At 59.7% G+C, this 101,719-nt stretch overlaps 4 protein-coding genes and 1 long non-coding RNA gene across 8 annotated transcripts; 1 reads left to right on the top strand and 4 right to left on the bottom strand.

The window, feature by feature from the left end:
- Positions 1 to 4,189: 4,189 nt before the first annotated feature.
- Positions 4,190 to 37,559, bottom strand: IL2RB (interleukin 2 receptor subunit beta). 3 transcript variants are annotated; one of them, XM_076007009.1, is made up of 10 exons: positions 37,314 to 37,559; positions 18,951 to 19,068; positions 18,439 to 18,550; positions 17,416 to 17,494; positions 15,269 to 15,374; positions 13,736 to 13,884; positions 12,585 to 12,750; positions 11,579 to 11,699; positions 9,451 to 9,535; positions 4,190 to 6,903 (listed from the first exon to the last, which is right to left on the bottom strand). In XM_076007009.1, the coding sequence occupies exons 2-10, from the start codon at positions 19,033 to 19,035 to the stop codon at positions 6,142 to 6,144; spliced, it is 1,665 nt and encodes a 554-aa protein (XP_075863124.1). In that variant the 5' UTR covers positions 19,036 to 19,068; positions 37,314 to 37,559; the 3' UTR covers positions 4,190 to 6,141. The 3 variants fall into 3 exon arrangements, with proteins under 3 accessions (XP_075863124.1, XP_012642592.2, XP_012642593.2); XM_012787138.3 differs by lacking the exon at positions 37,314 to 37,559 and adding an exon at positions 24,469 to 24,583; XM_012787139.3 differs by lacking the exon at positions 37,314 to 37,559 and adding an exon at positions 24,469 to 24,583 and having other exon boundaries at positions 11,579 to 11,696.
- Positions 37,560 to 49,031: 11,472 nt separating this feature from the next.
- C1QTNF6 (C1q and TNF related 6) lies at positions 49,032 to 55,183 on the bottom strand. Of its 2 annotated transcripts, XM_076007008.1 has the most exons (4): positions 55,029 to 55,180; positions 53,436 to 53,518; positions 52,311 to 52,560; positions 49,032 to 51,275 (listed from the first exon to the last, which is right to left on the bottom strand). In XM_076007008.1, exons 3-4 carry the CDS (start codon positions 52,552 to 52,554, stop codon positions 50,728 to 50,730), a joined length of 792 nt encoding a protein of 263 aa, XP_075863123.1. In that variant the 5' UTR covers positions 52,555 to 52,560; positions 53,436 to 53,518; positions 55,029 to 55,180; the 3' UTR covers positions 49,032 to 50,727. The 2 variants fall into 2 exon arrangements, with proteins under 2 accessions (XP_075863123.1, XP_075863122.1); XM_076007007.1 differs by lacking the exon at positions 53,436 to 53,518 and having other exon boundaries at positions 55,029 to 55,183.
- Positions 55,184 to 62,659: 7,476 nt separating this feature from the next.
- On the bottom strand, positions 62,660 to 70,952 carry SSTR3 (somatostatin receptor 3). Its single transcript, XM_012787147.2, has 3 exons — positions 70,363 to 70,952; positions 70,025 to 70,170; positions 62,660 to 66,578 (listed from the first exon to the last, which is right to left on the bottom strand). Exon 3 carries the CDS (start codon positions 66,540 to 66,542, stop codon positions 65,289 to 65,291), a length of 1,254 nt encoding a protein of 417 aa, XP_012642601.2. The 5' UTR covers positions 66,543 to 66,578; positions 70,025 to 70,170; positions 70,363 to 70,952; the 3' UTR covers positions 62,660 to 65,288.
- Positions 66,299 to 74,573, top strand: LOC105883743 (uncharacterized). Its single transcript, XR_001159897.2, has 3 exons — positions 66,299 to 66,386; positions 69,144 to 69,289; positions 72,735 to 74,573. It is a non-coding gene; the product is annotated as an uncharacterized LOC105883743 (long non-coding RNA).
- A 7,900-nt stretch (positions 74,574 to 82,473) lies between these two features.
- On the bottom strand, positions 82,474 to 98,396 carry RAC2 (Rac family small GTPase 2). The gene is made up of 7 exons (XM_012787151.2): positions 98,215 to 98,396; positions 96,143 to 96,214; positions 88,758 to 88,875; positions 87,948 to 88,010; positions 87,314 to 87,473; positions 83,894 to 84,026; positions 82,474 to 83,248 (listed from the first exon to the last, which is right to left on the bottom strand). Exons 1-6 carry the CDS (start codon positions 98,247 to 98,249, stop codon positions 83,896 to 83,898), a joined length of 579 nt encoding a protein of 192 aa, XP_012642605.1. The 5' UTR covers positions 98,250 to 98,396; the 3' UTR covers positions 82,474 to 83,248; positions 83,894 to 83,895.
- Between the last annotated feature and the right edge of the window lie 3,323 nt (positions 98,397 to 101,719).

Below are 101,719 nucleotides of genomic sequence, written 5' to 3'. Positions count from 1 at the left end.
GCCCCGTCTGAACCATCCGGCACACATGGTAGGATTTCAATAAGCACATTATAACGAAAGAGTAATGGGTTGCCTACCAAACATGTCACATTGGGTTCTTCTAAGCAGTGCCTTGCCCAGGGAATTTAAAGTTGAGATGGGGGTTGGGGAAAGACTCCCGGCACAAATTTGCTGTGTCTTTTTAAAGAGTGAGCAGAGTCCCCTCCCCATCCTTCCAGAGGCCACAGAACAGACTAGCTCAGCCAAAAGAGACCTTAGAAGTAAGACAGATCCCCCTTCTCTGTGCCCTTCGCCCCACTTTACAGATGAGGCGACTGAGGCTCCAAGGGGGCTGCAGGAGCAGGGTGGCGGAGGTTTTGTCACTGCCAGAGCACGTAATAGGCGCTCCTAAATGTCTGTTGAGTGAGTGCATAAATGAATGAGCAATGCTTCCCTCTTTCAAGAACCGTCCTCAACGCTGGCGGGGGGGGGGGGGGGGGGCCCTCGCGGAAGCCCCGGCCAACACTCCACCCCGGCTCCCCAGGTAGAAGGCGCCTGCCTCCTCTCTGCACATGGCACGGAGGAATGGAAGATGATGCACCTTCTGCCAGCCCCCCCCTCCCCTCTGCGTCCTGGCTTCCTGGAACCGGAGACCGGGTACCCCCCACCTGCGCCTCTCACCACTCAGCGCTTCCTGCTTTGCTTTCCCCCAGCCCCCCCACCCGGCTCTGCGATGGGAGCGCCGGTTGTGTGTCATCGCCGTGCTGGTGGAAAATGTCTGAGCAAGTCAGCGAAGGGGATGTCCCCAGGCTGTCGCAGGGGCCAGGCCTCCGTGCTGGTGGTGAGCCCAAATTTAATCAACACCCCCTCCCCCTCTACCAAGCTCGCTGTGAGGCCTGGGACAGGGAGCCAACCTCTCAGGGCCTCCTAACCTCAACTGCAAAACAGGACTCGGAATTGCTGTCATTCCTGTCTTGCTAGGTTTCCACAACAGGGCATGAAATGCTAGTTGTGTGCACACTCTCAAAGCTGTAAAGAGCTGTGCCCATGTGAGTGCTAAATGTTGCCTGGGTTTAATTCCTTACTTTACTGTGTTGTAGCTGTGTGATTGTGGGCAAGTCACTTAACCACTCTGATCCTTAGTCTCATCTATAAGTGGGCTAAGAATAGTACCTCCCCTGCGGCAGTTTTATAAGGATCAAATGAGTTAATACCACAATGTTCTTAGAAAACAGTCTGATGCACCTAAATGCTCAATAAATGCAGCTCTTGAAGAGACCCGGAAGGACGGCAAACTTTCCACTGTGGCCCTCACGGGTCCTTGTCCCCACAGCCGTCCCTCCCACCTGCCCGCTGATAAAATCCAAATCGCCAAACAGTGGCAGCTAATCTTCAAGAACAATTCCTCACTCTTCCAAAAACCCTCCTCAACCGACTAGATCCCAGACTAGCTGAGCCCTGGCTGAGCCCCTCGCCAGAGCCCCGTGCAGTGTTCCACCCTCCTTCTCCAAGCTAACGGCTCCTTCAGAGTCTTGTTGGGCATTTCTGAACAAACGCTGTACTGAAGCAGCTCTGGCCGATTTTCTTCCACAGCTATTGTCACCCCCATGTCCCCAGAATCCAGCCCAGGGTCTGGCCCACAGATGGTTGTAACAGAGGTAGCTCAGGAAGGCAACAGTATATGGAAGTAATCGATCCTACTTGGGGCAAATCAGAGGGACTCCCAGAACTGCAGATGCTTGCGTGGGGTTCTGAAGGATGTGTAGGAGTCTGAGGGGAGATTGTTTGGGCAGCAGGACTGCTTCAAACCAAGGGGTTAGCAGGGGCCAAAGCGAATGAGTCAGCTGTGGTCCCAACAGTCATCCCCACCCCTCACCCCCAGCCTCCAACTTTTGAGGTGAAATATAGTTCCAGCCTAAAGCCACGTTCCGTGTGTCACCTGGAAACACAGAGTGTCAGGGCCAGGAGAGCACTTAGAGATCATCCCATCTGACTGCCCACTTCACAGATGGGACAACTGAGGACAGACGGGACTTCCCCTAGGTCCCCCAAGGCATGGGCTGTCACATTAGGGACTTCATTGTCTTGAAAACAACAGGGATCACTGGAGGTTGATGCATGGGCATGGTGTGGCCAGATGTGACCCAGGGTTGGAAGAGTTAAAGGGGCAGGTGGTCGGGACAGGTGGACCCAGAAAGAGGCTGACCAGGGATCCGAGGAGAGGTGATGGTGCCGGGTCAGTGGCACAGGGTTCACAAGGGTGGGGACGGGGACAGCCAGTGAAATGCTGGCCCAGTGGGACACTGGATTAGCCGGAAGGGTGGAGGCAGCAGCAGGAGGCTCAATCAGGCAGGAGGAAGGAGAAGGCAGGACCTGACCAGCCAACGGGCCCTCACCACCCCTCCCGGCCACTCAGCCCATCCACCCGCTGAGCTGGTCAAAGGGCTTTTCTCTTTTCCCACAATCACAGTCAGGGGTCGATCACTCCTTTTTCTTCTTCTCTTTTCTAAATTGTCTACTAGGAGGGTTAGAGTGGAGCTTTGCTAGTTTTTTTCCATTAGTATCACTGTCTTCTATGCAGCCTTGTATTTGCAAAGGGCCAAAAGTTCTGGAGCCAAATTTGCGCCCGTGTTTGATTGACTCCCGGCTCTACCAGCCAGCAGCTATATTTCCTAACCTCCCCAAGCCTCAGTTTCCTTTGTTGCCCCAAATGGGCAACAAAATGCCTGCCTCTCAGAGTCGTCCAGGAGACAAGAGATGATGCTCAGGAAGTGCCTGGCACAGTGTCCGGAATGTGAGCATTAGTTCTCCTATTCCTTTTAATGTGCTTCTTGATCTCCCCGCACGCCCCAGTAGCCAGGATAGCGGTGAAGAGGAGGACGGCGGTGGGCAACTCATCCTAGACCAGGACCTATGGTGTCCGCCATAACGTGCTTGGGAACTGTGGGCACGGAAGTTGCTTAGAGAGGAGGCTGGGAGGTGGGTGGATTGGGAAGGCCCTCCCACCTCTCATCCCTTTTCTCTCATCCCCTATCTGCCCTGGCCACCTCCTTCCCGCTGCTCTCCACCTGATGGTTCTCCAGGGCCCCCGGCTGCTGCCTGGTCCCCAGCTGGTGCTGCCCCTCCCTCCTGCAATGTGACCCAAGTAGGTCTGTGTCTCCTCCACCCCTGCCAGCTGCTCCCTCTTTGTCCCCTTGCCCGAGGTCCACACTAGGATCCACACCAGATGTGACATGTGGTGGCTGCTGGCCCATCGCTCCATCTCCGCCTGGTGTAAGGTGACCCCTGACTCGCCCCCCCCCCCCCCCGCCGCCAGCTCAGGTCTCTCATCAGACACGGTGGGGACAGCTGGGCTCCCTGGTCCTGCCTGCTCGCCGGCCCTCTCAGCTTTCCAGACTCTGTCATCTCAGCCCTGTTTTCCCTGCCTGGAAAACCAGAGTTGGGAAACATAAGAGCTCCATTTGTGGAAGGAACCCGAGGGAGTATGGGGTCCAGGTCCAAGATGCCACCAGGTGTCAGCTCCGATCAGCTGGGGGCTGCCTACAGCACAGCATTTCAGAATATAAAGCTGCACCCGGCTCTGCAGGAAGGAGGGCTGTGGTCAATGAGACATGTCTGGGTGCATGTGTGCGGTCGATCAGCAGTGCTTGCCGAGAATGTGGCTTTATGAATGCCAGGAATCGCCACGCATGATCTGGTCCCACTTTTTTTTTCCAGAGCATTGAAAAAACATATATACACATCCATCATTAAGTGCAGTGTTTTCCCAAGCGTAGACTTGTGACGTACGGCCATGAGATGAGGTCAGATGATGCCTGGAGACAGAATAAGATAAACCTTTCTCCTCCTCGTCAAAAAGCTGTTCCCTTTACAATCCTTTTGCTTCCTCTCAGGGAGGAATTTTCCATTTGGTGCTGGTATGTTTTCAACATTTCCCAACACTTGTTCATTTCCCCTTTAACTCAACAGATTTCCAGCAGACAATGAATTTCAACATTATTTTGTTTTATTGTACTTATTTTGTACAGGTACCTTTTAGTTATAGTGAAAATTTGTTTTCCCATTTACAGAAGCAATATAAAGATTTTTCCTTAAATAAACGCATTTAAACAAAAAAGTAAATTGATTTAAAGAAAAATATTAGAAAAATAACAACAAAGGTAGTACACCCAGCTCATTAAAAGATATATATATATGTATATGTCTCATAAATGACCAAGACCTGAGAAACGTAACCCTCCGAGCACTCTTCAGAGTGAAGCAGGCAGGTAGTATTTTGGGATGGGGACACTGACTTGCAGAGGTGTTTGGTAGTTTGCCCCAGAACGCACAGCAAAGGCGTGCGCACGCGGCGCGGGTCTGACTGGCAGGCTGGGACCGCGGAGCCCTGCGGCCTGGAAGACGCGGCATCCTATGGCAGGTGGTGCCGGGTAATTAAGCCCTTTCCAAGGTAAGGACCCGAGACTCAGGCAACTTGTAGAAAGCGGCGTTTATTTGGGGCATCGGGGAAACAGGAATCCTGACCAAATGACCAGTGGCGCCTCAGCCGTAGGAGGGAGCTTCTCTCTACTGGGGGAGTCCAGGGTCCCCTGCTCACGTGGCTCAGCTCCTGCCTACGATTTCCTGGGGTCCTTGGTCACGAGCACCTGTTCCCAGGGGCCTCCCTGAGTCCAAATGCCCAAGACTGAGAGGTGATCTGATTGGCTAGCTCAGGTCTGGCCTCCCTGATTGGACAGAGCTTCGTGCCAAGCCACTTCATAGGCTGCTGGTCAGCCTATGGGTGGGCTTGTGGTCGGGCGCCCAATTAGCTGGGCGCAGGGCCTGTAAGTGCAGGCACTGAGCACTCCTGAGTCAGAGCTAGCTGGGCCTGAGTCCGCACCTTTCTGGGGCGGCAGGTTGTGACAGCCATCCCGCCGTAATCAGTGCTCGGGGCAGAGGGAAGAGAAGTGGAGGGGTGGTGGCGGAACCCTCATGCAGGGCCCCGCACCTCTGCGTGAAGGAGCCCGGTGCAGAGAGCCCGGCAGGGTGGGGCCAGAGGGTCCATTAAGTCCTCCGAGGAACGCACTGGGGCCCTGCCCTGTGCAGCCGCCCTTCTGGAGGCCGGTGCGCCAGCAGAGGAGGCCCCTCTGAGGAGGCCCCTCTGGGGGAGGATGGAGCGGGAGGGGCCCAGCGTGGGCTTGCCTTGGTGGCATCGGGACCTGCCACTAGAAGGGGCTGCTGCCTGGGCTGCTCAGACCCCAGGGTTTGCTTTCCAGCCGCTTCCCTCATGCATGTGTGAAGGCATTGCAGAAAGATCCAGCAGGTATCCGCTTGACGAGGGGATTTGCATCCGTACTTAGGCGATAACATCAAGGATGCAGCAGCCAAGCATTCTGGGTCTAAGAGATCCCAAGGGAGAAGTGACAGATCCTCTTTCTCCAGCCTTCCTGGGACCCTGAGAGGTTCTCCTTCCAGCACGGATGCTGGTCGTTTTGGCACATCACGGGAGGCAGCGCTTCCCTCCAGGGGAAGCAGACCCGACGCTTGAAGGATAAGGGAGCTTGTCCTAGACGAAATCGAGGGCACACCAGGCCTAGGGAACAACAGGTGCAGAGGCGGGGGAGCGTGAGGCAGCTCCAGGTGGCTCAGGAGGACTGTTGTGAGGGTTCCGGAGGGAATGTCCCGACGGTGCTGGAGGGGCAAGTGCCAGACCAAGAAGTGGTGCTGAGGGCAGAGGGGAGCCACGGCAGGGTTTTCCACTGGGGGAGAGCATGGCCATGTTTGCGTCGTGGACAGCACGCTCTAGCTGCCCTGTGCAGGGTGGTTGGGAGAGGGTGAGGCCAGGCCAGGAAACCCAGGGAAGAGGTGGAGGCGAAGACCCTGGAGAGCCACAAGGACTCATGTCAGCAAGTAGCTGCAGGCTGCACAGAGTGATGCTCCAGAGACAAAGATCGTGGGGCTCCGTGATTAAACAGGGAGGTGGGGAGTCAACTGCCCCCACCACCCCGAAGTTCCTGGCTTGGGCAGCGGGACCAGGGAGCAGCAACTGAGGTTTGGAGGTGGATGGGCCGAGTGTGCGGGGCTGGGGGCCATCTGGGTGGAGACGTCCAGGAGGCAACTGGGCCCCCTTTAGGGCTGGTGCAACAGCAGGCAGCCACCTGCCTCCCACCCCTGGGCATCTGTCTACACCGAGTGAGCCGGGTCCTGATCCTGGAGTTCTTGGAGGGACAGGTAGACATCAGTGATTGGAGTCAGGTGGGAGGAAGGAGCTCTGTCCTGGCCCTGTCCAGGAGGGCAGGCCCAGGGGAAACCGGCCCCCTGCCCAGGATCGGGGACAGGGACCTCCTCCCCAGCTTCTCCCAGCACCAGCTCTGGGGAGGACTGGAAATCCGCCAGGTCGGGGGCTCTTGGGGTGGGAGGCCTGGGGGGCTGAGGGGCCCAGTGTCCGGGGACCCCCTCCTGCGGGGAGGGGGGCAGCCTCTCTTCACCACCCCCACTGCCCCCAGGGGCAGTACTTGGGGGGCTGGGGCCAGGGAGACTGGGGGAGAAGAGCAGCAGGTCCTCCCCGGGGGGGAAGGTGCAGTAGGCATCGTCCTCCCCCGACACAGGCTGCAGGGGCGGGAGGGGCGGCCACGCGGGCACCCCAGGCCCGCCCGCGCCCTCCTCAGGCTCCTCCTCTGTGCAGGGGTCGTAGGTGAAGTACACCTGGCAGGCCTCGATCTCCAGGGCGTCCGGAAGGTGGAAGAAGAAGTAGCCCTGGTTGGTGAAGCAGCTGGTCTGCGAGTGGCCGCCGGCGGAGGGCGGGGGCGAGGCCACCTTGTCCTGCTGCAGCAGCAGCAGCTGCTCGGCCTTGGCGTCCCGCTCCAGCACCTCCAGCGGGGAGATCTCAGGCGCGGGGCCCCCAGGGCTGAAGGAGGACGAGGGGAAGGGCGACGAGAGCCACTTCTGCCAGGAGAAAGGCAGGAGGTGAGTGGGGGCCTCCTCCATACTCAACAAAAACTCCTAACTCCTCTTCCCCCTCCAGGAAGCCCTCCCTGACTATACCCCACACTCCCCCCTCGCACCTGCTGCCAGCACCTGTGTGCTGCTGTGAGCCTGGCACTGTTCTAGGTGATGGGGACACAGCAAAGGAAAGGATCCTCAGTGTCTGGTGGGGACTTGCACGAACGTGTGAATCAACTGACCAACGCCAAGGCAGGAGGGGCCCTGAGCACCTCTTGTTCACTTCCTGGGTGCCCAGTGAAGGGACGTGTCTGAGACCCAGTTGCAGCCTAGCTGGTGGCAGAGCTGGGCCCAGGTCCCTGCTTGCTGCGGTGGAAACATCTCTGTGGGGAGCTGATGGCCCCCAATTCACCAGCCCCTCCCGTGCCCTGCACCCCCCATGCCCTCCCTGCACAGAGAGGAAAGTGCCGGCCAGAGCCCGTCTTGGCTGCTCGGGAGCCCAGAGAGCCCTGGTAAGGAGCGGGATGAGCCGGTCTCCAGCCCCGGCCCTGGCACCTACTAGCTGTGTGATCTCGGGCTGCCCACTGCACCTCTCTGAGCCTCAGTTTCCACAATACTCAGCCACCTCTTTTCTGACTTCCTCCCTGTTATCTATTGGGTCGCCAGGGAGATGTCAAATAAGAAAACGAACGTGGAGACGCCTGGCACAGGGAAAAATGCAGGCTGCACGGCAGAGGTGGGGTGGTGAGTGGAGAGCCCCGCCTGCCCTCTGTGCCGGGGGCCCTCGGCACGCCCTGAGCTCCTCGTCCGGTCTGCGTTTCAGGTGGAGCAACGGACCAGCAGAGCGTCACCCTGGCTCCCCTCCGCAACGGCAGTCCCTGGGGCGGAGCCGGCTGTTCCCTGTACACGCCCGCACACACGTGTGCACACGGCTCCGTGAAATCCGCCCCTGCCCCAGCCCAGGACGTGGGGGAGACAGAATGGGCACACTGACGATGGCAGAGCGACCGCCAGCCGGCTGGGAAGGGAGGGCAAGTGTGGGTCAGCGAGGCTGGCCACCCTGGAGCACGGGCAGAGGCCACCGCCAGGCGGCCGCCAGAGCGTGAAGCCAGAAGAGGGAGAGGCCGGGCCTGTGGCCAGCGCCGGCACCCAGGGGCCCACGGGCCCTGTTGGGCTGTGTGTGGTCAGCCACTTCCTGGGCCTGAGCTCTGCCCACAGGGCCCTGCGTGGGGCCCCGGAGCGGCTCATGCCCCTCACCACACTCCCACTCGGCACGCACATGCCTGCGGTCCCTGCACACGGTGGCAGGTCCTGTGGCCGGGAGCGGGGTCCCAGGTGCGAGAGGGGGGCTCCCTCCAGACCAGCCCCAACCCTCAGCCACATCATGCCTTCTGGGCCTCTCGGGACACCTTCCTCATGCCAGGCCAGGGCAAGCGTCTAGGCCCAGGACGACCTTGTGGGGAGACAGAACAGTTTGCAGCTCTGCAGAAAAGACCCCAGCCCACCCAGGCCCACAGAATCAGGCCTTGAACCTGGAAGGGATCTGAGGATGCACCTGTGCCAGCTTCTAGCCGGTTTCGATGGTGGAATCCTTTCTGCCAGGTTTCTGACACATGGTCACCCAAGGCTTGCTTGGATGCCTGTATCGATGGGGACCTCACTACCTTCATGGCCGAGGGAAGAATTTTAAGGAGATACATTCCCCCACATCAAGAATACCATAGATAAGAGAGCCTTAGTCTTGGGAGTTTTCCAAAGAGTTCCAGAAGGGGCCCTGGATCAGTCCTGATGGAGAACTGCAAAGCTGACCGCGGATGCCCCGAGTCTGGCGTGGCCTCCAGCCCCTGACCACTCCTCCTGCCCCTGCCCCTGCCCCCGCCTCCCAATCCTGGGAGCCTAGAGTGGGGCCAGAGGGCTAGAAGCAGCCCCCACTGTGCTCTCCTCTTAAGGCTCCTTCCTGGAGCAGGTGTAGGCTGGGGGTGGGTGGAGACGACACCTCGCAATGGAGTTCGGGTGTTACCGCTTGTGGGCCTGCACCTTTAAAATGAGTCTGTGCTTTGTGACTCGAGTGGCTAGAGGACTTGTTCGTATCTGTGCCCGGGAATTCTGGGCAGACTCGGGGGAAGTACTGACCCCACAGAGCCTGTGCGCGCAGGCGGTGGGGTGGAGAGGGTTTGCGATGACAAGCCCCTCGGGGTCAGCAGACTGGTGACAGTAGTTCCAGCGAGGGTCCCCTGAGCTCTTACTTGTGCCCGGCAGACTGCTCAGGGCAATACACATAGTAACACTGTTCTTCTCCCCATTTTACAGGTGAGGAAACTGAGTCACAGAGAGGTTCTGTAACTTGCCCGAGGTCACGCAGCCAGGAAGTGGTGGCTCTGGGATTAGAACCCAGGCATCTGGCTCAGAGGGAAGGTGCCATACCTTCCAGAAGGCTGCTTGCTTCAGCATTTTGTCTCTTCTCACCAAGCACAAAACTGGCTACTCCCACGCCGCCTCCCACCCCACTTGCACCACGGCCCGCCTCCGTCCCCCACTCCAGCCTCCTACCTGGAGATCGCCTCCGTGCTCTGAGCTCAGCTGGGAGAAGAACTCGGAGGGGTCTGGGATGTGACACTTCAGAACCTTCTTCAGCCTGCACAGAAGAGAGGAGGGAGGGTGAGCGCAGGAAGGGCCGAGGTGTCCTGCCATCTGCCCCACAGGTGGGAGGCAGGGCACAGAGCCATGCCACGCTCCTTCATTTATGCAGCCAATATTGACAGGGTGCCCGCCATGGGAGGGCGCTGTGCTGGGCGCTGGGCACAGGGTGGCCAACAGAGAAGGTCGCTTCTCTCGAGGCGCTGCCATTCTGATGGGAAGACACGGAGCAAGTGTGCAATGTTGCCACTCAGGGAGGAGCTGCACAGCCAGAGCAGTCAGGGATGGAAGAGGCTGGAGGAGAGTGAACCGGGGAGGGAGGGAGGAGACAGGCCTAGCTAGGACTGCCATGGAGGGTGGTGCAGGTTGTGTACTGCCCAAGGCCATTTGGCGTTGGGGGATGGGGATGGTGAGTGGGGCTGAATTGCAGCCCACGTTCTACTCGCCAAGTCGAGCACCCAGGACCTATATGCCGCTGCCTGGAGACGGGAACGCCATTTTCTGATTTGTACAAAGGTTCCACACAGGGACGCCCTCGAGGGCCAGGGCGCGTTCCAGGTGGATGGGCGGCCTCTGAAGAGTGTTAAACGGGAGCGACACGGTTAGGCGTGGACTGAAGGGGAGCAAGGGTGATGGCACTGAGTTGGGCAGTGAGGAGGCTGCTGCAGTCACGCGGGTGCGGGGTCCCTCCCCTTGTCTGGGAGCAAGGTATTCAGCGGGAGCAGGTTTCCCTGAGGGCCCGCGGGAGCTGGGAGGACGTGGGTGGGGAGAGGAATGCCTGTCTTCTTGGGAGAAAGAGGGAAATGGCTCTGGGGTACCGCTCAGAGCCACCACTCCAGGACCGGGGTCAGGAGAGTGGCATTCCTGCCCCAGCCTCGTGTCACCGCTGTGTGTGTGACCTTGGGCAAGTCAGCTGGCTTCCCTGGCCCACAGTGGCATCGGTTAAAAGGGCATGGAGGCCCCTGACTCCCACCCTCCGGTGCCATGGAGTCGAGGGAGACGGGGCACCTGGGCACACCTGCAAACGCAAAGTGCGTCTCTCCTCTTGAGAGGGGCGGGAGCTCCTTGGGGAGAAGCGTCACTTCCTCCCCACCCTGCCCTGCGCCAGGCCACTGGCCACACAAGGGCCAGAGCCACAGCCAGCAAAGCTGAGCCCGCCCCGCTCCTGCGGACAACCTGCCTGAGTGCCGCCCACAGGTCGGGCTCAAGTTCAGCCCTGTCCCCACCCGCTTCTGGTCTCCGCCACACCAGCCTCCCTGCACCCCGTTCCTGGAATGTTCCTCCCTCCTTCCTGCCAGGGCCTTCGCACATGCTGCCTCCTGCCTGGGATGTCACCCTCCCCTCCGCCCCACCTGCCGAGCTGCTCCTGCGGATTTCAAGAGAATCATCACTTCCTCGGGGAAACTCCCCCTGCCACCCCCAGCCAGGGCTCCCCTCCCTGCTGCCTGCTCCCAGCACGGCCAGGCCTCTGCATCTGAGGGCTCTGCGTCCACGATTCCCCCAACCTCAGATTGAAAATATTTGGGGGAAAAACCCAAAATAGCAACACTACAATTAAAAATAATACAAATTTCTAAAATACAGTATAACAACTACTTGCATAGTATTTACATTGTACTGAGTGTTGAGAGTGAGCTAGAGATGATTTAGAGCATGTGGAGGGCGTGCACCGGCTATGTGCAAACACCAGGTATGCCATTTTGTGTCAGGGACTTGAGCATCCACTGGCCTTGGGTGTCCTCAGGCAGCCCTGGAGCCAGGCCCTGGGGACACTGGGGGACGACTGTACACTGCTACCGTCCTTCGACATCCTCAAGTCCTGAGTACTCTAGGCAGGACCCAGGGGCTCCCTCACCACCCACTCCCTTGGGCTGGTTCCCTGGGGTTCCACCTGTGGGGGCGCCGGGCAGGAAGGACTCCCGGGAGGGCAGGGCAAGCGCAGGAGTGTCAGGGCGGGCTCGGCGCAGAGCCTCACCCTGCAAGGCGGCGCGAGTGTGCGAGAGTGTCAGACGGGAACAGAGGGAGGGCAGAGCTCTCTTACCACGGCCCGATGGAGCGGCAGTGGATCAGCGAGTAGACTAAGATGATGAAGCCCAAGGCACCTATAAAGCCCATGACGTGGCCGAACCAAGGGAGGGGCGGAGTCTCCTTCCTGGGGGCTGCTGGCAGGGGGAGCAGCAAGGAGAGGGTTAGAGAAGGGCCCCCACCCACCGGGTCGCTCAGCGCCCTGCCCCAGCTCGGTGCCCCGCCCTGCCTGTTCCGGCTCTGCCAGCAGGCCTGTGCCCAGGGACTCGGGGTCGGGCTGCTGCCTGGGTTCTGCTCCAATTCTCTGGGAAGCCAGATTTGATGCTCACATGAAATGACATCCCGGGGTGGGCATGCAGCCTTGGGGCCACATGTGGCCTTCTGGATCCTTAAGTGCTGCCTTTTGACCGAATCCAAATTTTACAAAACAAATCCTTTTAATAATGTGGGCCCACCTGGCGGGGCCACAACCTCAGCGCCACCCGGCTGCCCTCCACCCTCCTCTGTGCACCACGTGGAGAGCCCAGGGCTCGCTGGAGCTAGAACTCCAAGTGTGAGGTGCTGATGCACGGGCCGCCAGCACATCTGCCGCGTCCCAGGTGACAGGGCATGGCGTGCCTTCATCACAGCGGCCCTGCCTGGGGTCACGGTGCGGATTTTACAGATAAGGCTGTGAGGCAAAAGCAGCCACCCCCAGCCCTGGCAGAAACCAGGAGTTTGAGGTTTCAGGGTGGAAAAAAGTGAAAAGAGCTGTTCCGCCCAACCCCGCAACTCACAAGGCCACGGGTGTGTCCCGCCCACTCACTGAGCCCCGGTTCCCATCTGCAAAGGGCCCCGTGCCAATAAAGAAGGGAGATGGACACTGCACCCCCCAGGAGGGAGGAGCAGGGTAGCTCTTCCCCCACCAGTTGTTCCCAGAGCCCCACTCCCCGCCCTGGCCACCCCCTCCTGCCAGAGCCCCTCCCCTGCCCCGGCCACCCCCTCCTGCCGGAGCCCCTCCGCACCCTGCTGCCTGCCAGTACCTTCGGGCTTCGTCCTAAAGGCCAGGGGCTGGCTCCAGGGGCTCCACACCGTGTGGTCACCTTGCTGGGGCTTGACACGCACCTGAAGCTCATAGTGGGTGTCTGGGGTGAGGGTCTCCAGACAGATCCATTGCTGCTTCTGCTTGATGGTCAGCAGGGGTGCCTCCTGGGGCAGAGACGGGGCTGTCAGGGCAGAAAGGTCCCCACTGCCCACCACGCCTCCTGTGGCCGGGCCGGGAGGCTGAGCAAAGCAGCACCCTCATTGATCTGCACCTGCCACAGCCCCCCTCCCCTCCCACCCAAAGGCTCCCTGACCCCCCAGTTGCTGGGTCCCCAAACCCCAGGGCTGTCCTAAACCCCTCCCCCTCCCCCCTCCCCACATCCCACGCTGTCTGCCAATCAGCTGGTTCTGCCTCCAGAACCGTCTGGACCCCTCCCCTTCTGTCCTCCCCTCCGGCCCCAGGTCTGAGCTGCCACCACCTCTCAAGCCTTCAGCCTTTGCAGTGGCCGGTCCCTCTTTCTGGAAAACCCTCCCCAGGTCTTTGCAGGGTCAGCTCCTTCTTGACGCCCAGATCTCGGAGAAGCCTCCCCTGGCCACCCGAGGCTGGTGGAGCCTGCCCCGGCCACTCTCCAATGCCTTGCCCATTTCAGATTCTCGATGGGACTGATCAACACCCCGTGGTCTCCTGCTGATGCCTCTGCAAGGAGAGCTTCCCGCGAGCAGGCGGCTGCCGTGTCGCCCCCCACTCTCCCATCACCCGTCACAGAGCAGGTGCTCAGCGAATACGTGTGGAGCGAACCACGGGGCAAATAAAGCAACGAGTAAGGGAATGAATAAGCGACGGATGCCCGTGGACACGGAGCCGCTGGACCTGCAGTGCGGAGGGGCGGCTCCCCAGAATCCACTGGGTAGGCGGTTGCCTGCCTCTTGCCCTGGCGTCAGCCTGGGATCTGCCACCAGCTGCATCCCCGGGGTCAGAGGGGCACGTGGAGGGAGTGTGCAGTACGGAAGGAGCGCGGGGGTGGGGGGACTCAGCGCCCACTGTCCCGCTGGGACAGAGGTGGCCCCACTGAGACGACTGTGAACAGGACGGGAGGGACCGGAACAGGACGGAGAGGTCCGGGCAGGTGGGGCTGGGCCACGTACTCACCTCCCAGCTCTGGCCTGAGGACCGTGTCCGGGCCTCAAACTCCAAGTAGCTTTCAATGTAGTGGGAGGAGTGGGAGACGGCCCAGGTGACATTGCATCTGCGGGTCTCTATGTGGCTGACTTGAAGGGAGACCGGGGCCATCAGGCGGACTGGAGACAGGATGTAGGGAGGAGAGGACGCCGGCGCTGGGCGGCCATGCGCCACGTGCCCGTCCCCCTCCCGTGCGCTCTGCCCGCCACACCCCCAGACTCAGCCCCGCCCTCCCTCCTCCAGGCCTCCGCTCTAGCCTCGCCTGTGCGGAGAAGCGCGCCCTGCCCACCCACCACTCTCCAGCCCCTCACCCGTTTTATTTTTCTTCCCAGCATTCATCACCACCTGACACGTCCAATACATGGTTTGGGTCTTTGCTCATTTCCCGTCTCCCTCCGAGACTGTGAGCTCATTGAGGGCAGGGACTCGCTGCCTGCCCTGTCCTCGGTGCCCGGAACATCCCCTGGTACCTGACCTAGTGTCTGCTGCAGGGATGAGTCAGGGCAGCCGTCCTCTGCTCTTAGCACTGACCGAAGAGTTTCAGGAGGATCGGCTCACTCATCCTAAATGTGATGATCATAACACTCTATGGTTCTGAAGGTAAATTGATCTCAGTTCCTATAATTCTGAGGCCCTACAGAACTGCACAAATAGTAAGTGGATGTTTACCGAGCCCTGACGTCACGCTAAGCAGTTTCTGTGCCTGGGCTCAAAGATGTCTTACAAGCCTGGGCAGTAGGTGACTCTGATTATTTCCATTTTGCAAACGAGGAAACTGAGGCTCAGGTACGTTAAATGGTCCACCTGTCAGATCACATCCAATTAAGGCAGGTGCACTTTGAACCCTGCTTGGATCTCACTTTCTATCCCACCTCTTCCTTGGAGAGGGTCCCCAAGGTCGGGCGTGGGGGGCAGGCACTTGGTCATTCAACAAAGCTTCCCAGAGCATTGTCCTAATCAGACCTAGTGCTGGGTGCTCAGAAAGGAGACACAGGGGTGGCAGACATTCTGCCCTCAAGGAGCTCACAGCCCAGCTACGGAGACAGGCCTACACCAGGAAGTGACAACCAGGACATAAATTCCCTGAAAGAGGAGGTACAAAGGCCTGGGGAGTCTAGGAAGGCCTCCTGGGAGAGGTGACTCGTCACTGAGCTTTAAAGGATGAGTGGGAACTTTCCAGGTGGGAAGAGCCTTTGAGGCAGCGGGACCAGTATACGCGAGGGCTCAGAGGCATAAACGGGCAAGGCGAGTCTGGCCTTTGCAGCAGAAATACAGGCCGGAGAGGAGGCGTGCGGGGAGGAGGGCTGGGGCTGGATCCTGAGTGGCCTTGAATGCCAGGGTAAGGAGCCAGGACTTCATGCCCAGGGCAGTGGGCAGTGAGCTGGTCAGATGTGAGTGTGGGGGTTGGTGGGGAGAGAGACCAGGGCAGGAAGGATCCCAGAGGGAAAGGCAGGGAAAGGGGGCCCTGACCTGCCCCAGCCCCACGCTGGCTTCGCCACTCACGGTTCTCAAAGGGCTTGAAGGCCTGGCTCATCACCATGCTCCACCGCTTCCCTTCCTGGCACATCACGCTCATGTTGACGGTGTCAGCTGCGGTCAGCGACTGAGACTGCAGGGGCAGGAGGGCAGGGATGAAGTGGCCAGCCGTTGAGACAGCCACTGGGGAGGACAGGGGACCCAGGAGCCCTCCATAACCCCGCCATCCAAAGCAGGGGGCAGCACACGTTCTCTGTCACAACCACTCAACTCTGACATTGTGGTGTGAAGCAGCCACAGACAACATGCAAACAAATGGCCTGGCCGTGTTCCAATAAAACTTTATTTACAAATGCAGGCAGTGGGCTGGATTTGGCCCACAGGCCATAGTTTACCAACCCATGATCTAAAGTGAGGTGAGCTGCCCTGGGAGGAAGGAAGTTCCCTGTCACAAGAGGCATGCAAGCAGGTGAGCCCCCAAAAAGGAGCAGATCTGGAACTGTTCCTGTTTCATAACTTCAAGTGCGAAAGTCTCCCCTCCCCATCTCTCCCCACCACCACCCCGATTTTTCGGGTAGGAAATGCCCAGGTATTGAGTGCATCCTGTGGGCAGTCCTTGCTCAGGTGCCACTAATCTCACTGATGCACGCAGCAGTCCATCCCCCAGTGGGGTGAGGAGCCTGAGGCTCACGCTGGTCAAGGGACTTGCCCAACGTCACCCGCTGGTCAGCAGGGGAGCCCAGGTTCAAACCCAGCCCCTGCGTCCACAGCCCCACAAAGCAACTGCACCTCCGAGTCCTGGCCTGTCCTGCCTGACCCAGGGCAGCAGGGAGGGCAGCCCCAGGCGGCCTCCCACTATGACGGCGGGTCTGTGGGTAGGACCGGGGGTCCGGGTGGTGGTTTCAGGTCCAGCACCCTGAGCACAGTCCCTCTGATCTGCACAAGACCTACTATGAGTAAACCCGATCATCAGATTTCCCAAAGTGGCCAGCCAGGAAACAATTCCTCCCTCTCCACCCCAAGGACCCTACCCTAGCCTGCTTACAGCAGCTGTCGTGGCCATGCTTTCCCAGATAACAATAGCATTATCATTATTATTATTGCTATTATTGCTGTTGTAAAGACGTTGCCAATAATGCATTCTTACGAGCACTCACCTTGTGCCCGGCTGAGCCCTTTACACACCTTAGCTCATTCAGTTCTCTTGACACCCTCAGGCATGGGCACTATCACTAGTCCTATCCTCCGGCTGAGGAAACTGAAGCCCAGAGAGGCTTAGGTACTTGCCTGAGGTCACACAGCCAGGAAATGGTGGAGCCAGGCTGGGACGCCAGGCCCCCTGCAGAGCTCCCTGGATGGGCACAGCACCTGCTTCCAGAGGCTGCGCTGTCATCGCTCCGCGGTGCGGCCCCTCTTCCCATTCTCCCGCCCTTTGAGAATACGTGTAACCTGACGACGCTGGACAACGTGGTCTGGGCGTCCCCGGTGCCCGCTGCTGCCAGGATCCCGTGCTCACCCACGTGGGCACGGCCATGCGCCCTGCAGGAGGCAGCCTGGGGCAATGGCATACCGGGGGCAGGGACCACAGCTCTCTGGGCCTCAGTTTCTTCACGGGTAAGAAGGGGACAGTGCTGATGCCCACCCACTGACGACAGTGCCAAGTACGTGCTCTGTTCTGGGTGGCATTCTGAGTCCTTTAGCGCTCAGAATAAGCCAACAAGGCAGGCACCACTCTTATTCCTGTCTTACAGAAGGGGAGACGGGCACAGAGGGGGCACAGAGGGAGCCCAGCGTCACCCCGCTGGCGCGAGCAGAGCCAGGGCGGGAACATCCTGCTCTGTGATCCCGACTGTTGACCCCCCCTGCCCTGCCTGCCAGGACCCCAGGAAGAGTCGGGTGTGGCCGTCGTCATTGTTATCGGGGTGCTCCCCACCTGACGAGGGACACAGGGTGTCCCAGGACCCCCACAGCGTGGGCAGACAGCGGGGCGGAGGCAGAATGGCGGGCGCCTCACGCCAGCATCCCTCGACCGGGGTCAGGCCCGGGTTGGCGCCCTCGGGCGCGGCCTCAGCCCCAGGCAGCCGCCCCAGCTCCTCCCTGGCACGCAGCCCACCCAGAGATGGCGGCCGCTGCTGGAAGGACACCCCGTGCTCCCTCCCTGGGTGGCTACTCACATCTGGGGCTCCGAGGATCAGGTTACAGGCCCAGGATGTCGGCCTCACGGGGACCAGCTCACAGGTTTTGTTCCACGACCTGGAACAAAAGAAACTCCTTAGAAGAAAAAGAGGGACCCAGAGAGCTGGCCCAAGGGACCCGTCCCCAGGGGCCCTTCTCAGTCTGTGCTCTCGGATGGCCCCAGGCAGCAAGGCCGAGCGGGCTGGAGGATGGGGGGACTCCATGCCAGGCCCCCTGCTCCGCAGTGTTCCTCCCTCATTGCCTGCCCTTCTCATCTCAGCCTGGCCTTATGGCAGCTGGAATGATCTAGAAACAAACCAGTGGCCCTCCCTGCCCTAAAGCCCTCCACAGCTCCACAGGCTTCGAGCAAAGACAGATCCCTAATTCGGCCTTTGGAGCCCCGAGGAATCAGCAGCCACCAGAAGCCAGGGCCTGCCTCTGCCCCTCCTTGCCTCCCCACTGCCCCACATGCCAGGGACCCCACCTCGGCCCCAGCCACCTCTCTGTGGTCTTCCCCTTTGCCTGTCCCCACCAAACCTGCCTGGGCGCAGACCTTGCTCACCTGCCACCTGGATGTTTGGATCACAGCCACACCCCAGCCCCCAGGCGCCCCAACCACCTCCCAGGCCCTTCTCCCCACAGCTGCCTGTGGGTCTCTCAAAATCCCTGCTCTTAAAAAGCTTGGGGAGAACCTCTCTTCCCCCCCCCCCTTGCCTCTAGAGTGGAGTCCAGCCTTGGCACAGCAGCCTCAAAGCTCAATGTCCCCAAACCACTTTGTCCAGCTTGTCCCCAGCCCCTGCACTGCAGCCTGAACCCACCCGGGTTCAAGAGTCTAGCTATCTGACCCCCACACTCTCATAAACAATACCCTGCTCCTAGGTGTGCCCCCAACTCCTGCGGGTCTAAGAGGCCGTGGGTCTCAGTTCTGCAAAGCGCAGATGCCCATAGTCTAGTGTTTAGGATTCCGAGAGTCTGAAAGTCCCTGATTATACGACCCCGCCTTCCTAAGGCTCTTCACTCACCGTTTGTTGGACTGGGCATGGATGTGGCAGGTGCCCCGCAGACCCCCGCCCCGGCTCCAGACACAGGAGATGTTGGCTTTCGAGTTGTAGAAGCATGTGAGCCAGGCGGTGTCTGCCGGGCAAGGAGAGGCGTGAGTGGGCGGCTGCAGGGCCCCCCTGGCCCTCTGCGGCACACCCACCGCCCCTCCTGGGGGCACCCCGTGCCTGCCAGAGGCGGCTCTGGGGGCAGAGAAGGGGTTAGTGGGACCGTGTCGGAGAGGAGGACACAGCCAGGGCCTGCACGTTCACGCGGGCAGACCTAGGCAGGGCAGGGACGAGAAAGCGGCGAGTGCGAGCATGCAGGCAGGGAGGGGGTGTGCAGGGCAAAGGGCGAGGCAGGAGGTGGACGCCCGAGCTCTCCCCTCCCCTCTCCTCCCCTCCCCTCCTGCCCTGCTCAGGGACCTGCTGCCCAGAAGCAGGGCCTTGGCCTCCTCCCCAGGGAAGCACAGCTGTCCAGACGCCCGGGTCCTCACCGTTCACTGCTGCAGACGGCCGGCAGGCAGCCAGGGGCAGGAGGACCAGGAGGGACAGACACCAGGACAGGGCAGGGGCCGCCATCACATCCACAGGGTGGAGCAGGGGAGGGGAGCCCTGGGGGAGGAGGGGGGAGAGAGCAGGTGAATACTCACCCCAGGGCCCTGCGCCCCAGGGTTGCCTGGTCTGCGCCCCACACCGCCCCGTTGCCCACACTCCTTCCTTCAAGTTTCTGCTCAAATGTCACCTCCGTAGAGAGGTCTTCCCGGACCAGACTACATTTAAAAAGCACCCTTTGTTACTTGCCCTCTCTAAACAGTACTGTATTGTTCATCGCGGTGCTATTTGCTTATTTATTCAATCGTTCTCTCTCCCTTTCTCCACACACACACGCTGTCACGTAGCACAGCGAGGACGGGGTTTTGTGCTTTGTCCACTACCAGGTCCCCAGTTCCTGGAACAGTGTCTGGCACATGGTAAGCAACCGCCAAAAAAAAAAAAAAAATAGAGAATGAACAGAGGGTCGAACTAATATGGGCAGAGCTGGCAGCAGCCAGCAACGGCAACGGGCTTCCGAGGGCTCCCGGCTATCCCCGCCTCTGCCCGTCACGCCCCCTCGAGGGAGGGAATGGTTTGAAGGCAGCAAGGCGCGACCTTGCAAAGAGAAGCTGCCAACAGACAGGAGCTCTGACGTCAACACTGAAGAGTGCCAAGGACCAGGCCGACCCCTGCTCTGGCGGCTCTGGGGGCAGGAGGGAACCCCACAGTCCCTTGCTTGGAGGGACGCTGCTGGTGGGAGGGGGAGCAGGTGGGAGTAGGAGGACGGCCCCCGGCCATGGCACAAGGGGCCACTGCACCCCAGTCTCACTCCGGGATCAGACGCTCTCAGGCACCTCGAGCACCCCGTGTTCAAGGTGGACTGTTTGTGACGAGGGACCTAAAATCCAGCCCCGAGGAAGCGGGGGGAACATTAGGCAAACACAGAAACTTGGCATTTAGCTCCAAAAAGGGAAATCATGATGGTAATCTCATGATAGTAATACCTGACGCTTGGCGGACACTGTTTTTAAACATTTTACGTGTGTTGATTCATCTAATCCTCACGACACCTTATGAGGCGGCACTTCTGTGGTCCCCACTTTGCAGAGGAGGAAAGCGAGGGGCAGAGGTAGGCGTGCGTTTCCAGCCACCTGCCTGCAAGCTCCCCGCAGGCTGCCCAGGGGCCCGGCCACTGCCCAGGGGAGAAAGAAACTCGAAATCCCTAGCCCAGCCTTGCAGGGGGAGCCCAGGTTTCCCTGTGTGTCTGTTAAACACGAGCCAGGGCCGGTGCTTTTGTAGGCGTCAGCCCAGACAATCGTCCCTGTCCCTGTCTTCCAAGATCCGCACCCGGAAATGTCTGCCGCCAAAGCCTCTGGGGCCTGGCCAGTCGCCTTCCCGCTGCGACAACGAAGGCACTGTTCTCCCAGCAAGGGGGCTTCGAGGGAGGCCCAGTGACTACAGGTGTCTCTGCCAGAGACTCTTCTCAGAGTGCTTCCAGCCCCACCACGGAGACTCCCGCTCAGCCCAGGGGAGAGGCACAGCTGTGACCTGTCCAGGGAAATGACAATGAAGTGCAACTGCTGCCCCCCCCCAGGAGCTGGGAGGGGCTGGGGGAGGGGAGTGGGGAAAGCAAGCAGATGGTCACTTTGGAAAGGTAAGGGGACCTGGGACTGATGCCGGGAGGGTGGGCTAAGGAGGCAGGGAGACGAGGAGGGGCTTCCAGAGAGAGGATACGGTGGCCCTAGTGGGGGGGGCAGAGGGAGAAGCAGGTTAGTCTAGAGGCGCTGAGGAGGTGGTATGTCCCCCCTACGTCCTGCTCCTTGATCCCAAGTGTGGCCAAGGCCCCTGGGTGTTGTTGCCCCCTTCCCCTGGGGGCTCTCCCCCTTTCCTTCCCCCTCTGAGAGTCTCCCTGGCCGCAACCTCAGCTCCTTTCTCCAACTCAGCAGCTCCCGAGCCTCCACCCCCCTCCCAGTGCCTGTGGGACCCCCAGCGAAAGCCCAGCTCACCCGCCACTCCCTCTAGCCTGACTCGGGTCTGGGACAATTGCACCGTTGTTGTCCTGGTGTCTGTGCTCTGTCCCCTTTGCCCCCTCACCCAGCCAGCCGGGATGCCCTAAGGACAGGACAGCCCAGTGACAACTTGCTGTCTCTTCCTCTCCACCCTCGCAGCCAGCGCAGTGCCATTCCAGCCTGGGCGATGGCATGGCCTCTTCTACAGCCACTTGGCTGCATTTCCCAAAGCCCCCCTCCCCGCCCAGCTACCTGTGGCCGCCTGTCTACAACCATAGCCTAAATTCCTGCTTTCCAGACATCTCTGGGACCCAGACTGGGACAGCCAGTCCCTGCAGCCTTTGCCTTCACAGTGGCAGGTGCAGGCACCTGAGTGAAGGTGCACATGCCACATCCACCTGCCTGCATGAGCCAGCACGCTGGCAGCCAGGAAGCCAAGGTTGTCCTCCCAAGTCCTTCCCAAGTCCATCTCCCTCCTTACCCCCACACAGCCCGCCATCTTTCCAGGCCCATTTCAAACTCCCCCTCTGTTCTTTCTCCATGAAGCCCCCCTGATTTCTCCAGTGGAGGGTGAGGGCCTCCTCCCCTGAGCCCCTCCTTCCTCCCTGCGGTCAGCAGCAGGGCTGGCCAGCAGTGTGCTCGCTCCACAGACTACAGCGCACGCGCCCGGGGCCCGGCACACAGCGGGTGCTCGATAAATGCAGTTAAATGAACAAATGTGATCAGAGGCCTCCAGTACTGCAAAAAAAGCAGGGCTGTTTGGGTGGCACTGGGCCTTCTCATAGCTGACATCAGAGCCAGCATGGAGCAGGGACCCAGCAGCCTGGGTGCCATCTCCCAAGACAGGTGTCACAGGAAGGTATGGAGCTGAGAACCCGCATGCTGTCAGAGCCGAAAGGGCTGGAAGGGCTCTCTGAGCAAGCCCACCCCTTGTTCTACCGCTGGGGACATTGAGACCCCAAAACAGGAAAGAGTTGCTCAAGGTCACATGGCACAGAGCTGGGGGTAGAACTCACCTCCACTCTACCCCCTTAGCCACACCCCAAACCATCGAGGGACAGGTTACTGTAAGCCAGGCTCTGTTTAAACTCTCTCAGTGCAGCAATGAGAGCACTTGGTAGAGAAACTCTTACTATCCCCATTTTCAGACGAGGAAACTGAGGCACAAAGCGGTGAAGCACATTGCCCAAACTCACACGGCTAGTAAGAGGCAGACCTAGAGCGTGCACCAGGGCAGACTGCCCGGGCGCAGGCAGGGTCTCTCCCCCACACCCCCTCCGACACACCTTCCCACGGCAGTTCACGCGACAGCAGGACTGATGACCGAGCAGCGATGCTCACAGTGCCAGGCCCTGTGCCAGGTGCTCCACACACGCTCGCTCACCTAATCTGCCCGGCAGCCGGGGTGGGTGCTATTACTATCCACGGATGAGGGGCCTGAGGCTCCCAGTCACTAACTCAGCCAGGGTCACACATGGTAGGAGGCAGAGCTGGGATTCCAGCCCAACGCCCGTTCTCACATGCCCCACCTGCCCCAATGCCGGGCCCGGGGGTAAGGCTGGCGGCCTCCCTGCCCTGGCACCGGCCTGCTGGCCGGGGCTCGTCCTGGGTGTGAGAAGAGCCCAGAGAGCACCGGTGGGCTCGCCCTGCCCGGCCCGCCAGGCCCACAGGAGGGCAAGCTCCCAGGCTAGGGGCTGGCTGCCTCTTTCTTTGCATCCTCCAATAGCACAGGGCACAGGCTGAGACCCCAAAGAATGCAGAGCCCAGCAAGGGGGCTCCCCCAGGGCCCTCCTACGCCTCTTTCATGCCAATCACATAAGCCTTGCCCTGGGGCCGATCCTTGTGAGGGTGTCGCCCCAGGGCGGGCCCCGCTATCAGGATGACCTCATGCCCAGGACGGGACCTGGCAGAGAGCCCCAGGGCGACAGGAAGGGGGCAGGGGGCACAGGGCACAAGGTCAAGGAAGGTTAGGGCCAAACCACAGGCCCCAGCAGAGGGGTGAGGCGGGCAGGAGACAGCACGCCTGGAGTCCACTCCTGCGCCCGCAGCCAAAGGGGTGCAGGGGCGTACAGAGGGCACCGGGACCAGAGCTGGGGCTCCCGGCAGCCAGGGAGGCTGCACCCTCATTCTGCAAGGAGGAAACCGAGTCTCAGGGAGGTTAAGGGACCTGCTCGGGGTCACACAGCAAGGGACAGCCCAGCCTCTGGTGGGAGTGAGTGGAGCCCAGGACTCTGGGCCTGAGCACAGAGCTGGCGGCTGACAACGACAGCTCTCCCTGCGCCCAGCGCTGCCCGAGCGCTTTGGGGCTGTTACAGCATTTAGTCCTCACAGCAACGCCTGAGTGGGTTCTACTGTCACTCCTTTTGTTAGATGAGGAGACCGAGGCACCGGGCCAGCCTCTAGCCTGGCTAGACAGGGACAGAGTTGGGATTTGAGCCCAGCTAGGTGCGTCTGGGGGCCCCGCTGGGACGTGGGGGTGTGGTGGCCAGGACGGTAAAGCAGGGGCTCGGCAGCCCATGGTGCGTACTGCCTGACCTCTGAACTCGAAGGGCCCCTTCCATCTCCCCTCACCCCCTCTGGCCACCTCCAGCCCCGCCCCCAACACACACACACACACACACACACACACACACACACCTCTTGCTGCTTAACGCCAGTGGGCACCTCCCCAGCTGGGCGTGGGATCCCGGCAGTGGGGGAAGGAAGGGGACCCTTGGGGATAGCTCAGCCCCGCACTCCATCCCCAGGGGGCTACAGACACGGTTAGGAGTGGGAGGTCTTGGCCGCAGGAGAGGAGGGGCGTGAGCTCCAGGCTGCCGTCCCATCCCCAACGCCAGGAGACGCTGCTGACCTGTCAGTCACATCAAGGAAGGGACAAACCCAGACTCGAACCCCAGGCTCTGGTGGCCAGTCCAGGGCTCTGAGCCTCCCAGCACAGCTCACCTCGTAGCCAGTTCTCAGAGGGGACCCCTCTCCCTGGCCCCACAAGCCTCCCACGGAGCGGTCTGCGCGAGGACCCCCCACCCAGCGTGGGCCCTGCTCCTCCAGGTCAGCGGGGACTCCCGACCCCCTCATCCACATCCTGCACCTCTCTGGGCACCCAGCCCTTCTCCCACTCCTCCACCCCTCTGGGTTGGGGGCCCAGTACACAGGCCACGGGGAGGGGAAGCCCCTCGTCCCAGAGCAGCCCCAGCCTCCCCCGGCGCGGGCTGGGAAGGAGGGTGGCCTGGGACTGGGAACCGGTGTTTCCTCCCCCAGGAACCGAGACAGCTGGGCCCACCCCGTCCCCAGGGGGGTGAGGTTGGGGGATGGAAGCTCAGGCAGAAACTCCGGGGGGAACTGAGTCACAGCCCAAAGTCTTCCTGTGACCTTCACTCCTGGCCCCCAGCCGGTCCACAAGGGCCAGGAGGGAGGCAGGGGTCCCTGGCGGGGGGCGGGGGGGCAGGGGGAGGCAGAGTGGGGCAGTCACCTGGCTGAGACATGGGGCTGCGGCAGCGCGCTCTCTCCAGTCCTGCCCGCTGCTGGGACCACGGCCATCTCCCCAGGGCCCTGCTCCGCTCTGGCCCAGGTAGCGCTGGGGCCGGCAGAGACTAAACCCCGGAGCCGGCCCACTTCCTGTGCAGGGGATGGAGGGCAAGGCCTGGGCTGGGGGGGCGGAGTGAGACCAGGCTGTGAGAAAGCCTGAAACTCCTGAAGCACCCAGAGGCCAGATAAAGATCTGCCTCCTACGCCGGGGGTGGCGGCACACGCGTGCACACACACACACACACACACACACACGTCACTCTCAAACAGGGCCCAGCTGCACAGAGTCCAAGGGGCGCAGGCCCTTCTTCCCCTCCCACACCACCCACGCCGCACCTCATGCGGCCCCCCACAGCGCCGACACCTCCATCCGGTCACACACACGCCCCCGCGAGCACCCAGGCCTGTCCCCAGCGCACCTCACCCCTGTCCCAGGCCGCCACACACCATCTCTCACAGATTCCCTTTTCACCCTGCCTTCCAGGAAGCCCCTTACTCAGTTTAGCATCCAGAGGTGACTATCTGGGCTTTTCGAACAATTTGACAGCCACTTGTTGAATGTTCTAGAACTTTCCTTTTCCTTCTAAGCCATAATTCCTAATCCTTTTCCCTCTTTTGGGGGGGTAATGGTTGTGAAGTTCAGCTCAGGGCTCTTTTATTTTTAAATGATGACAAGTTGGGGACTGCTCTTTAGAAAAATGCACATCTCTTTATGTGCAGTGTCACAGGCCTGCGGACCCTGTGAGGCTCCATCCCCAGAGACGAGCAGAAGCAGCGCTGTGTCCCCCCTCCTGATTTCAATAGCGCTGCTTCAGAAAGGTTTCGTCATAAGCTGCTGCTTCTTCCGAGAAGAGGAGAGGGGACGGCAGCAGGGAGGGCAGCTCTGCAGACATGAGAAAGTGGAATTGAAGACCCTCAAAAGAGACTCAAGCCCAGCTCCCTTGTGCAAAGCCCAGAGCTGAGTGGGGAAGGGGCAGCGCTGGGCACGGCTGCCCAGGAGTCGCGGGACCTGAGGGCGAGGCCGCCGCCAGCTGGGTGCCCTTGGCCTCATGGTGCTCCGACATGCACACCTGCAAAAGGAGGAGATGACAGCTCCTTCTTGGGAGTGTGTGGAGAAGACTGCACCCTGAGGTGTTCACTGAGCGCCTAATGTGACCACGCACAGTCGGCTGGCAATACAGGCCAGTGCCTCCCATGCCCCGGCCCTCCCCCAGGGCGAGGCTTGCTGGCCGCAGGAGAGAGAAACAAACACAGCGGCCACGACGAGTGAAACTCATACCCAGGCTCTAGTAAGCAGGGATTATTTTCAGAAACTTCTCAAGAGACCAGGAACGCTGGGCTCCCAGGGAGGAGGGCCCGGAGAAGGGGCAGCAGGGATGCTTTTCTCTACAGCCACTTCCGTACCGCATGCAGATATTTCCTACTCCCAAATAAATGAATTCAGTTAAACCTTTTAAAACACATACAAATAAGGGGACAAAAGCATCCCCAGGCAAAGCCAGACGTCACAGACCCAGCTCGTGCCGAGCGGCTGTGTTCAGCACGGTTTTGTCCACGGGCTGGCATCAGCCATGCGGGAGGGGGGTATCCCGCATGTGCCACAGGGCCCAGCCCGGGCACCGCAGGCGGAGAGGCAGGAGGAGCTGTGCAGAGCAGGGGCAGCGTGCGCACGGGCCTGGCATCTCTGTGGAGCCCTGCACGGGCCTGGCATCTCTGCGGAGCCCTGCACGGCCATGGCAGCACATACGAGGGGCACGCGTGGAATGAGAGAGAATGTGGGGACCTGCTGCCCACACCCGGAGCCCCTGTCCTCCCCACACCTGCTGGACTCCATTTCCCAGCCAGCCGTGCAGTCAGGTGGGGCCCGGACGGGGTCTGGCGATAGGATGTGGGAAGAAGTGATTTATTCTATTTCCAAGCCTGGAAAAACCCACCTTCCGTCCTCTTTTCTCTCCCTTCCTTTTTCCTACTCCCCGTTCCTCTCCCCTCCTCCTCCCCCTCCCCCTTCCTCCGTCTCCCCTCCCCTGCCATAGTCTGGGGAAGCCACCCTCAGACAGTCCACACTGGGCTGTGACAGAGCCAAAATAAACCTCTGTGGAGTGGGGGCTCCTGTTTCAGCGGTTGGCAGGCGGGCGTCACCTTGGGTGCGTGAGCTGCACACAAAACCAGCTGAGGAAGGGGCATGGGGTGCAGGCGGAGGCCGAGGGCCTGGGTGCTGGGCAGGTGTGTGCAGAGACACGAACCTGGTTTCTTCCACCCCGCCCTGCCCAGATCCTGTCACCTCCCGCCCCCCAGGCCCACAGTGGCCGCCAGCCCGGTCTCCCTGCTGCAGCTCCTGACCCTCCAGCCAGTCCTCCACTCAGCAGCCAGAGCTATCTTTCCCAAACCCCGACCAGGTCATTGCACTCCCAGTCACTCCCAGGACATTTATGATAAATCCAAACTCTCAGTCTTGCTCTAAAAGTCCTGCAGGAGCTGGCCCTGCCTTCACCTCTCAGCCTGTCCCCTTCGCTGTCCCTGGCTGTCCAGCTCAGGCTTTCCTGCTGTTCATCGACAGGCCAATGGGTCTATACGGCTGAGCTGCTCCTTCCTTCGTGTCTCCCAGGCAGGGAAACCGAGGCACAGCCGTCCTCCTACCAGCATGCGGCAGAGCCGGGGTCAGAACCTGGGTCTGTCCCAGAGGACTGCAGATTCTCTGGGAGGCAGCCTGATACATAATCCAGATGGAGGGGCCTCACCTCGGTCTCAGGAGGGCCCGGGGTTGGACTCAGCCTCCTCTGGCAGGGCCCCTCCCAGCACCCCAACTCTCGTTCCTACAACTGCTTCTCCTGCGTCCTTCGCACCCCACTGTCCCTCCCCCATGTCCTCCTGAGAGCCACGGTGAAGACACCGCCCATGCCCTCAGCTTTCAGGGACACGGCCCCCAGCTCAGCCACCACTGAGCCCGGCCCCACCCAAGGACCCTGCGTTCATGGGGCCCTGGGACAAGCACATACGGGGGTTTTCTGGCCCTGGTGTCCCTTCCTGACTGTGACTTCTCCCCTCGCCCATCACAGGGCTGCCTCTTTTGGGGGCCAAGCCGGGCTGTGCCCTCCTCTGCCCTGGCGTCTCCCACAGCCTCCCCCCCCCCCCCCCCCGTAGCTCTGGCTTTGGTTCCCAGCCTCCCGCTCCACTCCAGCTCCGGGGTGTCAGGGTCCGTGTTGCAGCCTCCAGATTCCGGCCACACCCGTGCCCTGCTCAGGCCCCCCTCGGACCTTGTCAGCATCCCGCCTGTGTTGACCCAGACCCTTCAAACTGCCACCCCGGCCCACCCCACTGGCTGCCGGCGCCCCCTCCACTCTGCCACAGTGTCCCAGTTAGGATCGAGTCCAGCCGCGTGTGTCCAAATAGAACAGAAGGTAACACTGACCTAAAATAAGAGGAGGTTTTGTTTCCCTCACCTCAAAGAAATCCAGAGGCAGGCGGTCCAGGGCGGGTGGCTTTGTGGCGGTAGGGTCCTGAGCTAAATCTGTCTTGCCACTGGGGCATCTTCCATAGCTTTCTCCTGCCTCCTCACAGGCCAAGAGAGCTGCTCACATCCACCCATCACACCTATGTTCCTGCAGCAGGAAGGTGGAAGAAGTAGCAAAAGAGGGCACGTCTCTGCCTGTTAAGGACCCTTTCCCAAAACTGCCCTTGTCCCTTCTAACATACATCTTCTTGTGACTGAGTCACAACAAAGCTGCAAGGGAAGCTGGGAGATGTGCCTAGCTATAAATAGAGGGTACATGGGCAGGGGAGGACAGGCTGGGGATCGCCGACAACTGTCTCTGTCACAACCTGTCCTTTGCCACCATAAAGACCCCCAGTGTCTCCTGGCCATCCCCCTACCCCGCTTCCTTGCTCAGCCCGCTGACTGTCACCCACCCACACGTCCTTGTTTCCCGCCCACCCCTCCCCGGGGCTATGACTTGCCTTCTCGAAAGTCAGCAGGTAGCCCAGTCCCGCAGCTGGAGAAAGTCCCACCCACAAGCCCAGGCCTCACCAGTGACCCAGATGCGCCTCTCGGTTCCTGGCCGGGAGGGCAATGCCGTGCCTAATTTGGCGCCTCATGTCATGCCCTTGCTTTTGTGTCTGCACTAGGAGCTCTGGGAGAACAGGGCCCACGTGTGACTCCTCCACTCTGCGCTAGGACCTGGAAAATCCCCTCACACAGTGTCCATGAGCAGGGAAAGGAGGAAAAAGGGAAAGAGGAAGAATCAAAGGTTCTGAGCCTATAATACCCTGAAGATTCCAGAAAACGCAAATTAAAAACAACACTGGGAAGTGTGTGTCTGGAGTTTCCAAAGGCCTGCCACCCAAGGTGGTGGGAGGGCACGTCACCCTGCTGATGTGGGCTTAGAGTGGCGCCGCCTCCCTGGAAGGGAGTCTGGCGACGTCTGCCAGCATCTCTGGTGTGTGACTCAGCAACTTCACGCCTAACACGCATCGACACAGAGAGATCCACGTAGAAAGTGCGTGTACACGGGCTGGGCCGGGTGCGGTGGCTCACACCCCTAATCCTAGCACTCCGGGAGGCCGAGGCAGGAGGATAGCTTGAGCTCGGGAGTTCAAAACCAGCCTGAGCAAGAGCGAGACCCCGTCTCTACTAAAAACAGAAAGAAATTAGCCAACAACTAAAAATATATAGAGAGAAAATTAGCCGGGCATGGTGGCGCATGCCTGTAGTCCCAGCTACTCGGGAGGCTGAGGCAGGAGGATCGCTTGAGCCCCGGAGTTTGAGGTTGCTGTGAGCTAGGCTGACGCCACAGCACTCACTCTAGCCTGGGCAACAAAGTGAGACTCTGTCTCAAAAAAAAAACAAAAAAAGAAAGTGTGTGTACAAAGTCACTCCCACAGTCAGGACACCAGAGGCCGCCGAAATGTGCACCAACAAGAGACAGGGCACAAGTGACGCAGGGACTCGCAGCCCCAGCAGGCAATGAGCTGCCGCAACGTCCGGACGGGCGGCTGTCCTCGCCCTGACATGGAACCACCCCCAGGTGCACGTGAAGTGACAGAAAACAAAGCTCAGAACAAGGCGTGTGGTGTGCCACCACTCGTGTGCACATGCAGCAGGCACCCATGATGGCCGCGTGGGAAGGCAGCCTGTGTGCCCAAGGGTGAGCGTGTGCTGTGCGTCTGCGCCGTGTGTGCCTGAGCGTGTCCCTGCACCCGCATGCACGTGCGCCGAGCCCTTCTGGAAGGGTCCCCTAGAGACTGGTGACAGCCACGACCTCCAGAGAGGGGAGCCGGGACTCCCAGGAAGCAGAGGAAGGAGAGGAACTTCTCTGAGTCACCTCTTGCACCATTTGAACTGTGTTTCGTGGGAATGTAATACCTGCTTGCAAAAATAAATAAAATTAGAGCCAAAACCAAAATAAAAGTGTGGGCCCCTTGATGGGGGGTGGAGCTCCCCCAGGGCTCCCCACATATCAGTGCTCCTACCGCTCCGATTCCTTCTACCCTCGCCCAAGGACTCTGAAAATGCCCCGAGTCACCAGGCATGGGACCACTGGCTGCACCAACAGAGCCGCGGCGGGGAAAGCATTTTGTCACAGGCACAATGCTGGGCAGTGGCAAGGCCGGCTCCTGACCCACTGCTCTCTGCTCGCTGCCAGGCCAGAGTCCCGTCGGGGCCAGCAAGGAGAGCCCCAAAGCCCCCTGACAGCACCCGCGGCGGTCTCCCCGTTTCCCGTGGGAAGTGGCTACAGCGAAAGGATTCTCTTGGTTTTTTCTTATTTTTAAGCAGCTTTCACCAAGATCTGTGATCTTTCTCAGAAGATAATCTAGGTGTTGCCGTGAGGAAAGAGGACGTGTGATGTTTGCAAGGTGTCTGTGAGAAGTTCCTCTCTAGCAAGAAGTAACGCTTGCTTTTTTTTCTTAGTATTTTTTTTTTATTATTAAAGAATCGGAAAAAATAAAAATGTCTCTCTAAGAAGGTTATGCCTGGCTGTCACCATTGTCTGCAGCGTCTGCTTGGGGGAGAACAGAAAGTGGGGTCAGAAACACGCTCCCACTCTGGAATGGTGCCCCAGTCAGGCCTGGCTGCAAGGGCCGGTGACCCTGGACCCCCAGAACACAGGGGACTCTGAAGTCCCCTGAGCAGAAAGATGCGAGTTTCAGGCAGCGGTCAGGAGCACGCTGGCCAGGGCCGGGTACCACCTGCCCCTCAGCACACGTGGACAGAGACTGCGAACGGCTCCGCCTCTTGGCCCCTGCCCCCTGGTGTCCTGGCACGTCTGTTCCATTGCAGTCTCAGGAATCTAAACAGGCCGGGGCTGAGAGGAGACGCAGCTGCATCTGGCAGATCCTTAAACAGGTCGAGATGCGGATGCGGAGAAGACTCCCGTTGCCGGGCGAAGGGGCGGAACTGAGCCAGTGGGAGGGGATCTCTGGCCTAGCCAAAGCCCCCAAAGCGCCAGGCCAGTCACAAGGATTTACCGAGAAGGCCCCCCTTGGGCGGCGCTCAGGGCAGTATGCTGGCGTGGGGCCACCTGTCCACATTCCCTGCACCTGCAGCCTGAGCCTGCCCACCTGCGTGCTCACACAGTGCTCTGCCGAGTTTAAAACGGGACTCTCTTGACGTCACGTCTGTTTCTGTTCCTGCGGGTTTGCAGGCACACTCCGAGGGCCACGCCTGCTGCAAGGCGAAGACAGCACGGACCAGATGGAGTCCCGGGACAATCGGCAATCAGATAAAGTATGCCCTACCCGTGTCCTCCCAACTTCAAAGACATCACATCCACGGCCAGAGGACGCCCGCACGCCCTACTGACTGACAGCGACCCTGTCTGACGGGCGGGTCCCCGGCTGGATGAGGCAGTGACGGGAGCGGAAAGCACGGCAGCTGCTCCGTGCTGAGGGAGCGCGTCCGGGTAAGGGACTGGCAGCGTGTCGGTGGCGCCCGGGCAGGCCCGGCGGGCACACGGCAGGCGGGGCTGAGGGAACAAGTACCACTCAGCGCAGTCATCAAGAACGAGGCCTGTTCTCCCCCTCGGGGGTGGGGACCAACCACGGCAAACCGGAGCCTCCATCCACGGGGACTGGCAGATGGGAACGCTGGCTCCATGCGGCCAGGACACCCTGAATTTCCAAGAGAAGCTAAGTCAGGATTTAAAAAAATGTGAAGTCCTCCCATGTAAAATACTGGCGGTTAATTCTAACTTAAACACACAACAAAACGCCACCACGCCGGCCTCTGTGTGGGGAAGGGGCGCTTTCAGAGGGAGGGTGTCGCTGAGGGCAGGGGCTGACAAAGGGACCCGCGGGCAGGCGTGTTTCTTCTCAGGTGCTGTTCTGAGACATTCTTCTTACGTGGTGGTCTCACAGAGTCTTCGAGAACCTTTCCCGTGTTGGAGGAGTCTCCTTTGAGAGTCTCGCGCCCCAACCGACAAGCAGACTTTGCCTTTCCAGCCTCCCTTGCAGCGGGGCGCAGGCGTGGGACCCGGCCCCTCAGGAGCCTGCGCTCTGAAGCTCTGTCCGGTGGAGTGACGTGTGACCAGGTGGCCCTGGCTCCAGGTCCGGCTGGGAGCGACGTGGGAGGAGGAGGGCAGCCCGCAGGCTGGTGAGGGTGGCGTCAGAGCAGTCCTGGCACCTGAGGGGCAGCCCCTCCCCGAGACTCCCCAAACCTAATTCGTGGGTGCTGCCAGGGACTCCCGAGCTTCAGAATATCCTGAATAATTCCCGTCCGATGGCAGTAGCCAGGTTGGGTATGTGATTTTGCAACTGGAATTCCTAGCTGGCGTGAGTGCCCTTGCCAAGCACAGGGGACGTGCATTTAGCACGGATTTAAGATTTGAAATTATCTTTAATTACAGCCATGGCTGATGACCACCCCGGTGATGGCGATCGGGTGAGCAGGCGGCAGGGGGAAGGGGGCCTGCCCCGTGGTCTCTCTGCGGGGCCCCTGGAGCGGGACCAGCATTGTGCGGGGGGACCAGCAGCCAGCGTGAGCACGGAGCGCTCAGGGCAGTGCCGAAGGATCTGAGATAAACACCTCCTCCACGAGGTGTGCTGTGGGGTAGGGGACCCGAAAGGGGGGAAGGGAGGAAGGCTGTCCCTGAGCTCACAGCAGATGACTTGCTGGGGGGCTACCTGAATGCCTGACTCGGAAGGCCTGGGGGGCCCGTGCACGCCCCAGCTGGCTGGCCGGCCTCGAATCTGTCTTGCTGCCTCCTTTCTACTTTGGGAGGCTGGCTGAGAAGGAGACAGGCTGCCACAGCTTTCAGAACCAGCAGGGCCCCCGTGTTTGGTGGGTGGCTGGTTTCACTTTCAGAGTGAGTTAGAGACGGCCCCACCATGAATCCTGCGCGGCACGGAGTCATAGGCCCGCTCTGGCTGGTCTGAACCAGGTCAGGCACATGCTCTGTTTACCAAGTCCTCCTCCTCTGGGGGCCCTGCCCCCTGACCACCACCCCACCCACCCCGCTGTCCTGGACTAGAGTTCCCACCATGTGCCAGGGGTCCTCGGGAGGGGCCGGGGGATGTATGAGGGTCAAGGCAGCCTCCCTGGCTGACCCCACCCCACCCCACCCCCACCTAGTTTCTCTGCGCCTCCTGACACCCTGCCCAGCGGCAAACCACCAACACCCACACCCCAACACCAGGCCAGAAGCTGAGAACACTCATTTCTGCTCCTCAGTCCCACTTCATTTCAGTACCGCCACTGTCCCCAGGCCCGAGGCCCCGCCCAAGGGGCACGAGCACCGGACTGAGAGTCCAAAGGCCTGGGTTTGAGTCCCAACAGTGCCCCCAATCACAAGGCCCATGTCTTTCCCTGCAGCAATCACCGCTCGGGCGCTACAGACCACAGGACCAGGCTGTGCCTGACTTGAGCCAGACAGAACTAGACAGAAAGATCTGGAGGGGTGCTCCAGTTCTGGGAAATGCTGAAGACCCAGACCTCAGAAGAGGCAGGCTCCCGACCAGCGACAAGGGCCCAGCCATAGAGACCCCTCGGAGCCACCAAGCCCCAGCTGTTTCCCTCCAAGCTCCAGCTGTTTCCTGGCTTCATCCATCAGAATCCAGAGTCTCACTGGCCAAGAGGGTCCAATGCTCACCCCACCCCCAGCTGGAGAGGGTGGAGTGCTTTGATTGACAGCTCCTCCGAGATGTCACCCAACTCATAAAGGTAGATCCCCCAGGGGAAACAGGCTGCTGTTTCCAGAAGCAGCAGGAGACCAGACAGGTGCTGAGCAAGCCGGAGTGTGCCCACGAAGACGGGCGTGGGTTGGAAGATCCTGAAAACTCTTCCAGGAAAGGCGTCCTCTGACTGGGGGATCCAAACCCGCACCTTGCCCGCTCAAGGGAGGAGGGACTCTTCCCAGCCCTTGGCAGGGCTCCTGGCTCTGCCCCCCACCCGAGGCCCCCCATTCAGGAGGCAGCCAGGCAGGGTCAGGGCTGCTACCTGAGTGGAAGGGAGGGACGCTCACCTCCACCCCCACATGGGCTCGAACCCACGACTTTGATCTCACGGCCTCCGGGAACTGGTGAGCAAACCCGAAAGCAGCAGAGGATGGAGGGCCCCAGGCTTGTCACCCTCCGGGCAGGGCTGGAGGAGCACTGCGTGGACCAGCTCGCTCCTGGCTGCTGGGACTGCGCTCTGAGATGGGCCCACAGCAGGCCGCGCCAGGCGCTCACGCGCCTTGGGGATGCAGGCGCTTTGCTGTCCCAGATCACTTTTCACAGGTCACACGTGGGGGCCCCGGGAACGACCCTGGACCATCGCCTGCTTCACACACGGGGGTGCGCAAGGAGGGGCAGCTCGCAAGGGCAGAGCTGGAGGAGACACGCGGCCACCCGGGCTCTCCGCACGGGGTGCTCCCTCCACACCCCAGCCCCTTCCCTTGCCCACCCCAACCTCCTGCACCTCTTCAAAAGTGCCCTCACTCCCCCAAAGCTGGGGGTCGGGGACCAAAAGAGGCCTGGCCAGTGCGCGAGGGGCCGTGGTGGCGCTTTGATCCAGAGGATGTGGTCACTGGCTTCAGGCCTGTGGTTCCAGCCCAGCGGTGCTGCTGGCACCCTGCTGAAGTCACCTGTGCCTTTCCTGCACAGGAGCGAGGGGGCAGGGCGGCGGGGCAGAGGTGCTGGAGCTGCAAGCTGTGTGGTTTAGGCTGTGAAGCTCACACCAAGCCTGGACACTCCGGGGACTGGGCCTGGTGAGCCCCCTCACTGCTGGGCACCTCTTCCTGTTTCTCTCTGTAGCTCTGTCCTGAAATCACCTGCTGCCTGTCCCTCCTCGGGGCCTAGAGCGCAGACCACGGACGAGGCTCAGCACAGCCCACCTCGAAGATATCAGAAGCTACAGCACCACCAGGGATGCAGAGGGCAGAATTCTACAAGAAAGAAAGTTCTAGAAGCATAGCCTTCTCTAGGAGGTGCCAGGGAATGGCCACTAACACTCCCTGCTCACCCCACTCGCCCCACCCCACCCACACCCTTGCTATGTGCCAGGCCCCGTTCTAAGCACTTTGCAATTATTCGTTCCTGACCACGCTGAGTGTGGTTTGAAGTCCGACAGCATTGACGTCCCCCCCACCCCCCGATTAGAGATGCAGGATCCCAGGCCCCACCCAGACCTACTGAGTCAGAACCTGCATTTTAACCAGATCCCCAAGTGATTCATGTACACTTGGGGAAGTTTGAGAAGCACTGTGTTAACTCATTTAGTCCTAACAACAGCCCTCGCAGATTGGGACCCCTTATTATCCTATTTTACAGATGAGGAAACTGAGGCATAGGAAAGTTAAAGAACTTGCCCAAGGCCACACAGGTGGTAAGTGCCAGGGGTGGGACTTGAACCCAGGCCATCTGGCCCTAGAGCACATACTCCTAACTGCTGGGCTGCTGCTGCCTCTGGAGTGAAGCGCCCATGGGAGTCCCAGGTCCCCGTGCCATGGCTGGGCCAGCGCTGGCTGTGCAGCTCCGCCGTCCAGCACGCACTCTGGCCTTCCCGCCATTTCTCTGACCGGGCCTCTCCAGGCAGAGTCCACACCATGCTTTTCCCCAGTCACAGAGGGTCAAACCTCCTGCCAGCCCGCACGGAGCCCTGGTCCCGCATCTATACCATCCCCGCTCTGGGCTGGGAGTTGCAGCGCTGCGACGACCCGACCCAGCTGGCACAGGGGCCAGGGCCCACCTACAGAGGCAGGAAGCGGGCAGTGACCTGATGCAAGGCAACCACAACCAGAGCTTGTGGGAGGTGTCGGCATCACCCCCGCACGGCTGCCTCTTCAGGGCAGGCTTCCTGGAGGAGGGGGCTTTGAGCCTCGCACAGGGCCAGAGCCAGAGGGGCCAGACTGAGGAAAAGGGCCCAGTGTCAACTGCCCTGTCCAGCTTGAGCAGACGCCTGGAGCCGTGAACGTCCTGAGTCCAGCCGCAAGTCTCCGCCACATCATCCCCCGCCCAGGTGCCCAGACCCTCCGAATTCCCTGTGACGAGGAAACCACCCCCCGCAGAGGGGCCAGCGCGGTCCATCCTGGCGCGCACGCGCGTCTGTGCGCACGGGCGTGCTCTGTCCAGTGCGCCTGCGCGCAGGCCGCCTGCTCCGCGCAAACCCCACGCCCAGGGTCTCTGCTGCCCTGCACCGAGCGCCCCGCCCTCAGGCCCTTGGCGTCCCCGCTCCTTGGAAGTGGCCTCCACTGCGCCGAGGGGACGGCAATGGAAAGGGCTGCTCAGCACCTGAGCGCCCGCTGCCGCGAGCACGCCCACAGCTGACACACCCACGCACACGGCAGGGAGCCCCTTTTGAGGTCCCTGAGTGCACCGCGTGTGTTACGAACGGAGCCTGCGCTTCCCGAGGCAGGAGACCGCTGAGACGCACTGCGCACACTCTGCCACTTAACCCTCACTGCCGCCGGAGCTTGGCGGGACCGTCCTCCCACTCGGGAGGTGAGGACACCCAGGACTCTCGGGGGCCGCACAGGACTGTGCACACAGAGGCTCGGTATTTGCTTTAAGAATAATTGAGTTAGGCCGGGCGCGGTGGCTCACACATGTAATCCTAGCACTCTGGGAGGCTGAGGTGGCTTGAGGTCAGGAGTTCAAAACCAGCCTGAGCAAGAGCGAGACCCGTCTCTACTATAAATAGTAAGAAATTAATTGGCCAACTAATATATATAGAAAAAATTAGCTGGGCATAGTGGCGCATGCCTGTAGTCCCAGCTACTCCGGAGGCTGAGGCAGCAGGATTGCTTGAGCCCAAGAGATTAAGGTTGCTGTGAGCTAGGCTGACACCACGGCACTCACTCTAGCCTGGGCAACAAAGTGAGACTCTGTCTCAAAAAAAAAAAAAAATAATAATAATAATAGAGTTAAAAGGCAGCAGGCACGGCGACAGGTGGGCCCAGATGCTGCCACCAGAGGGCAGTGAGTGCTCCTCCCCACCTCTGCACAGGCTCCTGCAAGGGAAGGCAGGGGCAGGCAAGGAGAGTGGCCCACGCCACACAGGTTCTGCTGCCCCCTTGCGAGTCCCAACTGCCTGCAGGACAAGGGGGCAGCAAGCTGGACCCCAGATGCGAGGAAGGCAGCACGAGGGCAGCCCAGAGAAGAAGAAAGCCAAGACCAGCAGAGCTACAAGGGATCTTGGAGGATCCCAGGCCCAGCTCCTCCCTGTACAGATGACGATCTGGGCCCAGAGAGGGACAGCTATCAGCCTTAGGTCACACAGCAGGGTGGAGGCAATACCTCTGTCCTCCAGCCTCCCAAGTCCCCTCATGCCACCTAACCCTCAGACTCAGAGAAGGGAACTTAACCCAGGCAGTTTCTCACCTTCCTCTTAGTTGGTGCAGATCAGAAACAGGATCACCTCCTTCTCCTGGCCCCGATGGTTGGGATTCCTGAGATAGCCTCTGGCCCAGCCCTCTGCCCTCCTGTATCTCTTCCCTCAGCCCTGGGTGACAGCATCCCTCCCCTCTCCCAGGCCTGACTGCCTCCCCAGTGCCAAGGGCTCACAGTCCTCTACTCCAGCCCTGACGGGCACCCTTGGTCTTAGCCTCCATCCCTCGGCCCCCTGAGTCCCATTGCCATGGCTTGAGCCCCAGCCCCTTCCTCTTAAAATGAAGACCAGATGATGTCATGTCCTTGCTTCAACCCCCCCCCCCCCCCCGCGGCTTCCTGCTGCAACCTAGCCTCGCTATGCAAGGCCCGGCCCTGCGGCCTCGCCTTCTCCCCTCGCCCGGCTGCCCCTGGCTGCCCGTCAGCTCCTGGGAGGCTCCACGCTCTTCCCCACCTTGAGCCCGCACGGTGTTCCCTCCGACCCAGGCCTCAGAGGCAGGCTTTCCTGGCCACCCCCCCACCCCCACCACCATCTCAACAGACACTGCCCTGCTCTGTCCGAGCACGCTGCTGATTGGCTGGGCATTGGCAGGAGGATTTGCTTGGCGTCTGTCTTCCTGGTGGGACCAGGGCACCTCAAGGTCACCGGTGAAGTCCATGGAGTCCCACGGCTTCTCTGGTACCTAAAGCCGTGTGTGCACAGGGTAGAACTCAAACTATGTTTGTTGTAAGAGAAAAGGAAGGAAGGAAGGAAGGAAGGAAAGGGAGAGGGAAGGAAGGAAGGAAGAGGAGAGGGAAGGAAGGAAGGGGAGAGGGAAGGAAGGAAGGGGAGAGGGAAGGAAGGAAGGAAGGAGGGAAGGAAGGAAGGAAGGAGGGAAGGAAGGAAGGAAGGAGGGAAGGAAGGAAGGAAGGAAGGAAGGAAGGAAGGAAGGAAGGAAGGAAGGAAGGAAGGAAGGAAGGAAGGAAGGAAGGAAGGAAGGAAGGAAGGGAGGGAGGGAGGATGGAAGGATGGATGGATGTTCACCCTTTCATGGACTCAGTGAGCATTTGCTGATACCTGCCAGCAGTACCTCCCGGGCGCCCTGGGACTCACAAGGACTTGCGGGACAGGCTCTGCCTAACTCAAGGTAGCTTCTCTTAATATGGGGGAAGGGAAAACATGCAAACCGTTATAACTAAGGAAGCATGTCGGTCTGATGACCATTGGCCTGGATTTTCGGGACAGTCCTGATAGCAAGTGATGAGTGTAAGTACACGTGATTTGATTCTAAACCTATTTGGACTTTATTAAATTACGTAACAAGACAGAAAAACATTTTCAGGCTGCATATGTGATTTTGTCTTTAGCAAATGTGGTCATAATGAGGACGAGAGGCACAGAGCATGCATTTGTTTGGAAATACACGCAAAGGATTAAAAAAAAAGAAAAAGAGCCTGCTTGGCTGGAGCAAAGGGAAGCTTCCAAAGGAAGTGACATTGCTGCTGTGGACCATGTGGCAATGTGTAAAGGCAGTTAGAGCTGGGTCCCTATCCCAACTCTGCCATTTGCTAGCTGTGTGACCTTGGATAAGTCCCTTTACCTCTCTGAGCCCCAGTTTCTGTATCTGAAACCTGAGCATGATCCCTACGTCATAGGGCTGCTGTGGGGCTGGCGCGAGGTGGTGTGCACAGGGCAGCCGGCACACATGGCACGTGGCACGCAGGGGTGCCTGATGAAGGCGGGTGTCCTTCCTCACCCCTGGAAGGAAGGGGTGAGAGTTCCACAGGCAGGGATGGGGAGGGAGAGGGCTGGAGGTGCAGGGAATTGCAGGAGCCAGGGCACGGAGCAGGTGGCCAAGGCACACAGAGAGATAGCAGTGACCACCAAACCTAGAACCACCCAGCTCCGTGTCCTTCCGTCCATCCCCAGTGCCATGGCCTGGCCCTCCCCTTACAGAGGGGTCCCCACCTGGGGTCAGGACCCCACCACGCCAGCCTTCACCCCTGCAGCCAGAGCACTCCCTGCTCATGACCCTTCGGTGGCTCCCACTGCCTTGGGACACTGTCCAAGCCTCCACAGTCTGGCTTACCAGGCGCCCCTAACTTCCAGGGCCCTGCACCCCACCTGCAGGCCCCTCGTTTGCATCCAGTCCTCAAGCCACATGGAACTCCAGATTCACTGGGAATCCGCGGCGTCTCCACGGGGTCCTACGCCCCCTGCCTTGCACGTGGCCAGCCTTCGCCTTCGTCTCCCACAGACTCCTTACCCGCCAGGCCCTGGTGTGGCCTCCTCTGTGACGCCTTCCTGGATTTCACCCTTGCCTTTTGACAGGGTTAAGTGCCTGCCGGAGGACTCGTTTCTCTCCCCGACTGTGTCCCATTCATTTTTGTGTTTCCTTATGTTGCCCAGTAATGTGGCTGGCGCACAGTAGGTGCTCAGTAATTGTGAAGTGGATGGAAGGATGATCAGGAAATGGACGGATGGAAGAAGGATGGGTGAGCGCAGGGAAGGATTGTGGAGGCATGGAGGGAGGGAGAGAAGGAATGACGGGGAAGATGGACGGATGGACAGACAGACGAATGGACAGGTGGGTGTGGATGGACAGAATGACAAGACTCTTTCAGGGTGACCAGAACACAGCAGGAAGGCCCCGAAGAAAGGCGCAACAGCTGCAGGAAGTTTGGTGTTGGCCCAGCCGGGCTGAGAAGAGCTGTGCTGTTTAAGAGGAGGCAGGGAGTGCTCTACCAGTGGTGCGAGCCCCAGGCCACACGCCCTGTGGTGGCCACATCACAGGAGCTGCCGGTACCCAGACCTAGCAGGAGTGTGGGCAAGAGGAGCTACGGCCCCTCGGGCTGGCGGGGCCTAGGGCCAGGGGCAGAGGCAGACTGCACCACCCCGCAACCCCATGCCAGAGGGGTGTCGTCTGCTCTCTGCCACAGGCAGAGCCAGCACTGCCCAGGGGCTGGGAAAATGACAGGCTTGGCCTCTTGGGGGTGGATGGAGCCCAAGCCGCCATCCCTCTCTCTGGCAGCGGGAGGAGGAGGGTGGGGGGAGGAGGGAGAAAGACGAGGGAGAGGAGGAGGAGGCCTGTTTTCCTCTCCAGCCACCTCGAAGTCCTGAGAGAGCCAGGCCTGGGCCCTACTCGTCCTGTCCACTGAGCGACTGCCTGACCGCACCAGCCATGCACTGTCCCCAAGTTCCCTTCCTTGTTGCATACACACACACACACACATAGACACACACACACACAGACACACACAGACACACACACAGAGACACACACACGCACATGCACACAGATTCCTGCTGCTTCTAGGACTTCACTGCTGATCTCCAAAGAGATGAAGCCATCAAGAAGGTAAGCACACAGCACATCCAAACAAATCCTGCGAAATCCTGGGAGCTCCTTTCTGGGGCTGGAAGTTGAGCACGTGGAGGGCGGCACTGCCAGCCAGAGGGACTCCACATTGCGGATGAGGATGGCTTATTCCAGTCCCCCTCCTCCACACATTCCCCTTACCCTCCCCAAATTCTAGGACTCACGCTCTTCCAGTCCAAGAATATTAACTGAGTAGCTACTATGTGCCAAGCTCTTTTCCTAGGTACTTGGGCTATACCAGTGGACAGAACAGAGCTGCCTGCCTCGTGAAGCTTACAGTCTGGTGGCACGGTGGTGGGGGGGAGGAGGGAGACAGACAATAACCACAGAACCAAGTAAATGTCATGAGATGTTAGAAGATGACAAGTGCTGTGGATCAGGAGCACAATTGTAAACAAGGCGGTCAGAGTCGACCTCGTGAGAAAGTGATAGGAAAATCTGAAGGAAGGAGGGAGCCAGGCAGAACTGGAGGAAGGTGGAAAACTATGGGATGCCTCCTGAATTTGTCAGACAATTTATAACTCCCTGAAATGTGCCACATGCTTCCTAGTGCATGTCTTTGCCCATGCTAGCCTGTAAGCTCCATGTGAGAAAAGCCTGTATGACTTGCTCTTAAAAAATATTTATGGATTAGAATGTACAGAATTGGAGAAGGTTGCTACTGCAACCTTTTTCTTTACCCTTACTCCTAGAAAACTCCTACTCAGCCTTCAAAACCCAAACACAAATGGGTACAGTCAGTTGCTCCCACCCTGGCACCTTATACAAACTTCTTTTCTGGCCCCAGGGCACTGCATTTCTTTCATTTTCCTGCAGATCAGGGCCTTTGAGGGGAGCTGACCTGCACCAGGTATTTTTGGGTCCCCCCTACATCTTGTGGGGGATGCTTGGTTAATGGTGTCAGAACAGAAATAACCTGTCCCCTGGCAGGGCGAGGTGGCTCATGCCTGTAATCCTAGCACTCTGGGAGGCTGAGGTGGGTGGATCCTTTGAGCTAAGGAGTTCGAGACCAGCCTGAGCAAGAGCAAGACCCTGTCTTTACTAAAAATAGAAAGAAATTAATTGGCCAACTAAAAATATACAGAAAAAATCAGCCGGGCATGGTGGTACATGCCTGTAGTCCCAGCTACTCGGGAGGCTGAGGCAGGAGGATTGCTTGAGCCCAGGAGTTTGAGGTTGCTGTGAGCTAGGCTGACACCATGGCACTCACTCTAGCCTGGGCAACAAAGTGAGACTCTGTCTCAAAAAAAAAAAAAAAAAAAAGGAAAAGAAATGACCTGTCCCCTCTAATGCTCCTTCTCAGGTAAGCTGTCTTCATTTCTGGGGACCTGTGTAAACATTTGTTAAAGTTCGTTTGGTTGAGAACTCAACTCCTGTTAGCTAAAGTAAACAAAACAAAAAAACCAACGATGTTGGGGAGGGGGGCAAGAAGCTAGAGCCCCTGCCAAACCTCAGGGAGGGAGAAACCAGGGAAGCCCCAGGACCTTGGCACCTCCCTGGCCACACCCTTAAGGTGCTCAGCTGCACCAGCTCCCAGCTGGTGCCCTGCCTCCAGATCCCAGGAGCAGGACTCAGGCTGGCCCCGCTGGGGTTGGGGCCTCCCCTGGAGCCATCAACCACCCAATACTGGGGAGGGTGACATAGAGAGATGGGTCCAAGGGTGGGGAAGGAGTTGAGGTTTGGGAGGTGGGCAGCAGTGAGGGGCCCCTGGAAAAGAGGAGTCACTGTGAGCCTGAGGGCCACACCCAAAGTGCCTCCCCACTGCACCCAGCCCCGCCCAAGCCTGCCCACTCCCTTCCCCACTTGCGAGTGGCCGGGCACTCCAGCCCTGTGCAAATGGCAGCACCGGGGGGCTAACTGCACTGGGGGGGCAGCTTTCTGCCACCAGGGGCTGCATTTTTAACCAAGGCCTTGTTTTGTAATGATATAAAATACTGTAACTAGAAACTGGTAACTTGGAACATCTGCCCATTTCTATGGTGTAAATACTGCCACCATGCCCATTTCAAGAGAACACAGGGCCATCTCCCAACCCGGGGCTGAGAAAAGAAGATGCAATCCACTCTTGAGAGCTGCTGCAAGCTGGCCCCAGCACACCCCCGGCAGGCGGGGCCAAGGGTGCAAGGCTCCTCACAGACTCCTGCAAGGCGTCCTGCCCTGCCGTGCTCTGAGAAATGATAGTTCCCACCTGGACGAGGCTGGGAGAGGCCTGTGACTCCTTCATGCCGCCCGTGAGATAGAGGCCAGTCCCCCAGGTCCTGCAGAACCTGCCCCGCTCCTGCCTCCAGGTGCTTCCCTCAGCTGCCACCTCCCGGCCTGCACCTATGCTGGCCTCTCTGCCTGCTGTGCCGTTTCCCCCCTCATCTTGGGGTCTCAGCGGAACCACCTCTCCCACAGACAGGCCTTCCCTGACCGCCTCCCCTTCCAAATTCACTTCTCCCCCGGTTCCTGGGTAGCACTCACCCCAATTGAAGTCCTGCTGGGATTGTCTGTGTAAGTCCGTCCTCCCCATCAGACTGTGAGCCACGGGAGGGCAGGGACCCTGTGGGTTTGCGTTCACCTCTCCGTCTGCTGTGCCTAGCACAGGGCCAAGCCTACCACAGTTATCAATCCATAGCGCTGACTGCATGAACAAATGATGCACGAATGAATGATGTTGATCAGTCTCTGTACTTTACAATCCCTTCTGTAAAATGAGTGTGGGAAAGTGTCCACCTTAAAACAAGATTGTAGCACTTGGAGAGCCTCCCATGTGCCCGTGTTTTAGATGTGCTCCCTCCTCTAATCCTCGCAACAGCCCTATGGGGTAGATACAGTTATTATCAGCCACATTTTACAGGTGGGGAAACTGAGGCACAGAGCAGCTCAGAGGACCTGCCCTGATTTGCTCAGACATGAACCCAGGCAGTGCCCCTAATACCCTTGGCCTTAACCACACACTCAGCTGCCCAGGCTCTGCTCGGGAGGGTCGGGGAGCACTCCTGGAGATGGTGACAAAGGGGCTGCTGTAGTGCCGGTGCCCCAGGAGCTCAAAGCCTAACGGCAGGGCCGACAACTGATCCGCACTGTGATCAAGGGACAATTTTGTTCCCAGAGAGCTTTTGTGAAACATGAGCCTGCCGGACTCCCGACAGCTTGTCCCCACCCCCACTCCAACCTAGTGGGACTCTGATCTCCTTGGGGGTCAGGCCCAGCCCCTCAGGGAGCACGGGTAAGTCTTGTTTCCCATAATCCAATACTCCTTCCCAGAGGCTGGGTTAGGTACGGTCATGCGACCAGTTCTGGCCAGTGAGCCGTGAGGAGAGACTGCTAGACAAAAGAATGTCTTATTCTCTTTCATTGTCCCTTGTCATACCTGGGACACCAGGGACACCTGGAACAGGAATGGCAACCATGTAGCCACCTTCCTGTGGCTGCCATGCTGAGGCCCCAAGGGCAGCTGGCCTTAGGGACAAAGCTGTTGCACTAAGCGCGCAGAGTGGAAATACTGTGGGACACACCTGGCTGGATTAGCATGCCCAGGAGCCGCCCTACCTGGGACTTACTTTGGTTGTGTGTTTGCTTGTTTTGCTTTGTGTTGAATATGTGTATCCTGCAGCCAGAAGCACCCTAGCAAACACAGAGCAAAAAGCAGAGGAGGAAAGGGAGTTTTTTGCAGGTCCTTACATTTCAAAACCCAGGAGCTCAGCCACAAGCTTGGGGAGAGGAAGGCTGAGCTGGCACTCACTGTGCCCTCCCCCTAGCACTCAGGGAAGCTCAAGATGTCCCCTGGGGGGCCGCAGAGGTTGGCATTGGGGTTCCTGGCTACTGTGATCCTGTCCCCTCCTCTCCAGGTTGAATCCCCCCAGCAGGTTTAGGGCATCTGAGCTTCAGAGGAGCCATTCTCCTCTACCTGGACAGAGCCCCAGGAAGGTGGCTGACACCCAGGGAAGACGTGGCCCCATGCAGGCCCGCATCCAGGCCGAGCCCTCAGAGAGACGAGGAACCTGTGAGGGCAGCGTGTGTGCAGCCAGGACCCGGGCCTCCCTCCGGGCAGGAGGACCCAGGCGGCTCTGCGGGAATGAGCGTGATTCAGCAGGTACGAGAGCAGAACCAGGAGCCAGGAGCAGATGGGACGTTGCCAAATTCTGCAGATGACACGTGGACACGGGAGTGCCCGGGCCCTCCTCCCGCTGCCAGGGAGGGGCACTGACATGCAGCTGCAGGGAAACGTGGCAGGAGGAATCCCAGCCGGCCCAGATCACATTTCTCCAACTTCAGCTGCTGGGAATGCCTCACGGAAATGAAGCTGACTCGGAGAAATAAGACGGTCCATTTCGCGTCCGTCTGAGTTTGCGGGTCAACTTGTCCCCCAGGGGTGGGTTGCAGTCACCCAGACGGAGGTCAGCCACGGCAGGAGCCCCAGCCCACCTGCCGCTGGCCCGCTGGGGATCACCTGCTGCCGTCACGTGTCCGGACCCCTCTGCCACGACCCCCTCCGCCCATCCTGACCCTGTGCTGCAGCCCTGGCCGGGTCCTGTCCCCCAGCCGCCTGTCGTCCTGGCATTGGAGGCCAGCTGCTCCGAAGCCACACACACGGCTTAGCCCTGAGCACTCCTGACTCCTGTCCTGGAAATCCCTCCTTCCTCTCTGGCCCCGCGGCCGCCCGCTGGCCTCCCCGACAATGTTCTCGACATCTGTTTCTGCCCGTGTTGAGTTCCTGCCTGTGTTCCCCCTTTCCCCCAGATGCACGCGTGGCATGTGGGGCTACTGCGACGGGCCTGCCGAGCGGGGGAGGAGGGGAGAGGACAGGCGCTGCAGGGCCTCCTCCCCTGCCAGGGCTCCCCTCCCGCCATGCTCAGTGACAGTCCTTCACGGGCGCCGTCTGGCACTGTGCGCAAGATGCTGCTAGTGCACAGACACATCGTCACACTCAGTCTTCGGTCGGAACAGACTGAGACTCACAGAGAGGAAGTGGCAAGCTCAGGTCACACTACGGGAAAAATGACGTTGCGTGCTCTGAGCCAGGAACTGCTCCCGGGAGCCCGTGGACCCGTGCACCCCACAGTCCGGGCACTCTCCCTTCCCTCTAACTTCTCCAGCGTGCACTTCGTATTTCCTGGGACAGCTGGCACTGATTTCCCATTGGCTGCCCATTGCCACTCCCCCACAGGCCCTGGTTTGGGGTTCTGAAAAGGTAGTGACCCCCTATAGCCTGGGAGGGGCGAGAGAAAAGGGATTTTGAATCTGATGTTACAGATGCACAAGGTGGGGGCCCAAGGAGGCTGAACGAGTCACCCAGCATCCTCCAGTCCTCCAGCCCAGCAGGTGCCCTCCCGGGCAGAGCTGGGGCAGGAAGCTGCCTCCTGGCACCCAGGCCTGCTTACCTCTTGCTGTCGGAGAAAATTCTTGTAGGCGCAACAGAGCCTGGTGGACCCTTTATCCAAGCTGGATGTCCCCGACCTCAAACCTGGCCGCCCTCCTCCCCCCCCCTCTGCTATGGAATCTCTCACCAACTTCAAAGTCCAGTAGGGACACACCTTCTCCCCCAGGATGACATCCAGCAGTCACTCAGTTCCCAGCTGCCACGTGTCCCCCCCGGACCACAGCACAGGCCCCTCACTGCCTCCATCTCACCCTCCACGGCCTGGGCTCCCCCTGGCCGTGGGCAGAGTGGTCTGCCTGCTCGCTCTGCCTCCTCTCCAAACATTGACCTAACATGCAGGTCTCTCTCCCCGCCCAGGGCATAGGCTGCACTGGCCACCTCCAACCCTTTCCCCCATTGCCCCCTTTCCCCATATCATGTGCCCTTCAAACTCCTATCCATCCTCCAAGGCCCTTCTCAAATGTCTCCTCCATTAAGAAGCCTTCTAAGATCACCCCCACCAGCATTCCCCACTCCCTTCCCCACACCCCCACGTCACAGAGAAGCTCCTGTGCAGATCCTCTGCCCAGGAGGGCTGAGAACTCCCAGACACACCCTACCCAAGCCCACGGAAGGGAGCCAGCCCACCTATTCAAACAGCAGGTCACCAGGGACATGCCAAGCTCAGCCACCTGTATACCAGCCACTTGACCTGATTTTAACTCAGGTCAACGTACGATCACTCTTTTGCCTTCACTATTCTCTGCATTTGGCCCAGGCCATCCCTCAAAGCAATGGCAAAGTGGAGGTGAGGTCCCCTGATGACCCATCTGGAGTATTTTTCATTTCCCAGAGCCGCTTCCCCTCCTGGCCCTCCTATCTGTCCCCTTCCTTGGATGCCTAACATTTCAGGGAGGGAACGTCATTTTCAAAATACGTAACTGAGAGGGATTACCCTGGAGGTGGCTACGTGGGCATTTGGCCAGCTCGCTGAAGTCACCAGGACTAAGCATTGCAGACCTCCTGGGGGACGCCGTGCCCCACAGACCTGGCAGCAGTTTCCCAGGGGTCCTTGTCCAACCCCCACCAAGAACTTGCCTGCTGGGAGAAGTTCCATCACAAAGATCCAGTGGCTCTCACCACCCATCAGGGCTATGCCACCAAGTCAGGAACTGGGATCCAGTGCAAAAATCTGGCCCAGGAAGTCCAGGCCGCACCTGAATCGTGACGGAGGAAGTGCTCACAGCGGGTCAGATGGGGCGCCGGAAGGGACGCCCGAATCCATACGCCCAGAAACGTCTGGCGGTCTGGCTTCAGTTTGCAAAGGACAAACTTTAATCCTCCTGCAGGTACTTGGCAAGAAGCTCCCACAGCTTCGCTGCCTCGGCAGTCAGTAGACCGCAGTCCGTGCGGCGCCCGAGACAAAGGCTGCTGGCTGGCACTCCGGCCAGCCTCCCTCCCGAGGCCCAAGCCCGAGGCTGGTTAGGCCGATCTTGTGCAAACAGAACCTGGACCAAGAGCAGCCACTCCCGTGGGTGGCCTCTGCCACGTGAAGGGCCTCTTCGCTGAGAGCCACCAGGCACTCAGGTGTGGTGAGAAGCCTTCCTTCAGCAGGGGGGCGGGGGTGTCCAGGAACAGAGACCCGCGTCCACCCCTGCGGTGGGCTGCGTCCGGGCGGGTGTGGATGGCTGCCCCTTTGTAGCATGCTTTGTCCACGCGGTGCCCAGAGCCCCGTGGCACAGGGCAGGAACAACACGGAGCAGGGAAGGGCACCCCGTCAGCTCAGTAGGGGAAGCGACGTTACTTTAGCTATACGAGGGGCTGTCCGGAAAGAATCCAGCCACTGTTAATATAACAAGAACGGTCTGCACACGCCGGTGTAACCCGGCGGCCAAGGAGCGCGGACTGGGATGCGCATGCGCGGACTGGGATGACGTCACTGTCCTAGTCCGCGGGCGCTAGACGCCGTTCGGTGAGCGTGTGTGCTGTGGCAGTCACATTCTAAATGACTGAGCAAGTAGAGCAACAGCTCTGCATCAGATTTTGTGTTAAGCCTGAACATTCCTCCTCGGAAACTATTCGGATGATTCAGAAGGCTTTCGGGGACAAAGCAATGAGTACGGCACAAATAAAAGTGTGGCACAAATGCTTCAAAGAGGGTCGGGAATCTGTTGAAAGAGATCCACGTTCTGGAAGGCCTGCAACAAGCAGAACACCTGAGCATGTTGGGCGCGTACGGGTTAGGTTACGAGATGCCGGGAGAACGGTGTGAGGTCCCAAGGTGCCTACTTAGAAGGGGACTGAGGGGTCACTGTCCTATGTACAACGTTTCTCGTACCTTGTATCTTCTTCAGTAAATGTCTCTATATTTCGTATTACATCGCTGGATACTTTCCAGCCAGCCCCTGTGTTTTCGTGAGGCTGACTTAGAGAGTCAGAACCCGCCAACATACCAGAGAGACCAAGCGTCAAGGTGTCCCACTGTAAAACGCCGGGCGTGTGTTCCTGCAGACAGCATCGACAGTTCCCGTAGATGTGAGACACAGCACACGAGACAGAGTCCCCAGGGGAGGCACTGCAGTTCGCTTGACAGTTCCGAGTGCCTTACCAGAATGCCAATCCATGGCTGTTCTTGAAGGGGAGGTGACCGATGGTGATCTGAGCTGCAGGCTCCGTGCCACACAGTAGGTGCTCAATAGGTGCGGGTTCGAGGACAAACGTGGTACTCGCCGGGCAACCTCACTAATCCTCACAGCCACCGCATGAGGTAGATTATCATCATCCCCATTTTGCAGACAGGAAACCGAGGCTCAGAGATGTGGGGACTTGCCCGAGGTCAGCCAGGGAGAGGCACAGCGGGCTGAGGCTGTGTGACTGACCGAGGGGGCTGGTTTCTTTGTGGGTGGGGAGCACACAGAGTGGAGCCCTGGATCCCTGCCCCGGAGGGACCAGGACCTGCCGCCTTCCCTGGGTAGGCAAAGGGACCCAAGCAGAAAGAACCAGTCTGGATTGCCAAGAGGACACAGCATCCTTTAATCACACTGGACAAGCAGGGCAGGGGCGCGGGCAGGCCGGGGTGGTCATAGCACCAGTCTTCCTGGCACTGGCTCAGGCCCTGCTCCAATGACCCGGCCACGTGGCCACGGCTCCCGTGGCTGTGAGCACCAGAGACCACCCCCAGGGCCCTCTGCCCCGGAGTCTGCAGAAGCACCAATGGGTGGCGACTGCCCCTCGCAGGGGAGGAGGTCAGGCCACCTGGAGTGGGAGAGAGGAAGGCCAGGGGGCCGCCAGGCCGCCCACCCTGGGAGAGGGAGAAGAGACAGAGGCCTGCTGTCCCCTCTTTGCCTCGGCCTCCCGCAGTGCCTTTCTAGGCAGCATGGCTCAGAGGAGGGCCTGAGTGACTGGAATGTTTCCTGCTTCAGGTCGCCAGGCCTGAGAAGGGCTCGAAGCCCCGTGCCTTCCATCTGGCCCATCACCTGCAATGACATAGGGCAGCACCAGGCCAGAGGAGGGCTCTGTGAGTGGCAGCTGCCCACCGGGGCCTTAGCACCTTGATAAAGCCTGGAGAGTTGGGGACGCTGGGCTGGCGTGAGGGGCAAGGAGGGTCAGAGAGCACCGAGGGACAGACATCTGTGTCTGACAGTGGCTGGAAGTCCTGGGGAAACTGAGGCTCAGGCACCTTTGGCAGGAGGACTGAGCAAGGCCCTGGCAGAGCCCCAGGAGGAGGCTGGGAGGGATGCCAGTGTGGAGGGCAGGGGGCCTCACCAGTCACCACACCAGCAGTGTGGGGAGCTGGGAGTCTGGGCTGCATTCCCCAGGGGCCCTTCAGCCCCAAATGCCCCCAAACTCCTGAGTCCTCTCCTCACAGGACCCTTGACCTGGCCAAGGCCCCTCTGGGGTTTGCTTTAATGAGGAGCACTGGGCAGGAGGGTGAGGAATGGGAAGGGGATACCCCTAGCTCGGGGAGCAGTGGGTTAGGAGAGATCTGCAGCACCTGGACACCCAGACACAGACTGCCCAGGACAGCCCTGTGTGTTCTCTGCGTCTGCGTAAAATCTCCACGTGCACATCTGTCCCCAACCTGGGCCGGACGGGCTCTCCCTGAGGGCAGGGGCAGGGCCCGGCGCAGAGACGCGCTCAGCGTTTGGCGAGTGAGGAAATGAACGGTGGCCGCAGAGGAGACAGAGAGAAGGCAGAGGGGCAGAGAGAGCAGGAGGGGCAGTCCTAGAGTAATGGGAGAATTCCAGAATGTTTGGAGGATTCCAGAATGTTCAGAAAGTACTGGGATGTTGGGAAAGTTCTAGAGTGTGGTTGGATTATCCAAGTGTGGTTCATAGACTGACAGCACCAACGTCACCCAGGAGCTCGTTAGAAATGCAGAATCCTGGGCCCCCTCTGGACCTGCTAAATTAGAATCTGCATTTTAACAAGATCCCCACGTGACTCACAAGCACATTCAAGTGTGAGAAGTGCTGGGCTACATGGTTGGGAAAGTTCTAGAATATTTAGGTAGAAAGTTTCTTAAAATATGTCCAAGAGAGGAGAGAGGAACGGAAACGGTCTGGGAGGGATGCTGGCAGTAAGGAAAGTAGGGGCCGCCCCAGGATGCCAGGTCCCTGGGGCCACCTGGCCCCCTTTACAGAGATGCAAACTGAGCCCTGCAGGGGGTGGGACCTGCCCAGCTGGGAGGGTGACCTGGAGGCGCTCAGTCGTCCTCGGGCTTGATGAGGTGGCCGCTGAAGGTGATGTAGGTGTCCACATCGTCGCTGTAGACGGCGTTCTCACGCTCGCGCTTGAAGAGCCGCACCCAGACGTGGTCGCCGGGCGCCAGGGCCAGCATCACGCTCTGGCTCTGCATGATGCTGCGGTCGCTGGGCTGCGCGTACAGGATGACGGCCGCCTCCTCGTTGTGCACCACGTGCACGTAGGTCTCCTTGAAGTTCCAGCTGTGCACGTTGAGGCTGAAGAAGTAGAGGCCGCGCAGGGGGGCGACAAAGCGGCCAGCGGCCATGTCGAAGTGCCCGTCCGGGTTCACGAAGACCGTGTCGAAGAGCAGCGGCTGGAAGCCCTCGCTGCTGTGCAGCGCCGCCTTGCGGCCCACCGAGAAGGCCGAGGAGTGCGTCCGGCACGGGGCACCCGGGCTGCCCGCCTGCCCCTTCGAGCCCTTGCTGCCCTGTGGGCCACGGTCCCCCCGGGGACCCTCCTTGCCCAGCTTCCCTGGTGTGCCCAGTGGGCCTCGGTCCCCTTTGTCACCTGTGGGACGAGTAGGGGAGAAGTCAGGGTGGGCACCTGGGCCTGTGCCAAGGAGGTCCCCACACCACATCTGTCTGTGGAAGGCCCTGCCCCTGCCCAGGCCCAGAGAAGGCGCAGGCATGTATTGAGTACCTGCTGAATGCCAGACGTTGCCTCCCCACGCACCCCTCTAAGAAGACACTGTGACCGTCTCCACTTCATGGAAAGGTCAAATGACTTGCCCAGGAACACCCAGCTCAGGAGCAGAAGGCGTGGCACTCAGAATCTGGTCTGTCCCCAGAGCAAACTTGTTCCCTTTGCCCGGCAGGGAGGGTCTGACTGGGGTCCCCAGGCCCAGGCTGGCAAGGACGTGCGTTGTGGTGGGGTGCACTGCAGGTCTCTGAGGGAGAAGCCCAGCTGGGGACCCAGGCATGGTTGGGGTCTTGGTTGGGGTCTTCCCAACCAAGAAGGATCTTGGATCCACCCAGAAGGATCCATTTGAAACCTAGGTCCAATCAGGTCTCTCCTCTGCTCAAACCCACCCCTGCCCCCCCACCACCACACCCAGAGGAGCCTGAGTCCTGACTGTGGCCACTAAAGACAAGGCCCTGCATGATCTGAGCCCTGCCACCTCTCCCGCCCTGCTCCTGAAACACTCCAGGCCCACCCCTGCCCCGGGCGCAGGCTGACCACTCCCCATCAGTGTGCAACCCTGTGCCCAGGCCTGCCACGCCCAGGCCTGCACTCTCAATGCCCCTCGCCCCAACCACCTTGACATCTCCCGGAGCATTTATCACCATTGAACATTCCCTCCCATTAACTTGGGGAATATTTTATTGCTCATTGCCCACCTCCATGAGAAAGGAGCCCAGGCCGAGGCAGCTTTGCCTGGTTTGGTCCCAACGCCACCCTCAGTGTTCAGAACAGTCCTGCCACACAGTGGGGACTCAGTTCCACGTGCATGGAAGAGGGTCTGGGACAGTTCTCTGTGCTGGTTTCCCTTGTTCCCCCTCTCCCCTGGCCCTCCCTGCCCCACCAGGCGGGCTGGGTACTCACCCTTCAGGATGGTGATGTTAATGTAGGGCCTGACCTCAGGCAGGACATACGGGAGGCCGGACGGAGAGGCTGGGGACACATGTGCAGCATCGGCAGGGGCCAGGGAGTCACAGCACCGTCGGCAGCCCCCAGTGAGGGTAGAGGCCACAGCTTCCCCGGAGGTGGGCTCATCTGTGGGGACCCCAAACACCAAGAGAGGGAGCAGGAGGGCAGCCCAGAGGGGACCCAGGGTGGCTATCTCCATGGTGACCTGGAACAAGGAAGGAGGGACAGGAACTACATGTCACTCAACATCTATGATGTGCCAATGCTCAGGGTGGCTGCTGCCACCCCCAGCAAGTGCACTCCTGACATAACTCGGGAGGGAGTGTGACTGCTCCCAGTTAACAGACAAGAAGACTGAGGCCTGCACATGGAAGCAAGTTCCCACTAGGAGACTTGAGGCAGGGCAGGCCTGGACGCTGAGTCCCTGGCACCCAGTCCATGGAGACTTCTGCCACCCCCGTGCCTGGGAAGGAGGAAGTCCTCTGCACAGCCACAGCCAAGACGAGGGTCCCAGGAGGCCTTTGCTGGGGCCGGTGAGAGGATGGCCCAGCTGCCCATGACTGGTAACCACTGAGACCCTCAAATGCTTTTCCCACCCTTGAGCCTCTCTCTGGCGTGTTATCCTGGCACTGACTCCACCATCAATTAGTGGGCACAAGGGACAAACACAAAGGACTCTGCAAGCTTGTTCCCAGGAGAGAGGACATGTGGCTGAGCCTACACTCTGGCGTGGGAACACCATGGTTCCGACAAGGGAGCTCGGAGGGTTCATTTATTCCAGCAGACGGGAAGCAGCGTGCAGGAGAGGACACGAGCAGGGCTATTCGTGGTGATGCTGAAACTGCGCCGTGGAGAGGTCAGGAGCAGATGCCCCGAGTCATGGACTACAGGCGTCACTAGCCTTTACAGCGCCTTCATGCAAAGCGGAAGGCAACGCCCCTCTGGAGGGACAAATTAGAAACAAAAAGAAGTCCTCTTTGGAGGAATGCAAAGCTGAGGGCGTGCAGCTTGGCAAGGGCTGGTGCTAGCCCACTTCACCCTTCAGCACCTTTGAGCAGTCAACATCCTACACAACCTTACCCAGAAGCCCGGCCAGGAAAGCTCCAGAGAGAGTTAATTCATTGGAAGGTGGTTATGTCAATCATCATAGACCTGCCAATCAGCTGCCAAGGAGGTAAACTGAAATTAGGCGACAGGACCAGAAGGTCTGGAAAATTCAAAGGAGCAGAGAAGTCTAAGGGTTTGGGAGGATCTGTCTTTGGCCTTGGCCGAGAAGGGGTCCAGAGTTCCAGGAGAGGGGCAGGAAGTAGCCTGGACACCAGGCTCTGGGGACAGGCCTGGGGCTGGTGGGCAGGAAGCCAGGCAAAGAGCCTTTGAGGTGGTGGCAGCCTTTGGGGGCTGGCGGTGAGTTATCGCACCATCAGAAACTCCGCTTTTGAAACCAGACTGGTTTTTACACTTCTGGCGTTTCTTTGTTTATTTCCTTTTTGTTCTCCTTTAACATTTCGTACAATTCAAAAATATTTTTCTGTGGTTAATACATGTCGAGAAGATAAAATTATTACCTTTTAAAATACCAGACTATGTCACTGAGCACCGAGGTGAGAGCGGGTTTGAAGGGGCAGGAGCCCGGTCCGCTTCCTCCCCACCCCCAGCTGGGGGGTGCAGGAGGGGGGCGGGCAGTCTGCAGACCCACCCACCCTTTCCTGGAGGGGACCCTCCCCAAGCTCTGCTCTGCCCACGCTGGTCAGGTCTCCGGGTTCTGCCCCACAAGCAGGGCGCGGCCTCAGAGGGCCACATCGTCCCTCTCTGACGTTGTCATCCTCACCTTTTACTCGTAAACGACAGATCTCAGTGGTTTTGAGAAGAGCAAAATTCCTTTATTTTTCCTGGCCATAGCTGTGATTTCCTGAGAAAAGCTGAGGTCTCAGAGTCAGAACCGAGGTCCCAGCGTAGTTTACAAGCTGTGACCCGTGGCTGGTGGCTTCCCCTCCTTGGGCTTCCCACTCCTTGACATTTGCAAGGAGATGACACCACCACTTCCTTCCCGGGTTGTCTGAGAGGACTTCAGTGTAGGAAAGTGCCTGACTTGCAAAAGACTTTTAAAAACTATGTTCTGACTTTTGTGTCTTCCCTGTGTCTGCACGGGATGGGAAGAAACAGAACTTCCCCAGAGGATTGGCATGGTTTGGTGACATCTCTGTTTCCCATTGGCCCCAGCCAGACGAGAGTCGAAAGCTCAGAGACACAGAGCCTGGCCTGAGGGGCAGGAAGCAGGAAGCCTTTAACATGAGGAATAATAACCACAGCTAGGATCACTGGCTAACCCTGGGGAGGGTGCCAGGCAGGGACCAAGCATGGGGGACCATGCCATCAGGGGGACTTTTGGGGTCCCTGCTGCTTCCACTGGGGATTTGGGGTCTCTCTGGGGGAGAGAGGTGGCTGGGCAACCCTTCTCGGTCTGGGGTCCAAGGAAGCTGAGCTGAGCAGAGCTGGTGTGTGTCCAGGCAGGGTGGTATAGGCCAGGAGCAAAGCGGGGCTCTGCAGGGGCAGGGGGGAGTGGGGAGAGGAGAGCCTGAGAGGCTGGCGGGTCAGAGGGAGAGAGCAGGGCCCCAGATTCATCCAGGAAGTGAGGAGGGAGGAGAGGAGTCCCAGGAGCCTCAGGTCACTCACCTTGTGTCCTGCGGCCTCCCGCTTGGCTCACGGATCCGGGGCCACTGCAGGGCCTCTGGCTCCTTGGCCCATGTCAGCACACTAAGTGGCTGCTGGCCCAGAACCCCAGGCCCAGCTGGGGAGGCGGGAGGAAGGGATGCAGGGAGGCAGGGCCAGGGCGGGAGCGGCTGAGCTGGCTCCCGGCGCCCCTCCTCCTGCTCCCTCCCTCCACCAGGGCTCTGCCAGACAGGGGGATTTCCTTTGCTTAACTCTTTGCTGGGCCACGGGGGTCTCCTTCGATTCAAAGGCCTAGACAGAGCAGGAAAGGGTGTGAGGTCCCTTCACGTTGGACGGGGAGCCTGCTAGCGCTCTTCCTCTGCTGTACCACCTCACCCTGCAGTGATGGAGCGAGAACCCAGTGCGTGGGTCCCTCCTGCCGGCCACTGGGGAGGGCTCAATGCCTGTCTGCTGAGTGAGTGATCGGGCGTGACCTCTTCGGGTCATACTGTGTGAGGGTGGCAGCCAGGTCAGCCCCCAAGACCCATGAACAACAAAGTCCTCCTCTCTGGAACTCTGCCAGTGTTATTGGTTCAAACTCCTGGTCTTCTGGAGCTCAAGAAATTCATAGGGGGCAGTCTGCGTGCCCCTGGGTCTAGGCAGCGTCCTGCCTCAGTTTCCTTCCAGTTAGGCTGGGGGAAGTTTGGCAAAGGCCGAGGCCCTGGCTCTTTGCCCTGGCTTCTGGGGCCTGAGACCTCTGTGCAAAGACAAGTGCCCCACCCTCTCCCACCCTCCGTTCCACGAGTGTTAGGACTTACCGCCTGGGCCAGTTACTGCCTGGGCCAGGCCTGTCTCTCTAGTGGCTTCCGGTCCCCACAGGGTATCTCTGTCCATTATTTCTGCTAGTCCCACCACAGCCTCGGGACAGCTGGGAGAGGGAGCTGGAGTCGGCAGCTGCAGTGACTTGCCCGGGGCCACACGGCTAGTGGAGGGGAGCCCAGCGCCCTACAGAGAGAAGGCTCTCCAACCCACCGGGGTGCCCACCGCCCTTGAGCATGGGGACGAGGCAAGGCTTTCGTTCAGGGCTGGCCCCGGAGGAGGGAGGCGCAGGGGTGCAGAGACCTGAGAGTACATACTCAAGCCCGGGGCTTTGGGTGCTAACCCCCAGTCAACACTTAGAGCTGGGCAGAGTGTTCTTGGCCAGGGCTCGTCTCCAGGCCTCGGATTCCCTATTTGGGGAACAATCAAACAGCAGAATATCCTGGAAGATCCTTAGAGGTGATCTAATCTGATCATCTGACCAGCAGGGACACTGTGGTCCAGGGAGGACAAGTCTTTGGCCCAAGGTCGCACAGCAGACTGCAGCCCAAGCCGGGAAGAGAGCTAGACCCTGCTGACTTCTAGCCTTGTGCTGTTTCCCTTCCCAAACCGACCTGGAGTCGCCCAGGTCTACTCAGGGGTCCAAGGGGGATGGAAGGAAAGCAGACGGAAGGACTGTGGCCACCGTGAATACCAGCAGGCCCGCCCCACCCCGGCCCTGCCCGCTACGTGGCCCTGTCCCAGGCAGCATTCCCAGGGCACAGAGCCAGGGCTGCGGAGGGAGGGAGCCACCTCCCTGCTGCCACAGAGGGAAAGGGCTGAGTCAGCAGCTCTGGAGGGAGCCAGCTCCTGGCTGTCTCTGACCCCTGGGGCTTAGACAGCCTGACCTTGTGAGGAAAGGGGGACAGAGAGAGGACTATGGATGGGGGATGGGGAGAAGCAGGCTGGGACCACAAGACCAGTTTTGTCCAGAACAGCTGTGTGCCCACACTGCGCACCATGCCGCACTCAACAGCCCCTCCGCAGGGGAAGCCCATTCATCTCATTTAACAGGTAAGGAGGCTGAGGCCTGGAAAGACAGGTGACTCGCCAGGTTCTAGGGCCAGCTCCTTTGGCTCCCAGCCATGCGGTGCCCCAGAGAAGGGTCCCCTGTCTCCCTTGGACCAGGGCAGCTGGCTGGGGCCAGAGTAGAGAAGAGAGCAGAACTCTGGAATATCACACTTCAATATTTTTGCTCCCACTGTCTTTTGCCATGCCTGAAAATTCTTCCATTTGCGGGTCAGCTCTTGCTTGCCGGGCCATTTGAGGATCTCCTCAGTGGTCAGGTGGTCTGGAGGCAGAGCTCCAGCCCTGGTTATGACTCAGTTCTACCTCCTCCTAGCTGTGTGACCTCAGACAAGCTTCCTTACCTCTTTGAGCCTTGTTGTCCCTGGGCCAGGTGGACATGAGGAAGCCAGGACCATCTGAGCAGCCTGGCGGAAGCCCCAGTGGGGGTGCTCCGAACTGGCCACCCATCAGCGCTGCTCCCTGGCTAAACCCTGCGTATGGGGAGGGGTGCCCACTCTCCTCATGCACGGCCCAGCCCGCTGGGAGCCTGGGACTCAGGACAACGGCACAGCCAGGAGGAGCAGCTGGCCCATGATGCCCTCGTCGCCCTGCCGTAACTCCCCTCGGCAAAGGTGTGACCCCAAGGCAGAAGGCCTGAACCCTTGTCACCAAGCCCAGAACGCAGGGCATGCACCCTGTATCTCTCCAGCCACCCCGGCCACCTTCACTCCCGGAAGACAGCTTTGACTCCCACCAGGTCCTGTTCTGGGATCTAACCCTTCCACTCACACTCTGCTGCAGGTACAATTATTACCTCCTCTGTCCACTTTATAGACGGGGGAAACAGGCACAGATTCTGCCTGGCAGCCAAGCCCCAGCCACTGTGCTGTACCATCTGGCCACACTGCAGCCCAGGGTCAGCGGAAGGTGTGAAAACAGGCACATTCCGTCAGCACTTGCAAAGCACGGTGTGCTTCACGTAGTTAACAAACTATGCCTGTCAAAAGAAAGAGAACAGTAAACATGATTCCCCGAGTCGCGGATCTCATTGTTCAAGCAGTTATCAATTTAAACAAAGGACACCGCGAGCGCCACCTGCCGGGGACAGCCATCGCGCCCGGCGCACCGGCCCAGCCCCGTCTCAGCGAACGGAGGGCGGGGGTGCGGGGCGCCCGCCCTCTCACTTCTCGCCCCAATCCAGCGTCTCCCAAAGTGGGCAGAGGGCCCAAAAGGACCCTCCCTCTCCCCGGCCCGGCAGCCCGCGCTCCCTCCCGCGGGCAGGGCCCCAGCCCGGTTCTGCAGAACCCCCCAGCACCGACGAGCCAGCGGCCCCGGGTGAACTTCGCTCCCTGGATCCAGTTTCCCCGCCGGATCCCACTGGCGTGAGGCCAGGTCGGGCGAGCTGGATCACATTTTACAAGACTGGAAACTGAATCCCCAAGAGACCCAGGGAAGCACTGCGCCAGCGCCGTCCAGGCCCTCTGCGCCCCGACGAGGCCCCTATTCATTGTTAGACGGGGAAACTGAGGCTCAGGGACACTGGGGCCAGCAGCTGTCTCCCTCCCACGGCCGACTAGTGGCAGAGCCAGGATGATGGGACTGCCGGCCAGGGCAAACCTTCCCACAGCAAAAGTAAGAGGGGCGACTCCCCGAAGCCAGGGAGCAGAGCCGAACAAGGCCAAGCATGGCCGAGTCGGGCCGAGTGCTGCCGAGTACAACCGAGCAGAGCCGAATGAGGCCGAGCGGATCCGAGGGTGGCCGAATTGGGCCCGCGGAGACAAGCAGTCGGGAGGACGCTGCTAGGCGAGGGGGCGAGGCCTGAGGTCCCGCGGCGCCCCCTGCCGGGCACAGAGAGCACAGAGCTGACCTCGCGGAGGCCACCCTGCAGCAGGGCCCCCTAGTCCTGCCATAGTCGTGTGAGATGGGGTGTGGAGTCCATTTTACAGATGAGGAAACTGAGTCTCGGAGAGGTTCCGAGGCTGGCTCAAAGGCACTCAGCTAAGAGGCGGTGGAGCTGGGGTTCGAACCTGAGCGTGTGCCAAGGGCTCAACTGCCACGGCCGCCCACGTAAGCGGGCGCTGTGTGTTTCCTTCCCCCCATAGCTGCTGTTTATTATGGCCAGAGCGGGCAGAGACCCTCCCTTTGGAGGAGCAGGCGGAAGGTCCCGGCAGAGCTCAGAGGCCACACATGGTGTCACAGACGGAGCGACTAGCCGGGCTCGGGCCTGCGCCCAGCCGAGCATGTAGCACCAGCAGTTCCCATAGCAAATATTGACACACTGCTGGCCATTAAAGCAGGTGGAAGGGCTGAGAGGCCATGTCCTTCTCCAGCAGGGCTCTGGTACAGCCCACCTTCACCCCGGGCCTCAGTTTCCCCACCTGGAACAAGATGGTGGTAGAGGAAATGGGCTCTGGGGACACACGTGAGCCAGAACCAAAGGTGTCTGGGACCCTGGGGGACACTGAGTGTGCCCTGGCCACTCTCTTTGAGCCTATGAGACAGTGAAGGCTGGCCTCACCCTCAGCACACACGTGTGCAAGCATGTGCACGCATGTGCACCCATCATTCCCTCCTGTGTGCACACTGTCCTGGTCTGCTAGGCGGGCCTGTGCCAGGGCTGCAACGCTTGCTGGGGGTGGCTAGGCCTCTGAGAAGCAACTGCGGTCCCAGTGGGCACTGGCTCTGCCTGTCGGGTCTCCCCTGAGGGCGTTGTCTGCCATGGCCCGGTGGCCACCAGGGAGCTGACACCAGCGGCCTCAGAGCTCTCCCCTTCCCGGCATCACTCCTGTCCACCCAGCCCCCATTTTCATAGTTTTTAAAAATTATGGGCACTGGCCTGGGGGCTGGGGAAACAGTGTTTTGGGTCCTGCTCCTGGTGCCGTAACCCTGGGCAAAGTCACGTAGCATCCTGGGCCCCACCGTCTTCAGCTGTAAAATGAGTATCAGAGCTGTCGTCAGCACCTGGAAGGTCTCCCACACCTTGCTGTGGACAAGCCCCTGACCCCGTCACACTTGGCTGGACTCTAACACCTCCTGGGAGGCTCCCAGCCCAGCGCGGAGGGATGCTTGCTTCCACGAAAGCACTTCCCAGGTCTACTTAACGCTTACACGGGACCGCCGGCACACTGGCCGCTCTTCTAAGCAGTCTACAAATATTCACTCATTTAAACCTCCTAGCAACAGGGACGACTGCTCTCATCCTCACCTCAGGGAGGAGGACACAGGCACAGAGAGGTTAATTAACTGGCTCAAAGTCAAACGGCTACTGACCAATGAGCCGGGACGCAAACCTAGGCAGTCCCAGAGTCTGTGTGCTTAGGAACTGCCCTCTGGACCTCTCACCTGTGCTGTCCCTTCCTTGACTTCTAGAAGACAGGCCTTGTACCCCGCTTCTCCACCCTCGGCTTTTGCTGTTGGCGGCCACCCAGGAGCTGCTGAACGGCTCCCCAGAGACCCAGGAGAGGAGGGGCTGCCATTTCTGTTTCGCAGGTGGGGAACAGGTTTCGCAGGTGTTAGTCTGCTAGGGTGCCTTAACAAAGTACGACAAACTGGGCGACTGTAACAACAGAAATTTATTCTCTTCATTCTCCAAGGTCTATATGAAAAAAAAAAAAATTTATTCTCCCGGTTCTGGAGGCTGGCAGTCCGAGACAGTCCAAGACCAAGGTGTCAGCTTGGCTGCTTCCTTCCCGCGCTGTCTCCTGGCATCCGGGTGTTTGCTGGCAATCCTTGGCGTCGTTGGCTCGAAAAACCATCACTCCGGTCTTCACCTTCATGTTCACATGACATCTCCCTGTGTGCCTGTCTGTGTCCGAATCTCCCCTTTTATTTTATTTTATTATGATTATTATTTTTTGAGTCAGAGTGAGAGCCCCAACAACCTCAAACTCCTGGGCTCAAGCAATCCTCCTGCCTCAGCCTCCCAAGTAGCTGGGACTACAGGCATGCGCCACCATGCCTGGCTAATTTTTTCTATATATTTTTAGTTGGCCAATTAATTTCTTTCTATTTTTAGTAGAGACGGGGTCTCACTCTTGCTCGGGCTGGTTTTGAACTCCTGACCTTGAGCGATCCTCCCACCTCGGCCTCCCAGAGTGCTAGGATTACAGGTGTGAGCCACTGCGCCTGGCTGAATATTCCCTTTTTTAAGGACGCCAGTCAAGTTGGATTAGGAACCCTTCCTACTCTGGTATGACCTCATCTTAACTGCCTACCTCTGCAATGACCTGATTTCCCAAAAATGTCACAGTCCGAGGTACTGGGAGTTAGGACTTCAGCATATGAATGGGGGGAACAGTTCAGCTCATCACAGGGATCAACGCCCTAGGAGGCCCGTGTGACACAGCCTGTGTCCCTGAAGCATCTCCCTGCTACCTCCTTCCCTCACTCACTGGGCTGCTCCATGCTCGGGGCTTAGCACGTGCAGGTCCCTCTGCCTGGCACTCTTAGGCTCAGACTTTGGCTCTGCTGCAGCCCCACCGACCCCCTGATGCTTCCAGAGCACATTGCACTTTTCCCTCCCCAGTGAGCCCAACAAACAGTGACGCGTTCACCGTGTGGTGGCTGTGAGCACTATGAGCTTGGGAACTGTGTTGTTTGCCTCTACTGTACCCCCAGCCAGTGGCAGGGCCTTGGGTACAGCTGGTGCTCAGAAGAGCCTTTGTTAACTAAATGAATCATGTCCAGAGAGGTGAAAGAAATGGCCCAAGGCCACACAGTAGGTTTGTGGCAGAGTGGGGCCCAGGCCTCCGACTGTGGGTCCCATGGCCATTAGGGGCTGCATCTCCCATGCAGCCTGCCAGCAGTGCTGGGAGCACCCCGACGCCTTGGCAGGATGGGGGCCTTGTACAACCCCAGGGCAGTGGCCCCCACAGCATAGCCTGGGCTTCTTGCTGTGTTTTCTTCTGTGTCTGGAGTCCTGTGGAGCCCGAGCTGTCACCTCCCATGGGACACTGGCCTCCATCTGCCCCACCCCTTCTAGGTGAATAGGATCCCAAAGATCTGGGGGCCTCAGCTTTCCCTGCTCCTGGCCCTGCAGACGCCCAGCTCCCTCCTGATAATCCTGGTGCTAACACAAAAAGTCCTGGTCCAAAGCTGGGTGGCCATGGGCTGTTGCCTGGCAACCGCCTCTGAGAGACAAGTTCAAGGTAAGGACTTGGGTATGAGCAACTTCGATGGCTGAAGAAGAGGAGTCAGGCAAGCTGGGTTGTCACCACCCCTCCCTCCCTGCTCAAGCCCACAACCACAGAGCCTCCCCTCACCCTACAGCCCCTGAGGCGCCCCTAACCCACAGATTCTAGCCCCAAATCCCAATATAAGCTCCTTCCGCCCTCCATCCCCCCACACTCATGTATTCAGGGCCACCACATTGTACAATTTTGAAGGAGGCTGGAGTCACAGGGTGGAGTACCCTGGAATTGTGAAATGCAATGGCCCCCTTTGTGCATTCGTTCCAGGTACTCATTGGAAAGACCCACATGGGCACGGCCCTGGAAACAGACACACCAGGCATAGCCCAGCCTTGGGAGGGACAAGGCTATCAGACACACGTGTGTGGGAGACAAGGACATGTACACACATGTGCACGTGAGATGCACAGGCAGTGGCACCCACTGTGGCGGTGGAGCCGGGGCTATGGGAGCCTGTGGAAGGACCCTGGCTGGGCGGTGACTCCCACACCACACCCAGGCCCCAGCAGTTCCTCTGCTCCCACCCCATGCACCCCTGCCCCACGTGAGGCCCCAGTGCATGTGCAGTCTCGGATGTGGCTGAGCACCTACTGTGCATCCTGCACTGTGCTCACACAAACCTTCACACACACGATCACAGCCAGTAAAGGCAGCCACACACAAGGAGCACTGAGCACACCCAGGTGCTGTCGTTGCTGCCTGACCCACCTCCCCTTGCCATTGGTGGGCTGTCCCTGACCACCCCTACCCTACTGGCCAGGCCCTACCTTCTCTCCAGCTGGCAGTGTAGGCACATGACCCATACCTAGCCAACCATGGCGTCCTATCACCTTGTCTTTGATGATTGCCCCAGGGGACCACCATGTGACCCAGTTGGAGCCAATCAGCTTTCTTCCATGAGATTCGCTATTTAGATAATAGGAAGGAAGGAGATCTACTGCTTTTAGATCAAGATCTATAAGGATGTGGGTCCAGGCCCATTGAGGGTATTTTCTACATCCTCTGGGAGGCCACACATGAAGAGGCCAGGGTGTACAGAGCCCACACACACCTGCACATTCACACCCATCTGTACTCACGGCGTCTGGCAGAGATTGGCCAGGCCACGATGCTGTCGCGTATCACCATCTTTATTGACAAGAGCTAGCGGCAGAAGCAGCAGGATTTCCTAACTGGCCTCCCCACTGTCCTTGCAGGACATTGCTCATCTGCCCAGGAGTCAGGAAGGCAGGGTTGGCCAGAGAAGGCTGGGATGCCAGGGGTCCCTTCTCCCTCAGATGCTCAGATCCTCCTCAGGGGGACCCCTGACCACATTCCAGGGCTGGGCCTCCAGCCCCCAGTCTCCATGGAATCTCTGGTTTTGTGAACGTCCTTCCCCTCCTGCACTGTCCCTGAGCCCTGCCTCCCTGCCCCTTGGCCTCTGACCTCCAACTTCCCATTTCTCATGGCCTGCAGTGTCCACACCCCAAGAGGCAGACACAGAGAGGCCACTTGATGAGCTGGGGCGGGGGGTACAGGCCAAGCCTGGGGGTGGGGAGGGCCTTCATTGCAGTGAGCCTGGCAGTTTACCCAGCATGACTCATTCTCTCCCAAGTCCCAGGAGACAGACAAGCTGGGATGACTACCCCCATCTTATGATGAATAAATTGAGGCCCAGAGAGGCCAAGGCTAGCCATGGATCCGGAGGCAGTTTGAAGATCCAGGCCTCCCAAATTCTGCTCCCTGTGCTTTCCCTGAGGGCCCCCCGTCCTCTGCAGGGGAATGGGGTGGAGGGACATCGCAGAGGTGCCACCCTCGCCAGGGCAGGCCCTGCCACGGCTCGAAGGGATCATCTCCGGGAGGAAGCTGGGCCCAGCCCTGGACAGTGGCTACTCCCCATGGTTCTGCTCCAGACCCCCTTGTCTCTATTCCTGGGGCCACCCCCACCTGCAGCCCCCAGGAACAAAGAGGATGGGGAGGCCTGCCCCCCACTCTCCCAATGTGGCCTTTGTCAAGGCCTGAACCCTTGTTCCTGGAACTCCCCGGCCCTGAGCGCTCGCTCACCCACTCGGCTGTGCAGCTTCTCCTTGACGTCGGCTGGGCCGGGCCGCGGCGACGCTGGTTCATAGATGCTGCGGCCACGCTCAGCCCACAGGGCCACCGATGGCGCCCAGAAACAGACCTGTCGTCCTCCCTCCTGCTCCTTCTCCCTCCTCTGCCTCTTATCTCCTCCTCCTCCCAGCGCTGCTCAGACGCTGCCTCTCCACGCCGGTCCACAGGGGTCCCTGCCTGGGTCTCCAGGAGGGAGGAGAGAGGTCGCCAGGAGAGAACAGGGCAGGTCCCACCATGAGGAGGCTCTTGGAAGCCTTCAAAGATCCGGGGATGCCCCCACCCCAATTCCAGCCGCAAGACCCAAAGCAACCTGCCGCAGGGATCAGGTGGCCGACCTCAACAGGGCCCCGAGCCAGGCGTTGGGTGGCCTAGGCTTATGCAGCTTGGGGTCCCTCTCTAAGAAAAGGAATACAAAATTACAGTACAAAATTAGATGCAGGGCCTCAAAAGAGCCCAGGCAGTAAGGGACCCTCAAGCTGGACACAATTAGCTTCCTAGAAAGTTCACCTCTCCTCGTGTCCAGGAGCACAGGAGCTCCAGCTCTGAGCGACTGGGCCAAGAGGGCCTGGAGGTTCCCGAGTTGTCCGGCAGAGGACAACTGAGAGGGTGCAGCCGGCCCCAGGCCTCACATCCCGTGGGGGTGGGGGCGGCTGACCGGGGCCTGAGCACTTGTAGCCTCTCCTCCCCCCAGGGTAGACTTTCTTCTGTTTGGGGCTCCAGCCCAGCCCCTGGCGTCTCCCGTGTCCCTGACCCTGAGCCCGGGAAATCCAGGCCTCTGAGGGCCAGGATTCAGGCTGGTCCCCAGGATGCTCATCTCTGGGAGGCAGGCCAGCCTACCCTCAGCCTCTAACCCGGCCCCGCTCAGCAAGGTCAGCCCAGCGGCGATGCCCACCAGACCTGTTGCCCGACAGAGCTCATCCAGGCTGCTGACGCCTATCCCTAAGTCACAGAGGTGGAAACGAGGCCCAGAGAGGGAGGCGACCTACCCAAGGCCACGCAGCAAGCCCCGGCAGCAGTGGGATCAGAGCCCAGGCCTCTGAACATCTCAGCAGGGGTCTCTGGCACCTTGGGCAGCATGCCCCAGGCACACCCGTGGCCCCTGCCGCTTCCTCGGGCCACCCTGGCCGTCCCCAGGGCCCTACAGGTAGCTGATGTGCAGCGTGCTGGACTTCTCCCCAGCGGAGGGCTCCTGGGGCAGGAACTGCCGCTCCTTGCCAGCTGCTCTGCTGGGCGGCCGCTCCTGCCCGCTGCTGCCAGGCTGTGTGATCTGGCTGACCCTGCTGTTCTCCTCCTTCCCCTTCCCCTGCGCCCCTCCCTCCTCCCCATACTCTTCCTCGTCCTCCTCGGTCTTCTCTGGAGGCCCCACCGTGGGCTCCTGGTTGCGCACGCGGCGGGAGGGCCGCAGCAGGACCCTGCGGAAGCCCTGCTTGAAGCGGTAGGAGAGGAAGCCGTAGAGGATGGGGTTGGCACAGCTGTTGGCATAAGGCAGCGCCACCACCAGGAAGTAGAGGCCGAAGAAGGCAGGCTCCTCCGGCAGCGGGCACACCACGTTGACAATGTTGAGCACGTAGAAGGGCATCCAGCAGAGGACGAAGAGAGCCACCACGGCCACCACCATGCGTGTGACCCTGCGCTCAGAGTTCCGTCGCCTCTGGCACGAGGGTGCCCACACCCGCCGCCCAGCCGAGCGCACCTTCACCACGATGAGCAGGTAGCAGAGGCAGATGACCAGCAGCGGCCCGAAGAAGCCCAGCGCGGCCGTGTAGATGATGAAGCCGGCCCTCCAGGCTGCCGCCGGCTCGGGCCACTGCATGTGACAGGTGCTCATGCCGCGGGGCACCCCCGAGAAGACCACCACAGGCAGCACCACCACAGCGGAGGCCACCCAGACGGCCGCGCTGACGGTGCGGGCCACGGGCGCGGTGCGCCAGCGGGCCGAGCGGGTGGGGTGCACCACGGCCAGGTAGCGGTCCACGCTCATGACGGTGAGGCAGAAGATGCTCGTGAACTGGTTGATGCCGTCCACGGCCATGACCAGGCGGCACATGAGGGAGCCGAAGGGCCAGTAGGACAGAGCGTTCTGCGCAGCCAGGAACGGCAGCCCCAGCATGAAGAGCTCGTCAGCCAGCGCCAGGTTGAGGATGTAGACGTTGGTGACGGACGGGCTGGCCGTGTGCCGCAGGACCACGTAGATGACCAGCGAGTTGCCCAGCAGGCCCACCACGCACACCACCAGGTAGACCAGTGGGATCAAAACGCCGCTGACGGCCAGCCCAGCCGGGCTCGGGCCCGACGACACGTTTCCCAGGGTGGCATTCAGGGGCCAGGCCGAGGAGGCGTTCTCGGGCTCCGGGGTCGTGGGCACCAGTGAAGGATAGCCAGGGGTGTCCATGGCCGAGGGGAGGGTGGTCGGCAGTCAGCTACAGGCCTGAAGGAGGGAGGACGCAGCCTGGTCACGACAGAGGATGGCTTTCTCTGTGCTGCCCCTGCCCCGTCACACTGAGCTCGCAGACCTACCGTACCCCAGGTCAGGTGGCACGCACCCTCTCGTTCGTTCTGCAGAGCCCACAGGCTAGGCGACGCTGTCCCCATTTCTCAGATGAGGAAACCGAGTCGCAGGGAGGTGAACTGACCACTCTCTATCATGGGGCTAGTGTGTGGTGTGGGACACGGAGCCACATCCATTCATAAACCAATACCTGCCCTTTCTACATACGATGCCCCGACTGGCAGGGCCCCGGCAAGTGCATCACCCACCAACAGGGCTCCTCCCTCGCATCTCAAAACCACTGCTGCTCGTCCCAGGTCCTTCACCGGCCCCAGATGAACTCCAGGGGCAGCAGGAAGTCTAGGTGAAGGTTAATGTGTCCGTGTCGTTTGGGGGCAGAGCTCAGAGCTTGTGTCAAATTCCTCAGATTTCAAATGGGGTTAAGAACCACGGGCTCAGGGGTGTCCCCTCCTCTGGGACGAGAGCCCTTAGGAGCCCCCTCAGCCTGGGCCGTCCCACCGCACCCTCCCGAAGGCCCTCCAGGAAAGGTGGCTGTGAACCTGGGGGCGTGGCTGAGGCCCCCTGTCCCCCAGACAGCCGCTGGTGGTGGAAAACTTGATAGTTCACGTGATGGCGCTGACAAGAACGGCCACCATCCCTGGGCAGTGGGGCAGGCTGCCCGGGCCGGGGACATCTCAGATGGTCTTGGGCGTGCCGCGGCGCAGCGACCCCGCGTGCCCTGGTGCTGGGCAGCATCTGTCCCGTGACGAGTGCCCTGTGGATGAGGAAGGGGCCTCTTCCGGCCCTGCTGCACTGCGGCCCCCCTTCCGCAGCTCTGGACCCCCACCCGCTCCCAGCGTCACCTTCGCACCGGCGCAGCTCTGCCGCCCTGCCTGTGGCTGGGATGACTCAGAGGAGCCTGGCGGGCAGCCCTGAGCGCCAGGGGGACCGAGTGCCCTGGTGGAATTTGAGGCCCTGCTGGGGAAAGCAGGAGCCTGAAAACAGGAGCCGCCTCTGGGGCCTGGACCTCCTGCCGCACCCCTTCTTTCTAACGTCCCCACCCCACCCCGTCCCTTGGCTTCTGGCTGTCCTCTGATTCTCCCTGCAGAGAACGCTGAGGCGGGGAGAAATCTCTCAGAGGAGAAGCCCTTCTTCCAAACCCTCCCACTGAGCCAGCGCTGGGCCCGAAGTGCCCCCAGCGCACCCTGCATTGCTCTGCGCACACTCCACTTTTGAGGTGCAAGGCTCCTGGGAAGGGGAGACCCCCAAACTCTAAAGAAACACTCTGGGCGGGTGAGCCCACCTGATTGTCCCTACCCTGAGGCCCTGGGGCTGCAAGGCCAGGGGAGGCCAACGATGGCAAAGAACCCCCAGGCCTCGGCTTCTCCTGACTACAGCTCAGGCTGGCTGGGCCCAGAGCACCGCCTTTCTGCTCCTGGGTCTGGGAGAGGAGACGGGACCTCGAGCCTGGGGTGGCGTCCCCAAACTGTCCTCAATCCACCCCTCTCCCCAAGCCCTCGTCAGCTCTCCTGAGCCTGGGACAGCAGCACTGCGGGGGCGGGGGACAGAGTATCCGCACAGCGGGCTACAGCGTCCTAACGGTGCCGCCTGCTGCTCTGAGCCCCGACTGTGCCAGGTTCCAGGCTAAGCTGGTGACATGCAGCACCATACACTGTCCTATGAAGGGGCAAATCTGGGAGGACCCTTAATGACCGTTCCCCACCTCCACACCCATTCCCCAGGGCAGCAAACTGAGGCCAGGCATAGGGAAGGCACCCACTTGAGAGCCCAGCCAGCAGCTAGCTCCCCACACTGCCCCTTGGGCTCTTGAGCCATTAGGACCATGGACCCAAAGCCTCACACTCTTAAAGGGAGAGAAATAGAATTTTAGCTTCTTAGAACAGTCATAGTATCTTAGAGTCAGAGTTTTAGACTCAGTGTCTTTGAATCAGAGAATGTTAGAATTCTATAATGCCAGAATCAGTGCTTCTTAGACCCAGAATTGTGGAACCCGGGACCTTAGAGTCCTACCTCCTTGGCCAGGGCCCTACAGCACCCTCCACCTTCTCCCCCAGCCCCTGCTGCTCCCCCCATCGCTGTGCCAGGCACAGATCCCCGTAAGGCACACCAGGGCTCGGAGCGGGCGGGGAGGAGCTCCAGGCTCCAGAGAAGAGCACGGAGCTGGACAGGTGTCCCCAGGGAAGCCCAGGGGTGAGCTCTGAGGCCAGCCCACCGCCTGTGCAGCATGTGTGTGCACGCACACACGTGAGCAAGCATGCTGACACACGTGGCCCTGGCAGGAACACAGCGTACCCAGCCAGATCCGCCTTTGTGCTGAGGGTTGAAACGGCCCCTCCTAGAACCCCTGAGCCCCACAGAGACTCCTGGCCTCCTCTCAGCCCGTCTTCCCTTCAGAGTCTACCAGGCCACCGTGCCAGAGCAGGGCGACCACAGCTTTCCGCGCGTAAGCCAGACCTGCAGTTTACGTGCCGTCTTTTCTTTAAGGAGCTGGAATCCTGTGCATAATCTAGTTCATCCCCGGGAAGGAGGGACTTTTCCTCCCGTCTGGTTTATCTTTGGCACATGCTTGCCTGAAAGCTGGGGGCGGACTCCTCGGAGGACTGTTCCAGCAGGGACAGAGCACAGAGAAGGTGAGTGGCTTCCCTAAGCCCCACAGCAATTACAGACGGGCCCTCGGGATGCCAGGCACCCAACAGCTGTCTCCATTTGCCTGTCTCCCACCCCCTGGAGTGCTGGCTCTTGGACGCAGGGACCATGAATGATCTATTTCTTTAGCCTCAGCACCCAGCATGCCACCCCAAACGACCATAAATGTGAACAACCAAGCAGTTCAGCAAGTAGCACTCCAAGGTGGGACATTGTTCCCAGGTGGAGGCTTCAAACTCACTATGAAATCCCCATGGAGCCCAGGAGGGTTTTAGAGAGAAGGAAGTTGAGGCTCAGAGAGGTTAAGTAACTTGCACAAGGTCACCAGCTGGGGAGTGGGAAGGCAGAATTCAAACCCAGTTCTGTCTACTCCTAAACCATTGGTACCTCCTGGCCACGCTGGCTTCTCAACAGGCCCCAGGCTGGGAGAAATGAAGGTCAGGGACCGCCCTGGCAATGCAGGCTGAGGGCCCCTGGTGGTCTCTGCATCTGATTGTCCTCTGCACCGGGCCTTCTCCTGGAGAGCGGCGGCTGATGCTGGCTCGCTCCCCCCCAAGCCTGGGGTCTGGCCCCCGGAACACGCCCCCCCATAAGCCCTGGGTTGGGGGCTTCGCTCTGCCACAGAGTAAGGACGCCAAATTGCTGTGTGACCTTGGACAAGTCACCTCTCCCCGAGGACCTGGGTTTCCTGCCTTTAAGAGGAAGACAAGCGCACTCACCTCCGGGGGCGTTGTGGAGATTAATGAGCGTGCTGAGCTCGCGCGTGGGGGGGCTGGGAGAGCTGCGCTGAGCCGGGCCAATGCCGCGCTGCATCTGGCTTCCTCCCCTCCGACATTCTGCTGCTCTACGATGCGAGATCCTAGGACTGTGGCACAAGATTCTGAGATTAACACCCCTGCCTCTGCAGCCCTAAAGAGGTCACGGGAAGGACTCCTCCTGCCTCCCTGGGACTCCTCACCCGCTGCCAGCCCCAGCCCCAGCCCCCCGAGTTCATCCTGGGCAGGAGTGGGCTCCGGCACCCCAGCCTCCAGGACCCCACCCGGCCCAGCCGCCTTACCTGCCCACGGGGTGAGGGGTGCCCTCCTGGCCGCCAGGCTGGTTATCGTTCTGCTGCCCCCCCTCGCTGCCCAGTCCCCAGGGCTCCCCAGAGCACCCCTAGCCAGGGCACCCAAACGGTGCCCATTTCTAGATGGCTTGTGGGCTAGGGCCCCTCCCGGGCCCTCGGCGGCCCCGTCTGCCCACAACGCCTCTCCCGTCTGCTCTCTGGCCTTGACTGCCCAGCGGTGCCTGGTGCATCACCCCCCATCTCCAGGATGCATCCTGGGGGGCAGGGACCCAGATGTGGGGTCTGCAGTCAGGGGCCTGGGGTGGGGGTGGGACAAGCTCCCCAAGGTGAAGAGGAAAAGAGGAGAGCAGGGGCCGTGAGAAGCCAGTGGAAATAGAGGGAAAGGGGGTCGGTCGGAGGTGGGGGGAGGAGAGAGAGAGGACGCGAGTGGGTGGAAAGGCAGAATGAGGGGGAGTGAGGAGAGATGCTGACAGGGAGAAGACAAGGAGGAGAAAAGAGGAGAGAGAGGGAGAGATGCAGAGGGAGGCAGGGATGGAGAGCGAGGAGGGAGGAAGGAGAACGAGGGGGTGGCAGGGAGAGTGACAGAGAGGGACTGTGCCACAGATGGTGACACAGAGCCAGCAAGGAGGGGGGTGCAGGGGAGGCGGGAGGAGGGGCTGAGGGCCGGAGAGCAGGTGTGGGCTGGGGGGTGCAGGTTGGGGAGGAGCGGGAGAGGGAGCTGGGGGCAGACCCTGTTACCGAGGAGATTTCAGCCACCCACGCCGGCCTTGGCTCCCGCAGGGAGTTGGAGAGGAGAGCGTGGCCAGCCGAGCTCCCTCAAGCCACTGCAGCACATGCCCCGGGCGACAGCTGTGTCCTGAGGCCAGGTGGGGTGTGGGCTGGCCGGGGCTGAGAGGAGGGCTGAGGGCGCCTGCGAGCAGTGGGCTGGGAGTCCACGGTCCTGCCCTGCAGCCGGGCTGGACACTGGCCAGGACACATGCCACGGGGGTGCCTGGGTGGGGGTCATTAGTCCTGGGATTGCTGAACCTAGAGCCCCAGGCAGAGTGAGGGGTGCAAGGACAGGGTAAAGAATAAACGTTTTAGGCTTTGAGGGTGGAGAGGCAAAATTAAAGACATTATACAGTGAGGAAACAAATCTCCACTAATTTTTAACTGACAGAATTCCAAGGATAATGATGATAAGTGAGGATGATGTGTTTGTGATACAGGTGTACGAATGAGAAGAATAGAATTCTCTTGGGGGATGACATTTTGCTTAATTGGAGTTCAAAGTTAGTGTTTCCTAGTATAAATCAATCGCAAATGGTCATCTGTGGAAACCACTCTTAGCTTGTAGGCTGCATGAAAACAAGCTGAGGGCCAGATTTGCCCACCTGGTCCGCGAGCCTCTGCCCTGGGGCCTGAGCACGGGCCTGTCCTCCCCTCTGGCCGCCGTGTCCCAGACTGTGCCCATCCCTGCCCCAGGAGGGAAGGGGAAGAGTAGTGAGAGAAGGAAGGGAAAAGGAAATGAGTCTTTGTTGAACACCTACTATGTGCCAGGCACCAACTAGGCCCCTTTCCTTAGTGAGCCATTCCTTGGGACCAGGGCTGGACCTACCTTGTCACCAGGTGCCCAGAGCTGTCATATAGTATGTTCTCAGAGAACTGGGAATTGAATTCTCCCGGGGGTGCCACCCTGGCTGCAGCAGCACACAGTGGGACCACGGGCACACTCACTTCCACCCATGGCTCCCCTGGCCTCTGGACGCTGTCCCTCCACCTGCCCCGTACCTGGTAAGGCCCTTCCTCCAGGCCTCAGTCCCCTGTCAATACAAGTTTATGAGGTGTACCCGGGCTCCCAGGAGCTCCTGGGAGTTGCCCCTCAGGGTTGAGGGTGGCGTTCTGTGGCACCGTCCTTCCCCTGCCCAGGGCCCTCCCAGGGGTCCCCACTGTGCTCAGAGTGAAGCCATCCCCTGCCGCCAGGCCCAGCCTCCTCCCTGCAGTTTCCCTGTGCTCCAGGTACCCCAGCCTCTTCCATTTGTTCACTGGTTCTCGTGGGTCGGTTGGGGGATGGGCTGGAAGGCTGGGCAGGGAGTTCCAGCCCCAGTTCTGCCCCCACCCTTGTCGAGTAGCGTGACTTCATGAAACCCCCTCCCGGAACTTCAGTTTTGCTCTTCCCCACCTGGCCACACAGCCCAGGGGCTGCCTGTGAAGGTTAAATAAAGGAAATGCTGTCAGCTTGTCCTCCGCCCCCAGCACCGGGCCTTAGAGCCTCTACCTGCAGCTCCCTCCCTTCTCGTCCCTCTGGGCCAGGCCCCTGAAGGAGTTCAGGGTGTGTCACCCCGAAAGCCACTTTGACAAATCTTTTTATTTTTTCGAGACAGAGTCTCACTCTGTCTCCCTGGTTAGAGTGCAGTGGTATCATCATAGCTCACAGCAACCTCAAACTCCTGGGCTCAAGCGATCCTCCTGCCTCAGCCTCCTGGGTAGCTGGGACTACAGGTAAGCACCACCATGCCTGGCTAATTTTTTCTATTTTTAGTAGAGACAGAGTCTCGCTCTTGCTCGAGCTGATCTCAAACTCCTGAGCTCAAGCGATCCTCCCACCTCGGCCTCCCAGAGTGCTAGGATTACAGGCGTGAGCCACCGCGCCTGGCCGGCAAATCAATTCTTTTAAACCGAAGGCACTTGGGGAACAGTGGGTGCAAGAAGGGCGCTCTGACCTCCCCTTTCCTTTCTGAAAGCGGGAGCTAGAAGGCCCTCGTGAAGGATGCCCTGCCTGCAGCAGGAAGAGGGAAGACATGCTTATCACCAGCCTCAAGGCCGAGATCAATCTGTACAAACACACCTTTTAAACCTACGTTTTTAGTTACACAATTGTCATTCTTTGTTCAACCTAGTGTATAAGCACATAGCCTGGTCACTTCCTTGGGTCTTTGTTGTTGTTTATTGTGGGGTGGGGGCCCCCCATTGTACAGGTCAATAAATTCGTATGCTTTTCTCTTGTTAATCTGTCTTATATCAGTTTAATTCTTAGGCCCAGCAAGAAATCCTAAAAGGGTAGAGGAAAAACTTTGCCTCCCTTACGCCTCTCATTGTTCCCTGCTTCTACCCTCACCCACTACTCAGCAGGGAGAATGAGTCTCTTACAAGTGGAAGTCACACCATTTGCCTCCTTGAGAAACTTCCTATGGCCGCCTGTGCTCATCAAATAAAATCCTCAGTCTCTGCTGCGGCCTAAGGGGCCCAGGTAGCCCGCCTGTGCCTGCATCTCCCCACATCGCCCCCTCCTCTCATTGTAAAGCACTATGGTCTTCGGTCTGAACCTCACAGGCGCCCCAGGGCCTTTGCACAGGCTGCTCCCCTGTCCGTCTCTTCACCTGCAACAGGTTTAGGCATCACCTGCTCTGGGCAGCCTTCTCCGAAGCCCTCCCATTCTCTGGTGCTTTCTCCTCCGGGCTTCCTTTTTATCTGTAATTGCAATTGTTTTTAATTTGCTTTTATTTTATCAAAGTACTGTTTGCAAGTAAATTTTAAAAACCAATATAGCAGTCCCCACTTATTCTCAGGTGGTATGTTCCAAGACCACTGGTGGATGTCTTAAACATCCGAGAGTGCTGAGCCCTATATATATGTACTATATTTCCCCCTATAAGGTACATACATACCTGTGATAACATTTAACTTATAAATTAGACACAGTAAGAGATTAACAACATAAAAAACACTCTTAAACACTTCTCTCATTCAGTCTAACTTCGTGTGTTTCATTGTGTTGATAATATGTATGCATCTATTTCAGTGCCTTAAACTCTTTTTGGAAGGCAATCTTTTGCTAATGGTTAAAGAACTGTTCTCTGAAGGATGAGATACTGTTCGTTAAAAGGATCTGTGAAATAATTTACACTTGTTATAAAATAGTTACATGTGGATGCATTTGTTATTTTTGTCAAAGTCTTGCAGTTTGAGAATCAACAAACATTTATTAGGTGCCTTCACTTCAACCAGCATTACTTTCATTTAATACTTAGAAATATAAAAATGTGATATTTAAAATACTAAATGATTATTTTTTTTTTTTTACCATTTTGTGTGTCATGAAGTGAACTAGCATGAAGACTCTTTAGGGTTTACTCCTTTGTTCTTTATCTTCCTAAGTACAAACCATTTAATTAAAAAATTGCTAATCACACTAAATTCTCAAATAGAAGTGGTTTATTTCTTAAAAAAAAGAGATTAACAACAGTAACTAATAATAAAATAGAACAAGTATAACAATATGCTGTAATAAAAGTTATGTGAATGTGGCCTCTCTCTGTGTGTCAATATATTTTAATATTTTGGACATGGTCGACTAAAACCATGGCACGTGAAACTGCAGATAAAAGGAGACAACCGTACTGATTAAAAATGTCTATAACAGCAAAAAACAGCAGTCCTCTTGTAGCCCTGCTTCCCTCCTGGTCTCAGAATTTCCCTCAATTTCCCTCCTGGTCTCAGAAGCAACCCCACCCTCTTAGCTATTTCTCCGTATTTACTTCCATCTTACTAAATATCATCTTTATTTTTCTATCTCTTGAGTCCTCAATTTCACCCTTTGTCTACTGACTTGCTATTACAGGGAGTGAGAATTCTAGATTTCTCGCACACTCTCACCTCAGCCCTTCTCCCCATCCTCTCAACGCGACTTTCGTTAGATGCATACTCAGTGTGCCCGTTATTAATGCAATGTAAATATTATTTCCTGCTCAGCCGGGAGTTAATAATTGCCTCATTTTTTTCATTTGCTTAGTTTTTTGTTTTTTTAAAATCCATTTTTTAAAACATCATTTTCGTGGACTAAGGGTTTCCACACACTCCTACAGCTTCATGCAAACCTCACAGTGCAATCTCCAGAGTCCAGCCTTGGTGGGCATTTTTTCTTGGAGACTGCTCAGCTCCTCTTGTCTGGGCCAGCTGCCCCTAGGCCTGTGCCAGCGACACCCTGAGAGTCTCCCTACAGCATAGTATCAGGGGTTCCTTACAGCTTTTTCCTGTGTTAGACCCAGTTTCTTCAATTCCATGCCTTCCTTTCTGATGTTTTACTTTCTCATTTTGATGGTGCATAGCTTCGAGTAACTTCCTGAGAAAGTGTGCATGTTTGAAAATAGTTAACTCTCCTCTCACGCTTCTTGACAGCTGGGCTGGGTATAGAATTCGAGGTTGAGAATCACGTTGACCCAGCTGACGGAAGGCATCTATCCATGTCTCCAGCTTCCAGCACTATTCTTATTCCAAATCCACTGTGTGTAACTTTAGGTAACTTTTTTCCTTTATTCTGGAAGCTTCTAGGATCTTTGCTTTATCCCCAAATTTCTGAAATTTCATGATGATGTGATTTGGTTGGTCTTTTTTCATGCATCGTGTGGGTCACCAAGTGGATTATTTTCACCTGGAGATTTGTGTTCTTCAGTTCTGAGAAAGATTTTTCTATTATTTCCTTCTGGAACTCCTATTACTTGAATATTGGGCCTCCTGGATTAAACCTTTAATTTTCTTGTCGTTCGCCCTTTACTATTTTGTTCTACTTCCTGGATTTTTTTATTATTATTATCTGTTTTTATCTTCTAATCCTTCTATTTTTATTTCAAAATATTAATTAAGGAGGTGCAGGTATTTTTTGTCACATGGATTCCCTGAATAATGCTTAAGTGAAGGTTTTCTGTGTGCCCGTCACCAGATCTTCTTTTTAATCAACATATTTTTAATTTCCAAGAGCTCTTTTCTGTGTTCTGATTGCTCCTTTGTGGTGGCATTCTGTGCTCATCTGTGGGTACATGTTTCCTGATGTCCTCAAGGATGGCAATGATGGTTCTTTAACGTCTTCTTCTGCTCACTGCACTGTCCACGTTTCTTGCCAGTTCCTTTCCTCCTACTCATTTGATCAGGACTCTTTCACGTTACAGCTTTCTTCAACTAATCAACCCTTGTTATCCATTCCTGCTTCAGAGTCAGGCAGCAGCAATCTGACTGGAGCGCAGGAGCCGTGCTCGTGCAGTGATGAGCACCTCCGCGGGGCAGCTGGCTCTTTGGTCAAGGACACCCAGATGGCAGCATCTGTGAGACTTCTCTCTGGGATGACCAGATCCCCAAATTCCCTGTCTGGGTGAGTGTATGCCCAGGTGCTGACACCCTTGAATTGGGCCAGGGAAGGGGGCTGGGGTCACTTTGTTCGGTATCCGGGCTTTCACATAATCCCCCTGTATCAGTCAGCTATTGCTGTGTAACAAATACCCACAAAACTGTGTGGCACACGACAGTAAGCACTTGGTCCACTCACACATCTTCAGGTCAGCTGGTATGAGCTGGTTTAGACTGGGCTGGACTGGGCCGAGCTGTGTCAAGTTGCAGGTCTGTAGGTTGCAGCTCTGCTCAGTGGTTCCTTCCACTCTTGGAAACAGCAGGCTCGTCCAGGGCATGTTCTATTTAATTTAATTCAATTCATTTGTTTATTGGCAGCACAAGAGAGCATGCTCAGGGGTGCAAGCACATTGCAGTCCCTCCTTCTGATGCACATCCCAGTGGCCTCAGCAACTCACATGCCCAAGCCCCGAAGCAGGGCAGTGGGGAAAGACATTCCTCCCATGGATGGGAAGGAGCATAATCAAATCTACAGCATCTCCAGAAATCATTCTGCTGCCTCACCCACTCTGCTCCACAGCTGGTGTCCCTGGGTCCGGAGCATTCTGGCTGAATTCTCCCTGCCTGGGGTAAGAAGGGGCAGTTGACTGTCTGAGTAGTGCCAAGGAGAGGACCTGGAAAGGAGGTGTCTGACTGTTCCTTACACAGACCTCAAACAACCCTCTTGTTTCAGCCTCCTGCCTCACGATCAGTGGTGTCCAGGTGCCCCGGTTCGGAGCCTCTCCGGGATTCTGCAAGGCCAGCTGGTTCACGTCGTGTCCATCTCCAAACCCCACCTCCCCTGCCCTGCCACGTAAGCGCAGGCACTGAGGTTTGCTCCCCTGGGCTCTGTTAAATCATTTACCACCCCGCCATCTGCTCTCAGTGCTCGTGCTTTGAGGTTACAGGTGTCTCCTAGTTTCTTCGAAGATGGGAGTTTCTGTCTCTGTTTCTTGTTCTCATTACTGTGGCGGCTGCTTTCGGCTCGGGGTGGAAACACCCCTACCCCAGCGCCTTGACTCCAGAGTCCCTTCCCTTCTCAGTTGAATATACTTCTGTGACACATGGCTCAAGCCACACGGCAGGTGCGCATCGATGCGTCTGGGTCTCCCACTGGCCTCCCAGTGCCTCGCGGGAGGGGTCGGTGCCCCCGGTCCCTGCGGCTCCGGCGCCTGCCCGCAGCGTGGTGTGGGGCGTGTGGTCAGCACGAGAACACGGAATTGAATTGAGGTTGGGATTATACGGATAACTGCTCATTTCGCCTTCCCTGGGGTCCTCTCCAGGGGTCTGGAGACATCCAGACCTGCCCTTCCCTCCCCAGAGCCGGCCCCAACTACCGGACCCCCTGAGGCCTGGGTGGAGTCAGGTGTCCCCAAAGGTCAGTGTTTCTCTGAGGTGGGCATGGAGGGTAGGAAGTCAGAGGTCAAAGGAGTAGAAGATCCCAGCCCCCAAGCCATTGTTTCGGCATCAGTGTCTGTGTAACAAACCACCCCAAAATGCAGCGGCTTATAAGAGCTGCCATGTTGTCCCCGCCCGGGATTCGCTGCGTTGGCTGGGCTCATGCGGGCGCCTCTTCCCTGCCACGTGACGGCGGGGGCGCTGCAGTGACCTGGGGCCTCAGCTGGGCTGGCACATCCCGATGGTCCGCACGCGGCTGGCACCTGATAGGGATGCCAGAAGGGCGGGCTCCGCTGGTGGCTGGAACGGTCGGTCGGTCTCTCTCCCTCCACTGAAGTCCATCCCTGGTCCACTGGCTCGTTTGCATAAACGCAAACATTCTTCCAGCAAGGATTAAGGGGCCAGGACACACCAGGGTCTTGGTGTTAAACCGCGAACACAGCACTCGGGTCCTTGCTGTCATGGAGCTTGCAGTCTAGGAGGAAGCACTTGCTGAACAAACTGACCCATTTAACAAATGCTGAAGTATAACCAGTGAGGAAGGCTGCTCCTCAACAGCGGCGCGGAGAGAGGCGGGAGGAGGTGATTGAGGAGAGTGTGGGTGACCGTGGGGGGGCTTTGGGAGCCCACGTGCTGGGGGCGGAGGGAGGGAACTGCCCCAGCGAAGGTCCTGGGTGGAAAGGGCCAGGGACTCCGGGAACACTGGGAGCAGCCCCGCGGCGGGAGCCCCGCAAGGAACGGGCGGGCACCCGGGCGCTCGGGAGCTAGGCACTGGCGACATCACGCAGGGTCTCGCAGGTGGGGTGGGGTTTCACGCTGAATGTCCCCAGATGCCATAGAGGCTGTTAAACAAGGCTGTGGTTCGATCTGATGTGTTTTCACGTGATCACCCTGGCTGCTCTGTGGAGACAACGCCACGGCCAAGGGCAAGAGTGGGAGCCAGGAGACAGGCCGGGAGGTGTGAGGGTTTGGGGTGGCGCCCAGCAAATACCCCTTGTCCCCCAACCCCGGGAGGAATTGCCCTCCCCAGCCCAGTGGTGCTGGGCTCTGCCACCTGCAGCGAGAGCGGAGGCCGTCACTGTGTTTGCGACCCACAGCTTGGCCTCCTGTGCTCCCGTGACCCGCCGCGGGAAGAACCCGCTCCGGGTAGCGCTGGTCTCGGGAGGCTGACAGCAGGTGGGGCAGACCTGGAGCTGCGGCCAGGTGCTGAGCCCACCCGACCCCCAGCCTGAGGCAGAGTCACCAGCCAACCCCCCTAAATCAGCTGGCCCCACGGAGCCGGGCCCTGAGCGTGAGAATGCACGCAGGCTTGGGGGTGTCACACGGCATTATTGTGGCAGTAGCTGACCGTGGCCAGAGGCTGTTGCAGCCATCCAGGGAGGAAACAACGCTGGCCGGGACATCAGGGTGGTGGCAAGGGGGGAAGGGGACAGTGGGGGAGATAGCTGGCGATGGGTTGGAAGTGGAAGGGGGAGTAGCAGGTGTCAGGAAGGGCTCCCCACTTTTGGGTTGAGAGCCCGGTGCAGCTGCTGAGCGGCGAAGGCTGTGGCACGTGGGTTTGAAACGCTCAGAGACACGCGACAGCCGGGCCATCTCCCCCTCTGCCGACTGGCAGCCACCCGCTGGCCCGGGACCCCCGAGAGCAGGCCCTCACCTGACTGGCCCTCACACCCCGGGTCTGGCACCGGTCTCCTTAGCTGTTTGCCGAATGCTTATGTGACCGAATGAGCTGGCGGCTGCGTGAGCGTGTTTGAAGGCAACAGGAGGATGTCACGGCTTCTGAGTGGCCCGAGCATGTTTGTACACAAGGAGGACCCCCAGTGGAAGACGGAGGACAGGCAGAGAGGGGGGCAGCCGTGGGGACAAGGGCGTGGATTCAGCAGGTCCTGGGAGGTCAAACTGCCCGGGCCTGGTGACCAGTGGGAGCTGGGGTGAGGGATGGGAGGAGCCCGTGGGACCCCGGCCCCTGCTCGGGAGGAAGGGACGCGAGCGGCCAGGCTTGGGCCAGCGGGCGGTGGGTGAAGCCGTCTGTCCAGCAGGCGCTGTCCCGGCCCGCCAGGCCGTGGTTTCATTGCAAGAAGGGCCGAGTGTGAGGCTGACAGCCCGGCCAGGCCTGGCACTAGGCGGGCCCTGGGCGTGGCTGTTGTCACAGGAGTGAGCACCGTGTTGTCAGCTCCCGCCCGCAGCCGGCAGGTCTTCCTGTTTCAACACAGATTCTCGTCGACTTCCCACACGGTTTCTCTTTCCTGTCTGCGAGGCCCCTGGCCCTCGGCCAATGTGCAGAGCAGAAGCAAGTGACTCACCCATGTCCGGTGCCTGCTGGGTACATGATACGGTGGAAAGAGCACTGGGCTAGGAGTCCTAAGCCCTCAGTTGCAAATGCTGTCAGCTAACAGTAATAGAAGGCCCAACCAATGGAGGAATAAACAAATAGGTGGCTTCATTTTCCTTTGTTCCCATAACAAGGCAGTCGCTGGCACTAATTCAGGTGCCAACTGATGCTGTCGGGGCCCAGGCCCTTTTCCCCTTTCTCCTCATCCACTCTCAGCCCTCGTTGGCTTGTGTCTTCACACCTCTGGCCTCAAGCTCACAGGATGGCTGCTGCAGCTCCAGACATCCCATCGGTATTGAAGCCAGGGAGGGGGCAGGACCAAGGGCAGTATCAGTTAGGTCTGTCAATTTTTATGGAAGAAAACAAAAACTTTCGTAGAAGCCACCTCTCCAGCTGATTTTCCCTTATGTCTTTTTGGCCAGAACTATGTGACCTTGGAACCCCAGCTACAAAGCCGGCTGGGAAAACAAGTATTTTGTCGGGTGTTAGGTACAAACGCCTGCCCTGCACAAAACTAGGATTCCGTCAGCAAGGAGGATGGGAGTGGCACAGAGGGTGGGACAGCAGTGTCCCCCTTACCCACTTGAGCTCTAACTCCTGTGGTCTCCCGTACCTGTGTTTCCTCCTCTGCAAAATGGGGCAACTCATGCCTATCTTGGAAGCAGGTGAGAGGGATTAAATGAGAGACTATGTGCATGCTGGGACAACACAGTGAGTGAAGGCATTTATGCACCGCCGTCAGTATTGGCATAAGGCAAGGACTGTCGCTACTGGGGTGGTAGGCTTAGGGGGCGGAACGCACATGAGAGGAGACCCCAGCCCACCGTGGCCAGCAGGGAAGTTCGAGGAGCAGAGGGAGGAAAGGATTCGAGGAAAGGGGACGGGCATGTGCGAAGGCCTTGGGGTGCAGGGACCGGGAAGGTGGGTCTGAGGAAACGAGAGTGGAGGCTGACGGCCGAGGTGTGAGCGCAGGAAGAGAGGGGGAGGCAGAGGAGGCCCGGGCTCCAGCGCCGCATGGGGGGTCCGGAGTCTGCCCCGAAGCCTTGTAGAGAGCAGGGAGCGGAGAGAGGCCCCCTCGGACTCTGGCTAACCGGAGGGTGCATCTCGGGGCTTTGAAACGCTGAGCTTATCGGGGTGTGGGCCCCACCCCCCATGTCTGTGCCACGCAGTGTGTGGGTTGTGATGTGGTTTTTTGTTTCAGAGGAGAAGTAACTTTAAAAACATAATGACCTTATTTGAGCTAAAACTAAGAAAAGCCAGGGGTTTCCCAGATGTACCCAGTCCCTTTCACGGGGGCTGCGCCCAGGGGGCAAGTGACCTGGGGGTCCTGCCGCAGAACTCCAGGACTTATAGGGGCGGTGGGGCTGGCCAGGAGCTCTGGGAAGGCAGAAAATGGGAACCCAGAGCATGTCACTGGCTGGGCTTTGAGGGGCTTCTGGGATGCCAGGAACGGCCTCTTTCATCTCTTAGCCCCTCTAGAGTGGCAGCCCCTCAGGGCAGAGGCTCAGGTGCACCCCTGGATGCCGCACTAGGGCCGTGCCTAGCACAGAGGAGGTGGCCAGTAAATATGTGCTGAATGAATGAATGAATGAAAGGCTAAGACAGGGAAGAGAGGTTGTGCACAGGGGTGGGAAGTCTAGCACCTACCCTGTAACTTAGCAAACACCAAAGTGGGACTGATCGTGCCAGGCACCGTTACACTTTCTATATGAACTTCCTAAATCCTTACAATAACCCCGTCTCTCTTTCAAAGAAACGTACCTTTGCTTAGTGCCTGCTGGGCGCAGCATCATTCCCTTATACTGTTGGGTTGGATACTTTCCGCAACCACCAATAGTGGAGGTTGCAGGTTTCTGGCTGCCTGATACCAAATTCCCCAATTCCAGCCAGACTCTCAATGAGTGTGGTTTTGCTGGGGTTGCCTCTACTTGCCCCAGCCTAGCATGTGGTGTAGGCCTGGCCAATCAGGACATGGCACCGTTCTGACAAATATGATTGGCTGAAGGGCCAGGACCTAAGCTTGTCCATCAAGTAAGCCTTAGTCAGAACTTTGCCTAGGACAGACGCTTGCTCTGCTTGCTTGGCTGAACTTGAACTTGGGAGGATGAAGCCCTGAGAGTCACCTGCCTGAGAATGAACCAGCCAGCAGAAGGCAGAGCCAAAGCGTACAGGAAAACGAGCCTTGATGACATCTTTTGAGCCCCCTTGATCAAGCTGCACCTGAAGTCACGATATTTCCAAACTGTAATCAATAAATTTATTTTCTGCTTAAGCAGGTTAAATTGGGTTTGCTGTTTGCAATAGCAAAAGTCCTGGCGGGAAGGGCATGAAAGTTTTAAGACTCTCACAGGTAAATGAAGCTCAGGGTCCTGCAGGTGGAGCAGAAAGTCCTGAGAGATGGCAGGGGTCGGCTGAACCCAGACTCTTAGTTGGCGGGGAAGATATCCCAACAACGTAGAGAATTTGATTTGTTTTATATTGTCCCAAGAGAGGAGAACTGAAACCAGAGGAGCAAACTTCTGAGATACTCATTTTTGCTTAGTAGAACCTTCAGACAAGCAAGGCCCTCTCAATATTGGAGCAGACTGCCTCAGGAGGGACTGAGATTCCTGTTCCTGGAGGTATACAAGTAGTGGCTGGCGACCATCTGGCCCGAGGTTTCCAGAGGGGGGTCAGGCACTGGGGGGGACTGGAGCAAATGGGTAGATGCTTCCATATGCAGCAGCTGCCACTGACTGCAGTAACACAGGGGTGGCTTACTGGGTCCTGGGGCTCCCCGCTGGCCCCTGGCAAGGCAGGAACATGAGCAGATGGGGATACAGCGCCTACAAAGTCACACTCTCCCGGCCCCAGGGGACCTCCGGTGCGGAGAAGATGATGAGCCAAGCTCTGCAGCCATCTGCTAAGAAATGCCACAGGGAAGGGGCAGCATGGCCAGCGGGGGCACCACCAGGCTTTGCATGGGCCCTAGAGGGTCAGGACCAGCTGGGTGGGAGGCTGGGGAGCAACCTGGAAGGGAGACAGGCAGGGGATGAGAATCTGGGGACAAGCAGAATCCATAGCTCATGCTTTCCTGGCTCACAGCTCATTCCCACCCCGGAGCCTCAGTCGAGGTCTGCCCTCCCCCCGGGGACTGCCCTCCTGCTCTCCCCACCGCATCCAGTCCTCTCCGTCCTTCTAGTCTCAACCAGAGGAAGCCTTGCTGGCTGCCTCCAACCTCCACCCACCAACGCACGCCCGCCTGCCCTCGTCTGCCCCAGGGGTACCGGAGCGCAGTCTGTGCCACCTCCACCCACAGGTGTGGTGTTCAGTCTCCCGGCTGGAATGGACAGAGAGGGGCGCAGGGACTCCCCAGGCCTGGGCTCAGGGTACTGGGCATTTTCTGATTCCCAGGGCCTTCCTGCTGGGACACGGGCTCCAGAGAGTAGGACTGCCTCCGGCAAATGACAAGAAGGCTGGGGAAACTGAGGCTACCTCGGTACCCACCCCTCTTCTGTCCTGGCCTAAAGGCCACTCTCAGCGAAGCGAGGGCCACTGCCCAGGGCTGGATGCCCCTCCCAGCCGGAGCCTGCTGTGTGTGGGGGCGGGGTCCCAGTGTGGGGGCGGGGTCCCGGTGTGGGGGAGGGGTCCCAGTGTGGGGGCCAGGGCTCTTACCCCTAGAGGATGCTGCAGGGGCGCTTCTGCGGCCGCGTGGGCTGCGGGCACAGGACGGCCCGGATCGCCTCGTCAAAGACAGTTTTCAGGCCCCTCTGGGTGAGGGCCGAGCACTCCAGGTACTTCACCGAGTCTGGTTGGTGGGGGGCAGCAGGAGGGCAGAGGCTGAGTCTGGGGGCCTCAGGGCAAACACCCCCACCCCGCGCCACACGACTGAACACCGGGCTGTGGGGGCTGCCACCCGGGCTGCAGGACCAATGGGGCCACCTGGGAGCTGGGAATCGTGTCACCCTGAACAGGGAGTTTCCTCACTGTGCCTCAGTTTCCTCACATCTGAAGCTGCTTGAATTCAGTGGGAGAAGTTAAGACCTCCAGGGCAGGTCTGTGTCTTTCTTGGACACATAAGCCCTTAATTTGCGGAAGGCAGGCAGGAACTCTGAGACTTCCCCGGGAAGGGAAGAGCTCCAGTTTCAGCGCCCAAATCTCTGGGCTCCTCTCTATCTTCTAAAAAGCGGCTTCGTGCCAGCACGACTTCCCCCAGGGACACTGCTCAGGAGGCCCAAGGGCTGCATGGCTCCCTTCCTAACCCTCTGCACATTATCTGACTCCTCAGCATCAGACCCGTTTCACAGACGAGAAGACCGAGGCTCGTGGAGGATGTGACTAGACCAAAGCCACGCACTGGACGTTTCCCCTCCACCCGGGGCAGCGGGGCCCTCAGTGAGGGGGATGGGCATTGGAGAGCCCCTCCCTCACCCTCCCAGGACAGGCCTCTCCCAGGCACCGCTGCCTGGAACCCGGGCACAGACAGCGAGAAAGGCAGGCTGAGCCCCCACGCCCAGGGACAGTGTTCTGTGACCTTCTGCAAGGAGCCCATGTGACTTCCCGTGTCCGCTACAACCCCAACAGTTTCCCTGAAGTGCGGAACCAGAAAACCCCCCTGCCCAGCGGCCCTCGGGCTTGGGGCAACGGCAGAGCCAAGAGGAAGAGAAGGGAGGGAGGGGACTCTGCCCCTCCGCTGAGGCCGCTCCTCTTCTGCGGGGAAGGAAGGGGACAGACCCTGGCCAGCACCTGCGCCGTGCCAGGCACGGAGCTCCCGACAGCACTGTGAAGGAATGCCATGCCTTGCCACGCCACGGAGGAGGGAACGGGCCCGGGGAGGGGAAGCCACGGGCCCAGGCGCACAGCTGGGAAGGGGGAGCCGGGACTGCGGAGGGGCAGCCCCTGGAAGGGGGGAAGCCCACGGAGGCCTGGGGCTGGGCAGGAAGGAAGTGTGGCGCCAGGACAAGGAAACTGAGGCTCAGAGAGGATGTCACTATTCCAAGTCACCCTGGATGTCTCTCCTCCACCTGGGGAGCCCCCGTCCCCCAGGGAGTGGGGCAGTGGTCCCAGGGCTTGGCTGGTGAGAACGGAGCACTGAGCTCAGCCCGGAGTCTGGTCAGCCACCACAACCCTCTGTGCCAACAAGGTGCCACAGCCAGCTCCTTGCCGGCCCCGCCCACCCCCTCGCCTCTCCACAACGGGCTCTGAGCTGGGGGCCTGGGGCCACCGCAGCTCTGCCGCTGGCCTCTCTCGGACACTGGCCAGCCCCTCTCTGGGCCTCAGTCCCATTTGTCCAGGACTCAGTGACATGCGATGACCCGTCAGGCTGAGGCGGGGGCCGCAGAGTGGCAGGGAGAGTGTGGGGGGAGGTCCCCGGAGGGGGCAGACAGCCCTGATCCTTGTGACTGAGGCACCAGCCTGCCTGGGTTCGAATCTGCACTCTGCCACATCCTGGCTATGTGGCCGTAAGCCAGTGGCCTCTCCCCAAGCCTCAGTTTCCTCTTCTGTAAAGTGCAGGTGGCAAGAGTCTGCCCGTCACAGTTGCTGTGAGAATGCAGCGGGGCGTTTGGGGCTGGCACCAGGAGGTGCACGGTGCATGTCAGGCAGTCACTAGCCGGGTCAGAGCTGCCCCCACTTGTCAGCCCAGGGCGGGGCCCGGGTGGCCGGTGGCGGCTGCTGTCTCCCTCACCAGCCCTGCAGGTACCAGGGCGACCCCCAGCCCCAGCCTGACTGGTCTGAGGCACCGTCATGTCACTGCCCTGCCCCAGTCCACCCAGGCCGCCGGGAGAGATTGGCTAGGGCTGAGGCAGGGCCCAGTCCCCTCCTTACAGAGGAGAAGGGACCCTGGGCATTGTCCAGGCCTGGCTGTGCAGATGGGGACACTGAGGCCAGAGAGGCGGAGCCCCATCCCAAGCTCACACAGCCCGCCAGTGGCAGAGCCAGGGCGGAGATCCAGGCTCCCAGGCCCTCGCGCTGGCCGGCACGTGCGTGGAAGGGGAAGGGGGAGCACGCGGGCCGCGACTCGGGCGGAAGGAGCCCGAGATCAGGCTGATCTGAAGGAAGAGAGGGCAGGGGGGCAAGCCCCCCGCCAGAGACCCCAACACGGGGCGGGGCCCGGGTTTAAGCATCCCCCCCGGGGAAGGTGGCTGTGTCACCGGGCTGGTCACGGGAAGGAGGGAGGTGGTGGCTGCGGTTTCTCTTCCTGTGAAGAGACTCGAGTCCCCAGGGCCCTCCCAGTTCCGGCGGGAGGAAGGGTGGCAGGGCTGAGGCGGGAGGGGGTGGGGAGGCCTGGCCCTGGGCCTGCGGGACCCTGTGGTGAGGCAGAGGGCACAGCTCGTAGGGGCCAAGCCCAGCGGGGGTGCCGGGCTCTTGGGCGAGTGGCCCTATCCCTGACCAGGGACAGGGACAGAGCCAGCAGGCCTGGAGGCCGTGGGAGAGGCCAGAGCCGTGGTCATCACCCCTGTGCAGGCAGCCCAAGCCAGGACAAGGAGCCCCCCCAGTAAGCCGGCAATTTGCTGTCCTTCCTTCAAACCCGGCTGGGCCACCTACCAGCTGTGCGGCCTTGGGAAGTCATGCTACTTCTCTGGGCCCGTGATCTTACGGCAAAGAGGAGGGAGTCGGGGTGAGAAGCCAGGGAGTGAGGAGAGGGAGGTGGGAGGAGGTGGAGGGGAATGCAACACCCCTCAATTCTAAAGCAGGGGCACCTCCTCCAGGAAGCTCTGCTTGGCTGCTCCTCCCGCAAGCAGCCCCAGCAGCCCCGCCATGCCTGCCTCCGTCTGCTCCGGACACGGCCCTTGCGCTCCACCGCCACTGACAGCCACTACTGCTGCCCACACGGGGCGCGCCGCGCGCAGGTGCCGCACGCGTGTCAGCTCACTTAATCCCCAGCCTCCGTGCGAGGCAGGAGCTCCCAGGCTTTGCCGATGAGGACACACAGGCACAGAGAGGCTAAGTGACTTGCCCGAGGTCACACAGCTAGAGTGAGGCACCGTCAGAGTTTGAACCGGGTAGCGTGTGGCCTGGAGCCCGCGTTCACGCCTCCACGAGGCTGAGTGGGGCTGCCCCGCGTCCAGGCCCCGCTCTGAGCCGAGCCCCTACCAATCTCCTTGGCCAGCGCCAGGCCCTGCGGGTAGGTGATGGGAGCCAGCTTCTTCTCCTTCAGCTTCTCGATGGTGTCCTTGTCGTCCCGCAGGTCCAGCTTGGTGCCCACCAGGATGATGGGCGTGCTGGGGCAGTGGTGCCGCACCTCGGGGAACCACTGGGCGGGGCGGGCGACACGAGGTTGTGCGGGAAGCGCGGGCGTGCGAGCGTGCAGGAGAGGGGCGGGTCGTGGGGAGGCCAGGTGGGCATGCACACATGGGAGACACAGGAGGCGCGCAGGGAGGGGGCGCAGGAAGGGGGCGCAGGCACACAGGGGTAGGAAAGGAGGCGCGAGATTTCGTGCAGAGACGGGAGACAAGCAGGAGGCGAGGCCGAGGCAACAGAGGTGGACGTGAGGTTGTGCAGGGAGGAGCGGGGCAGGATCACAGAAGCCTGGAGTCACGTGAACTGCCCCAGCCCTCCGAGACCCCTCCGCGTCTGCCCCAGGACCCCACCGGCCCCGGTTGGCACTGGGGACCCTGGCCGCCCATGGCCTCTGCTGCCCAGGGACCAGCCGGAAGCTGCCAGCCATCCCTCCCTCCCGGTCAGCGTCACCCGCCCTGCGCCCCCGGCGCCGGCTGGCCCAGCTCACCTTGGCGCGGACGTTCTCGTAGGAGGCCGGGCTGACGAGGGAGAAGCAGATGAGGAAGACGTCCTGGGGGCAGAGCAGGCAAGGAGGGTCGCCTGTGAGGGGGCCCGGGGTCCCCTGCCCCGCTGCTGTCTGGCACTTGCTGCAGGCCGAGGCCTCTTCTGAGAGGCTGTGCTCACACCCACTCTGCAGCGAACTAACGACTCTGCTGCTAACCCATTGCACGGATGGGCACTAACTACTCTGCTGCTAACTAACTACTCCACCCTGCTGCTAACCCATTGCACAGATGGGAAGGCGAGGCTCACGACAGTTAAAGGGCTTGCTGAGGTGCTCCCTGGAAGGGGAGGATTGGGGATTCCAGAGTCCACACTGCTGGCCATGCTACCGTCTGAGTGCCGGCCGCAGCCCTCTCCTTGCCCACGCTGGAGGGACAGCCAAGGACCCCAGGGCCTAGCGGTCACAGAGCCACCTGCAGGCACCCCACTCCCCTGCCTCCCCCAGCACCCCGGGCCCGCCACCCTGGGCTGCCTGCTGGGGCCCTGTGCAGGGTCCCCCTGCCCGCCGCTGGAAGCCGGGGTGCCGGAGCCCACAGGGCAGAAGGCTGGGGTCACTGTCCCGACAGGAACAGGCAGGGCTGGGGGAGCTCGGGGCAGAGTCCCTGCTCTGCCTGGAGATGGGGGGCGGCACCCCGCCAGCTGGGCCTCAGGGGCGGGTCAGGGCTCCCCAGGCCGAGCTGGCTGGAAGGGCATTCCAAGCAGAGGGAACAGAGCGCGAACGCCAGGACGGCGAGGAGGGGCTGGGGCAGCACACCGTCTGGGGGTAGGAGAGCGGCCGGAGGCGGTCGTAGTCCTCCTGCCCGGCAGTGTCCCACAGCCCCAGGTTCACAGGTTTGCTGTCCACCATCACGTTGGCTGAGTAGTTGTCAAACCTGTGGGGAGCAGGCAAGACAGAGGCAAGTCAGTCCCAAGCCCCAGAGCCCCGGGACTCCCATCTAGCCCCGTGTTGTTCCATTCAGAGGCTGAGACCCAGAGAGGGTCTGCAAGTGGCCCAGAGTCACACAGCACTATGCAGTTGGATTTTCTTTTTTTCATTATTGATTCATTATATTAAAACATTTTAATGCAAGTAAAAAAAAAGGAAAATATTATCTCTTGACCATTTTTCTACCTTCGACTGTCCTTTGAGGCTGGATAACTTTTCCTCCAAGTTGTGATCAGAATATGCTTTACCCACCTCCCGTGCTGGACACCTGGATTGTTTCCTGACACTTGTTGAAGGGATGTTCACCCCCGTCTTAGGGGATTCATTCATCCCCCCAGAAGCAAACCCTAAGACAAGGAGGGGGCATATGTGGTTTATCTGGGGGCAACCCCAGGAAGCTGCAGAGGCGAGTGGGGAGGAGTCCAGGAAGGGACGCTGGGCCACCTGGGAGACACTCAGGGCGCCCTGGGGGCCAAAAACTGGGTACCATCCACTGTCTCCCACCTTCCACTGGCAGAGAGCTGCTCCTGGGGCCTTTCCGCCCCCCTGGAGTGCACCCCAAAAGCCACCAGTCACCAGCCCTTGGAAGGGCACATGGGGAGGGGATGGGGCGGGTACCGGTATCGACCGCTAACATGTCCCCGCCGGCACCGGGAGGCCTCCAGGGCAGTGAGATGAGCCCAGATTTATTCTTTGGGCACCCTGGCACGGAGCCAGTGCCAGGGACGCCACGGGGCACAAGCCCGGCCCACCCCCAGTCGGGTAAGGGGCCAGACACTGGACACACGCCTGACGACCACCAGAGAAGGGGCAGTCCAGGGACCCTGGGAGGGCCAAGCCCAGGCTCCAAGCTCAGAGCGGGGGAGGCTTTACAAGCAAGTTGTCACTACTCACATCCCTCCTCATGCTGTGCAAGAGAACACTGGGATCAGAGAGGTACAGTTGCTCGTCCAAGGCCACACAGCCAGTGAGTGACCAAGCTAGGTGAGACGCCATCTCTGTCTGACTCTATGACCAGTGCTCACCGTCCCCTGCCATGGCTGTGCCTCCAAGGCCGCCCTCGCCGCCTGACCTTCTCACTGAGGTCACCCGCACAGGCCCTGCTCCTCATCTCCTGACCTGGCCCACTGAGACCTCAGGCTCCTCTGGCTTCTCCTCCTACTCCTCCCAAGCCAAGCCATTTCCCGGGGCAAGGCTCACACTGCCTGCCTCCCTGCAATTGTCCACACAGGGCCCTGCCCGGCTCGCCCTTCCCCACCTCAGCCGTCCACATATTCCCACCCTCGGGCCCTGTGGTCCTCCACACCCTCGGGCTGCTGCCTCTCTCGGAACACCCTCCAGCCCCTCTTCTCTCTTGTCTCAGGCATGCTGCAAAACCCTGCCCAGGCAAGGCCTCCTCGGCGGGCACCTCCCTGTCCCCACCCGGAAGGGCTGGCCGTTCCCCTCTCAGGTGTGCTTTGCCCCGATCATGCGTAGGCACTGAGTGTGCCCCTTTCCCCTCGAGGGTCTGTGGGCCGTGTGGGCCGGGCACATGTCAGCTTCATCTCCACGGCCTCGGGCCTGGCACCCAGGGACTGCAGGTGGGACGGAACGAACCTGCGCTGAGCTGGACCCCTCAGGGCCACCTCTCCCACGAAGCCCACGTGCAGGACGCTGCTCGCTGCCAGGCTGCAGGGCCCGAAGGCTTCAGAGTAGCTCTGAGGACCCCGCTCCCGAGGAGTCCCCAGCCACCCGTCAAAAGAGTGGGCGGCCTGGCGTGTGTCCCACACCGTGCCTGCTCAGCCGGGAGGGTGCCCCTGGCCGCCTCTCAGCTCTCAAACGCCCCTGACCCTCCGACCTGGGAAGATCCTGCAGACACGGGGCCTGACCTCACTCTCCTTCCTCCCCCTCCCCCTCTCCCTTCTTCTTCCTCACTGCCAGGCTGACTCTTACTCACCCCTCCAGCCCCAGCTCAATGCCACCTGCTCCAGGAAACCTTTCCTGACCCCAAGGCAGGTCGGAGCCACCACCCAACCCCAACCGGCAGCCCTTGGGCACCTTGGCGCTAGCCCTGGCTTGTTCCTCACCGCACCCTGGGGCCAGCACGGGGGTGGGGCTTGGCAGGTGCTGCTGGTACCTACCCCGGGTACCACCTGCACCTGTGGGAGACACAACTAGGCATGATGGGAAAAGAAGTGCTTGTGTTGTGTTTGGCTTTGACCAGAAAACACACCTTTGGGACGAGCTGGGGACGCCGGGACACTACCTCCTCTAGCACCCAGCTACGATGAAATTCTAGTGCCAAGAAGACGCCCAGTATTCCTTGAGGCAAAGGCCTCTGTCTCCTCTGGGTCACCCCCAGGACCTCGGGGCCGTGGCAACGTGGAAAGAGCTGGGACTCTGAACAGCACCAGCGTCTGCCCTGTGGCCAGGCCGGGGGCGGGGGCCTTTGTACGTTAAGTCTTGAAGTCCCGGGTGACCCAAGACAAGAGGACCTCAAGTTACTCCCTTTAGACAGATGAGGAAACTGAGGCCCCAACAGGTCAGTAGCTTTTCCAAGGCCAGCCAACTCACTGGAGCTGGGACTCCAGCCCTGACCCCCCTGGGACACCTTCATAACTGAACAAATGAGCCCAGGAGGGTCGGTTCCCCCCGGGGCAACTGCCTGGGCTGGAAGGGAACAAAGAATTCCTTGTGAAGCCACATCTTCCTGGCTGTGTGACCCTGGCTGAGTGACTTAGCTTCTCTGAGCCTCAATCTCTTCACTGTGGGGGGGGGAGGGATTTTTAAAACCTACACAGGAAAAAAACGGCTCCTCAAGGGGCCAGGAGGAGGCTGCAGAGACAGACGTTCAGCCCCCGCTGGGACAGTCGGGAGCGGGCAGTCTCATTTCCCACGGCCCCAGAGGCCCCCACTGCGCCCCCCCCAGAGGACCTGCTGCCGGAGCCTGAGGGGCAGCTGTGAGGATGTGTCTACGAGGTGAAGCCCCCGGGGCTCCCCCTTACTTAAGAACCCCACGAGCAGCCAGAGCCTGAGCACGCCACCACAGCCAGCCCTGGCCCCATTTTCCAGACCAAGAAACTGAGGCTCCCAGAGGAGGGGACTTGCCCAAGATCTGCCAGCCAGCGGGAGACAAAGCCTGGCCTCTGGCTGCAGGCCCAGCCCCAGCCCTGGAAAGGGTGGAAGAGGGGACTGGGGCAGGGGACAGGGGTCAGATGTCACCCACCCTCAGGTGTCACCTGACCACCACCCAAACCCACCACAAGGAGGAAGGACAGCGCATTCGAGGAACCCAGAGACCACAGGGCACTGGCTGGTGACTTGGGGATGAGGAAGGACGGGCCAGGTCGGGGGAGGGGTGGACACAGCGGGGATTCTGGGCCATCTCCCGGGACACAGGAGCCACCGAGGGGCGGGGTGCGAGCAGGCAGGCGTGCCGCAGTCGGGTCTGCCTGTAGGAAAGGCCCTCTGGGCCGGGGTGCGGGTCTCCCCAGAGGTTAGCGGGAAGCTGGAGGACCAGAGGGGAGGCTCTCACGGCGCCGCGGTGAACGGAGAGGGCGCTGGAGGAGAAGAGGGCAGGCGGGACAGAAGACGGAGCAGAAGCGGTGCCGAGTGAAGGCAGAGGCTGCAGCCAGCCGGGCACCACGAGGGGACGACAAGCTGAGTGGCAGGAGAGCGGGGGCAGGAACGGCTGGAGGGGCCCTGGCGCGCCCCGCAGGGGAGCCGCGGGGTGGAGTGGATAGTGGGGGGCTGTGGGCGACGCGGGCAGGGAGGGGGTGGAGGGGCCTGGGAGGGCAGGGCTGCTTGAGGCGGGGTTGGGGAGGCCAGACCAGAGCAGGGCACTGAATGACGGGCAGGGTGCCCGGCTCAGAGCGGGCGGAGAGGCTTGGCCTGGGGTGCGTGGGGCAGCCCGAGCGTGCGGAGGGGAGTGGTAAGGGGTGCAAGTTAACCAAGGCCAGGAGGAGGCGGCTGTCGTCCAGGGCGTGGAACGGCAGGATGGGTTTCAGCGTGAAGGGACACCACGGCGGGATTAGGCCAGGACCGTCTCTCTCTAACTTTCACTTTTGCAGCTCACCTGGGCTCCGTGGAGCGAGCTTACAAGGAGGTGAGGTATAAGGGGGAGACGCCCTGTGTCCCAGGCACCCAGCTTGGGCCACCCACGGAGCAGGCTTCACTCTCCCATCTGTGAAATGGGGGCTGGGGGTTGAAGTTGGAGGCTAAGTTCTCACAGGGCACCCCGGCTCAAATATTGGGCCTAGGATGTAAGTCACCAGGCTAGAAATGCCACGGTGTGGGGTGGGTCCCTCAAGTGGGTGCCTCCCCTCACGGTTCTATGCCTCAGAGAATCTCCAGCTATATATACCACAGGACATGCCCAATTAAGGAGGGGACAGGAGAGCCAGTCGGGGGCAGCCTGCGCAGAAAGTGACTGCCACAGGTTCAGGTCCCCCTTAGCTGTTAACCCCCAACCCTGGCGGCAGGCCAGCTCCTCAATTATCTGACCTGTGTCTGCGGCAACACCACCCCGCCCCCCGCAAGCTTCCCGCCCAGCCCCAGGAGCCCCCACCTTTATCTCAGGCACCAGAGATCTTCGGCTGCCATTTTCCCCACCTACCCTCTCTCCCTCCTCCCCCTCCAATGCCAAGGCCCAGTGTGACTTAATTTACCCTCCCTGTTACAGGGGCTCGGGCGTCAGCCCTGGCAGGATCCCCTGGGGGCTTGTCCAGGGCTGAGCAACTTTGGGGCAGAAGGCACAGGAGGGAGGGATGCAGGCCCAGCGCAAAATGCAAACGCAGGACCCCTTGGTCAAAAATTAAGAATTTCAAGACGGGGACAGCAGAGCATCACACGAGGTGCAGGACGCTGCTGAGCACGCGGCCCTGTGCGACTGCACAGGTGGCACGCCCACGGAGCTGGCCTGCAGGGTGCTCTGACCCCACTCTCTAGGCCTGGGAAGGCAGACCGCGTTTGGCCTGCTCTGCCCGCTTCTTCAGGGTTGTCCAGGACAGCAAGTCCATGCAGGGCCACCAGGGGCTGGAGGGGAGGCTGAGAGCAGCCGGCCTCAGCCTGGCCTGGGCAGGCCAGCTGTGCTTGTCCCCATGCAGGGGAGGCACCGGGCAAGTGTGGGATCTCCCTGCCCCCACCTCCTATAGGAAAGGAAACTGAGGCTCCAAGAGGGGCAGTGATTGGCCCACAGTCAGGACAGGATGGGGTCTTGAGCCAGCATCCAGAGTGACTCCGAGACAGGCAGTGACAACACTCTCCTGGTGACAACAGCCTTCAGCAGGCGCCGCCTTACCCAACTCTGCACCTGCCTAGAGCTGCCGCTCTGGCCCTTGGCGGGACCCTGAGTGTTTGCCGACTGAAGAACAGGGAGGAGCGTCGTCCCTCTCGCCGGCAGGTTGGGCAGGTGCGGAGGGCGCTCACCGGGAGCAGGACTGAGCTGAGGCAGAATCGGCGCTCCAGGTCCCTGCCCGGTTTCCCTGTCCTCTCCTGCCTACCTGCCTCCCTCCTGCCTGCACTGGGACGTCTGGGCAGCTGAGCCCAGGGTCTCCGGGAGGGATCCGAGCAGAGGGAGCGAGGCGCTGCCAAGCGCTGCCCGGGTGGGCCAGGAGGCGCCAGGCTGCCGGGCTGGGACGGGGTAGTGGGCTCCTGTCATGGGGTGGGTCAGGGGCGTCTTGGCCCCGGGCACTGTTCTCCCACCCGGCCCTGCCCCTTCTGGGAGAGCCTGATCCCCACTCCTGAGGTGGAGCCCCATTCATATTTTTTTAAAAAGAGGCCCCCGTGAGGCTCTGCAGCCAGACAAGCCTGGGGCACCCTGCGGGACAAGCCCCTTGGCCGCTGTGAGCCTCAGCGTCCCACGGTGCCTGCAACGATGGCACCACTCCTGAGGATCGAATGAGATCACCTGTGTGTGGCTTCGCCTGCAGGGCCCAGACTCAGCAGGCCCTCGGCAGCCGGCAGCCGGGACTGACCCTCCAGGGCTCTCCCGTGATGTTCAACTCAGGCCAACTCGAAACACACGCGCTGTGTGTAAGGCGGTGTGCACGTCACCCTGTGCACGAGACAGCAGGGAAGCCCAGACAGAGCCAGACAGGCTCGTGGCCCTGGGGGAGACCAGATAGTCACTCTGGGGTGTCAGAGACCCCTTTGGGCTAGATCAGAAAGGCTTCCTGGAGGAGGGGGCACTGCAGCTGGGCCTGAAGGCTTTAAACAGGTAGATATGTGGAGAAAAAGCACAACTGGCAGAGAGAACGGCTTGAGCAAAGGCCCTGAGGTAGAAATGCCCAGGGAGGCTGGGCACCGTGGCTCACACCTAAAATCCCAGTGCTTTGGGAGGCTGAGGTGGGAGGATTACTTGAGGCCAGGAGTTTGAGGCCAGCCTGGGCAACACAGAGACCCCCACCTCTATAAAAGAATTAAAGATTAGCTAGTCATGGTGGCACATGCCTGTAGCCCCAGCTCCTCAGGAGGCTGAGGCAGGAGGACTGCTTGAGCCCAGGAGTGCAAGGTCGTGGTGAGCTATGATCTAGCCACTGCACTTTAGCATGGATGACAATGTGAGTCCCTGCCTAAAAAAGAAAGGAAGGAAGGAAGAGAGGGAGGGAGGAAGGGAGGGAGGCAGGGAGAGAAATGCCCAGGCGGAAGCAGGCGGCGTGAAGACGAGTGAGGGGTGATGGAGCCGCAGGGAGGCTAAGCGAGGCCACGCAGGCCCTCGCACCCCGCTAGGGAATCAAGGTCGTCCTGGGGGTGGGGGGCTGAGGGCGGCGGGGCGGGGCTGGCGCCTTCCAGTCATACTTCCCTCCCCAGTCTGACCCTGACACACTCCTCCCACCTTGTCAGGTGACAGCCCTGCCTGCAGGCCCTGCAGCACAGGGCAAGGCCTCCGGCGGGCCTGCACACGGCCCTGCCCTGCTGCCCCACACCTGTCCCCATGTGGCCACCCCTGAAGTCAGGCCGCCTGGACCACGTCCTGCCCCACCTCCCCTCCCCTCTGCTTCTCCAGCGCACCCCTCCCACCCCCACCCTTGCCCGAGCCCCTCCTCCACCTCCCTTTGCTTGGAGGCCCTGCTTGGAGGCTCTGCTTGGAGGCCATGGCCAGCCCTCCACCCCTTCCCCAGCGCCCACCCCCACAACGGCCCACCAGGCTGCGGACTGTGGCTCCGGCCTGGCCCCAAGTGCCCACACCAGCCCGGACTGCGGGAGGAGGCTGGGCCCCTGCCCCCCGGACTCACACGGTGGGGATGTACTCCCCCGGGAAGGCATTGGTGGTGTAGCTGATGAGAAGGCAGGTCTTGCCCACGGCTCTGGAAGACAGAAAGCGCAAGGGGACAGCGGTCATGGGTCTGCCTGGGGCGTGGGCGGCTTCTGAGCGCTTGCCTGGTCCTCCGGGAAGGCTCAGCCTCTGCCCTGGCCCAGGCCTGTACGGCTTCAGGGTCTGCCCCGAGATTCTGATCTGTGGGTGGGGGCAGAACTGGGAATCTGCATTTTTAACAAGCTTGCCCGGCGCCAGTGACATGGGACGGAGGGGTCAGCACTTAGGCAATGCCACGGGGCCCCTGGTGCCTGACCCGGGCTCTGCCATCCTACCCCTGGGCGTCAAATCCCAGCTCCACCCCCTACCAGCAGGATGACCTTGGGGTAAGTCACTTAACCTCCCCTTGCCTCAGTTTCCCCATCTAGGAAATAGGGATGAGTCCCTCCTCTTTGGAGCGTGCTGGGAAGTAAACCGGACGATGCCCATGGAAGTGCTGGGTTGGGGTGTGTCGCGGCAGCCAGCTCCTGCGAGGTTAGGTCGGGCCCTGCCCTTCCCTCCGCCCCGCCGCAGAGCGCCCCGCGGGCGCGGGCTCCGCAGGCAGAGAGGCCTGGGCTCAAACCCCGCGAGGCTCCGGCAGGCTACTGCTCTGAGCTTCAGTTCCCAGCTGTAAAATGGACCCAATGTCCCTGAGGCTGGGTGGGAGGGTAGGAGAGGGCGGCGGGCTGAGCCCAGTGCCCGCACACCGGAGGCGCCGTGCAAGTGGTGCGCGCCATCCTCGGTGCCAGGCCCGCAGGGGCACAGGCGCTCGGCGGGAAGCACAGGGCCAGAGGGGCGGCTCTGGGGCTCCCCTAGCCCTGCTTGGCTCCGTCACTTCCTGCTCTGAGGGGGTGGCTCGACCTCTCCTCTGCCACCAAGGTAACTTTGAAAGGCTGGACCGTTGCCCTGACTTCCGCCCTCCCCTCCTCCGATCAGATGCAAAGCGGAAGTGAGCTGCGGTGGGCGCAGATAAGCCCCTGCCTCAGAATCAGCTGAGGGCTCCTGGCAAACCGCCGCCGGGCCAGGACGGGGCTGCTGGGACCCAGGCGGGGAGAGATCCAAGCCTCCCAAGGCCTCAGGCTGCCCGTCTGTGGAATGGGACGGCCAGCAAGAGGCCCTGCCGGGCGAGAGCACGCTGGATGAACTTAACAGAAAACCCCAGGAGGGGCTGTGGGCTGGACCCTGAGTTGTCGCTGGCAGGCACGAGAGACAGACAGTTTGGACCTGTCATTTTACAGATGAGGAAACTGAGGCACATGGGACGTGATAGCCTAAGGCCACTGAGCTCTGACAACTGAGGGGGGCCCTCGGCCCAGCCTGGTCCCCACAGTCACCCTCCCAGCCTTGTCCATTCCTCCCTCCCTCCCCCTGCCTCTCAGCAGCCCCCTTGCCCTCTGCTCCCTGCCTTCATCCCTGCAGACGCTCCCAAGCCAGCGGCTACAGGGAGGGAAGGGGGGCGGCAAGGAGGGGACATTTATTGGGCACACGCTGGCAAGACAGACACTCAGCATATCTCAAGTGACCCCACAGCAACCCTAGGAGCATAGGCCCCTTCCCAGATGGCCAAGCTGAGGCTCAGAGAGGTGCTGTGACCTGCCCAACGCCGCACAGCAGCACCAAGCCAGTGACCAGAGCCCGGGTCAGCCTGGAGACCAAGGCCCAATTTTTGGTTTTCCACCTTCCACCTGCATCCACAGAGTTGAAGACTGAGGCCGAGCTTCCTGGGAGACCTGTCCCCAGATTCTGGGGTACAGGCAAGGGACCCCAGGAAACCCCACTTGCAGTCCTGCACCCTCCACCCAGGTGGCTTCCGGGGTGGGGTGGGCCGAGGAGAGCGAAGCTGTCCTCAGCCCACCCCAGGGTGTCCCCTCCGGGTCCTGGGCGAAGGAGGCGACTCTCCCAGCTTCGCCCCAGGACACCTACGTCTGCGGGGCAGGGCCGTCCCCGGGCGCCAGGGTGGACGGTCTCGGGGTGTCCAGGAGGGGCTGCGAGGAAGTCCAGCCAGGTACCTACCCATCTCCCACCACCACACACTTGATGGCCTGCATCGTGTCTGGAGCCTGGGCAGCGGCGGCGGTGACAGCTCAGGGCCGAGCGTGTCTGCGGCACCAGGGGCGTGGAGAGGCTGGCGCGGCCGGGCTGAGCAGCAGCGGGCGCAGGAGGCAGGAGGAAGCGGAAGGGGAACTTGCCCAAGCGGCTGCCCCACAGCCGTTTGCAGAGGGCGGGGCGTGCAGCCAAAGAGCAGCTGGGGCGCTCAGGTGCGGGGCTGGCCCGAGTCCCGTCCCCACGGCACCTGCTCGGGCTCCCGCAGGGGATCTGGGGCATCCCGCTGGAGACTCCTGCCCTTGGAGCAGGCCCAGAGGTGGTTCTCCAAGAACTCGAAGTTTCCAAGAATTCTGCTCCCCTCGATTGTAAGCATAGCATTTAAAGAGTGCCTATTGTGTGCCAGGCACAGTACTGGTGCTGGTGCTTCCAGCATTCGAGGGACACAGCCCGTCCCTAGAATTCACACTCTTTGGAGAGGGGAAAGCGTGACCTCGTGAGGCAGGAAGTAATGGGGCCACAGGGATCTACAGAGAGAAAACCTCAGAGTCACCAAGAGGGAGAGCCGGGGGCCTGCAAGGTGGCATTCAAGCTGGCCCTGGACACGTGGCGTCCGAGAGAGGGCACTGCAGGTGGGGCACTGCCCGAGTGAAGGCAGGAGGCTGCCCGGGCCAGGCCTGTGCAGGAGTCCCTGGGTGGCGGGGCGGAGAGGTGGCGGGGAGGGGGCGATGAGGCAGGAAGGGAGGCGGGGCCGGCTGATGGGGAGTGGCGGGCAGCACCCATACCAGCCACGCCTGTCCGAGGCCAGGGGACTGGGAACCGTGGCCCATTGCACTGATGCAGAAACTGAGGGTCTGAGAAGTCAGGTGACTCACTAGGACCACTCAGCCAGAAATCAACCCCAAGGGCAGGTGACTCTGAGTCCTTCTTGCCCCAGCTGCTGTCTGGGGGACAAAACTTGAGTTCTCAGCTCGTGGGGAGAGTGCGTGCTCCCCCTTAGCCAGGAGGGCTCCCTGGACAGACTCAGGAAAACATCAGCTCTCCTCAGCCGGCTCCGTCGCTACCACTCCCCAACCCAGCATGTTTCCAGCTCCAGGGAGAAGGCAAGGGAGTGGAGGTGCAGAGCCACTGGCCACCCACCCTGGACTCGTCACTCAGGACCAGCCAGGAAACCCACAGGAGGTGCGGAAGGCCGGGGCTGCTGGACGCAGAGCCCAGCGTCCCCCAGGCGCCGGAGGCTGACCTTTCCAGAGCGGTTCACACGAGCTCCCGGGTTCGTGAAGATGGCTTTTGCGGAAAGGGAAATGCAACTTCCTCAAGAGCCTACTCTGACCCTTGGGCAAGTCAACTAGTAAGGCCACCAACACACAGATGTCTTTCCTCTGCGCTCTGCACGGGCTGAGTGAGACGGTGGGAAGCACTTCACGGCCCCAGCTGGGGTCAGGAGGCCAGGAGGCCAGGGCCACGCCGAGGCCCCTCCCTCACAGGCCACCTTCGGACTTGTCCTGGATGCTCCTCTACACCCTCATTCTTCCCCACCCGCCAGCCCCTCGGGCATTTCTGCAGTGCGCACCCCGGACGCCCGAACAGAGAGAGCATCAGTGGAGTCACGCTTGGACGGAAGGCGAGTTCTGTGTTCTACCACACGGCAGGGTGGCCACGGCAAATAGCAGTGTGGTGTATGCGTCAAGATAGCTACAAGAGACGATTTTCAATGTTGTCACCACAAAGAAACGATAACTGTTTAAAGTGACAGACGTGGTAATTACCCGATTTGATCATTACCTGTGCTGAAACATCACATTGTGCTCCTGAACATGTACAATTATGGTGTCAGTTATAAATAAATTAAATAAATATTTTTTTTTAAAAAAAGAATTCATCCATAGTTCTTGAGGGGAAAAAAAGCAAATGTTTCATGTATAGATGCAACTTCTTAAATTAAGTCAAATAATTAAATTAGCTTTTAAATAGAGAACATTAGTGGAAAAAGTAGTAAAATCCAAGTCAAATCTGAAATTGTACTAGGACTATGCCAATAGTAATTTCTTAGTTTTCACAAACATGCTGTGATTATGTAAATGACATTAACATAAGGGAAAACTGGGTGAAAGATATATGTGAACTGTCTTACTATCTTTGCAACTTTTCTGTAAATCTAAAATTAGTCCAGAACAAAACATTTTTTAAAAGAAAGGAAAAGGAAGATAAAAGAATAATGATGCACCTCTCTGGAAACACACATCCAACGAGTGTGGCCACATGGCTTGGAAAGTTGTATATGTGCTGATTTTTATCCCTTACTCTCCTAGGAAGGAGCTTTTTGTGCAGTACACAACCTGCCCAACCATGCATGGCCATGGTGATACTAAAATCGCACCTGCTTTCTATTCCAAGAAAGCTACTTCTCCAGGACAGCCCAGGCAAAAACTCTCCCTGACTTAAAGCCATTGACTCCCTCCTTCATTCTACATGCATCAATTATACGTCACCTGAATACCTAGCTCTGGGCTTGGTAACTGCAGTGGATACAAAACATGGAAGAACAGAAAGCTGCCGCTGAAGAACTTGTAACCAGCACTGAGAATGACACAGGAACCCTGGACCCCTTCTCTTGGAATGTCCTCCGTTTGTAGGAGGTCCTGGGTTGGGGACAGCCAGGGCCAGCAGGATGGCGAGTGGGGGAAGTGAGGCAGCTCTGACAACAGCGGCAGGTGGGCGCGGGCTAGAAGGACAGGAGCGTACCTGCGTGCCCCAGAACGGCAAGCACTGCTGTAAGCACAGGTGCTGGGGCTCCACTGCTCCCCCAGTTTACAGACGAGGAAACCGAGATACACTGAGGCTCACCAACTTGTCCAGGCTGATGCACTTGTGCCACCGCACTGGGAGTGAATCTGTTTCCTTATTTGATTCCTGTTTCACAGGTGGGGAGAATGAGGCCCAAGTTCACATGACCAAGGCCATGATCATGATGCAGCAGCCCCGACCTCTGGTCTAGCCTCCTCACCTTCTTTCTCTCTCTCTCTCTTTTTTTTAAACACAGGGTCTCGCTCTGTCACCCATGCTGGATTGCAGTCGCGTGATCATAGCGCACTGCAACCTCAAACTCCTGGGCTCAGGCTATCCTGCCGCCTCAGTCTCCTGAGTAGCTGGGCCCACAGGTGGGTACCACCACGCCCAGCTAATTTTCTTCTTTTAGAGACGAGGTCTCTCTATGCTGCCCAGGCTGGTCCCAAACTCCTAGCCTCAAGTGATCCTCCTGCCTTGGCCTCCCAGAGTGCTGGGAATATGGACCCAAGCCACCGTGCCCTGCCCTTTCTTTTTTTTTTTTTTTGGTCCAAGTATCTATATTGAAATATAATTTGCATATAATAAATCGTGTCCATTTAAAGTGCACAATTCCATTCATTTCCACAGATATGTATACCCATGAAACCCCCACCGCAGCCAAGACACAGAACACGCAGAACATCTC

Source organism: Microcebus murinus, chromosome 10 (assembly GCF_040939455.1).
Source record: "Microcebus murinus isolate Inina chromosome 10, M.murinus_Inina_mat1.0, whole genome shotgun sequence".
In the NCBI taxonomy this organism is placed as follows: Eukaryota; Metazoa; Chordata; class Mammalia; order Primates; family Cheirogaleidae; genus Microcebus; species Microcebus murinus.
Note: the sequence above shows the minus strand (reverse complement) of the source record. Positions and strands in the feature narration are given on the sequence as shown.

Coding starts and splice junctions, on each gene's coding strand:
- IL2RB (XM_076007009.1), bottom strand. CDS start 19,035: ATGGCGGCCCCTGCCCTGTCCTGGTGTCTGTCCCTCCTGGTCCTCCTG. Junction 9,536..11,578: donor TGCCGCTCCATCGGGCCGTG/GTAAGAGAGCTC, acceptor TCTTCTGTGCAG/GCTGAAGAAGGTTCTGAAGT. Junction 6,904..9,450: donor AGCACGGAGGCGATCTCCAG/GTAGGAGGCTGG, acceptor TTCTCCTGGCAG/AAGTGGCTCTCGTCGCCCTT.
- C1QTNF6 (XM_076007007.1), bottom strand. CDS start 52,554: ATGGAGATAGCCACCCTGGGTCCCCTCTGGGCTGCCCTCCTGCTCCCT. Junction 51,276..52,310: donor TAACATCACCATCCTGAAGG/GTGAGTACCCAG, acceptor CTCGTCCCACAG/GTGACAAAGGGGACCGAGGC.
- SSTR3 (XM_012787147.2), bottom strand. CDS start 66,542: ATGGACACCCCTGGCTATCCTTCACTGGTGCCCACGACCCCGGAGCCC.
- RAC2 (XM_012787151.2), bottom strand. CDS start 98,249: ATGCAGGCCATCAAGTGTGTGGTGGTGGGAGATGG. Junction 87,474..87,947: donor ACGAGAACGTCCGCGCCAAG/GTGAGCTGGGCC, acceptor CGCCCCGCCCAG/TGGTTCCCCGAGGTGCGGCA. Junction 84,027..87,313: donor GGCGCTGGCCAAGGAGATTG/GTAGGGGCTCGG, acceptor CCCACCAACCAG/ACTCGGTGAAGTACCTGGAG.